Source organism: Alligator mississippiensis, chromosome 4 (assembly GCF_030867095.1).
Source record: "Alligator mississippiensis isolate rAllMis1 chromosome 4, rAllMis1, whole genome shotgun sequence".
NCBI classification, from domain to species: Eukaryota; Metazoa; Chordata; order Crocodylia; family Alligatoridae; genus Alligator; species Alligator mississippiensis.
The window spans coordinates 74,488,319-74,632,497 of NC_081827.1; the positions used below are offsets into that span (position 1 = coordinate 74,488,319).

The following is a 144,179-nucleotide window of genomic DNA, read 5'->3' on the forward strand; positions in this document are numbered from 1 at the left end:
CAGAGAAAGTCAATTTGTTCTTTCTGCGTGCTTTCTAGGACAAGGATCCAAATGGCCAAGATTTTTTAAGATATTTTTAGATACTGAACTAAAAGTTGAATTAATCAGTCTCTCTCTCTCTCACACACACACCTTTTCACCATAGTCACAAGCACTCACTCTTTATAGCTGTAAAAAGAGATAACTGGCCCTTTCTTCTCTTTACAATATATATGTAGCTATTTGACACCATTAAGGCTTAATATTTCTCAGCTTTATATATACCTAAAACCCAAGTATTTATTTCTGTTTACAATATTCACCTTAGTGTTTAATTTTAAGAATGTATTTGTAATATCATAATCCTTTCCCACCCTCCTATAGAAGCAAAGTCTGAGTTCCAGAGAACCACTTAAGCCACCACTAACTTAAACATCACAGCACCTAAAAAAAGCCTACTCCTCTCTGATACTTATGTACCTGAGTCAGGCCTCCAAATTAGGCCCCTCCAGTCATTCAGGACCCAGCACTGAGTGTTTATCTGAGGGTGAGCACCTGGTGCTATTCACCTTTTGCATGTTAGGCCAGTGCACCTACCCAGGAGTAATTTTTATACATTGATTGTCTAAACCAGCGTTTCCCAAACTGTGGTACATGTACCACCAGTGATATGCAGATAACCTGCGTGTTGTACATAGAAGGCCGGGGAGAGGGGCCACACACACACAGAGCCCAGCCACAGCCGACTGCACACAGCCAGGAATGAAGCACTGCATGTCAAGCAGCACCCAGAAGGTAAGTATGTTGGGGGGGAAGGGGAAGAGGGAGATCAAGGCCCCTACGGTGAGGGAGAGAGTGAGTCAGAGGCAGGGGTTGGGGTGAATGAGGCCCTGGGGCAGGTGGTGGGATGATCAAAGCCCAGGCAGCTAGTCCAGAGGTATGCTGGGGAGGGGGCTCCCTGCCATTGTGTACACTTCAGGGGAGGAACGGGGGGCACATGCCCCCCAGATCTCTGTGTGGGGCAGAGGCAGGCTGCCCAGTACACAGGGCTCTGCACCCTGCTGCCGTTGCAACTGCTTTGGGAGCCTTGCATGACACCATGTCCTTCCATGCGCTGCCTGCCCAGAGGTAGAAGGCACATGGTGTCCTGCGTGGGTCTGGAGGCAGTGGCAGCAAGACGCAGAGCCCAGCATGCAGCCCGCCTCCACCCCATGCACAAATCTGGGGGCATGTGCCCCTGGGGGTGCATGCAATGGCAGGGAGCCATGCCCCTCCCCCCCCCAGCGCCACTGGACGAGCCTCCCATGGCTCTGTCCCACAACCCGCCCTGGCCCTGGGGCCCCATTCACCAGCCCTGCCCCTGTCCCACTCCCTCCCTCACCATGGGGACCTTGATATGCCCCTCTCCCTCCCATCCCTCCTCCTGCAAAGCCTCATCTCCTGGGCACTGTGTCTGTTTGTCTGTGTTATCATGTGCATGTCTGCAACTCCCAAGCTGCAGCCCCCTCAGCCCTGCTGCTGCCCCTCACTCCTGAGGCACAGTACCCTGCATCCTGGCAGGGAATGTGGGGACCCACCTCCCCAGGCTCCAACCCCCGCCCCCCCCCATACACACACACCTTCACAAATTTCTCCCCCAATACAAACCCGCCCCCACCCCACCCCCCAACCATACAAAGTACCTACATACTTTTAAGTTTTTCTGAGCATAATTTTGAGTTTTTAGCTGTGCAATTAAAATCGCAATTAATTTTTTTAATCATGCAACTAATCTCAATCTAATTTTTTAATTTTAACTGATTTATATTGTAACTGATAAAATAATGTTTTATGATTACTAAAGGTTTGATGTTGTTTTAATACATAACCTGTTACCTAAGACTGTATTGTTTTAAATTGGTGGTACACAATCTGTCAGTGTTTGGGAACCACTGGTCTAAACCACTGGTCTAAACCCTAACCACTCCTGAGAGCAGTGGCTAGAAACCCAGTACTCCCCTTCCTACACTAAATGTCCCGATTACGAGGCTACAGATTCAGGCTCCCATTCTGTCCCCATCATTCTTGCATTCTCTGCTCAGACAGTTTCAACCAGACGTGACCCCTCTCCTGGTTAGGGCTTTCTCCTAGGAGGTGGGAGATGTGGGTTTGAAATTCTTCTAGCCAAGGATTACCTAGAACCCAGGACTGAGGGCTCTCACTAGAAGAGTGCTCAAACCACTAAGATATTACTGAAAATGCTGGCACTACTGCTGCCTCTGTTTTTGACTGAAAGTGACTATCATTTCTATGCTTTGTACCAAACCCAGTGCTCTCAGTATGCATTAGGAGGGCATCAAAGTATAGCTAAGCCACTGCTCCACCTTCAATCTGGATCACAATGGAACTTGACCAGGTATCGGCACCTACCTACCCAGACTGGGGATCCCATGCATAGTTGGCAAAGCATAGGAGCTTTTTATTCAAAATGTGGATGCTGAATGAAGTTTGGCAATTATAGGGTTAGGCAATCACTTAAAAGACAGGTTTTCTCCTTTGGTTTTTGGACATAGGCACCTAGAGTCTGTCTTGGTGCCATTTTGGGACTGTAATATGCTTCTCTGGAGCTCACCCAATAAATAGAAACCACCAAAGCTAAACCTGCCATCCCTACCATCACGCAGGAAATGTCCACAGGCAGTATGACATCCATTAATATGCACATCAATTTGTCTTAGCCACTGCACATGTGGTTAATGTCCATCTCGTTGTGAAAGTGAATTAAAAAAAATATTGTGAATTTGCCATAGAAAAGGATTAACCATTTAAAAATAAGGGAAAGCAAAAGGTGTAAATTAGTGGTGATGCCCAATTTTTGTGTGTAATTATTGGCAATAGCCCCTAACTTCATCTCTTTGGACTCCACGTCCTTTTATTATGCCAAAAGGCTCTTTGACATACTTGACTTCAGTGAGTCTCTGCTTTCTAAACCAGCAGGAAAAATTTTCATTGACCAATTTTGTAGGAACATATGCCTCCATCAAAATTAAAATCCCTCACGAAATTAGGCTGGTTTTGTCTAAATATTATTTCAGAAGCAAACAAGAGGAAAGTTCCAATAAAATTGGAATGGCCTGTTTTGATATTTGGGGGGTGAAAGTTATTATATTTTTTCCATTGCAAAATGGCTTTTCATTTAAAGATCTGAGAAAACTGAGAAATCAAAATTGTAATAAAATACTTATATCAACCTGAAATGTTTTTAAATTGGGATTTTTTTTCTTCAGATAATTTCACATATTTAAATTTTGTTCCAATAGAAAACAAAGCCAAAATGGGATACCTCAAAGTCTTTTGCAAATTAGATTTTCATCCTTTGCACAGCTCTAGCTGGAGCTCCTCTTCTATCTCATCATGCACATGAGCACACTATCCCCTCCAAAATGAACAATTCAAAAGACAGATAAAGCTCTGCACCCTGTGCATTCACCAGACAAATTAATACTTGCAGATCCACTAACCAGTGGTAGAGATTTCAAGCCCAGAAAAAGAGGGGAAATTAAAAAAACTAGAGGTGCACCAATACATCAGTCCGATATCAGATTGGCACCAGTATAAAGAAAATTGACCTGATGCAGCCGATAACGTGGCCAATAAATGCCCCCTGCATGCACACAGCTGCAGCACAACACATAGGCAGCGAGGAGCACAGCCCGGCAGCTTGGAGAGCTGAATGCAGCTGGTAAATCTGTTGTGGAGGTGGGGAGGGAGGACAGCAGAAGCATGGGGGAGCAGATCAAGGCCCCCGCAATGAGGGAGGAAGTGGGGCTGGGGCAGGTGCTGCCCAGCCGGGGTGGGGCAGGGCGTGGGGCAGAGCTGTGGCTTGTCTGAGGGGTATGGTGGGGTGGCTCTCACCGCTGTGCACACCCCAGGATGGCATGGGGGAATGCCACCAGGGCTGGGGCCAGGGCTGTGCCACGCTTTTCCCACTGGGGGTTGCCCTGGACTGGGCTGCACTTGGGGTGGGCAGCAGTGGCACTGGGAGAGAGAACTGGGGGGGCTACGGTGAATATTGTAGCGGCTGCAGCTCCCCCCCGCCCCCATAGCCCTCTTCCCAGCGCTGCTGCCACCTGCCCCAAGCGCAGCCAGGCCCAGCCCCCATGAGGAAGAGCCCAGCAAAGCTCCAGCCCCAGCCCCAGCCACAATAGCAGTCCGCACAGATCCAGGAACACCCCCCCCCCCGCCACTCCCCATGCCCTCCTGGGGTGTGCACAGCAGCAGGAGCCACCCCATCATCCCTGCCCCCCCCCACCTTTCCCCCAGACAAGCTGTGGATCCATTCTGCACCCTGCCCTGCCCCAGCTGGGCAACGCCTTCCCCAGCCCCTGCCCCCACCCCACTCCCTCTCTCAAAGCAGGGGCCTTGCTCTGCCCACCCCCCGCCCATGCCCCTTCCCTCCCCACTCCCCTTCCACAGCAGACTTACCAGCTGCACCTGGCTCTCCATGCTGTATCAGAAATTGGATCAGTATCGGCCGATATGCCTCTTTAAAAATTGGCTATCAGTATCGACCCCAAAAATCTCTATTGGTGCACCCCTAAAAAAACCTGAAAGAATCTCAATATGTTTGCTTTGGTGGATTGTTAAAAATGGCCTGAGAATGACTGTCAGCCTACATACACAGAAAAATGTGTTCATCCTACGTTTCAAATAAAAAGAAAAACACAGAAGATTGTGTTCAAAGATGAAGATGCCACCCAAAATTCAGAGAAAAGTATGGCAAAGTTGCTCACATAAAAAGAAACATGAGAGAACCTGCTAAGTATGGCTACGTGTGTTTCTGATTTACAGGTGCTCAACACACTATTTAAATAGTGTTAAGATTGAACACTCAGCAGTCCTACAGTGCATTTGCAAGTTCAATAACTCATCTACGATCCTTTTGAATGGGTGATTAATTTAAAAAGGAGAATTGGCAGCCTGGCTTCCAAATGACACTCAGCAGCCATCTCAGAAAGACTGCAGTCTTTGCATTTAAACATCACGAACTGACATACAAAGGCAAAACAGGAGAAAAATACCAAGTCAAATATTAGATAAGAAGATTTAGCCAATACCTTTCATATTAAACCTTTTGTAGTGACTGACATTTAATGAGTTTTCTAAGATACTGCAGGTACTTAAAGAAATATTATATGCCCAAATCCAATGGGAGTTTTGTTTTCATTAAGACTCTGTGATCAAGCTCTAAAGCTCCATGGGTAAACTATACCTTTGTGCATCTGTGACAATTACAGTTGTGATTTGGAGGTATTCCTTGCTAATCATGGTATTAAAACCATTCTGTATGAGAGTTTATTTCATTAAGATAATCACTGCCTATCTATAGTAAGTAGAGATGGCTGTGGATTACTTTCAGTGAGAATGATCTGGCCTTCAAATACATGGTATTTCATACTGCTGGGTATTTTAAATATAAGGAAGTGCCAATCACCATAAACAGGGCAGTGTTGAATTTCATTCTTCCACTGGAACTGCTTACGTCATCTCCAGCTCCTGCAGTAAGTCACCAATGTTCATTTTGTTTTATATTTTCCATTTTTAAACAAAGTGCTGCTTCTGCCATATCTGGAGTCCCCCTTAATTCATCCCTCCCTATCACAACCCTAGGTTTCAAGGGCATTTCAATCCCTATGGGACAAATATCTGTGTCAATAACTGAGGCAATAATCCCTCTCATGGCTAAGGGACTGAATATGGCCAAAGATTGATTGGACCTGAGAGGATGAAGCATGCTCTCACTTCTAGAAGCCAAAGTTGAAGAACATTAGCTTATATTGTTATTACCTGAATTACATCCATTCTGTGGATTAAGGTTTGTTAATTTCCATTTTACCGTGATTAAAACATTCACTGCAAATACATAAAGCCAAGCTGGAATGTAACTTTGTTAGGGTGTATGATGTACTCTAGACACACAAAAATGGAGCTTAGACTTGACGTGCCTCATCATAGCTACAGCATTATTGACTTCTCCACGTGCCTGCCTTTTCCTCTCACTGAAACCTAATGTACCATATGTCATTCCCTTGCACCTCATGTTCTTTCTAATTAGATTTTCCCTGTTATGCTTACCATTACCGCTGTAGGCCAGTGGCCTCGTGGTGCTGGTGTGAAAGGTCAAGCAGAAAGCCGAGCGTGGCTTTGGAACAATTTTTAGATTTATGTCCTGCCAGGAAAACAGCTGGGAATATTATTTGGAAAAGACTCACCCAGGAGCTTACTGTGCTGTAGTTAGTCAACACACTTGCCTTCTGCTTTTAGTTCCTTGCATTTATAGCTATTAAGGGCAGAGCTGCAGAGAACGATGACAACATTACTAGGAGTTTCAGCATGCTGGCAAAAGGGGTAGGGGTGAGAATTCAAGTGTTTTCCTTAAGGATGCTTTGCAGCAAATAGGGACGTGAAATCTGACATCACATGACACTGATTGAACCAGTCCAATATCGTGCAACTGAATTTTGCTGGATAACACAATGTGTCTGGGGAAAGTGTTTAGTTATGTTCCCTTTTGTCATCTCCACCTGTCCCACCACTCTCAGCAATGCGTGTGTCATGCCAAATGGGAAGTCAAAGAATCCTCATATGACTAAGTTAATCAAAATGGAGACTATGAATAAAACCCAGCTTTCATGCACAAAGGAAAGCAAAGGGAAAGGCAAGGACCAGCAGCAATAAACGGTTCTATTTCTATATTGCAGCTTTAAGGATGTTAGATCCTGCAGTTGAGCTAATCTTCTGAACAGAAAACACAAGGAATAAGCCATATCCCTCTAGCTTACTGATACTGATACTGGAATTCAAGCTAAATCTCCTGGTTTAGTGTAGTTATCTTTCAAAGAGTAAATAACCAGTGGTTCAGAATATGAACAATAACAAAGGTATTTCTCTCACCCCACTGTCAGTCATGTCTGTATAGAGTACCAGCCCTTTCGGGCTGCGACTAAGGCAGAGGTGGGCAATTATTCAGGCCAGAGGGTTACTTAGGGAGTTTTGGTGAGCTTTTCACAGGCTGGGTCAGCACCCCACCCCACTCCCTCACAACAGCTCACCAAAACTCCCTAAGTGGCTCTGACCCACATGCAGCCAGACGAATGGGATGGGGCCATGGGCAGGGAGAAAGCAGCATCCGGAAACAGGACAAGTGGGCAGGGCCAGGGCAAGTGACAGTGTGGAGCTGTGATCCGCTCCCTGCATGCCCCTGCAACAGGTGCCAGTTTCATGGGAAAGGGCATGCAGGGACTGGATTGTGGGTCTGCCCCAGGTCCTGGCCCCACTCTGTCACCACCCACAAAGCCTGGGGTCTCCACGGAGACCAGCCAATACCCACACAGGCAGGGCATGCAGCCAGGCAGATGGGATGGGGCCACAGGCAGGTGGGAAAAAGTGTCAGGAAGCAGGATGGGTGGGCAAGGCCAGGGCTGAGTTCAAGATTGCAGGGCCATGACAGAGCAGAGCTGGGGCAGGGCACGGCAGAGTTGCAATCTGCTTCTGGTATGCCCCTGCCAGAACCGGCACCCATCACAGGGCAGCGTGGGCACCAGATCGTGGTTGTGCTGTGGGCCCCAGCCCCATATTGTCACTGCTCCACGATCCAATTCCAGCCCTGGCCTTGGTCCTGCCTGTCCATCCCACTCCTAGGTGCCACTTCCCACCTACCCACAACCTCATCCCATTTGCCCAGCTGAGCACACCCTGCCCATGCGGGTCTTGGGCCCTGCCCATGTGGGTCCATGGAGACCCCACCCACCTGCTCCATCTGATGTTCTCCACAGTGAGGGTGGGGTGCACGAGCCAGGCTGCCTGGGCAGCAAGGCCATGTTTGGCAGCAGTGGCAGAGATTGGCAATGGCAGATGGAAGGAGCCACTGCTGTAGGGGGAAGTATGTCCAACTGCCATGCCAATCCAGCCCTGCTGCATGCCTGGGGGTGGTGGGACTGGCAGCATGTGCCACAGCTCAGGCTGCCCACTCCCCTCCCCCATGCCTGGGCTAGGTGGGGCTGAAGGACCAACCATGGGCCAGACAAAATCCCTTGGTGGGCTGTATTATAATTATCTATATTTACCTATTCAGCCACCAGAAGTCTAGGTACATAGTTGCTCCAGTCCAGGGCCCAGACCACATACACGGTTCTTGTGCTTCTGGGGGCTCTGTGCAACTCCATTGGGCAGCTGTGTAACCAGAGTATTAAGTACACCCTGGGAAGGAACCAGGTTGCTGAAGGAACTTGGAAGCTAGCAGAAAGTATAGGATTATCTCCACACACCTTCTGCTGGCTGATGGGTAGCAAGAGAAACATTGTTCTACCCAGGAGAGCTGGAATAGCGCTGTCCACAGAACAAGGAGCTCAGCCAACACAGAGGAACCCAAGTGCCATTCTACAGGCAAAGTTGTGTAGTGTAGATCAGGCCTCGTTCGTTGTGCTGTGCCCGACGTGATGGCATCTTAATCTCAGCTGGGCCTTAGGCCCCACCATAAAATAACAATAAAAAGGATAATAAACACCTTGTTCATTTATATAGCAGTTGCCTTCCAAAGACCTCCAGAGCACTTTACATATACAGTTGAGTATTACGTTCCCCATTTGGTAGGTATAGCAACCACAGTGCAGACAGATTTAATGACTAGCTCATGCAGCAAGTCAGTAGGAAAGCCAGAAATGGAACTCCAAGCTCTTGACTTCCATTTCACTTCTCCAGCCCATAGACTCCCAGTAAAAACCACACACAGTAATGGGTTTCACCTCCTCAGTATTTGTAGCATGTGTCTGTGTTTTAGTAGCAGTTTCAAAAGCAGGATGGGTGCCTTAAGTGGGACAAGAGGAAGTGGCACTTCCCCTTTCATCCCAGAGCTACATCATTGTTCAGCCTAAACTAATATCCGTACTGGAATAACAGATAGGTTTAAGTAGTGTTGCTGATCTAATCTCACATGCTAGTGTAGAAACATGCTACAGAATATATTAGCTATAGGAATCTAAGCATCACACTGCTTTTTATTACCATCTCCCTCACCTGTGTCATTCATGCATCTTTCACCTTTAGTAAGGAAATGGCACTTTTTGATATGATACTAAGAGACCATGAAGTTTCAAGTACTTCTAACTCCCAGCTACGAGCCATAATGGGTTAGCAGAATAAGTACTCACATGAGTGAAATTCAAAGACACTTTCAAAAGCAGATTTCTTCAACATATTGCCTTTTCTGGTCTATAAAATACATTTTTCCCAGAAAAAGGATGTCTAAAATTATCTTAAATGCTGTGCCTATGTAGTAATACATTTAAATCATTTTAATAAATTTTGTTCAACTTTTATTACCAGTTATGTTTTAGAGTGGGGGGGGGAAGTTCCGTATACACCAGAAAATACTGTGTCTGTTATATTCTCCAGTGCTGAAGGGGTAAATCAAAGAAAGCTCTCGTGACCAGGAAAGTTAAATGCTCTTGGTACTTCGGCTGTGCTGTCCAAGGGTCAGGTGTGGCCTCAAGGTCTGTTTGGAGAGTGTGACTGCACTATCCTGCTTCTTGATGACTCACTCTACAAGTCATCTTCACTGCTTAAATGGAGAGGAAATAAGTCATAACTAGTGACTTTTACCCCTGCCACAAGAGATATATGTACGAGCACTAATATAACTTGAGCCATGGGAATCACACCTGCGGCTTTGTTGTACATTAAATCCATATATGTTAAATCTGTAGAATATTATGCAGTATTAAGGTTAGAACATGCTCTATGCAGTCACACGTTAAGGGTCAATATGATCTCTGACCTGCACAGCTCTCACTTGCAGCTAGAGGGCTGGTGAGCAGGGCCATGGCTAGGAGCCAGGATTCTATCCCTGCTTGGGGAGGGGAGTAGGGGTTAGAGCAGGGGTGGGCAATTATTTTGGGTGGAGGGCCACTTACTGAGTTTTGGCAAGCCACCGAGGGCTGCATGACAGGCAGCCAGGGGCAGATAAATATTAAATTTTCTAAAAATTTTAGGAGCCCCGCAGGCTGGATAGAATGGCCTGGCGGGCCGCATTTTGCCCACCCCTGGGTTAGAGCAGGCTGTGTGACCGTGGAAGTATGTGCTCTATGCTCCCACTCAGCCATGTTGCGGTCTGCCTCCTTGGGTTCTGCTGTGCTGGAATTGCCCATAGCATGGGCAGAAGCCCAGCTAAAGGGGGAAGCACATGCTGAGATTGCACCACCATGAGCCAGTAGGCAAGGCAGAACTCCAGACTGGCAGGGCTGGAAGGATGCAAGTACAAGGGTCATCACCTCTGGGCAAGTGTGTTCCAGCTGTGGGAGTCCCACAGGGCACCCACTGCTGCAGGGGCACAGGAGGGGAAAGCCCCTTACACAAGCACATGTACTCAAGCACCGCACCAGCCCATTGCCACAGCAGGTGGCACACCCGGAAGGGAATCCCGCAGTCCTGGCACCTCTAGGCTTGTCCATCAGGGTTGAAAAAGTTAGCTCCCAGCCTAGAAGGAAATGAGAGTTAGTGGACAATTGAGACCAGATTGTCAACCGCTGCCTACAACCAGTCCAAAATAAAACAAGAGCCCTTGATGTAGGATACAGTTAGCTACTGGAACTCACAGCCAAAGCAGACTAATCATCATGGGAACAATGCTTTATTTTAATTATGTTAATGAATATTTTTCATGTTGCCTGCGATGCTTAGCCATGAACAATTATATACCTGTGCTAAGCACTGTCAGATGGTCCAACCTAAAAGTTTTTATAATCTGCCCTTCAGTTGGTAGTGATGAATGTAGCAGAAAAGAGGTCAAAGCTGTAGTGACAGAAGACTTCCTCATTCTCTTTCCTTCCATGTTCTTTTCAAGACCAGATTCAGAAAAATCACTCTGGCACGTGTTTAAATTTAAGCACATGGACGACTTTGGTACTTAAAGCCACAAATGTATTTAAACATTGTGCTGCATTGGGCCTTAAATTCTGATACCTTCTTCTATTTAGATAGGATAGAGACAAGGCCAGAAATCTCTTCCACAGCCCAACTGACTACAAGTATTAATGATTTAACTTCTGTCCTTACCCAAAATCTGAACGTAAGCTATAATGAGCTGGCCAGTTTTGAACCATCAGCATGTGATGTGTTTTATAATATTAAATAAAATATAATAATCCAAGGTGCCTAACAGATAATCTGAGCAAAACAGATTGTTTTAAAGGATGCACAAAGCTTTCACAAACAATGGTCATATCAGTAGCTGACCATATGGGAAAATGAGGAATAGTTGGTGTAACAGGGAACCCCTCCCCCTGTTACTAGGAGGACCACCTCCCCCAACAACCAACAGAGCAACACCAACGTCATAGGAGGTGAGAGACTGGGGGTACGGGTGGACTGGATAAGGACCAACAAGTGGGGTGGACCATAACAGGGATCAGATCCCAGGGTGGCTACCCCTACTTTGGGTCCTACAGTTGGAAAGACGATGGAAGAGATCATCAAGGAATCTATTTGCAAGCACCTAGAGGATAACAAGGTAATCACGAAAAGCTGACATGGATTTGTCAAGAGCAAGTCATATTTGACCAACCCGAGTGAATGTGATATATTTCAGTTTTATTAAAGTTTTCAACACTGGCTCCCATGATGTTCTCATTAGTAAGCTAACAAAACAGTCTAGAGGAAACTATGGTAAGGGGAATACCTAACTGTTTGCATCATCATGCTTAGGAAGGATGGCGATAAACTATTCTGTGGCCATGGGAGACGAGACAAGAAATCACTGTATTAAATAGCAACAAGGGATGCTTAGCTTGGATATTAGAAAGAATTTTCTCACTCTGTGGGTGACTAAGCACTGGTGCAGACTACCTAGACAGGCTGTGGAGTCTCTATCTTTGGAAGTTTTTTTTAAGAGCAGGTTAGACACACACTTGCCTATAGTTGTCTACATTGGGATGCTCCTGCCTTAAGCAGGCATTTGGACTAGATGACCTCCTGAAGTCCTTCCAGCCCTCTTTTTCTATGTTTCTATGACAGTAGTCAGCAATGTTTTCGAACAAAGTACCACTTTAATGGAGCTTAGTTCTGAGTTCAGGCCTTTTCCAAACTGGCCTGCATCGTGCAGGCACCACTCCATCCTGCAGTGCCGCCACTACCCCTTATCCCCACCACCCAGCTGCCACATAGGAAAAGTCCCCCAACATCAGAGCCCCCCACTACTGAAAAGCTTCAGAAGCCCCCTGGGTTCATGGGCCAAAAAAATACAAAGGGTTGCCAAGCCCTTTGTATTAATATTATGATATTTAAAAGATAATGCCATACAATATTGTTTTGTGTAGTCTTCTATATAAATGACTATATCCCTTAATGCTTTGCAGAGTTACATGCTACAGATACAACAAAGAAAGACTGACAGAGCTAGAGAGAAAATAAAAGAAATAAGAAGTGGAAGAAATAGAATTTCAGTTGGGTCTCAGAAGGAGAGAGAGAGACTCAGCAAGGTACAGAGATAGATGTAAATTGTTCCAGATGGCAGCAGCAGCTAAACAGCAGGCTCTTGGACCAAGAGTAGTGACACTTGATGGAAGGGCAGAGTGGAGCTTTTTCACTGAGGCAGTAAGTTACTGAAGATCCAGATGTATTTGTACATGCAAGATCAGAACCAGAGTAGGAACTAAACTTAAGTTAATAATTAAGCCACACTCCACTGTATTGTGACTCAAGCATTAGATCAAGAAGGCTAGAGTCCAGCAACTAGCAAAGAATAGGTTAAACTGCATTTCTGATAGGATCTCTCATTAAAGGTTTACTGTATAAAGTCCCATGAATTGATTTGGGTCTGAGAATTCAGGAAAAATAAAAACCTCAAAAGTTACCAGAATCATAGCTATACTCAGCTCTCTGCCCTTCCCCCCTCTAATATTGAATTTGACCCCTGCCACATCAGAGATAAATTTCCAGGATGTTCAGGCCTGCAGCATGCCCAATAAAACCATCATCTGAAACACCTCATTAGACAGACAGGAATATCACAAGCAAGCTCTGCTATTCAATTTTAAGTTCATATAATGTGCTGCTGCAGTGAGTGATTGCAAAGGCAAGCCACTCTAATTCCTTTATTAAGGGAATAAAGTGCATATAGTGACCTGCTAGAGTCTACCACCTGCCCAGATATATGTAATTTTTTCACATAAGTAAAATACGATGTCTGATCCTCAATTGATAATAGCAGACAAAAAAAATCCCAAACTAATTATATTTTTTGTTTTAATTAAAAGATATAAGAGGTATAAAGTGTATCCCATACAAAGGATAGAAAGAGGGACAGCAGAGAGATTTTTTTAGACTAGGTCAAGCTTTCAGGATTTCCTAACAGGATTAAAAGTTGCCCTGAGCCACAGAGATAGATTTTAGATACCCTGCACTCAGAACTTTTCATAACTAAAATTTTTATTTAGACCTTTATAGAGGTCCTGGAAAAGTACAAAACTTGGATTTGGGTTCTTATATTGGGCCTGCCCATCCATGGCTCAGAAGCAGTTAGAACTGGGACAGTGGTTCAAGTTCCTCTCTGAATAAACCAAAACTCATAAAGGCTGCCATTCTGTGAAGTTGACAGTTCTAAGCCAAAGTCAGAGGCAATGTGTAAGGAGACTGTAAGTTTGACTCATGCCTACTTATCAACCTGTACTTAACAATAACTGAGTCTGGCCCTCCGTTAGACAGATAGAATTCTCATCAGTTGGGTTCTACCACACGGTGTCAGGGCGGCCAGCAAGCACCTGGGCGTGCCGTGTGTGCACCACCCACACGTAGAGGCCCTTGTGGGGCAGGATGCCAAAAGGGCAGCCCGTATTGCTGCTGGGGGGCACCGGGAGCCTGAGCAGCGTGTTGGGCCGCTCAGCCAGCTCACTGGGTACCGCTGGGATGACGGGTAGTGGTGGGAAGGCGTCTTGTGCAGCGTCCGCAGCGGGGAGGGTCCGGCAAGTCTGGAGATGGACTTCCAGGGCGGTCGCTGCTTCCGTCAGGAGGGCAGCCCTAACGGCCCGCAGAAGCCGGCCTGCGGTGCGCACGGAGTGCATCGCCAGCCGGGCAGCCAGGGCTTTGGGTGACAGCCAGTCGGACCGAGCAGGGTCCAGGAGGTGCTCCAGGTGGGTGGTGTGCACCTTGATGAGAGCTGCCACAAGGCTGGCGGAGGCCAGGCTCGGCACAACACGCTGCAGGGCCGGGTTGTAGACCAGGGGTTCCCGAAGCAGTTGCGGGAACCGCAAGTGCCTGGCCTGGGGACAGAGATGGAAGGCCGCCCACCAGGCCCGCACCATGCTGCGGTAGAATGGGGGAAGGACTGCCCCATTCAGGAAGGTGAGGTCCAGCTGAAACAGCTCCCGGTCAAAGCCGAGGCCCCCGACTCGCCACAGGAAAATCGGCACGCCAGCCGTCGCCACGGGAGGTGGCCTTCGGTGTACAGGAGCCGCTGGAGGGCCTGCAGCCGGTAGGCAGCCACCCTGCTGGCCAGGTCAATCAGACCCTGGCCCCCCTCGCCGATAGGCAGGTAGAGGGCAGCTCCTGGGAGCCAGTGGAGTCCGTCCCACAGGAAATCCACCAGGAGTCACTGCATTCTCTCCAGTAGCTCCGGCGGAGGGTCCAGCACCACGCAGTGGTGCCACAGGGTCGTCGCCGCCAAGTTGTTGATGACGAGGACCCGGCCGCGGTAAGAGAGGGCGGGCAGGCGCCAGTGCCAGCGCTGAAGGCGGGCCTCCACTCCGTCTGCCAGGTCCTCCCAGCTGCAGGCCGCAAATGCCGGTGGCCCCAGGAACACTCCCAGGGCTTTGAGACCTTCCCAGCGCCAGGCGAGGCCTCCTGGCAGGTTTGGAGGTGGTGTGCCGGCCCATGTCCCGAGCAGGAAGGTGTCGCTCTTGCCCCAGTTGATGCGGGCCGAGGCGGCGAGCTCGTAGGTGCGTTGGCAGTCCACCAGGGCCTGCACATCCTTCTGGCTGCCCAGGAAGATGGTCACATCGTCCGCATATGCCGTCAGCTGGATCGGAGGGCCGGTGGTGGGGCCTGGTGCTGGTGGCAGGGCTAGGCCGGTCAGGCGACGTCGCAGAGAGTGCAGCAGTGGTTCGATGGCCAGGGCATACAGCATGCCCAACAGGGGGCAGCCCTGGTGTATGCCACGACACACAGGAAACAGGGAGCACAGCACGCCATTCACCTTGAGCAGGCCGGAGGCATCGTGGTACAGGACCCAGAGTGCCACGGTGAAGAGCGGCCCGAAGCCAAAGGCCTCGAGGGTGCCAAGCAGGTACCAGTGGTCAACACAATTGAAGGCCTTCTCCTGGTCCAGAGAGACCACGCCGACGTCTAGGCCAAAAATCTCCACGGCCATGAGCAGGTTGCGCAGCAGAAACAGGTCGTCCTGGATGGTCCTGCCCGGCACACAGTAGCAGGCCTTGAGAAGAAATCGAGATCTTGAAGTAGGTACTGAAACCTTGCAGGGAAGAAGCATAAAGGGAGAGTTGGCAGAGGCTGACCAAGGACCAAGTGAATCCAAACTAATAACTTATCTTATTTGTGTCTCGGCCGGGTAGAGCCGACCGAGGGAAATGCTGGTTAATTAAACGAATGTCAGGCAGGCTGGTGGATGGAGAGGCGAGACAGCGTATTGGTTGGAAAATAGCTTTTACTTACGCCGCTGGTGGCCGCGACACAGGCTGTAAAGGCTGCTTGCGTAGTTGCAATGAGTTGCTCCAACTGGCAAAAACCTGAGCCAGTGAGTCCACAAATGAACCGGGCATGCAGGGAAAGGGTATGTCGGGGATAACCGTTCAGTGACGGGGAGAAAAATCGATAGTTGATCAGGCTATTGATTCGCTCTGCCACGAGTCAGGAATTCTTTTAAGTCACTCTGCAGTGTGCTCAAAGTTCTCCGACTTGGGCGGAAGTCGCGCGGATTTTTATACAGCTAGCGAGCCAATTACTAGCCGTCAAGTAGGAATAATTTAGAATCAGCCAATAATGGGGTGCGAATTTACATACAAATGGTGGGAAACTTTTTGTACCGGAGTTTACTCTCTGCATCAGAAAATTCCACCATGCAAAGAATCTCTAGTGTGGCGGGAAAATTCCACTGTGCCGAGGCACTAAAATCATTGGGTTATGACAATTTGCACATAATTCCATCGCAACTCAGGACTTTATACCAGTGTAAATCAAAATCACTGGTGGGTGAACTTCAGACGGAAAAAGCAAGTAAAAATAACTAACAAGCAGCAGTGAAAAAGAACTTGTGAGGTGCCTATTGGCAAACAAAATGAATCTAAGGCAAGAGGAATCCAGGCTCCTGAATAAACTGGGTGTGATCCAGCTGAAAGTAATACTCTCCAATCGAAAATTCAGCCCCCTTTCTTCTATTTTATTCAGCACAGCACTGGTCAAAGTGTCTGAGTGCATTTGCAATCATCATTCCACCCCACTGCAGGGTTAAATTGCTCATACAGTGTAATTCCACCCTCCTACACTGAACTGTCTGGCTTTCTCTTCTTCAGTGCACTGATATATCTCAAGCATGTTAAGGTACAAAGTGGAAAGGGACACAGTCTGCTGAGCTGAAAAATCATTCCAAGCTGCATAGCTGGCAGCTGAAGAATTTTGTGTGTGGCTCCAACCCCCAAGGTTAATCTTATTTCTGCACAATATTTAGGGTGCTTAATAAACACTTCTCCAAAATGCATGATGCTCAGGCCAGGTCCTTGTTCTGCCTCAGCACACATATTGTGACCAATGTGTGTTCCATTTATACAACATGAAATCAAATATGGTTGAATGAGCAGGACTAAACATGTGTAGCACAGAGATTTGGGGAGCTGATTTCCATTACAAGAGGTAAATCTCTAGCAGGTGGTATTAGTGGTGCTTCATGATGTGCGTGGATTTAACCTTAATAGGAGCAGCATGGTTTAGTCCTTGAATAATTTGCATTTTACTGAAAATGCCCTCTTTATTGCAAAGCTTTCCTCAAGTGCTGGATGTTGTATTTACTATATTTATTAACAGTGTGAAGAGTCATGCAGGAATCCATTGACACATACTTTCAAAAAGAGGCTACAGGCTGTTAGTTTTGCAGGCTTGAAATAATGGAGAAATGGCAGGTTTCCATAATTAACGAGCAGTTTGCTTTAGAAAAAGACATCACCAGCCAACTTTAAATTTGTGCAGAAGATCAGGAACATGCAGTTCACTGAGCACCTGTACTGATGCTGCCCAAATGTCCATGCAAGGCCAATTTTCAAAGGAGCCCAGAGCCACCACCCACAACTTGGAACCGGTTTTTAAATCAGCTCTCAGTTATAGCACCAAGACCCAGATATCAAACCTGGTCAGCACCCCACAGTGATGGCCCAGGTTTTAAGGAGAATTCATCACATTAGCATCTGGGCTCTTGAAAAACTGCCCGTTTGTTCTGGTACCTAGCATTCACACAGATCTTGCTCACAGCATCTAAAATTTCTAACAGGAAAATGGATGTATTCCAGTTTAACTCAATTAAGTGATGCTCATTCCACAATCAACAAATGACTGTGTGGCCTCTGGGCAGTTTGATTTGAACATACTAGTGACAATACGTGTAACAACAGGCAAAAAGAAAAGTGTCTAGTGAAATAAGTTCTAATCAGTTTTCAGATAAAAAGCTGAATCTACATAGCAATGCACAGACTTTAAAGGACACTTTCCAGCACACAAAGTGAAACATAGGTTTTGACAGAGAAAACACAGTTCTCTGCTTGTAGCTAGACAATGAAGGGGGACTTTTTTTAATAACATTAAAATACCTTTTATCTTTGCAGAAATGGTTGCAATTATACAGCCCAGGAAAATCCTCCATTTAAATTTTTAAATTTTCTCTTTTGCATCTTTCCATAGAATTAGATTTAAATGGCATAAATCTTAAGTGGCAACATATTCTTTATACAAGCTGGGGAACTATACAGTACTTCAGGATGAAATTGCTTTTTAAGATTAAAAAAAAAAAAAAAAAAATCACTGTCAATGAAGTTTTGCCATGGACTTCCCTGGGGCCACAATTCTACCCTTAGCACTTAATTAACCTTTATTTCCTTGAATCCCCACTTGGCTTGCTTTGGCTGACTCCTCTCAATATTTGGAAAGATTTAGTCATTTAATCTTCTTCTCCCCAAAGCAGAGCAAATATCTTCACTTCAGATAAAAGAATTCTCAAACAGGAGATCAAGCCCAGAAAAAGTCTGTGGACTAAATCCTCTCAGGATTGTACTGTGGCTTCTGTTAGAGCTGGTTCTTCAATAAGTCCCACATTGTGGGCTTGTTGCTATTATACAGCTGATGCAATTTTGTAGTAAAAAGCTGTTTCTGCTTGTTTGGAGAGGATCTCTACAGAGAGCTAATTACCATACTGCGCACACACAGACACATATATATAATGTCCCAGTGGTACCAGTAGTGCCAGCAACCATGGATTAATTCAAAATAAAATAAACCTAATTGACTTTATGGAGTTGCTCCATAGAAGTCAGTGGCTGTAAGCCAATGATGGGAGGCCTGAGTGAAAAATCAGGGTCTATGGTTTCTGAAGTGTCAGTTTGCTTGTTTTGATGCCATTTGGACAGGCTTCCTCTTATACTATTGCAGAATCTAGTTAGAAGGATAGTGAATGGGAGGGAGAGGCACAGAAGTCCTGCAGCCTCTGGACTTTGCAGTGAATAGACACACCACTTGGAATCACAATATTTCTTAAATCACTTGACAAATGCACTGCTTCCACCACACACAACTGAAATTCTCCATATACTGCCAGATTATAGGAAAGATATTAATTCCCTTCCCCATCAACATCTACATCAAATTAATGTTCAGCATCTTTCTTTTAGCCTGTGAGATTATACTACTAGGGATATATCTCTGCTTAACTGTGAAGTAAGTCTAAAATATTCAGTCTTTCTATTTTTGACTTCTCATTCCCAAACCCAAAAAAGCTCCCAGGATTTTTCATAATCTTAAAAAAAAAAAAAAAAAAACCATACAAGAAACTTGGAGGATGGCAGAACATAGTAAAGGAACTAAAATGTTTTAATCAGCTGTGTAACTGAGGGCAGATGACTAGGGTAGCAGCACTTGGTGCCTCCATTGTAGCGGGGTACAAAAGTAACCACCACTGCAATTGATATGGTGACTGCTGGTGCTGCCCCCCCGCTCCACCTCCAACTTTAATCCCTCCTCCAGAGAAATTAGCCAGTGGTGGCCTCTTTCCCTCCCTTGGCCAGTCTGGTGCCTTATGGAGCATCCTCATTCACCACCAGTGGTCTTTGCTCCTTTACACCACAACTCCCCATGACAGGAAGATGCATATGAAATGTGACAGTAACAGCAGGACACGCTGCATTCCAGAAATAGAGTGAAAAATGTTTAAGTTATCTCGTGTCACACGGCAAACTGTGCATAGAGGCAATACCAAACATTTTTGCTTGGAGAAGTGAATACTCCTTTGTTAAACAAACACAGGGCTGGAAATGCACTTACTCTATGAAAACTAACAAGTAGAGAAAAGTCTGAACTGCCAGCAGGGCAAGAACTCAATAAAGTGTCAACAGAATGGGTATTTGTAGGCTTCGTGCTGGCATAATGCCCTATTTCTGGCTTACCTTAAAGACAATCCTTTTTAAATTGCAGTAGATTACCAAGCACATTTCATATTGATGATCCTGGGTTCCAAAAAAGCCACTCTCAGCAAAAGCTTCCAGCGTTACTTAAATTGGCAGTTGTTTCTAGTTTGTGTTAACTGTGCATGCTTATAGGCATATAGTTGTGTATACTCACACAAAAATGCAATTGGAAACACACATACATATACATGCAGGCAAACATACAGCCATCTGTCTCAAGACAAATATCAAACTACTTTGAACCTCACATCTTTATAGCCTTCAAATCTGAACGAGTTCAGATAAGAAATCCCCTTCCTTCCCCATCCCTGCCCCCCCAGAGTCACAACCTTTCTAGGGGTTGAATATTTCTGGAAAACTCTTCTAGATTGGTTGCTGTCCTCAGGTCTTTCATTAGGTCAGTGGGTTTGCCTTGAAACACAAATATTTGGGTGCCTCTAACTTTTAGGTGTGCCCTCACATGAAAGTACTGAATAGGAGAGACAGCCAGATCATGGATCTGAACATACCCCACCAGACCCCAGCTGTTTGTGACAATGTCAAATAACCAGGATGGAGGGCTACAAAATGAGAACCTGAAGGAAGGATCAAAGAAAAGAAGACAATGAACTGGAAAGCTGAGACTGGAGAAAAGACTGTACAAGCTAAAGTAAGCATCCCAAATCTTAGGATCTTGTCAGAGCTCTTTGAGCTTTGACCATCTCATATTGCATAAAGCAGTGGCGTATGGCCTGTCAATAGTTATAATTAATCATTAGAGTACTAACAATTTGAAGTTGCACTGGGAACCAACCACCCTCCTGCTCCAAACAAAATTTCAACTCTAGTTCATGCTAACATAAATAAAGAGTTTAAAAATATATAGACTACATGAAATCCTTGAAAAAAAGTACTCTAGAGTATTTCTTCCTTGCAGCCCATCTACTGCTTGTTCAACTGAATGATTTCATACAAGTAAAATACAGGGCAATAGTTTTGAGACTGCAGACCAACCAGACTAGCTGATTAAAGTGTGCTGTACCTTTCATCTCCATTGAAGTCAGAACAGCCTATATAGTTAAATCATCAGGCAAAGCAACAATGCTAGTACCTAATGGCCAAGGAGGTACCCTTCTATTATGTAGTCAGCTCCTAGGTCCTGAAGCAGCTTTGATCCTTAAGCCTCAGCATTCATAAATTGTGAATTTTCCCCTGCATAGCTCTGGTTTCAGCACAATACAAGCAAAGGCCTAATCCTGCTGTCTGTAAAAGAGCTATTTGAATGCTTAAAATTAAGCACCTGCTTAAGTACCTTGATGAATCAGAGGTGTAGGTTGTAGCCTTGTTGGTCTAAGGACATAGGCAGACAAGGTTCCTTGGGTGAACAGGAACTTCAAGCCTGCACTCTATCATGGGAGGGTGCTTAAATGCAATTAGGTGAATAGTACTTACAAGCACATTCACTCTCCAAAATGCTGCCTCCCAAACTTAAGACCTCATTCCCTCTAACTTGAATGGGCTTTAGATCAGCATGTCACTGTTACTGCACAGAGCAAAAGTCAAAGTTGATAAGAACATAAAGGTAGAAGAGCTGTGGAGAGGGCCAGATAAACAGACAGTACTTGGGAAAATCGTCTCAGCTTTCAATTTGCTTGAATTTTCTAGTGCCTGTGGCCATCACTACTATACGAAAGAAAATGGCAGCTGCAAACTGGATTACACCTTAATGAATAGCATTTAGCAAGCAATGTTGACATCTTAGTGAGAGGAACAGCAAACCAGCCTCCTTAACATTTGTATACAATTTTACATAACCATCACATGAAGCTGTGGAAAACAGGACAGGTGGCTAGCACATAATTGATGTGGAAGGGTTTTTGCCTCTACCAAGTGCAACTTGGTGCAGGTCTTAATACTTTTTTCTAAAAAGACAATACATTTATGAGGGTTCACAAACACCTCCCCTCAGAATAGGAGATGTCAAGAGACTATTATAAGCCCACTGCAACACTTCCCAACCAGGAGCAAGGTGACATTTCCACTCCATACACCCAGGCTAAAACGTGGGAGGCTTGTGACAAATAAATTGAGACCAGCACCCATCTGTGCTGAAGTTTCATTTTTCAAGGGCAAGCCTAACATGTACCATACCTAAGGCCAATCAAAATATATGATTACTTTATGAGACACTAACCTCGCCAATACAGCATGCAAAGAGAGAGCTTGGGAGCAGCTGTTAGCTTTATGTATTACATACAGATCTGTATTTTGTGTGTTCAGCTTGGGGCGGAGGATGTGAGGCAGGCAGAAAACTAGTATTATCCATATCTAGAAGACCAGATTATTTATCTCCAATGAAATCATGTATCTTGATTTAAGGTTCCCACCTAATTTTTGTAAACATGTTGACCAGTAAGAATCCTTACAGAAAAGGTAATTAGCTAGAACTACCTGCACCCCCAGAAAATCAGATTTAGAAGAAAATAAAACATTTGAAAGTATGGAAATTCACAGCCAATTACAACACAAACTCTCTAACAATGTATCAGCCTCTCTGTTGCTTCATTCCTTTTATACCTGCTCTGTGCTGTTTTATGTTGACATGCATACATAAAGGTTATACACAATCAGTGACAAAAAAAGTATTTTTTTAAATCTAACTTTAAAGTGACCAAATTACTTCTGAAACTTCATTTTAATTAAATAGCTTCTGGTATTGGAACCTGCATACTCCAGGTTATTATTAACAAAAGCCTCTCATGTTATCCACTACTTTAAAGGACTCTTTATGATCCTGCATTACTGACCCAATGTCTGTGAAACGGCTGCCACAAACCTCTGCTCTTAGCCAACCTAGTCTTCTGATCTCACTCCTGTTTTCTAAAATAAAGGCAAGTAGAGGAGAGCTTGAGTGCTACACTTGCTTTCCTGTGCATGGACAGGGTTTTATTTATTCACAGAGTTGATAGCTTGTCCATCATTAAAACTAAAATGTGTTTTTACCTTATAAAACTAGATCATGCTAGGGAAATTCTCATAATGTCTGAGTGGCTTTGCCCAGAAACTTCTCCATGGTGAGATCTCCTATTCAGGACAATTATAAGATGGGGAAGGGCAGACCTAGGAAGTCTTTCACTACCAAAGCAGAAATGTTGGAATGATCTCTTGGCATGACTTTTTAAAGGTGCAAAAGGACCAATGAGACTTACTCTGGGTTTCCTTTAAATGACACTGTATCTGTCCCTTTTCCTTTTGAAAACACCTTCAAAATTAAAATAGGTTTCCCTGTGGCTTGCCACAATGGTGTTTAAAATAAAATGCAGCCTCATCTGGACCCCTGGTAATTTATCAGGTATCCTGCCTCCCTAGGTGGCTTCCCTGAGTCCTCTGTCCCCAACTCCATAGCTTCCAGCTTTGTGACTGTTGAACCTTTGAGCTTCTTTGCGGTTTAGAGTCCACGTGTCCAAGGAAGGTGGGAGGATGGCAGTGATCACTGTATGAGTACAATTTCACAATTTAAGAGGTCTGTGGTCAAAGTCACAGAAAAATGCAGCAGATAGATTTCTAAATTGTTTAGAAATGATTGTATCCTCTTGCCCAGTGTAGAAGTTACACACTGGTTAGCAATTTTGCAGTTACTCCTGCTTCACCTGCCTCAGCACTATTAAACACGAGAGCAGGGTAGGACATTAATTGCAAAAATACAACACTTCTGCTGACTCTCAGGTTTGGAAAGCATGAACTGGGTGGAGGGAAAGAGCAGAATAAAAGTGCAACAGAGGCTCATTAAGATGTCTCCATCTTAGCAGCACTGCACATATTCAGAGCTAAACTGATCAGTGTGAGTTTTTTTAGTGTTTCTGACAAGTTAGTACCATTTGCTGATTCATTAAGACAGAAGCATGTATTTTTACCCCGCTAGCCATGTAGTACGTCCACCTCAGAGGTGCTACCTACTGAGCCTGTGTTCTGAGAATTACAAATGTTCACTTTTCCTCTGCAGTGTTTATTAATAGACACTCTGAGTTTATGATTCAGTCTCCAGCTTTGAAATCGGTTGGCAGACCTCTTTCTCTATCTGCTTTTGCTGCAAGTGGACAGTTTTATTTAGAGAACCCCATAGAAATACCAGTTTTCCCAGGCTCTCTCAGTGCCCTAGTGAAGAATGCTGACAATCTGCTGTCAAAGACTGAGGCTGTCAGCATTACTTCCCTATTGCTGATCTTTCAGTCATCACTCGCATAAAGGACAAGTATGCGACCCACTGCTGTGTGACAAGAGCTGTGACTTTGTTTAGGAGCCAAGTGCTAGGAATGAATATTAGAGAAACATGGCTTGGCATAACAGGAAATCTTAACGATATTAATGTGATAAAAAGAGAAAAGACTTGCATGTGAATTTGTATTTCAAGGCATCGCTTCACGCTTTGCTAACATTCATAAACCAGCACTGAAAAAGCAAACAAGTTTGACTTTTCCCTTGAGGCATTCCTTTAAAAAGAACAAAATTATTTTTCTTACGTTCCTTTTACTTGATATGCAAAAAACTCCTAGCAAGGTCATCTGCATATTGCAGGAACTGCCGGCACAGGAGAGCCTGGAATATTTTTCAACTCTGCAAACAATTTAAGGAGCTGCTTGCAAATGCATACAAGCTAGCCCTTCAGAATACCATTCATATTCTGAAGTGGGTTAAGATAAATACATTTGTCTGTGAGCTACTACAACCTTTCGCTTCTATCAGATATTTCTGAAAGGGAAAAAATTGTTTGGAATTTGCGTTTCTATCCAAAATTATTTATTGCAATGTTTTAAATCTGTATCTCGGAGTATATCAGGCAATATAACCAGCTGTATACTAACAGAAAAAAATCATGAACGAGAAAAATATTCCTCGTAACACTAAGTGTTTGTTTTCGTTCAATCAGTGCTATGCCAGGTTAGAACAGGAACCATACCTAACTAATCCTTTTAAATTATTATGATGCTGATAACCTCTGCTCCTCCTTGTAATGCCAGGTAAAGTGAGGGACTTAATGGGTCAGGAAATTGGCTGTAAGCTGCAGTACTTTTCACTTACAGTTCATTGTTTGCAGTGACTAACACCGCTAATAACCAGCAGTTCTTTTAAGCAAAAGGCATCTGATGACAGCTGCAGCCTAGCTAAAATGTCATTCTTGTACCATCTCACTCCAGTTTCAAATGAACAAATATCTGCATCACAGTCTTTCACAGCTGGGACTCAACTGGCAGGCAGGCCAGGAACTCAGGTCCCTAACCCAACCCAAATCCTTTGGTGTTAGCAGGAATCTTTCAGCTGATTTCAGTCTGGAGGTTGGAACAGGCCTGTAACAAGCATAAAGAATGAACTACTCTACCCTGTGAGAATGCTCCCTTGCTCCAGGTCAAGGCAGACTGGCAAGGAATCTTGCATAGCTGTATGTGCTATACTTGTTCTGTGGTTAAAGACAGGACTTTATTCTCAACGAACAGGAAAGAATAATGTCCTGGTATTAAAGGTACAGTAAAGACGGCCAGAAGATGCAAATACTATTTCTGCCTCTGCTGCAGACTGCTGCTGCATCACCCTTGGACAAGTGATTCAAACAGTCAGTACCTGAGTTTTCTCAGCTGTAAAATAGAGATGCTATGCAGAAGTAGATTGACAGCCTTGTACAGAAAGCACTATTGTTAAATGCAAAGAATCATCACACACACACGCAGAGCAAAGATTCTGTCAGATGAGGATCCTCTCTTACCCATATTCTGACCTAATCCTTGAAAGTTAAGTGGTGATCAAAAACATATGTTTGGCTGGAAATACTGCAGACATTTACAAAACAGTGCCACAATTTTTTAAACAAAAATAACAATTTCTTCATTTTGCTGGAAACTGGGAATGGCCAAACTGTATTGTAACGTTGGATCTTTTAAATACTATGCTAATTGCAAAGCACTGTATGTTTTATTGTAGTGATTAGTCATCCCATATATATTTACTGGTAAGCAACCAGCCATAACAGATTAAATTAACTATTGCAAGATAAAAATTACAAAGTAGGGTCAATTAACAGTTGTATTATTTATGTAGCAATTCAGTGTTGCCATGATACATTATATACAAAGGTAAATCATCAGAGTATTATCCAAACAACCATTTCCTATCAATCTTTGGCTATCAGAAAGGGATGCTGGAGAAGATGGTATCAAAATAATTTAGGACTATACAATTACACTTTTTTAAAAAATGTCTGTGATTTATGTTGGGATTAATTTTTTGATTGGGTCTGTCCTAAAAAAGAAAAGACAATAGAGTGTTGTTTTAAAGCAAGTCTTCTAATGACAGCTTAGAAGTGTGATAACCTGGCCAGGATGTAAAATTGCATTGCAGGTACTTTAGGAGTTACATCTGGAAAGTGATTTCATTGGATTCAGGCTTATTTATTGAAATAATGCCGCTTTGCTACACAATGAAGGTCTTTTCTTTGTACATTCCAAACACAGAACTAGGGCAAGATTCTGCAAGTTGTTAAGTATCCTTATAGGCACTGAAAGACCGACTGCAGAATCAAGGCTTTAGTCTTCATTTAGCAACTCTCTTAACATCCACAAGAACAAAGCAGTTCTGTGAGCATAATAAACGTGGGTGTTTGTTATTTGGTAATGTGTTTCCGGTGCTTATCTCTCACAATTAAAAAATCTCTAAATAAAATGATGAATGGAGACATTAAGAAATCGAAGCCCACTCCCTGCATTATATTTTACAATTTTCAAATAAAATTACTTAAAGGATACTATAGTAGCAATTCTTATTACTATTGCTATCGAGAAATGTGTAGCACAAAAGCTAAGCCATTTCTGAATGTCATTTCTGCTTCAAAAAGAACATGAGGCATTCCACATTCCAATTACCTTGTTTTCTCACGTACAATATACCACCATATAGAGTACACAACCTGTTTCTGAAGGGAAATCCAAAGAAAAAAAAATTTCCTGTGTTGGCTGACTAGCAACAACTAGAGAGCAGAGCTCACTCTCAAGCCTGCTGCCAGCCCTATGAGCCAGGCTGGGCCTGCAGACCAGCCCTGCAAGCTGACCTGACCTAGCACATACAGACATGTAATCTGGTCAGGGTTTCCCCATGGGTCCAGAAATTTGGCAGTGGAGGAGCTGCAGCAGCAGCATTTGCTGTGGATCCCAGAGCCATGGCAATTAATTGCTGCTATCACTCCCCTGCTACTAAATTTCCAGATCCATGGGGATCCTTATTTCTCACACATAATATGCACCTGGTTCTGGGGGGCAAAGTAGGGGTTATATGCAAGCAAAGATAGTAGCTTTGCCTTCAGTTTACTATAAAGAAAGGAAAAGGAAAAAGCCGTAATGAGTCAAGTTATTCTCCTCACAACATTTCAAAAGAATTTAGTGAAAAAGTACCTTCATTTTTTTTTAAAGCAATCACCATTTTTGTGATGGCATGAAAGTAACACTGAAAGTATTTGCAAATCGGTGTCATTATTATAAATTCAATCATGTAAATAAAAACTAAATAAATATACTTTATGCATAATACCAAAACATTTACAGGGCCTAGGCCAGAGAAAGATAAATAGAAAGATTCCCATTGATTTTAAGTAGGTTTTGGATTGGGCCTATAAACATCTTTTCCTCTTACAACAATTCCTGATGTTTTCAGTAGCACTCTTGCCATCCTGCTTTGTAATGTAACCTATGTTTGGAAGACACTTTTGAAAAGATAGCCCCTTTTGAGGGAAGCAGTCAATTTACCTAGCATGCACTTCACTTCAATGCAGAACACCCAAACCAGGTCTGTGCACCACATAATCCAAGTTAAAGCAGCAAACTAGGATTTTCCTGGAACTCAAAAGCTAGGGACAGACATTACACATAAACTGGTTTAAGTGATCAGAAACTGGTTTAAACCTATAACAGAAGTCCAGTGCACATAAACCAGTCTGAAAATGGCTGAAACTGGTTTGAGATAAACCTGGTTGAATGTAATAAAAGTCAATCAGACTTAACTGATTTGGCTCAAACTGGTTTATCCAAGGTCTGTCCCAGACCCCTCCCTGGTTTAAATTACGTCAGACACCCCCAGCATCCCAGCATGCTCTCTGGGCTGGGCAGGGCTCTTTGCTCTACAGCAAGGCTGGCCCCTGCCCTCTGCTCCCTGGCTGCAGCTTGGCAGAGACTGCAGGCTGCTCCCCACCCCCTCCACCTCACCACTCCCTGCTAAGCAGGAATTCCCCCCTCCCCTCTGCCTTGCAGAGAGGACTCGGTGTATTAGCTAGCAGACCTCATGCTGGTGACAGTCCCTACTAAATCAACGGGTAGAATCAGCAAGCAGAATCAACAGGTAGCTAGTAATGTCCTTTATTCTTCATGTCCCTCTGTTGTTTTCTTAATGGGGTGATAAACATTGAGTTAGGGGTGATAAGCACTGTTATCAGTTCCCTGCTGAACTAATGGAAGGGCCCCGGCCACACCCCCCCACCACTCAGTAGTGTGCAAGGGAAGGGAGGGTTGCTTTAGCGCCCCACCCCGGCTTCTAGCCTGAGCCACTGCAGGCATGTGCTGACATTTCTGGGATGACTGTCCAGTTACAAAGTGATTTAGCTTAGCCAGGTTAGACTAACCTGCAAAGATTGAATCAATTCAGGCTGAGGGTTTTTGAATGTCTGTTCCTAGCCAGGGAGTTCCCAAACCTTCTATACATCCTTATGCCACAGGAAATGTCATTGTTATTAGAGGTAGTGAAACAGGAACAAATAATTCCAAAAACTATTTTGGAAAAAAGAGTTATTTGGTATTCTTATACTTTTTTCATACATTTTCTCACTTAAACATTTAGCTCAGATATTTTGAGCCAATAATGGGCACTGTCCAGTCAAAGCTGTAAGCAACATTTTCAGCCTTAGATACTCAAGACTTAGGAACTAAATCTTTAGACACCCATTTAACAGTTGGTGAACGTTTCTGAAAATACACCATCTGTTTATGGATTAACGTACACTGATAGCTGAAAAAAATTGACCTACGCTTACCTTAGGTATTATTGCTGACTCACAAATAAGAGAGAATGGCAAAGGCATGTCATTGTATGCAATTATGATAGAGCCAGAGGTGAGACTGAATTTTGCTTCTAAACTTTATCTGTTTAGGTGGTAAAAAAACCTCCCATCTTTCTGTAGCACAAATTATTTTTACTGTCACTCCATACACTTGAATGCTTATCATTCCACAGAGGTCAGTTGCACGTTTTTATTTTCAGACACATTTTCTCTTAACATGAAGTAGTAAAGAAACAGTGCTGTTAGAGGAGAAGGCTCCTAATGTTTGAAGGGTCTTTTCTGGACCACTTAAAGCTTACTTGAAATTTCCTCAGAGCCTTTAAGATGCTAACAGAAGAGTGACAAACCAAGTCTAAAGCTGCACTAAAACTCTTATCAAGCCTCCTTACCTCACACATGGAGATTGTCACACAATTGCTGATAAGATTACAGGCAAAGGTCTCCCTTCTACAACTTTTTACATGTAGGTGGGCTTCTGTGCCAAGCAGAACAACATTGAAATCAGAGGAACTCTGTGTGGGCACAAAAATCAGCCCTGACTGAGGGACCTTGTCCCATACAACAGCACTGGGTATAAAAGAAGAGTGACTAATCACTACTGTTAATGCAGTCATCTTTCCCCTTAGAAAAGATCTGGACAGATTCCTGTTTGAAACTACTGGTATATTTTTCCTTAGGGGAAAGGGAGGGAAGCTCCTCCCTTCCCGCCACAAAAATCATCATAATCTGATAGGCCTGCTGAAGTCAATGGAAAGGCTTTTTAAGATCAGACCTTTAAACATTTCTAATCTGGGACCCCCCCAAAGGATAATTCCTTTCAACAGTTTATTTCAATAGATACCTCTTTATTGGAAATGGAATGCATTTTGAAAAATATGAAAAATAAATCATATCTCTCAGAAATTATTTATGAGTCATATTTACACACAAATTTGTTTGACAAACCACTGATATTTCTGCTCACAACAGGATATGCTAAAAAACATTTGGTACATCACTGCAGCTGATTTTTCAGAAGCTGGCATTTGCATATCATGAACTTTAAAGAAAAGCAGTTACTTCAGGATGTAACAGAATAATGTCGTCTTTGATCTTTCTGCTGAATGCTGAGATACAGAATGGCTCAGCAGAGCTTGGATTTCCTTGCTGAATCCAGCTTGCTCCTTATTCAGTTTTCACTGTCTTTACCAAGACACACATTGACCTCCTTCATTAAGCAGGTTTCCATGTCACTACTAGCTAAATCGAGCACTTTGAGTTTTTATTGGCATCATAGTTTATTTCCTGTTAAATTGGAGTCCTTTGTTCTCTCAATCCCGCTCCAACACACACACACACACACGCACATAAAAGGAGAGGCCAACACAGTTATTTTCCTTATGAACCTCACAGAAGATTATGCATGTTGCTCTACCACTGATGATGCAGAACGCACTGGACCTATTTTAGTGGCGGTTGCTTACCAAGAACATGCCAATGATAGACAATATTTCACAAAATAGATTCAGAGAAGATATTCCAGGAAGGAGAAAAAACACAAAACAAAACAAAACATCATTATCAAAGTCAAAAACGGAAAATTTTGGTATAAAATTGCTACTGTTCTCAATGCTCCCCCCACCTGAAAAACTCCAAAAAACCCATAGTGAATTTAGAACTTGAGAACATTGCCAGATTGAACACCATAGGAAAGTAAGTCTTATTTACACTGGTCAGGTAGGAGCTGCCTTCACCATGCCCCCACCTAAACTTGCTTCAATCCTGTTTTGAAGAGACAGCCATTAGAAGAGAGAAGGATGTACACATTAACCCCTTCCATTTATGCCGTCAAGGCTGCCACTGACTCAAAGGGGACTTTAAAATGCAATCATCCATCATGGCAGACATTTGGCTGATCTCAGCATTTTCAGGACTCTCAGCAAGTAAAAGGGAACATGTTTGGCAACAACATATAGCAAAACATTTGTTCATAATGCAAATTATTATATTGAAAGTAAGTGATCAGAGTATGTTTCATACCAATATAAGCCAAAAAATGCAACAAGAAAATGGGCACTGACTGATCTTGAACTGGGTGTAAGTGTGAGTAAGTGTGAGCTAAATATAAATAACTTTAATTTTAAGTTCTTGCCCTTTATCAGTTACACATTGTTGAAAACTTTCCAAAATTTTCTTGATGTTTTCCCAGAAGTGTGTGCTTTGAAAACAAACAGCATTCCTGATTTAGGCCCAATCCAAAAATCAATGGAAGTCAGTGGAAAGACTTCCATTTGCTTCAGTAGGCTTTAGACCAGGCTTGTTTGAAGTAGGAAGACTCGACTCTCTTGGAGAATTTCTCTCTCAGATCCCATGAAGACATACATTTAACAATTACATGAATTCTCTCCTAGAGTGAGTACATATTCTGGTCAATGAACTGTTAAGATTTTATACGTAGCATTTCTGAAAAAGTAGGTTATTAGCTGACCAATAAACCTTATTTAATGAGTCTTAAAAAGTTTTGACCACAAAACAAAAGGCATTTTTTAAAAGTTGGATGTCTGGCATAATAAAGGACAGTGGTTTTAAAGGAACAAATTAACAGTATCTTTTGTGAGTTTGAGTACCTAATCAGCAAACTTCCAGCTCCATCATCTCAGAGTGAGAACGGAGACAGGAAATGTGCCAAACTGTGAAAACCAGTGATTGCAGGATTTTTTTCTTTTCCATTTTCTTTCTCCCTTTGCTCAAAGTTGAGGGTCCAGTCTTACTAGGAGCCGAGACCCTCAGTTTAGTTTAACCTCAAAGTAATAGCATTTTTAGGACAATTGCATATCTGCCTCACAAAAAAAGCCTGATCCCAAAGCTGGGTAGGGCCATCTGTTCACATAACATTTTCCAGGATGTCACTTTTTCATTGGAACTACTCACATGAATATTAATGGAACTACTTACATGCTTAAAAATGTTCACAGGATCAAGCCTAATTTATATATCATTTTGTTCATCCTTCAAGATGCTCTGTACCCTCATGTAATCAGAATGCAGGCAGGCTCTTGAGGGCTGGGACCCTATTTAGGGTGGGGAGTAAACTGAAAGATCCCCCTCACTGTTTTTAAACTTTCACTAGGCATGTCACATTCATCTTTTCTTTGATGTGCTTTTTACATACTACACCACTAGTATGAATTAATTATGCAACATTTTAAAACTGCACCCATTTCCTATTTATAAAATCCCATTAGAACTTTTCATTTATAAGATTTTATTTACATTTGTGTAGCTTGCAATTAGCCAGAGCAATTTCCCTAATATGTTGACAGAAAGAAGTATTTCCCTTGACTCAAAGATAACAGGCCATGCTTCATGATCTGTTTCAAAAGAGAACTCCACTATGTATTTAAAAAAAAACAAAGGACTTCAGTTACAGCAGCGTGAACTGGGTGGCAAACCACCACATAAAACTTACAGGAGCAACATTGTCCATTTCAGTGGTGAGGACTGATCCAGAAAAGCAAGTTAAGCACATGGGTTTGTGTAGTTTACTTTTCTGGGTGAGCCCTTAATGATAGCAGGAACATGCACCAATTGGATGCTCAGTCCTTTTGTTTTCTACCATTTCAGTTTCATTAACATATTATGAACACGACTGCAAACACTTCCAATCAGCTGGTAGCAATATGCACCGAAATAATTCAGTTTCTCTAAGCAATAGAGCAACTTGCAGTTTATGAAAATGATGGCTAAAATGATCTGTTTGAACACTTCTAGACATATACAAGATGGGCTTTAAACTAAGAGCAATTCCAATGCAAGGCATTTAAAATCTGTCACAAAAGTGTATTTACAGGCACAAACGTGACCCTTTCAGAAATGCTGGGTATGGAAAAAACCTGAACTCAGATGCAGAGAAATTGTAATAAATATTTCAACTCCTACACCATTTTCATATCATAATATGAACAGGTGCAGAAACGGATAGTATTAATTGGACAAAATATTAATCAGAACAATAAACAAGTTAGTCAGATTTTCCTTTTTAACTTTTACAAGTAACAAAATATCACTGTTTAACTTCTCTAGCAACAATCAATATTCATTTTTTCCCCGTGTAGTCAAACAGAGTATCAAATTTAATACTCCTCTTCCAGGGGCATGCTTAAAAATATGCATCTATAAGCACACACACCACCTTCAAATTGGGTTCCAAAACATTGCTTTCCTTGGAGAGAATAGTTGTCTTGTGCATGAAGATTGTTATCCAGATCCTAAACTGCATGTTATATTTTCCTTGGTAACCTTAAAAAACATTTCTAAAATAATCTTGTAGGTACAAATAAAAAAATCTTGTAGAACTGCATGTGAAAAAAACCCATGGTCATATAAATCATGGCTTTTCCAACAACCTTCTCCCTTTTCTCTCTCCGCCCTCCCTTCCAAAGGTTTCAATAAGTTAGGAAGCTACGCATGTTCTCTGAATTTTGATTTTTGTTGTTTGGACAATGGCCTACATTCAGAAATGTCTTTCAAAACAAGCCTCAAAAGAAGAATCCCTAATAAATAATCATGAAATAAAATACATTAAAATAAAGTTACAGTACGTCATATGTTCTAGGAGTCTTCTAGGAGTCTTGTCAAGCCAGATGAGCCTTTCCAAGGTTCTTAAATAATAGTTGGAGTCTATATGACTTTAAATGCTTCCCTGCAACAAGGATGGGATTGTGCAGAAAAGTAGTTGGCATTTTCAGGTGGCCGAACAGAAGCTCTCCAGTCTATGAGCTCTCTTTTGTTTGCCAGGTTTTTTGATCAAGCGACTGATATGCTCACAAGGGGGACTGCGTTCAATCCTCTTGCCTGGAGGGCTTCTTTAGTTCAACCTGGAATAAAATAATAAGAGCATAAGGGGGGGAGCTGAAGAGCCTGACAAACACTGTGTGTGCAGATCTTAGACTTTAAGTGCTGGAGCCTGCAAGTGGGAGAGAAACTAAGGAAAACACCCTGGTCAGACCCAGTTCACTCTCTCCATCAGCATGCACTCTCTGCTGGTGCATGACAACCTCCGAGGATCTCTGGTGTGACCCCGCAAAAGGCAGTTCTTATGTTCTACGATTCTTCCAGTTGTCTTTGCTAACAATGGTCTAAAGAGGCATTTGGGGGGGGGGTCTCCCTTATTTTGTTCGCATCCCAAATCGTGTGTGTGTGTGTGTGTGTGTGTGTGTGTGTCAGGGTGTCTGTCTGTCAGGTGTGCATGCGTGTGTGTCAGGGTGTCCCTGTGTGTCCATGTTTTTATATGTACCAGGGTGTCCGCAGCTCTGCCAGGACAGTGCATGAGTGTATCAAGGTGTCCCTGTGCATGTCAGGGAGTCTGTCAGGGGGTCTATGTGTGTGCATGTCAGGTGGTGTCCATGCCCCTATATATACCATGGTGTCTCTGTCTGAGCCAGGTCAGTGTGTGTATATCTGTGTGTCAAGGTGTCCCTGTGACTGTCAGGGGGGAAATGTGTGTGCATGTCAAAGGGGTTTCCATGCCCCTATATGTACCAGGGTGCCCCTGTCTGAGGCAGGACTGTGTGTGTGTGTGTGTGTGTGTGTGTGTGTGAGAAGGTGTCCCTGTGTGTGTCAGGGTGTCTCCGTGCCCCTATATGTGCCAGGGTGCCCCTGCCTGTGCCAGGACAGTGTGTATGTGTCAGGGTGTCCCCGTGCGTGTCAGGGGAGGAGGGGTCTGTGTGTGCACGCACATGTCAGGGGGTGTCCCTCCAGATGTAACAGGGTGCCCCTGCCTGTGCCAGGGTGTGCGAAGGTGTCCCTAGGCGCGTCAGGAGAGCGGTGGGTGCGCGGGGGCCGTGGGGCGCGGGCGGGCGGTACCTGGGCGGGCTAGGCGGAGTTGGAGGCGCTGCGCAGGCGGGGCCCGTGCTGCTGCACCAGGTGCTGCTGCTTCTGGCGGGTGGAGCGCACGGCCAGGATGGCCTGCCGGTTCTTGTACTGCACCAGCTGCAGCGTGATCTCCGCGTTCCAGCCCTGCTCCTGCGGGCACCTGAAGTCGATCTCCTTGCCCTCGGCCATCACCACGGTGAAGTAGACGTACTTGCCCTTGCGCTCCACGCAGTCCACCGTCTTCATGCGCGAGAAGTGCAGCTCCTTCACCTTGGCCGCGCCCGGCTCGGCGGCGCCCGGCTGCGCGGGCTCGGGCGGCGGCGGCGGCGGCTTGGGCGGCACGAGCAGCAGCCCCTCCTCGGTGAGGATGCAGCGCTTCTTCTTCCAGAGCTGCAGCAGCCCGTCGCTGCGCTTCTCCAGCACGCCCTCCTTCAGCGCCTTGCAGCCGCCCTCCAGCATCCTGCGGGCGCGGGGCTCCGCTCCTGTGGCGGGGCCGGCGCTGTGCGCTCGCTGCAGCCCGGCAGCGCGGGGAGGCGGTGCCGAGTCCCTCCTGTCCCACCCCCGCCCCTCCCGCCTTTTGAGCGCGCTGCGCCCACCCCAGAGTGACACCCAGCGGAAAAGGCGGCTCCCGCCCGGCCCTTTCCCCTCAGCCCGCTCCCCAGCGCCGGCTCGGTCAGGCAGCCCCAGAGCCACCGCTGCACACATGCCCCAAGCGAGGTGCCGGCATCTGGGGCTGTGTTTGCCAGGCACCGCCAGAGGCTGGTGAGGCGGTGGCGGCTTCCCTGGTGCCTGGCCGGGGAAGTTTTGGGCAGGGGAAGCCAATACCCAGCTGGGCAGGCAGAAGGCGTTGCTGTGGGGGGATGTAGTAAGTTGGGGATGGTCCTGCTCAGGTGAGCCCGGCCTGGGACCAGGCTAGATGCTCTCCTGCACGCCCTCCCAGCCCTCGGGGTCTGTCATCCAAAGAGCGCTGCAGCAGCTGCTGGCATCAGGCACTGACTGCACCAGGCTTGCAAAGAAGTCAAGGGCAGGCTAGCAGATCAAATCCAGTTGATTTCTATTGTCTTTTTCGGTTTCCCTTTTCCAGTTCCTCTCAGAAAGTAGCTTTGGTTTGAGTTCCTGCATTCTCTCTTCAATACCAAAGAGATGGTTAGACATGTTAATCTGAAATCAGGCAGAGGGTAGGGCATGATAGCACCTTAGGCTGTGTCCAGCCCAGTGTGGAGGTGCACTGTATGTGGTGCTGCAGACCCTTCTGCGGCCCCACAGGCTGCACACACAGATGTGCCCCACGCTGCTACCTTGCAGAGCTGGGGGGGGGTGTTGATCCCAGAGTCAAAAAACCCAAGTAAAAAAAAAAGCCGGGCAGTGCACATGGTGGCAGCAAGCGCCTCCCAAAACCAGAGCCTGGCTAGCCTGAACCACACTCTGGCTGCTGGTAAGGCTCCCAGCTACAGGAGTGTTGCGGCCACAGTTCCCTGAGGCCCTCAAGTAAGGCTGCTGGGGCCAGCATGATTGCTGACCCCAGCCTCCCCTATCCCACCTGGGGTAACCTGCCACACACGTGGCACAAGCATTTTCTATGGACAAGAAGCGGCATAAGGTGTGCCACTGCTTCTTGTTCCCTGTGAAACAAATAGCTATACTCATCTGGACATGGCCGTAGAGACTAGCTGATTTAGAGGCATAAGTTTCTGTAGGCAACAACCTGTTAGTTTCTGAAGTGCCATCTTGCCCTGCCTTTAATAGTATTACATTCATTGACCTATCCTGTCTGAGAATCCCCTTAGATTTATAACTATCATTTAATAAAATTAAGACAGATTTAAAATTGATGTTACTATTCAGTGAGGATCTTAACTCAACTTCAGTTGCTTTCCTAGTTGAATAGTGCCATACCACCTCAATGATAATACCCTGTACCTCTCTGATATGACCAAAAGGCTGGAGAGTAACCACATCTTTAATATTAAGGTTAATTTTATGAATGCTAATTGAAGGATTATTTACACCATGTAGTGAATTGACCTAATGTGCTAATTGAAGTGCCTTGTAAGAAACTTGAAGTATCAAAGAGTGTAAAGCAAATTCTCTGCTGCAAAATCTGACTGTACTGGCAGTACAAAGTGACTTAAAGCTGAGAATAAGGTGTAATACATATAACTATATCTGAATGGTATAATGAGGCAGTAAGGCTTTATTGTCATTCCTATAGGAGCAGGCACTTAAACCTTTGTAATTCTGAGCTCTAGGGAAATTTTAATCCCATGCCATGTTTGAATGCACTCCTAAATCTGTGGAAATATCTGATGTACAGGTGCCTCCTAGTGCTAAACTTCAATATTACAACGTGGAAGCAAGCCTTATTCCATAACTCTAGTAATTTTTCCTACTACTTGCGTATCTAGGGAGGTTGTAATGGGAAAGTTCATCTGAACAGTCATGGTATCTGTGTACACAGATGCAATGAGCCCCCAACTTCAGGTGCCACTATGCCTGAAATATATAGCTGTGATCTTATAATAGAATGGATTCATTATTATTATATTTTGACAAGTATGAGGCCAATCAGGCAATAGTTTAGGAACTACACCAAAAGAGAAAGAAAGCGGGTGACAATAATACATTAATAATAGGGTCTGTCAAGTTAAGAGGACCACACATTCTTCAAATGTTTATAAAACCTACAAGTCAGAGATGTGGCCTGTCAGACTTAGCTTGTGCAGAATTTAGGTTTCCATTAAAGGATAAAGATTCTAGCCTTTGTGGCTATAGAGATAATCCTTCAATCATAAACAGATCCACTGTTGATCAATTAAAGGATTGTAATGGGGGAAAAAAGAGTAAAGCCTGCAAAGGTATAAACTGGGAGCCGCTGCATGGAAAGAAAGAGGAGGGGGAGAAAAACAGAGAAGTCATTCAAAAAGAAGAAAAGAAACCATCCCAAATGTAGAAAGTTTGGAAAGACAAAACAGAAGCAGCAGTGTCAAGCAGGGAACAGATTTTCTCACCAAGCACAGTAAGGTATATTAAATACAGAAGTGTGGTTTCTTCATGAAGAATAATTATGTCACGCAAAGGATGGTGTCTTCTTCTCTTGACCTTTGCGCTAAACTCCCACAGAATGCAATTGAGGACCCGTTGTGGACTAAGTAGTACAATATTCTGAATTTAAATAATTATTTTAGTCCTTTTCAAATGAATTCTGTCTATAGGCACTCTTCCCCTAAGACATACATACACACACACAATTTGAGACATCCCAGAAAATGTAGCTGTAAGCTCAGCCTACCCAGCGAGATAAGACATTATCACATAATGAACTCTGTTGCATGCTGTGTGGAAACTGAATTCACAAGTCTGGACTTGCTCAGGACAGCTCCTTCTATTGCATTGCAGACAGCCCCACAAAGATATTGAAAAACCAGCACTAAGAGCAATCTAGAGCTATAAAGTGTGAATGACTCAACTATTAGTCAAGTCCCATGGAACAATAGGCTTATAACCTAGAGGCTCAAGAGTGGATAGCATGTATATCTGAAACCTCAGTTTCGGCAAATGGCACAAAGCTTGTCAACATGAGGAAGACCATGAGCAATAAACCAGTGTTAATACACAGCCCACCAGCTAATCCTTCAAAATAGAGTAATCTCTGCGCACCAAATCCTACTACATACGTTATTAGGATACTGTAAATTTATACCCTGGCTTGCTGCACGCTGATGTCCCTGTGCAGGCAGCACCTACAGAGATGGAGGCTTAATTTAAGAGACAAGCACTGCTGTGTTCAGAGGAACAATCATTCCTTCTTCCAAGATAGGGGACAGGAGAAACTCCTCATTCCAAAACACAAACCTCAGATTCTGGGGTGATATCAGACTAGAGAAAAACATGTCTCAGGATTACTTGTCTTCAACTATCTGGCTCAACTATTAATAGTGTAAGAAATTCCTTTGCTAAACCCAAGTTCCTTTTCTTCCTGCGTTGTTATCCCTGAAGCTTTAAATTAAAATCATAGAGCATAATCCTAGATAACAGACACTGGTTGGGGGGGGGGGTGTCCTAGAGAAAATGGATGAATCCATATACCAAGGAAAAGCCTAAGATGGGTCTGAGCCTGGAAACATGTCCTACAGCCCCACATGTATCAGTAAGCGCAGTGTCTGAGCTCTGCCCAGAGCCAGTTGGCTTGGAGTACGTGGGATTCAAAACTTGGGTCCAACTGTAAACATCTTCCTCAAATGCCTCTGGAATGCAGACTGGTATTGGGCAGGATCCAAAAGAATAAAACAGTTCCAAAGTTGACATTCCTTCAGACAGAATATATGTCCCATGTTTATAATTCAGGAAGCTCCAGTTTCAGTACCTCCCTTGACCTTGGTGGTGTTATGGGATAGGGAGTTCCTACATCTCCCATGTAATCAGGCCTCCAGTCATTTTGGATTTATCAACAGTATGCTGTTTTACCTGGGAGCTCATGTAGTGTTCTAGATTTACAGTTGACCTCTTGATTTCCAATGGAAAACTCATTAGAAGCCAGCGTATGCCTACATCACTGATTCTCTATCAGGGTGCCATGATATCCTGGGGTGCTGTGAGATCCTTTTAAGGGTGTCGTGGGGTGCTGCTCAGTGTCAGCATCATTAGGTGTACAAATACCCACACACAATTTGCAAGATAAACCCAGAGGCTGTGTCCAGATGAGTGAGCACGTGCCTGTTGTAGCATCTCAAAGCAGTGCGAGACACTGAAGGAGGTATGCTAGGAACAAAACATTTTCCCTGCGCTGCATACTTGCAGCGCAGACTCTAAGTTTCATACCAGGAAATCCCAGTATATATAAAAAGAAAATACATGCCAGAGAAAAGCAGTGCAGGGCGCACTCCTGGAGCATGCCCTGAAGCAACTGAAGCCTGGGTCCTTGAAAGAGATGCTCTAGCACTTGGCCAGAGCAGCTCTATGCCAAACTCAGCATGCTAGAGTAAAAAAAAATGGGACAAGGCTGGCAGCAGTGGCCTGAACCCAGGCTCTGTGCCCAGTAAGCAAGCACATAGAGGTGGGGGGGACTGTGTGGGGGTGGGGGAAAGGGTTTGGGAGGGGTGGGTCCCCGTCCTGCCCACCGTAGCACACAGCCCTGCCGCAGCAGCAGTAGCCAGCAGCAGGCCATCAAGCTGCTCATGGCCTGCACATGGAGGCAGGAACTGGCCTGGCCTGATGGCGCGCTTGTGCATATGGTGCCAGGAGCCCTAGGTGGCAGCAAGAGCCAGCCCGGTCTCACCTGAAGGTATGCACCACACTGGCCAGCTCTGGGTCTCAGATGGTGCTGTGCACTGCCGGGGGTCTCTGCCAGCAGCACACCATGGGCGCCCCGATGGTCCACTGCTCATTACTGGTGTGTGGGGGGGGGAGCACTGTGCAGGGGGATGGGCAGGGGACCCACCCCTCCCACACAGTCCCCCCATACCCACAATCCCCCTCCCACAATCCACCCACAAAACCTACACCCTCACCCACAAACTACCCCTAGCAACATACCCACCTACAACCCCCCCCAGAATCCACTCATAAACCCCACCCCCATCCCCCACACAAGCCTCACTCCCTCACAAACCTCACTCACAAACCCCCCCTCCCCTCCCGGCCAAATTTCGCACCTTGTGTACCCAGCCAGCAGATGGAATGGGACCTGCTGGCAGAAGCTGGGGCTACAGGATCAACTGCCACACTGCAGCCCTTTCCCATGCCCATACTGGTCCTGTTGGGGGCGGGGGACTCCTAGTCCCAGGAACCACATGGGGGTGCTGAACCACAGGTGCTGGAGTCACCCTCTACCTCCCCCTGGCTGAAGATCTGGGAGGAGCTGGCCAGGGTCAGTTTGCCTCAAGTGGCACAATGTGCCCCACACCAAAGGGCATGGTCAGGCACATGTGCTGAGGCACAAATCTTTGGGACAAATTTGTGCCACTGCTATTTGAGCTTTTGTGAGCACTTGTGCCTGCATGCGTGGACACACCCAGAGACTGCTAATAGTAATCCATAGTGTCAAGAACATTTTGACTCGTGGCTTCTGAGTTTTGTAACAGATTTGCTCTGGTTTATTTATTTTTTGGCTACAGAAAAACAAGTGAAAGCAAAGAACTGGCATTTTTTGAAGGGTGCCTCAACCACTGTTCTAGTTGAATGGAACACCTACTCAGTAAAGAGGTCAGGAAGGCCGATCTACATGGAACAAACCTGTGGTAGAGGGACTAGATTTGTGCATCACAAGTTTTGCCCAACAGCAAAGCACTTTCTGGGCTCTCATGGCCACCTCTGGACCTAATGCAACAAAGTTCTGGAAGACAGTTTTAAGTTCTATCATTTTATTAGGGGATTTAAGGGATCTTTCCTATGGCACTCTTGTCTACCTTTTCACTATATGTACCCAAGGATGGAGCATCAGTGTATCTTGTTTACACCTGGCCTTACTTGGGTTAGTAAGCTTTCTCTACCAGTATTAGTCTATTCTCAGCTGAGGTGCTGCAGGGAGCAAGGAGGTTAGCATGTGTCTGTCCATGTAGCCCTGAGGAGGTAAACACAAGCTGCTCTTCCTCCCTTAGTCACCAATGATTCAGCCCTGTTGCAAAGAGTAAAGTGCACACACAATCCCTGCCAGACTGCTTCTTCCCCAACTGGCTCCATGCACAAGGAAGGAATAATTAGCTTTTGAAATGGGGTGCTGCTCAAAATCACAAAACTTACAGAAGGATGCATGGAGTCTTAACATGTAGAGAACAACAGGTCTAAAACAGGGGTGGCTCAGCCCCTGGTTTGCAGGCCACATCTGGCCTGTGGAGCCATGTCATCCAGCCTGTGGGGCTCCCTATGGGTCCAAGAACTTGGTGGTGGGGGAATGGTGGCAACTAATTGTTGCTCCCTCGCTGCCAAATTTCAGGATGCCAGGGGAAGGGCAGGCAGAGAAATGCTCCATGAGCCAAATAGTATGCACCTACATGCTAGATTGGGTGCATGGGACTGATGTGCAGAGGGGAGATTCCAGTTCATGGGGGCCCAAAAGGTTGAACATCACAGATCTAAAGCATTTAAACTGAAGTGCATTTGCCCATATATCATTACTGCAAACTACTCCTGCTTTAACTGTAGATAGCAAGAAAAGGACATCTCTGCCAAGATTAACCACACTGAGAGCACCTCACGTAAAATTTATAAGATTTGTAATACAGGAAGAATTACAATAAAGGATGAAGCACCGTTATTTTGAAAGCAACCATCTTCTTTAGCACCTGGCAAAATGTATTAGATGGGAAAGAATGGCAGGGAACACCCATTTCTCTGATGACCTATACAAAATCAAATCCATGTCCTGCAAAGGTTCATTTCAATTATACAAATAATAATTAAAAAAAATCAAAGATATTAAGTTCAGATGTCTGTGATTATAAAGCCTGATCTCATGCATAACATGGACTGTAGCATTTCACCCAGTAATTCTTGGAGGGGAAATAATATTGCATCTTAAATAAATGAACACCATCTACTCCAATATTTTGTGACTTAACTAGAACATCTATTTGAGAAAGTTGTCAAATTCAGTTCAAAAGTTTCAAGTGATGAATCAGACACTTCCCTTGGAAATGGATAAATTAGTCTGAACAAGTTTACTTCCTTTTTGAAAATTCCTACGTTCAAGCTTCTAGCCATTAGATCTGGTCTATTTAATAAAACCTTTACAATCTATTCTTTTCCACATGTGACTAACTACAGACTTAAATTTTAGTCACCTTAGCCTTTTCCTTGAAGAAATAGAAATTGATTGAGATCCTTTGATAACTATGAGCCCTCTTCACCTCCTTCCCTTTACACCCAGGACTTCACAGATCATGGGTGTGCCTCTTTTTTAAGCCACTGCCTATTTTCTATTTCCTTCAAAGCAGGCGCTAGAACTGGACATAGCACTAACTGAACTGCCAGACACAGTAGATAACATTATCCCTATTCTTACTGGATATTTCCCAGTTTATAAAGATCTCAGCCGTTTCACAGGCAGAAGTACATGAGAACTCCCTGTTAACTGCCTATCTACAATGATAATCGCATTTTTCAGGACTACAGTTCTCAAGGGGTTATCTAATCCAATGCCCTGCCAGTGCAAGATCATATTTGTTTAATCCATTCCCAGACAAATGTTTGTCCACCCTGAATTTAAGAATATCCTATGGTGGAGATTCATTCCATAGTTTCTCTAGGTAATTTGCTCTAAAGCTTAACCATTCTCTTCCCAATCTGTTTTTTTAAAACCCTTGCCTTTTGTCCTGCTGTCCGTGGGCTCCTAAAAATTGAAAGACAGCCCTCATCAACCACTCTTTTTTGAATGTGGACTTACCAAATCCTCCTACTCTTCCAACCTTTCCTCATACATTGTCTTCTACAACAGGGGTAGGCAACGTTTTTTGGCCGGAGTGCCGAAAAACACAATGCCTACCTTGGAAGGTGCTGGAGCGCTGGCATGCCAGGAAAACAAAATGAGGGCAGAGGGTACATGGCAGGATGCCCTGCTTGTGCCCCTTGCCCCCCACCCAAAGCCCTGCTTCCCCTTGCCCCCCACCCAAGGCCAGTGCCCCCCGTCCCGGGCCCTGTGGCTGTCAGCAGCTACCCCGGCTCTGGGTAGCTGCTGGAGCCCGGGCTGCTCCCAGCACGGCTTGCAGCATCCCAGCTGCCTGCTGGCAGCAGCTACCCAGAGCCGGGAGGCTGCAAACAGCTGTGCCAGGCTCCAGAACCCAGGCATCAGCTCTGTACCAGTGCGTGTAGGCATGCCTCAGAGTGGACAGTGGTGACAGAGCTGGTGAATGGCGGCAAGCGTGTGTGTGCATGGAGCCGATACCGGAGCTGTGTTGCCACTGCCCAGAGCCCAGGCTGGCTACAAACAGCTGTGCCGGTCTCCGGAGCCCAGTCACCAGCTCCATGCCAGGAGCAGGGCAGAGACCAGGGTTGCGCTGCCTCAGGGGCCTCCCCCACTGCCCGCTCCAAGGCGCATGTACACATGCCGGTACAGAGCTGATGCCTGGGCTCCAGAGCCCAGCACAGCTGCTTGCAGCCTTCCGGCTGCCAGCTGGGAGCCCGGGCTGCTCTCAGCAGGCAGCTGGGACACTGCAAGCCCTGCTGGGAGCAGCCCGGGCTCCGTCACTGGCAGCAGCTACCCAGAGCCAGGGCTGGCTGTGGCGTGCTGAGCAAAATGACCTTGCATGCCATGCTCGGCCTGCATCCTGGGGGTTGCCGACCTATTCTACAATGATACTTGTAATGTAAACCTTTGGATTCTTTCCAATTGATAATAACATTCCTAAAGTCTGGTGCCCAAACTGGATCCCATAGTGCAAACAAGGCCCCACCAGTCCTAACCAGAGTGAAAAATTATTTCCTGACTTGCATGCAACACTTAAAAACATCCTAGTATGGCACTTTATTTTTTTTGCAACAAATATTACTTTTGATTCATCTGCTAAAAGCCACTAGTACTTTTCTGGAATACTACAGCTAGCCAGCTTCACAACTTAATAAGGGAAGCTGCCCACCTAATGCTTCCTTCAATTATGGACATGACCCACAGCTGGGGAAAAAATGGAGGGAAAGTGAAAAGAACGAGTCAACTTCTCCACTCTATGCCAAAAGTTTAATGTTTGTTACATACTGCCTTCCATAACAGCTAAACAAGAATACTTTGAATCACATAAAAATCAATATAAACACCAGAACTGTCATTTTTTTGAAAATATTTTAAGCCCATAGTATTGGTATTTTTCAAATTTGCATTCCTAGATGTAATATTTTGCTGTATTTGGGTCAGGTGGCGTAAGAATAAGTGAGGTTGTGATTCAATCCAGGAAACTCCTTATTCCTGAGTTCCTAGTCCCTGCTCCCCGACTGTCCTATGTATTTAATATTAGACAATAACTAGACAAAAGCCAAAGATAGCCCTGAAAGCAGGAATCAGAAGCAAGTACCACCCCACCTCCTCAGCCAACCACTCTCCAACTAAAGATATATTTCTCGCATTCTTCATGGCCCCATGTATCTTGTATCCTTCGCTGCACGGTGGTACAACTTCAGGACGGGGAGGGAAGAACGTCCCATCCAACCAGGTGTTTAGAGCACTGGGTCATCTGGGAGGTAGGAACCCCCTCAGGCTAAGGAGAGTCTGAACCGATTTTTTTTACTTTCTGGGCATATGTCCTACACTATAAGCAGTTATGTAATGAATGAGGGACAAAGCCTCTTCCTTCTGCAGCTGTGCTTTCAAAACAAGCCAGCGAATCCTGATCACCTACAGATGCCTACCCTCAGGAGAGTGCCCCCATGTCTGAAATGAAAGTGCTTGCCTACAGCTCTGACTGAGATACCTAAACATCAGAGAGGCCCAGCAATTGAGACACCTTTGTCCTAGGAATTTCTGTACTGACTACCTCTAGTCAGCTACCCATTCAGCATATTAGTTACTTTTGTTCCTACTCAGACATTTAATCCTTCCCACGCACTGGATGGGGCACCTAGACTCAGGTTCTGGATTCCAAATGATGGCTGAGATGCCTGAAGAATAGGGAATGTAGTGGCCAACTTGCAATACTTCCCTTTACTGGATCTAGCCTCATATCTGAAGCTGACATTTGTTTTCTTAAATGGCACACAGCGCTGACTGTAAGCCAGTGAGATAACTGAAATTCATGTCCACTTATTATCCCTATTGCACTGACAACAAAATCATTGTGAATAGTCATGCTTAAGTGTTTTAACAGTTTGCTTATAAGAAGTTATTTAAAAGTGAATTTGCTGCTACTAAGAAGAATGAACTACAGCATGAAAGACATGTACAAACATACACAGAGCATAATAAAAGAAGACTAGCTTCTGAAAATACTAGGTTTTATTCACACCCCAGTGGTAAACAATAACCTTAATATGATGACTAGTTTTTTTCTTTATTTTTTTTTTTGTAGATCACTATGTCACATAAAATACAAAAACCCATAGCATAAACAAGCTGACAGTTATGAACAGTTAATGTGGTCTTGTTGGGAAATAAAATGAATTATACTAGTCTTCTCAAGTAGTCAAATTCAGAATACATCATCTCCTAGTTAGTATAAGTCACCGCCATTTCTATAACAAAGTAATGAAGGCACAGCTAGTGCAAGCAGACTTAAACCCGTTCAAACTACTGGGCTGCAAATACTTTGGTTGGTTCTTCAGGAGAGGATTTTTTCCTAAACAAATATTGGTCTCAGTTAACAGTTCCAATAATCTTCACAGCTGCTGTCTAATAGCTACATGACAAGACTTCACAAGAACCAAACTATGTAGCAATGAATTAACATTCATGCTTTAGGGGGCTTACTGCATTCTACATATTGGCAGAAAATTATACTATTAAAATACTAGGTAGAATGAACCTACATTTTAAACTGGTTCTTATGTTTTTGATTTAATTTTTAACAAATTGTTTACTTAATTCTACCAAGAAGATACAAAACATAAGGCTGTAAGTAACTAATAGTTGTGTTTAGGCTATTACAGTGCAGGTAATCCTCAAGGCCACATACACACTACTTCACTGCTGCTTGCATTCTGCTGGGTTTTGATCTTTCTGTTGAAGAGAGAAAAAAAAAGAGTCAGTGTACGCAGAGTCATTTTTCTAAAGCATCAATCAAAATCAGCAAGTATGTATTCGCTTGCAATACGAAAACTCTAAGGAGCCTATCTATACATAACGGGAATAAACAGAGATGCATTCTATATACAATAATATTACTCAGAAAAAAAATAAATGCAGTATAAGCAAGTTAATCATAGAAATTAGGACTGAAAGGGACATCAAGAGCACATAAAAAGTGGAAACAGGGTGAGATCACTAAAGATGAATATACCTCCTCTGCTCGTGCTTGTAGGGAGGCAGTTAGGCGGGCCAAAGCTACCATGGAGCTGAGGATGGCAACCCAAGTAAAGGACAACAAGAAATTGTTTTTTAGATATATAGGGAGTAAAAGGAAGGCCCAGGGAGGAATAGGACCCCTGCTAAATGGGCAGAAGCAATTGGTGACAGATAGGGGGGACAAGGCTGAACTCCTCAACGAGTTCTTTGCCTCAGTGTTCCTAAGCGAGGGGCACAACAAATCTCACAGTGGGGTTGTAGAGAGGCAGCAGCAAGGCGCCAGACTTCCATGCGTAGATCCTGAGGTGGTGCAGAGTCACTTGGAAGAACTGGATGCCTTTAAGTCGGCAGGCCCGGATGGGCTCCATCCGAGGGTGCTGAAGGCACTGGCCGACGTCATTGCAGAGCCACTGGTGGGAATATTCGAATGCTCATGGCGCACAGGCCAAGTCCCGGAGGACTGGAAAAGGGCTAACGTGGTCCCCATTTTCAAAAAGGGGAGGAAGGAGGACCCGGGCAACTATAGGCCGGTCAGTCTCACCTCCATCCTTGGTAAAGTCTTTGAAAAAATTATCAAGGCTCACATTTGTGAGAGCCCAGCAGGGCAGATTATGCTGAGGGGAAACCAGCATGGGTTTGTGGCGGGCAGATCGTGCCTGACCAACCTAGTCTCTTTCTATGACCAGGTTACGAAACGCCTGGACACAGGAGGAGGGGTGGATGTCGTATACTTGGACTTCAGGAAGGCCTTCGATACGGTATCCCACCCCATACTGGTGAACAAATTAAGAGGCTGTGATGTGGATGACTGCACAGTCCGGTGGGTGGCAAATTGGCTAGAGGGTCGCACCCAAAGAGTCGTGGTAGATGGGTCGGTCTCGACCTGGAAGGGTGTGGGCAGTGGGGTCCCGCAGGGTTCGGTCCTTGGACCGATACTCTTTAATGTCTTCATCAGCGACTTGGACGTGGGAGTGAAATGTACTCTGTCCAAGTTTGCAGATGACACAAAGCTATGGGGAGAAGTGGACACGCCGGAGGGCAGGGAACAGCTGCAGGCAGACCTGGACAGGTTGCACAAGTGGGCAGAAAACAACAGAATGCAGTTCAACAAGGAGAAATGCAAAGTGCTGCACCTAGGGAGGAAAAATGTCCAGCACACCTACAGCCTAGGGAATGACCTGCTGGGTGGCACAGAGGTGGAAAGGGATCTTGGAGTCCTAGTGGACTCCAAGATGAACATGAGCCGGCAGTGTGACGAAGCCATCAGAAAAGCCAATGGCACTTTATCGTGCATCAGCAGATGCATGACAAATAGGTCCAGGGAGGTGATACTTCCCCTCTATAGGGCGTTGGTCAGACCGCGTGCAATTCTGGGCGCCACACTTCAAGAAGGATGCGGATAACCTGGAGAGGGTACAGCGAAGGGCAACTCGTATGGTCAAGGGCCTGCAGACCAAGCCCTACGAGGAGAGACTAGAGAAACTGGACCTTTTCAGCCTCCGCAAGAGAAGGTTGAGAGGCGACCTTGTGGCTGCCTATAAGTTCATCACGGGGGCACAGAAGGGAATTGGTGAGGATTTATTCACCAAGGCGCCCCCGGGGGTTACAAGAAATAATGGCCACAAGCTAGCAGAGAGCAGATTTAGACTGGACATTAGGAAGAACTTCTTCACAGTTAGAGTGGCCAAGGTCTGGAACGGGCTCCCAAGGGAGGTGGTGCTCTCCCCTACCCTGGGGGTCTTCAAGAGGAGGTTAGACGAGTATCTGGCTGGGGTCATCTAGACCCAGCGCTCTTTCCTGCTTATGCAGGGGGTCGGACTTGATGATCTATTGAGGTCCCTTCCGACCCTAACATCTATGAATCTATAAGAGATCATCCAGTCTATCCCCTTTCCCCAAGGCAGAATAAACTTTCCAGAAGTTAACCTGTTCTTAAAAGTCTCCAGTGATAGAAATTTCACAGCCTCCTTAGGTAATCTATTCCAGTGCTTAAACTATCCTTATAGTTAGGATTTTGTAATATCTAATCTAAATCCTACTTGCTGCAATTTAAGCTCATTATTTCTTGTCCTATCCCTAGTGAACACGAACATAACCAATCCTGAGAATCAGACCATGAGCTGGCATATGGCCTTTCCTGTACAGGTGTCTGCATAAAAAAAGGAAAAGGATTAGCAGTATAGTTCTGGTATGCAGATGAATGCAGCAAGGCATTACTACGAGAATGTGAACCTGCTACAGTAGGCGCTGAAATGAGATATCAGGTTCTAGTGATAAAGAGATAGGTTCACACCCTTGTAGATAGCATGGCACCATGCAAGGAAGACAGAAATGTTATTTTAAGACCCTTTAATTGCTTCTCTAACTGAAGCTCTTAATCACAATGGAAAAACTTGGTCTGGTACAGTTGTTTACCCATGTGCACTAAGCACAGAATGTGGGGGTTGTTGGGACATTTGGACTGCTTCCCTGTTTATTCTATCAACTGCCTGACAGCATTCAGAAAAGATGCTATACTGGAGGGGGACCAAAAAAGGTGTCTGTCAATACTTTCTGGAAGTAATTGGAACACACCTCTTATAAGATTATATTGCTTAGCCAGCCAAGCAGGAGTAGAAATGAACCTAAGCAATCATCAAGCAAATCCAAGGAGATGAGTAATCCTTTACAGTCAACCCAGCAATTGGCACTAACAATGATGTTTAGTGTTACAACACAAAGAATTGATGAATGAAACATACAGGATTGCAAAATTGCTCAGTATAAGTGAAAAGGCTTCAAGGTAAACTGTAGGTGTTTTGGAAGGTTAAAGCAGAGGCATGAAGCCTTAGCAATAATCCAAATTGCTTTAACTGGCCACAGCAAAAAGCCAGGAAACTATTTCTCACAATTGTGCATAATGAGATGGACTGAAGGTATGTTTTATCATGGGAAGCAAGTACAGCTACTGGCTTGAAACCTACTTCATTGCCAGGCAGTGTCACTTTCTGTTTTGCTTGTTACAATACATCACCTGATATCACAACTTTTAAATCATCTACTGTCTGCTGCTCTGCACCTATTTTCAAGCTTGTTCAGGATAACAGAAGTATTTATCCTATACTTTAAGAATATTATCTCCTTAAAGACAAGGGCATTGTTTATCTGCCCCGCTCACTGTTGGCACCACAATTCTCAAATTTAATGCCCAGCTCTAGCCCTAATTCTGATCATTTTCACATACATATAGAGATAGAGCTTGGTTTGGACAGGGCTGAGAGAAAGGGACTTTCATATCTATTTGAACACGCTAATTCTTCTCTTTGGTTCCTAGTTAGCTGGACTGAGCAACAGCTAACCTTCAATTTCCTCTGAAAGAGCTTTGGGGCTGTAGATGCCCTGGTAACAGCTAATATCCAGTCAGCATATAGGGATGAGCAAACAACTAGCTTAACTGCAACAAGCAATTAAGCCCTATCTTGTCTCAACTGTTAAGTCAACTTGATTATTTCTGTCATGGCAGATACAAGTAGTTCAACAGGACAGCCAGTATCTACTGTTGTGCTCCAGTATCAACTGCTTTCACTGCATGGGAAGGAAAGGGATAGGAAAGAATGGTTTGGATACAAGAGATCAGTGCAAATGGAAAACTATTTAATTTTAGCTTCAAGAGCAAGCTTGAGCTTCCATGTTTTTAGTATGGAGCCCATTAAGAGCATCTGTACCTGCAACCCAGATATCCAACTGCAGCTTGGATAGACATACCTGAACTAGCTTTAACCTACTAGTGTAGGTACCAATAGGAGTGCAGCTACAGAAGTGCACTTCAGCCACAAAGTACTTCGCAGGGCCCCAGGCAACTCAACAAGCCTAGGCTGCCATGCTACACTATCAGTACTCATCCTGGAAGCAGAAAGTTAGCTTGGATGCATCTATACAAACTGCAATTAGATCTCTGGATTACAGTGCAGACATACCCCTAATGTTTACTACTGTTTTACAAATATTAACAAGCCTCTCCTTGTTGGTTGAAACAGCCAGTGAGAACTCTTTCTTCTTGGATATAACTCTTCTTACCCTTGCAACAGCAGTCCTGGCTACTGTGTAGAAACAGAAGCAATTTCTAAATGAAAGCCACTTTTAGCAATCATTTCTTTAACTTCTTTCTAAGTATGCTGTAATCCTAAGTGCATCCTTCCATCTAGTCTAGCACTGCTGGAACAAGTCATTACCATATGTACCTTCTTTATATATGACAACATACATAACAGTATGACAACTTAAAAATATCTGATCTTATCCTAGCTGTCACTGGTGAGAAGCATGATGCATCTGTACAACCCACTGATTTTTGCTATGTGGAGATCCTTTCATTTGTGCCCACTGAAGCACAGCACTACTTAAAAGTTTTCCACAGTGAAGGCTGGCAAAATCCTTCAGGTCAGTTTGCGAAGCAAGTGGCTGATACATTGCACATTGTTTAAAGGAGGTTTCTAGTACGTAGGGGAAACTTACAGGCCTCTGCCACAAAAGCGTGTCTAGTGCCTGCCTGCTTCACAGACAACATTATCTTCCACCCCCATTTCATAGCCATTTTCCAGATAAAAGCAGAACTTTCACAACTGTGGGGGGACTCACATTGGGTAAAACAGTAATCTGGGTTACAATACAGCCTTGCATTTTAATATGTTGGGAAAGTAGAAAACATTTTTCTGTAATATTTCTCCTGAAACTAGTCTGAGAAGTTGACCCAGTTTCATATGAACAACAGAAATGCCACTGGTCATAGGGTAACTTACTGTACAACTGCCTATATCTGTGATAGGGATATATCTGAGGGAAGCCACCAGAGCATACCTCAACACCAGAGTTCAAGTGTTGTATTCACTGCTGTTAGTGAAGTTACAACCAGAGATCTACTTCAATGGCCTGAATGAAAACTGCCTCACTGATCTTCTCCCACCAAGTCAGATAATCTAAGAGATTCTCCAAAGGGTCCATTTTGATAAGACAGAAATAAGTCTCCTACTACATTTCCATCTGTGGTACTGAGACTCAGTAAGAAGTACTGATCAGCTTGACAATGGTTAGTCAACCCAAATCCTTAATGAAGTTTAGAGACATGCTTGTACTACTAAAGCAGGAGTCCTTCTCCTAATTGATTTTTATGATACCTGCATAAGAAGGTTTGTAATTCCTACCACGCATATCTAGGCAAACCAGAGAAGGTAGATACACCTGCCTGACCATGGGTCCCTTAAGGCCTGCAGGCCACCCTGGAGCAGGTGCTTCTTCTTCATTGTCCTGCGGCACAAGGGCAATGCCTTTTAGTGTTGCCCTTCAGCAGGGCTGGGGGGGGAGGGTCATGTTTTGCCCTGTGTAATTCTTTTAAATTCTACAATACATCGCTGAGGAAGACAAGGAGATTGAGTGAGTAGGGACCTACCGAAATCGCAATTTTGCAAAACTGGGAATTGCCAGCAAAATCCATGGGGGGAAAAAAGAAAGAAAAAACTCACAGAAAATAAAATGTTGGCTGTCCCAGATAGAGCCAGAAGTCTTCATGGTGCTGTGGCAACCCACTGGGGCAGGGAATGGGGAGCTGCCTGATCAAGGGGCTGCCAGCAAGATGGTTGTCACCTCTGCTCCTTGTTGCTGACTGGCTGTGAGTGCAGTCTGTCATGTGGCCCCATCTCTCCAAGCAGCAGTGAGGGGCAGGGCTGTATGTCAGGCAGTGCTCATAGCTAATAAGTAGTGAGGGGCAGGGCCACCATGGTAAGACCCACCACGCTCAACCCACAAAATGGCTGCAAGGCCCCGAGATCTGCCCGCAAAAATTGGTGGGCACCACCGCAAATTCAGTAGGTCCCTAAGAATGGGGTTTGGGACCAGCTGTGGCCCCCTGCTGTGAATAGGAGAGCTAGGCTTGTGGTGGACGTTGTTAATCACTCCATAACAGTAACCCTGTTGCATGGTCCAGCAATTAATACCAAGACAAAAAAAACAGCCGAGTGACTTAAGAGCTTCTCAGCCATTCCTTCCAAAGAAAACAGTTTAAGCCACAAAATAAAGCAAACAAAACCAAATCCTTATGCCGTCCCAGGAAAAACCCTTTGGCTCTAGCCCCCAGCACAGCATCCTGGTCCTATGCAATAGCTAGTTGTTTTGCTTGCAGCTGGCTTCCTTCCCTGTAACCTATTTTTTCATAGTTCACCCCTTTCTGCTTTCCCCTCTGGGTTTTAAGCTGCCAGAAGGACACTCCCTTACTAGCAAAATGCCCCACAGCTGCAGAACCTTAACCAGATTCCCTTCTCAATACAGATATAATTATCACTTAAAAATTATTTGTTTAGCCTCTAGTTATACTGATTAAACAATTAACTGATAACACAGAAGCTCAGACAGCTGCTGCTGTGAGTGGGTTCTGGGGCCCTCTGATGGGAGGGGTGTAGCTGGGCTTGCCATCACCTCCTCAACACAGCCCACATAAAGCCCAGAGCTGGGAAGGAGGGAGCACCTGTGAAGGAATAGCCATTTGCTTAATAGATAAGCAGGGATCCTGGTTTTCTCTGATAAAAAAAGTCCAAAATGTTCTGATTTTATACCCCCCCCAAATCGATATTTTTCCATGATTAAAATGGAATGCCACTATAGCTATATCTCTCTATATAGAGAGATAGATACAGATATAGTGGCATTTTGTTATAATCATGGAAAAAATGTCGATTTGGGTTGTTGGGTTTTTTTTAAATCCAAAATTTTCTTATTGACAGACAAAACCAGGATCCCTGTTGATGAGTCATTAGACTGCCTGATGTTTTCCTCTTTAACCTATTTATAGGCTATGGGTACTAGCCCCTCTTCACTCCTCCCTCCTGCTTTCTGATTCCTGCGCATCTTCCCTTCCCCTGCCAAACTGAAACCTGCCTCACTAACCGGTAAGCCAGTGATAACAGGTTGGCTTATCAGCCAAACTATTAATCACTTAACCTTTCACATCCCTATTTCTCAAGGAGACACCAGCCAGTTACACAGCAACAAAAAAATGTTACCCCATGCCAGCTACCCACCACCTTCCCAACATGCCTGCTGCGTAATCAGGATCTGACAAATTTTATCCTAGTTCTCAAAAAGGTCACCTGTTCTTCCGTTCATATGTGGCATGGCAGAACGTGCCATTTTTGAGACCTGGGATAAAATTAAACATTTCCCAATCCTGCAATTATATTAACAACTGCCAGGGGCCCTAGAACGTCAAAGAACATGGACCCTATTCCTCACAGGGAACACTCAATCCTAGTCTGAACTATAAGTGGCATGCTGCCTAGTCAAATAAAGAACAACACAAAACAAAAACCAACATTTTAACAAAATTATTTCATGAATGCTGCTCACCTTCGGGTCATAATCTGGGTCATTTTCTTCATCTGCTTCTTCCTCCCCTTCCTGAAGAAGAGAAAGTTTCACATAAAAAATATTCTTGTTCAGATTAGTTAAGTGGACTTCACAGGTTAATATTAATCCAACATTCAGAAGTTTGTCAGTACAGTAAATATCTGTTTCCATACAGCAAATTACAAATCTTTTACCTACTATTGATGGTATCTTTGTCTGCCCAAACTGCTGTAGAAATTTACTCTACTGTAATTGCAAATAAGGTCTACTGCTGTTGCCAGTGAAGTTCCAGCAAAGGTTAGGGTTTTTTTTCCACGTAGCCCATCTAATAACTTACCTCATCATCTGCCTCCTCACCCTCTTCATCATACTAGGAAAGAGGGGAAAATAAGCATTTTTAGTAGTGTTGTAAGCCATTTACAATATAACCAATTCTTCATCTATAACACACGGACAATAGATAATTTAATTTCAGAGCTAAATTTTGTAAGTAAGCTTGTGAAATATCCAGATACAATAGCAATTAGTGCCATGAAAATTCAGTACTTCCATCTCCGCTCCCAGTTTTGATTAGTGTTTAATAAATAAGGCACGAGACCCAAACAACAAAGAGCGTCAAATGAAACACTGAGCAGCTACTCATTAATTAAGAGCTACTCATTCTGTGGATCGAATAAGGTAGGCTCTTATGGAATAACAGTATAACCGTATAGTTCAAATGCATTATTAATGCATACGCATGTATATGAAGATCTACCTTAAGAGCACAGACAACCATAATTCTATTTTCTCCTAATATTTTAATACTATAATTCGCATCTTTAATAATATGTTCTTATTTGAACAGAAGATTAGGTATCTATAGAAGGAAAGTTCATTATAATGATCCTTCAGGGAGTGACAGTTTATTTTGTTTTAATAAGTTTTCTCTGCTTTCTCATTTGTGAGCATGGAGTAGTGTTCCAAGAAGGACTGCTTAGCAGAGATGGGGTCCACCTGATAAAAGTAAGATAAGAGTTTTTACATATACACTCAATAAGTTAGCAATAAAAGTTTTAAATTTGGTTTAATGGGGAGCAGAGATAAAAGCCCACAGGTTACATAGAGAGTACAGGGTAGAAAAGGAACCAAGCAAAATTATATAGGGAGCCTTTATGTTCTCAGCAGGAGATAAGTAGGATAGTTAGCGAGCCATCTAAGATGTTTATCTATTAATGCAAGAAACATGGGCAATAAGCAGGAAGAACTGGAAGTTCTAGTACAAAGAAGTATGATGTAACTGGTATAAAAGATTTGGTGGGATAGTTCACATGACTGGAATACTACCATAGAAGGGCAAAACTCAGCCAAGAAAGACTGGCAGGGGAAAAATTTGGTGGTGCTACAATCTAAAGTGCATGTATATATATAAGAAGTATAAAGTATATCAAATGTATGTAAAATACACATGGGTACATGCATGTGTGAGCAAACATACACACAAAAATAACACCACCCCTTTTTCCACCTGCCTGTCTGCTGTGTGTGACATACATTTGTTTTGAGGTGTATTTTGAAGCAGGAGGTAAGCTTATTCAAAGTCTAAGATAAAAAGGAAAAACAGCAAGGATCACGAGGCATGTCTGCTAGTGACCAGCAAGCCAGTAGGAAATGGTGGGCAAGGTTTCCTTTCAAACAATGAACTGAAGTATCCAAATTGCAGGGCCCAAAAGGGGGATTTAATTACTGGTAGAAGAGTAGCAGGAGTGAGCTGACAGTCCAGCAAGATCTTGAAGATCATTAAATATTTTTTTGGTGCAGATAATAGAAGAACAGGCTTGATTTGCTGCTAGCAGGGGAGTGGAGAGAGGGATTTGCTGCTCAAGAATAGGGAGAAATTGGTTGAGAATGGAAGGTGGATGGCAACCTGAGTAACAGTGACCATGGACAGAGTTCAAGATCTTAAGGAAAGAAAGGAAGGAGAACAGCAAAATATGACACTGGACTTCAGAAAAGCAGATTTTATCAAAACAGGAAACTAGTGGGGAGGATCCCCTGGGAGGCAGGTCTGAGGGTAAAAGTGCTCCAGGAGAGCTGATTGTGCCTGAAAGAGAACATATTAAAACACTTAAGAGATGGTTATCTCGGTGAAAGGAAAGAACAGAAATGCAGCACAGACTGGCCTGGCTACAGGGCTCTCTCTAACAAGTGGAAACTCAAAAAAGAAATCTTACAAAACAGAAGCTGTAAGATTCACTTTACAGTACTCAAGGAGTTGGCTGAGGTAACTGCAGAACCACTGGCTAGTCTCTTTGAGAACTTGTGGAGGTCAGGTGTAAACTCAGACAACTGGAAAATGGCAAATAATGTCCATCTTTAAGAAAGGGAAGGAGGAAGATCCAGGGAGTTACCAAGCAGTCCAGTCTGACCTCAATATTTGGAAAGATCACGGAGCAGGTCAACCAAAACTCTATTTCTAGGCACGTATGAGAGTGACAAGGTGATAAGCAGGGATCTCGGTTTTCCATTTCCTGCAGAAAAACCTGGATTTTCCCGTTTGCAGCAGGAAACCATGAGTTTCCCCTTGCAGAGTGGCAGAATTCCAACCTGCAATGAACTGCTTGGGTCTAGCAGTAGCTAGGGGAGAGTGACTGGAGGCAGGGCCAGGCTCTCCTCCTCCTCTGGGCTGGGACTTTGGCAGCACCTCCCGAGTCCCTTTCTCTTTCAGGCATGGTGCCTGGAGTGATAGCAGTGCAGGTGCCTGATAGTGTGGGGACCAGCAGGCCTGGGGTGCAGTGGGCTGTGCTCCCCATGGGAGCTGTTGCTGCTGGCACCGTACACGTGCACACACACACAGCGGTAGGCAATACAGGTAGGTTGGTGGGAGCATCCCTGGCAGCTGCATGCAGGCAAGTCTATAGAACAGGGTGTGACGGGTGAGGGGATGGAGGGGGCAGAGGGTGGCACATGACTGGGCACAGAGCAGCAGCAGTGCAGGGTAGTAGCTGGTGGCCGCATCCACCGCGTGCAAGCTTCCCTTACCCCTTGCATCCGACTGGCCAGGCACTGCCTGTACTGGCCCTGTCCACTCCATCCCCGCCTGCCCGTTCATACCCCCTAGGGCATTGCCAAGTACCCCGAGGAGTACACATACGCCCAGCTGACAACCCCTCCACTACACCACTGTTTCGTTTTTTTGCAGCAATAGCACACTGTTGATTCATGTTCAACTGGTAGTCTCCTAAAACCACCAGGTCCTTTTCTGCAGTACTAAAACCTAGCAAATCATTCTCCTATCTATATTCGCGCCTTTGAGTTTTCCATGTGCAAGACTTCATACTTAATCAATTTCATTCTGTGAATATTGGACCATTTTTCCAGTTTATCATGGGAAAGGTGCTATGCCAAGCAATAATTTTTACACCGTTTCACTCCCTGAGCTCCTCCATTGCATCTTCTTCCTGCCCTCCTCTATTCTCATGTGAAAGATGCATTACAGCTACTGGTGGTGAAGAAAGGAAAAAGGAAAGATAATTGGTACTTTTTTTTTGCGTAATAAAAAAAATCTGGCCCTGAAGACAGTTTATTTACCAAGAATCTAGCACCACTGCTACAGAGGGGCAAGGATTGCTTCCCACCCCCCTGCAGCTCAGGGCTGCCTGGCCCGGCAGCAGCTCGTTCCTGGCTGCCAGGCAGCTTCACTGAAAGCAGGATTGGGTGCCTTGCTGCTTCTGCCTTCAGCAGGTGCCTGCAGGATGCTTAGCGCTGCCCAGGAAGGGGCTGGCTTGCCCCAGGGGTAGCGCAAGGTGTCAGGCAGCAGCAAGGCAGAGGCTGGCAGCTGGGGGGAGGGGGGGGGAGGGGAAAGGTGGGTAGTGGTGGTCCTGCCTGATACCCGTAGCCTCCCCCTCTCATGCCTGACACCATAGCCTCCCTCCCTGCCCTTGCCCAACATCCTGCGCCGCCCCTGGGGCAAGCCAACACCTTCCTGGTCAGCGCCAGGTGTCCTACCAGCTCCAGGTGCCTGATGAAGGAAGAAGCAGCAAAGTGCCTGATTCCTGCTACTGGCAGAGCCTCCCTGTCACTGGGTCAGACATCCTGTGAGCTGCAAGGGGTCCAGTCCTTCCCTCCATGGTGGTGGTGTCCCCTGGGGCTGGCTGGTCAGGCTGCCAGTAGGCCAGGTGCTGCCCACAGGGGCCCAATCCAACTTCCTGGGAGGTCACCAGCATGCCACCACTCCCATAAGCCCACGCAAGCTTCCAGCACCTCACATGCTGAGGTAGAGTCCACATATACAAATCTTTTTTTTTTTTTTTTTTTTTTTTTTTTTTTTTTTTTTTTTTTTTTTTTTTTTACACACAGAAATATGGGGTCGACTTATACAATATGTTGATCTATACACCATAACATATGGTAACTGTATTTATTTCTCCTTAAAGATTTTATCATTAGAAAATTATTTATCAAGTTTTCACACACAACTTTATTTAAAATATGGAGAGCAAAGAATTATGAGAGTTTTTGTATATATCAAATGAGTTGCCATCTGGATTTAGACTGGAAGACTAATTCACTGATAAGAAAGATTTAAGTGCAACAAAACTACTTTCTATCGTCAAGAACTGGTAAAAGGCATTTGCTGTTACTATGAAAAATTCTTTACAAGTTTTGTTCTAATGAGTTTCTTCTGTACTGTTTACTATATTCCAGTAGCCATGGCTTTGAAGTATTTTGTTGCATTGATATTTCCTTAAAAATAGACTTTATTATGACCTGATAACACCTTTAAGTGCTAACTTTTTAAGTAGGTAATTAAAACAGATCTATTAGCATGACTGATTCCATACATTGTTCTACCAGCATTTTCTGCAAGATTGTTCTGGCAAAACAGGTAACATCTATCTCCCTCCCCATACTCTTAAATGGCTAGGTGAAGCCCTAGACTGTTCTAAGCCCTTAGACTGTGCAGCTTGGGGAAAACCTGCACAGAGCTGAAGATATCACTGTAGATAATATTTAAACATTGACGAGTTACACACAAGAGGTGCCTTAAAAACGGTAACATACTAATCAATCAATTTTAACAAAACACCATTGTTCAAGAATGTTTGGACGGCTGGAAGTATTACTCACATCATCATCATCATCTTCAATAGCTTCTCCTGTGAAGTACAATACTGATCGTGGGACTATGCGCTCACGTAAAAAGTGACCGATTTCAAAATCTGCAGCAAGGATTGCCTCAGCATCGTCATCCTGTATAAAAGACAACAGTACTTCAGAAACAGTAAATTCAATAATTTTAGAAGTCTAAATACAAGTCGAGACAGTACTCTCATGTTTGATACCAGTCAACCAGTCGTAGGCTGGGACTACCAGTTCTTTATTCAGAACCATCAAGTTATTCAAAGTTTAGAAGAATAAACTGCAATTGCCTTGTAAAACTAAGAAACACTGAACAGGCTAAAACTTACAAAGGAGAGTTCTCCTCTTGCTGGCTATGGGTATCACTTCCTAACAGGAAAGTCAGAAAAACATGCTATATCAGGAGTCAGCCACCTACAGCCCACAGGCAAGATCTACCCTGCCAAATGACTTAATCCAGTCTGCAAAATCAGGACATTGGCAGCAATTCAGCAGCTGGGTCACAAGTAACAAGCCTGCTGCTGGATCAAATTCCTTTAATTCTGTCCACTTCTCTTAAAAGTTTGTCCATCCTGTGTTAAGTAATATTACAGATATGGAAAAACCTGATACAGCAGTTTAATACCTTTCCAAACCATCACTTATAGTACACACATTCCATTTTCAAGATTTACTGTATGCTGAAGGGCCCCCCCCCCTCCCCGCATCCTCACCCCCAACTTACCAGGTCTCCACTTTCAGGAACTGTAAAGGAAGAGGAAAAGAAGTGATTAAAAAAACCCAAACCAAAAGCAGATGCTACATTTAAAATTAATGGCAAGCAAATCCAGATACAATTTACCTTCAGGGGGGCTAAAGAAATTGAAGAAAGAGTCATTTGACACAGTTTTTGTCACTGTTCTAACTGTTCCACGTCCCTTGTGTTTCTGCTTCTTTTTAATGGTTTTTAAAGTAACATTCTTTCCTTTTTTCCAGTCTATTTGGCATCTGCAGAAAATAAGGGAGGAAAAAACATCTGAGCTTCAAGTAATACATTTACAATGTTATTCATTCTGCTTACTAAGACAACCACTATTTTAAACATATAGTTAATATAAACAAGTATAGCAAATTAAATGGATTTTGAAAGTTATTTTGATTATCACCAGAAATTTGGAGCCAGAAAATTGCAGACTAATGTGACCAATGTCACTCAATCTACTCCGAAAATTATCCCCACCTACAAAAAGTTTACAAGACAAGCAGAAAAAAAAGTTACAAAGAAAAAAAAAAAAAAGAGGGTAGAATAAGGAAACCTAAAATTTTGCCAACACAAACAGTTTTTTGAGGTTCTTTCATATACTGTTTGATTTTTGAGCTTTAGGTTGTATAAATCAATATCAATTTTAGTTTAAACCAAGGATTACACATTCAGCACTATTCTTCTGCTCTGCATTCTACAAGACTTCAGATAATTCTCACGCCACAGACAGCTCTCTTCAAACAGTACACTAAACCAGGTGACATTTTCCTTTCATGAATCATTCAGATGCTGCATGAACAACATACTTTTTTTCCCCCCAAGGATCTGAAGAGACAGACAATTTAGCTAGTATATGCATAAGAGTTTTTCAACCATACAGACCATGGGGGATGGGAGAGGGTGGAGGGAGAATATTTGAGACATAACCTAAAAGTTACGGTTTGAGGAGTCTCAATTTAACAAATTGTAGGATTTCTTCTTTACCAGAGTATTTAATCTAGAAGATTAATTTGGAAAAAAATGCCACAAAGATAGGACTCAAATCAAATATTGTAAACATGACCTCAAAATTAATCAAAAACAATGGATCAAGTTTCCAAAATCAATCCTGATTTCAGAGGGAAGTTGCCTAAATCTTTTGAGTGCTTTAAAAAGTTCAACCTACATGTCTTGTAAATAGGGGTGTGCAGATAGAGATTTTTGGGGCCAGTACTGATAGCTGATATTTAAGGAGGCATACTAGCCAATACCAGTCCAATTTCTGATACACCTGCCTCCAACTGGTAAGTCCAGTATGGTGGAAGGTGAGGGGGGAGGTAAGGGCATGGGGAGGAGGGGCAGATGAACGCCCCCACGTGGTTAGGGAGGGGGCAGAGGCAGGGGCTGCCCAAGCAGGGCAGGGGTGGTGCAGAAACGCAGCTCGTGGGAGGGGAGGCAGCTTCCGCTGCTGCTTGCACCCCGGGAGGGCACAGGTACTGGGTTGTGAGGGGGCCGCTGTTCTACCTCCACTCATGCCAGGAAGAGCCAGGGCTGTTCGAGGCAGCTGGCAGCAGCTGCGCTGGGAGCGAAGCGGCAGTGAAATTTTGGGTAGATGCAGCATCCTCCCAGTGCTGCCGGCGCCTGCTCCAAGCCCAGCCCCCGCCGAGGAGAGCACCATGCAGCCCTGGCTGCAGCCTGCCCCACTCCGCACAGATCAGGGGGCACTCCCCTCCCCGCTCCCAAGCCCTCCCAGGGTGCAAGCAGTGGAAGGGGATGCCTCTCCCGCCCCAAAGCCATGGCAACAGCCCCTCTGCCCCATTTGGGCAGTGCCTGCCTCTGCCTCCTCCCTCACCAGAGAGGAATTGGATTCCCCCCCACCTCCCCACCAAGCCCCTTCCCTCCCCCTTCCACCACACTGGACTTACCAACTGAAGGCAGCTCTCCATGCTGCCGGCTGTGCTCCTCGCTGCCTAAGTGCAGCGTGGGCATTTATCAGCCAAATTATGGGCCCCATTGGGCCGATATCCAATACAGCCATTTTTCTGTATATCAGTACCAATCCAATATTGGACCAATGTATCAGTGCACCACTACTTGTAAAGACAGGAAAAATAGCAGAAAGCCTATAATTTCATAATGCTCATATTTAGACACTCAAAGCATTGTAGGAAATAGAACTATTAATTACAGTTCTATATTAATACTTACCCTGTACAACCCATAATTTCTGGTCCATCAAAGGAGAAGGGATCAGAATCATCTGGCTCTGATCGCATTCTATACGTTTTTGTCAACACTTCATTTGTGAAGTAGTCGTTTGGTTCAAAGTGAAATTCTAATGTAAAACTCTAGGAGAATTGCAGAAAAATACTGCCATTAGCAATAAAACAATATTTACATCTTTTAACTTCGGTCATAATGAAAGAAAACCTAATATCCAAGGAGCTGATGTTATATTACAGAATATGTCTTTTTAGCTTTTCACCTAAGTGCTAGAACAATTTACATCTGAAACTACAGCAAGTTTACTTTTTCTTAATCTGATATTGCCATTTAGAATTATCAGGAAGAAGATCAAAGTTATACTTTCAACTACCAATATTCTGCTTGTGATGGCATCTGAAGTTAAATCAACTGGCGAGCAGTAGTCTTTGTGCTAAGTCTATGGACTACTGTAGAAATAATCAAGCTCATTTTACTCAGCATACCATGTCATTTCTTGCAAATCAATTATATTCAAATGATTTTGAGCAATTTGGTCTTAGAAATCAGTACAAATTTAGAAATTCAGTCTTAGAAATCAGTACAGCTGGCTAAAGCTAGTTTCATATCTGTTCGATTACAGAATCACAGAGAAGTAGGGCTGGAAGGGACCACTTGGTCAAGGCATGATCATTCCTATCAAAACTAAACTATATAAGCATTAGTCTAATCTAATCTTAAAACTACACAAAGAACCCTGTCACAAAACTGACAAGCACAAGGTCCCAAAACACCAGAAACAGTAATCTGCCACAAGTAAATCAGGGGGGTGAGGGCACTGTCAATGATGAAAGGACAGGAATGGTTGTTAGACTGAAATACTATACAGGTTGTTATTCCTTTATATTGTACTGTGGTAACAGAGTACTAGTACTATTTTGTTAAAAGGCTGATTTCAGAGGAGTTCAATCAAATATTTTATACCTAAATTAAGAACCTTATTTTGGTGTCCGAATGTATTTTTTTTCAATTACCATGTAGCATTAGAAGCGTCAAACATGTTATACTTACCATAGGCTGACCAGCTTCTGAGAACTTCACTTTGATATCTTTTAAATGTTTTAGGATAGGCTCATCATGTTCCTTTGAACACAAAAATGTTAATCAATATAAAACAAAGATTTCTCAGAGTTGACTAAGGTCAGTTACAGAAATTATAAAAGTACAAAGGCATATTTACATGGTCTTACATCAGACAAGAACAAACTTTTGATAAGCATCTTACATAAATGAATGACCAGCAGAGGGCAACAGCAGCAACAGTACAGAATTTCAAAAGTAATTTCAATTGTAATGCAAACCTTAGTCTTATTTAAGTATAAAAACTATATAGAATTACATCTGATATGCAAGTAATCACTGAATGATTACACCTATGTGTGTACAATGTAACTGGCAACTTAAAGAGTAGGATGTGTCAGATGTAATAAGAAAGAACATAGCAAAAAATACTGGTTTAAAGAAATGTCAACTGAAGTACCAAAAATTGGACTGAAAGTTACTTTATCTACCAGCAATAGTACCAAATCTTCTCACTTTCAATAAATTTTTAGGGGAACACAGTTACCTTTAGCCTCACGTTTAAAATCTGTAGTCCTAAATATCTCCATTTACCTGAACCATATCACTGAGCAAGTCAACATTCTTAAATACAGTCAACCAAAATTCAGGAATTCCTTTAGGGTCTTCTTTTTCTTCATCCTTTTTCTCTTCTTCAAGCTTTGCCTTTTCTTTCATTTCATCCTTCAAAATAAAAAAAAGTTAAGCTTTCAAAGATTTAAAAATAAATATGCCCCAGTGATTAGATATTCAGCTAACACAGACACAACTAAACACAAGCGCTAAGTCAGCATGTACCCTAAGTTCACAGCTATTCTTTAGAGATTCAGAGAACTGAATATGATAATTTTATTGTTGGCATTTTGGTTTTACTACCCTACCAGCTCCTACTTAGTGGTAATTCCTGAAAAAAACAAGCAATTTCTTAGATACTCACTGAAATTTCTTCTTCAACATCTGCTTTCCATTCACACTCTTCCTCTGTAGGTTCGTAAATTGCATTGATGATTTCACTTCGCTAGAAAGTTAAACCAGAAAACCTTTCAGGTTTACTTAAACTATGCAGTCTGTAATATCCACATTAAAAAACACTCCTCATGCTAAAAGTTCTTTGTAAGGGTACAGCACCTCATCTGCTTACATCTTTATCTTTCACTTGCGGGTGGTTTTACTAGCTTCATTTATTCCTTTCTATAGCATCCAATACCAAGGGGCTTTCTACCTCTTCTGACATCTGTCTACAGCATACTGGATGGGACCCAAGACAGTGGAATTGTTTAGACCACAGTCTGGTAGACAGGCAACTCCTTAATCACTCTGACTCCAATGCAGGCATCTATGTGAACAGGTGTTAGCCAATCTAGACTAGTATGGGTTTAAAGTACTTTTGAGCACTGACATTCAACACTGATATACCATATTTTCTCATGTACCAAATGCCCCTAAATAAGACATGCACCTTGTTTTTGGGAAGGCAGAATGAAGAAAAAGATTTTGCTGGAGTTATGACTACATAGAGCAGGGACCTATCATAACCTTCATATAACTCACTCTCCCTTTTCTGTTTGGCTGCTGCTGAAGACTGGTCTCCATGAGAGACTCAACTATTTTGAAAAGAATTAAAGAGTCTCCAGGGCTGTGAAATAGGGGAAGAGACACCGAGAACAGCTAGCAGACAGCAAATTTAATGGATTATCAAGTCCAGTGAAAAGGGGAGTTGATCTTTAACACCTGTGGAGTGAGGAAAAATCAAGTCAACTGATTCCCTCAGCTTCCTGAATAGTAACACCACTGCTGCTGCTGCTGCATGGTGGGGCAGGAATCAAAGCAGGGTACTTCTATTCTGGGCAGAAAATCAGCTTCCCTCCTTAAGACACACATCCCGATTTTGGGAAGCTGATATTTGTGGAAAAGGTATGTGTGATATGTGAATATCCATAGTATATTCCCTTGGAATCTTTTCTTTGATATTTCAGTTAAATCCAAATGGCATGAAGTTATTACCTTATCAAATAAGGGTTGATAGAGAGCTGCGTATTTTCTTTCCAGTTCATGAACTTCTTCATAAAACTTTGCTTCAATCTGTGCACACTTAACTTGAAGATTCTTGAGAGCATTCACCCGTCTCTTAACTACTTTGGGCAAGCTGAAAGTTTCAGTTATGCAAAATTATTATTACCATTTTGTCACTGAATTTCGTAAGAAAACCACCAAAACAAAAGCACATACTGACTCATCAATTGCATCCTCACTAGCCAACTTCTGTCAAATAGTTATGTTGCATTTACTACTTTTCATACTTCAAGCTATGAAAGCAGAACATACCCGCTCTATCCCATGCTAAATCAAATTGTTAGTGCAGGCTCTTATGAGGTTTCATTAAGGTTACGGAGAAAGTAATAAAAAAAAAAGAGGGGGAAGCAGTTTTATTGCACAAGTTCTTGACTTAAGTCAGAATCAATAATGCAAGACTGCTTTCTTAACAGGACACATTAACTGAACTCAAATTAGATTAACACTCCTTTGACTCACTTGACTATCAGAGTACTGACTTTCTTGTGCAAAGTTGGGTCACACTATCAAGATGACAAACTAAATTCTTATGCTTCCCTAGGAAAAGCCAAGCAACTTTAGGATTTATGTCTGGTTTTTAGCCAGCTAAAAGCCTAGAAGCTATTACATAGGATTTCCATAAGTGACAAGGATTGGTTTGTCAAGGAAAACAAATTATTTTATAAACACACTGAAAAGTGTTTAAGTAACCTTTACTATAGAATAGTCTAGTGTTTTTCAACCTTTTAAGGCTCAAGCCACCCCGCAAACTTGAGGCAACCCTTGGAAAATGCCAACTCTTAATTTTCACTTGTTTTTTGACTACAGAAAATACAGTATAGTATTTCTGCTGTAAAGAACACACACAGACCACAACAGGCCAGAATGTTTCAAAAACTACAGATTCCTATTTGAAATCTCTGGATTGATCTTGTTAATCATGTCTGAGTACCTAACAGGGTGCCACAGCACCCTGGTTGAGAATCACTGAAATAAGACTAATCAGTTGCAACCCCCTGAGCTGTTATTCTTATTTGTCACTACAACTTAGATATAACAAGTAAGGCAAGTACTAGTATGTTACAAAGACTAAGACCCAGATCCTCAGATACACAGTGCAGTCTGCAGGTGCAGCGGGCTGTATATATGGTTTATGTTCCAAATCCTGGACCACGAGTGAGCTGGTCTAGTTCTGCAGAATAAGACTGCAGCTACCTGATTAATGTTACACTGGATTACCTATATTAGTTATTATGAGCCTATTCAGCAGACTAAACAAAAACCCTAGCCTACCCTGATAGATGACAACTTCTAAGTATCACAGGATTGTTTAGACCAATTGTTTTCAACCTTTTTCATTTGCAGATGTCTAAAAAGAATTTGAAAGGAGGTGCTGAACCCTCTGAATGGTAAACGTAGGTATTCACATACTTTTCAACTGATCACAGTCATCTTTTGCAGACCCCTTAGACCAGGGGCGGGCAATTATTTCGGGCAGAGGGCCACTTACCAAGTTTTGGCAAGCTGTGGAGGGCCATATGGGTAGTCCCACTCCTTAACAGGTGCCCTGCCCCCTGGTCGCCATCTTGGAACGGAAGTCCCACCCCTACACTCTGACCCTTGCCACCAGAAGTCCCTCCCCTTGCCCCAAGGAGTACTCCTTCGGGGAAGAGAGTTTGCCATCTTAGAACCGGGGAAAAAAAAATATATATTTGTTTTTAGTACATAATTTAATTCAATTAAAGAAAAGGTTTGTCCTGATATGTGTGTTTGTGCTTTATATGTAGCAGCAACTGCATAATAGCTCAAAATGCACCCTTATTTTTGTATAGTGTGCGCGTGTGTGGATGCATGCACACATGGGAGGTGTTTGTGGGATGTGCAACTGTGTGTGGAGGAGGTGTGTGGCTGTGAGGTTTGAGAAGGGTTTGAGGGTATGTGGGGTGTACATGGAAGTGTCCTGCACACTCCCCACAGAGCCCGTCAGCACCCCCCCCTGCAATAGCCCAGAGCCTGAGCGTGCTGGTGCAGCTGCTCAGATCCAACTTTGGGGGAGCCTCCCCAGGCTTCTAGTGCCCCATGCCAGGTCCCCACTGGCTTGTGCTGCCCCCAGCAGCCTTGGCCACACCCCTGCACTGTCCCCAGTGCTGGCCAGGCCCTTCCCAGACGGCCCCGGGTTCCTGGCAGCTGCAGTAACCTCTGGAATGCAGAAGTGTCCGTGGGCCTAATCCTGCTCCTGGCAGAGCCTCCCTCCCCATCCTAGGGCAGGGGGCAAGCTACTGTCAGGCCCCTGGTCTGCAGTCCCACCTGGGGGCCTAGGCCTTCCCCCGCCAATGTGACACCACACCCCGGGACTGGCTGTGGGCAGAGCCAGCCAAGCCCTTGCTGCCGCAAGCCTCGTGGCAGCATTACATCCTGCACCTGAGGCTTGGGACAGCAACAGCCTGGCTGCCACCTCCCCACAAATAGCCCTGGTGAGAGCTGGTGCGGGGGGGGGGGGGGGAAGGAAATCAGGCCCCCCTGTCCCGCAGAGGCCTGCTGGCAGCTTGCCCCCCCGCCCTGGGACAGGCAGAGAGGCTGTACCAGGAACAGGAGTGCGGCTGCTTTTCTGCTCCAGAAGCTCCTGCTGTCACGAGGAGCACGGGGGCCCCGAGAAAGCTCCTGGCTGTCTCAGGGGACAGCGTGGGGGGGCTGCCCAAAGCCGCTGGGGGTGGCACGACCTGGCAGGGACCAGCCCCAGAGAGGCAGCACAGAATTTTTGACAGGAGCCCCCTGCCTTACACAGTCTGCAGACTCCAGGGTCCGTGGACCACAGGTTGAAAACTAATGGCTTGGACTAATGATGCTCCTAGGGCCAGTTTGGTGACTTTTATGTTTATGTTCCAATGGCAGTGGAGCACAAAAGCAGCTTGTTATAGTCTCAAATCTGAGATCAAGTATTCTGCATAAACCTAATATAAAAATGCAAAATATACTTCATAAGGTCTCAGGATAGAGTAATATGCACAACTTGAAATTAACAGTAGAGCCAATATTTACACCCTAAAAGTCCAAATTAAATATAACTCTCTCATCTATGACTATCGATACTGTGCTAAAAAACCTTTCGCATTTCATTCTTGGGCAAGTATGAATGGCTAAAAAAGGATAAAAAGTAAAGTCAGTCCTTTCACTGCCTCTCTGTAAGTAAAAAAATATATATATATATATTTTTAAATATCTGATGCATTTTCACAAAGGAATTATTTAAATGCTACCATAATACACCAAATAATTTCAAGGTGTAAGTAAGTATAGAATTAGGAACTAGATTTTCATCTAGTTCCTAATCTTAACATTTAAGATTGTTAGGACTCGTCTACTTAACTAAGCAAGGTGCTAGACTGGCCACAATAAACTGAGGATGAGTGCTTTTGTTACTCTACCCACCTCAACGTTGATGGCAGAAGTGCAGAACTGTCACCCTTCCTTAACAATTTTAACACACAAGCACTTACTCACTAGTAAGATATCAATTTCTAGTTACCAATAATTCAGCATCTACCTTGCCCTTTTCTGATTTTGGAAGAACATGTCCATAGAATGTACTACCAAAGAAATTCATTAATGAAAATTTAGAAAAGTTTTATATTGTACTCATCTATAACGCTCATGTTATTTTACATTCTCCAGAAGACATGTTCCATAAATTATAGTCAAATCTCTTACTAAATGTTTTGCTGCAAACTTAACTTTCAGGAATGGCAAAAATAAGAGAAACTTCAGTGACTGGCAAAAGGTTAATGGTGAAAAGGGGTTAAGAAGGAATGTTAGTAAGACTGAAGTAGACCATACAATTATCACTCATTTGAATGCCACATGCAAGTATTGTTTTAATGTTCAAGGACATTGGACAGGTTCTAGTAACTGTATATAAAATATCAAGAAAGAGATGCTCAAAAATCTATATTTCCATGCAGAAGCTTTTATATAAATCAAGAGTAAGCCACAGTAATTTAATGCAGGTGAACCTTTCACAATAAATATCCTAGATTCCTTAGCATAAATTATATTTGATAGAAAAGTAAAATACAAAAACTGCCAATGCCAATCTCTTCCAAGGTTCAACTGAAACTTATGTACAAGTTTTACACATTTTTTATTTTTATGACAAAACTGATAAGCAGTTATGAAGAAAGTCTCTACCAGGTTACAGGCCTAAAAGAACTACAGCTGAAGGAAGAACATATGCAAGACAACCAATCATGATTTGATCTGCTTTTCAAAAGCCAACTGAATGAATACAAAAGCAGAACAAGGTCTCCAACCTCTGACCTACAGAAAGCCTTTAACATCACGTATGAAGCAAGGCTTCAGTGATATTAGTGTAATAACACTGAGGAGGGTTGCAAAGCAATTACTTCGGTGTAAAAGTCAAAATCTAGACATGGTTAGAAATTCTCTAACAGAAACCTGCCTGATTTTCTGATACCCTGCGTGTCCTGTTCCTCAGGGGCTACCTGACAGACTGCTAGAGAACCTCTCCTCCTTCCTCAACAACCCAGACTTCCAGAAAGTTTTTACTTCAGTCCCCCAAAGTCATGGGGCAATCCCCAGAACCAGGACTTCTGGAGTATAAATTCAAAGTTGCCAAGGCTTTAAGATAGAGGTGCAATAATGTATCATTCCATATCAGATAGGCACCGACAAAAGGAAAATTACCATTATCAGCAATCAGCCTGTTTTGGTGTAGCCAGTAACGTCACTGATAAACGTTACACACATGCATATGGACGCAGCATGCACACAATCAGGAATGCAGCTGAGAGAGCAGTGTCTGCCAGGAAATCTGTGGGGAGGAAGGGTGGAAAGAAGGGGGAGGGGGCAGATAGAGACTCCCAGTGAGGGAAAAACTGGGGCTGGGGCAGGTGCTGCCTAGCCAAAGCAGGGAATGTGCCCCTGCCAGGAGTGGGGTGGAGCTGCAGGCAGCTTGTCTCAGGACATGGTGGGGGGCAGCTCCCTGCTGCCACATGCACCCCTGAAGGAGACGGGGGGGGGCACATGCCCCCCCCCGCCGATTTCTGCATGGGGTAAAGGTGGGCTGCCCGCTGTGGGCTTGGGGCCAGGGACTGTGCCTGCTTCTTTCTGGCAGGTAGGCTGAGCTGAAGCTGTACTCAGGGTGGGTAGTGGTGGTGTTGAGAGAGGAGGGCTCTGGAGTGGCTACAGCCACCCCAGTATTCCCTGTAGCCTCACTCCCAGCACTGCCGCTGCCTGCCCTGAGCATGGCTCCGGTCCAGCTTCCCGCTGGGAGTGAGCACAGCAGCGGGGAGCTGTCCCCGCTCCACTCACTCCCTGGGCGAGCTGCCCTTGGCTTCACCCTGCTCCCAGCAGCAGTGCATTCACTGCCCTGGCTGGGCTAAGCCCACCCTGGCCCCAGTCCCACTCACTGGGGGGGCCTTGATCTGTGCTCCCCACACCTCCGCCCTCCCACAGACTTACTAACTGGATTCTGCTCTCCAAGCTGCCGGGCTGCATATTGGCTATGAGATAGGCATCAGCCGATATGGCTTGTTAATAATTGGCCATCAGTATTGGCCAAAAAAATCTTGATTGGTGCACCCCTACTTTAAGCAGTTCCAAAACCCTTCAAAAACACCTTTCAGAAGGATCAAAATAAAAAGCTGATGTGTTCCAAATGGATTTCTGAAGCTCCCATTCCATGAGAACTATTAAAGTTGTTTGTTACATTCTGGAATGGAAAGGCCAGTTTCTGATAAATTCTAGTAAAGTCTTAAGAGGAATTTGTGGGCTGCTTATATTGGGGTGGCCCAGTTATTAAATAGAGTTCTGCTGCAAAACAGTCATCTGCTGTAGTAGTCTCATTTTGCAGCAAGAGATTTCTAGTTGATTAAAATCCATTTATAAGCTTCAGAAAATAAGAAAGCATAGCAGATGAGTTAATATACCCTCATGGGGCAAAGAAAAGAAAGACTCAATACTGGCTGAGAACAAACTTCCTGGGTGCTCAGACTAGAGAACAGAGGCATGCATATTACACAGCCGTAGAATCGTTATGAAATTTGCTCCTTGCCATGCAGCCAACTCTAACCAATGTCCAGGGAAGCGCACACGTATACTTAAAATACTAATTGGAAAACAAGAGCATGAGGGACATTTTGAAAGCTACATGCATACATATATTTGAAAAAAGCAGGCTCAACAAGTTACTCTTGTTACTTTCTCCAGCATCTTTTCACTGAACAGTTAGATAAGTTTTCAGTACAATAAAACCAAGTTAAAATGCTTTTATAGTAGAGGATGTGCTACTGTACTTGAATAGATGAAGAAATGGTACAGTATCTTAGTGGAAGCAGTTGACTAGAGGAATGGCATGAAAAAAAAAAAATCAATATTATGACTTATGCTGTTCACTTCTTAGATGAAGGACCTGGAAGATTAGTAAAGGTTAATTAATACCTCAAGAAAAACAGAAAAGAGAATACATAAAATTCCAATATTATACAGTATTTAGAACAGAAGTATAGCATTCTGGTACACAGATTTTGAATTAAATGTTTAATCCTAATGATGATGCACTTTTAAGCTTCTCCACTATCCACTGAGAAAATTCCATTCTGAAGTTTCTTGTCAGGAACAGGAAGTGCCTGCTGCTCTGACCGCAACTTTGCTTTTCTGCCTCATTGTCTCCTACTACACCTAAAGCCTGAAGAGCTTGAAATTATGTTTCCTCCTGTACTTTTACCCTTAAATGGCGTAGCAGTAGTCATCTACAGGTTTAAGGCATTTCCCCCTTCTGCTTCATGCCCACTTGGCTACTTTCCTGGATGTTATTATTTTTAGACAATTGGCCTTCCCTTATACCAGGGGCGGGCAACTATTTCAGGTGGAGGGATGCTTACTGAGTTTTGGCAAGCCATCGAGGGCCTCATGACAGGCAGCCAGGGCAGGTAAATATTATTTTTCTAAATTTTGGGGGGGCCCCGTGGGCCAGATAGAATGGCCTAACAGGTCAGAGGGCAAGGGGTTGGGGCTGTGTACTGCCCCTCCCCACCTGTACTGCAGGGCGGGAGGGGGGCCGCGGCACTGGGAGTGAGCGGACACAGAAGCACAGGGCCCGCACCAGTATCCTGGGGCCAGCGCCAGCAGGGCGGAGAGTAGGGTGGCAGGGGTACAGGGTCCTGGCCGGCAGGAACTCTATGGAGCCGGACCAGCTCCCCCCTTTCTCTGCTGGTGCATCCCAGCCCAGGTCTATAGACTGCTGCCAGCCTGTACCCCACTCTGGGCCCCACCAGCGCTCGCCATGGGACACTGATCCCAAGATGTTGGGACATTGGTCCCAAGATGGCAACCAGAGGGCGGGGCACCTCTCAAGGAGCGGGGCTACCCATGCAGCCCTTGACAGCTTGCCAAAACTGGGTAAGCAGCCCTCTGCCCAAAATAATTGCCCATCCCTGCTCTATATGCAAGCAATTTGCATCAGCCACTGACAATCCAACATTGACAACTCTGAAAGTCTTTGTGGCTTTGATGCAAAAAGAATACCCCAAAACAAGAGGACCAAATCAGACAATTTTTAAACACCAGTTCCAAGACCATTCAAGATACTGATACTTTTTAAGAAGCCAGTGCAGGGCTGTAAAAACAATCTTAAGGCAATTAGAGGCATCTTGTAAAGACATAAAACATATGCCACAACAAGCTCATTATCTCCTCTCCCTTCTCAAAGTTGTCATGAAGAGATTCAGTGCCTGGTGTTTTCCATCCTGAAGTTTATTATATGCTTTTAGACTAAAAGTTAGCTGTTTCTCCACTTATTATGGCATGAGCAGTAATTTAAAATTACTAGCATTAAATATTGTTTAGAAGTAAAGAAATTCCCCGAATAATGTTGAGTACTTCTATATACCTCAAGATTACTTCCTAACAACAAAAAAGTAAAATAATATAAACAAACATATTGCAACAAACAGCAAATGAGAACAAGTCATACCTTTCTATATATCCTGTAGATGTTCCTACCAGACCATCAAGTCTTTCCTGAAGGGCTGCAAGAATCTGAGGATTTTGCATCATCTGCACAGTCAGCTGTCGAGCTAAAATAAAAATATAATACTATTCTTTTCATACTTGAGCTATAAACATTTTAACAGTATCTTTATCATGCTCAAATAGTTACTTTAATCTAGCATTTCAACAGATCTAGCAATTCTATAATAGATTTTCAGCTTTAGATAAAACAAAAATCATTTGTTGCTATTCACATAAATCTTTATCTATTTACTTTTCAAATTCTTTATTAGACTCCAAGGAGCAATTGTATTACACAGAAAACTGTCAAGCAAAGCGTTCTAGGATGAGAAGTTCTTCGGTTTTGCTTTTACTTGTTTTTACTCATTCCCCATTTATTGTAACAATTGCTTTGAACCTGAATAGTTTATGAAATTAAGCTAAATTAATGGTAAGGTTCATTTGTGAACACTGAAAGACATGGAAACTGGCAAAAGCTTTGTCATGCATTGATAAACAGAAAATCTGCTGAACTGCTGCTTGCTATGGCTAATAAAAATAATGACAATAGACCAGGGATTGACAAGTTTTTTTGGCAGGAGCGCCAAAAATGTCCCAACCTTGACCCATGCCTCCACTTGACAAGCCAGGGGTAGGCAGCAAGGGGGAGCTGCAAGGGGCCTGATCCTCACTGCTGGTGGTGGGAGCATGCGCACCTCTGGGCAGACACTGTGGGAAGGGCCGAGATTGCATTGCCCTGGCCTCTTCCCCACCATCCGCCCAGAGACATGTGCAGCCACCACCACCACAAAGCCCAGTCAGGGCGCCAGACTATGGTGCAGCAGTCTGCAGCCTCCCAGTTGCCTGCCACAGTTGGCCTGGGCTCTGGGCAGCTGCGGCAGGCAGGCTGCAAACAGCTGCAGCAGTGTCTGGAGCCCCAGTACCAGCTCTGTAGCAGCAGTGGGTGCATGCACACCTCCTGGCTGCCTGCCACAGAGACCCTGTGAGCTGCCTGCAGCAGGGCTCGCAGCTTCCTGCTGCAAGCAGCCCAGGCTCTAGGGTTAGCAACAGTTGCCCAGAGCGTGGGCCACCTGTGACGTGCCAAGGAAAATGGCCTTGTGTGTCATGCTCTGGCATGTGCGCCAGGGGTTGCCAACCCCTGCTATAGACACTTCTGAAGTAGTAAATAATCATTGCAAATCATGTAAAACAGCGGTTCCTAACCTCGGGTTATGACCCAAATGAGGGTCACAGGGGCCTTGCAGCACTGCACACAAAATACAAGCCGTACTGCATGCTGGGAGCTCCCCTGCCCCTGGGCTGCCAGCGCTGCAGCTGCACTCTGCTCGCAGCAGTGGGTCGCGGCGAAAAAAGGCTGGGAACCACTGATGTAGAAGAATAATATTCTGTGGTTAAGGAATTTATGACTAATATTAGGATTCGTATTAGCTACTTTAGGTGCCTTTAATATTTCTTTGGATGCCAGTATGCAATAGTTCAAAGTGTCTTAATATATGTATTACCTTTGCTGTTGGCATCCTCACCGGTTTCTTCTTCTTCCACTTCTTCAACATCTTCCATATCCTGCTGGTCAAGTTCAGCCTGTTCTTTGCTATTAGAAATATTAAATTTGAGGGTCAAGAGGTTATTGTTACCTATTCCCACCCCTATTTTTTTTTTTTTAAACAAGACACAATTTAGAGTTTGGTCTACAAAGCTAGTTACAAATACTATATTAAGTCCCAGTATAAACAACAGAATGATGCATTCTATTTTGGTCTGAATTTCCTTCCCCAAGTAAAATCTGACCAGAAATAAATCTATTGATTTTACCAGTCTGATAATCAAATAGTGGTTTAGCAGTTCACAGAAAGAAACAGAATTCTGAAAATGATTCCTATCTAATCCCATTTTGGAGATTCCCTTCCAACTGTCTGGTTGACCTCAAGCAAATCAACCAATTTCCTCGCTCACAGCATTTCTCCATCTATAAAATGGGTATATACTCCATAGAAGGTTACTATTTATTGATTTGAAAACCACTTACTACAGGGACAGAGAAGTTATGTCCAGCCTGATAGCAGTAATGATAATGCTGCTAGCTTTAGTCCTTTATTACACTACTTAAATTACATCTGGTAGTTAAATAAATTACATACAAGTCAAATTTTGCTTAATATCTATTGCTATGAAGATCCTGGCAGAACACTTTGTGAAATACAACATGAAATAGATTTTATGGCAATGTAATATTTTTACATTAAGAGAACTATTCAGTTGTAACAGCAGTTGGAAGAACAGAACAGCAGATAAAGTAAAACAGAAGACAGAGCAGCACCTTGAAGATTAACTCATTCAGAAAGTGATGAGTTTTCATAAGCTACAGCCTACTTTGTTAGAGGCTATGACAGTTACAGTCAAACTTAGTGGCCAAAAGACTTTACTTACTTGTCAACGTCTGCCATGTTCTTAAATCTCAAGAACCTAAAAAAATAACAGCATTAGATTTTTGCATACAGCATCTATGTACCTCAAACAGCACTTATATTAAATATAAAGTTTGGAAACTGCATATGCTCTGAAAATTTGAAGCATTTGAATTGCCAATAGATAACCCAATACTACCAATACAGACTATTTGAATGCAAGTATGAAGCTGCATCTAACAGCACACACCACTTCCAATCAGAGAATTGAAAATGTAGACATAACTAACGTACTAGGGTTTGTTGTTGTTTTTAAATAACCTGTATTGTCCTGACAATATGAAATTCAGCATACCCGAAAATAATGTTTTATGACTGTTCAATGGCCACAGAAACACATTCTATACATTTTACACATTTTCTCCAGAAGTAGTTTTGTAGACAGGTAAGTATTTTTCATCACACCAAAAAAAGCAGATTTTTTTGACAGGTTTGCAAAAAACTGACAATTTTAAAAGACTGCTATAAACAAAGATTCCATCATTTGAATGCCTAAAGAAGTGGAGATGGCCAACTCAAAACTTCTATTATTCTGATTTAAATCTGCCCTATAAAGAGACTTAAACCTTTACCAAATTTTACAAAATTATTATCAACCCTCTGTAGACTTTGACAAGTGGAACAGTGTTCTGATTTCATAGGCGTTAGGGCTGGAAGGGACCTCCTCGCAATATCATCAGGTCCAGGCCTTGCCCAAAGTGCAGGGAGTCCATTAATGCTGACTTTGTGAAGGAACATCTTGAGAAGCTGGATACCTTCAAGTCAGCCGGCCCTGACAATCTTCACCCCAGGGTACTCAAGGAGCTGGCGAGCATCATAGCCCAGCCTCTAGCGCAGATCTTTGAAAACCCTTGGCGCTCTGGTGTAGTGCCCGAAGACTGGAAGAAGGCCAACATGGTGCCTATCTTCAAGAAAGGGAGGAAAGTGGATCCGGCTAACTATAGGCCCATCAGCCTGACTTCTATCCCGGGGAAGATCTTAGAAAAGTTTATTAAGGAGGCCCTCCTTAATGGACTGGTCGACGCCAACATCTTAAGGGATAGCCAGCACGGGTTTGTTGCGGGTAGGTCTTGCTCGACCAATCTCATTTCCTTCTACGACCAGGTGACCTATCACCTGGACAAGGGAGATGAGATTGATGTCATATATCTTGACTTCAAAAAAGCCTTCGATCTGGTGTCCCATGATCGTCTCTTGGAGAAACTGGCCAATTGTCGCCTTGGGTCCCCCACGATCCACTGGCTGGAAAATTGGCTCTGGGGTCGGACCCAGAGGGTAGTAATTGATGGAAGTCACTCATCATGGTGTCCTGTGACCAGTGGGGTCCCCCAGGGCTCTGTCCTTGGACCCATACTGTTCAACATCTTCATTAACGATGTGGACACTGGAGTCAGAAGCGGACTGGCCAAGTTCGCCGATGACACCAAACTTTGGGGCAAAGCATCCACGCCAGAAGACAGGCGGGTGATCCAGGCTGACCTGGACAGGCTCAGCAAGTGGGCGGATGAGAATCTGATGGTGTTCAACGCCGATAAATGCAAGGTTCTCCACCTTGGGAAAAAAAACCCGCAGCATCCTTATAGGCTCGGCAGTGCTATGTTGGTTAGCACTATGGAAGAAAGAGACTTGGGGGTCATCATTGACCACAAGATGAACATGAGCCTGCAATGCGATGCTGCGGCTAGTAAAGCGACCAAAACGCTGGCTTGCATCCATAGATGCTTCTCAAGCAAATTCCGGGACGTCATTCTCCCCCTGTACTCGGCCTTAGTGAGGCCGCAGCTGGAGTACTGCGTCCAGTTTTGGGCTCCACAATTCAAAAAGGATGTGGAGAAGCTTGAGAGAGTCCAGAGAAGAGCCACGCGCATGATCAGAGGTCAGGGAAGCAGACCCTACGATGACAGGCTGAGAGCCCTGGGGCTCTTTAGCCTGGAAAAGCGCAGGCTCAGGGGTGATCTGATGGCCACCTACAAGTTTATCAGGGGTGATCACCAGTATCCAGGGGAACGTTTGTTCACCAGAGCGCCCCAAGGGATGACGAGGACGAATGGTCACAAACTACTACAAGATCATTTCAGGCTGGACATAAGGAAGAATTTCTTTACTGTCCGAGCCCCCAAGGTCTGGAACAGCCTGCCGCCGGAGGTTATTCAAGCGCCTTCATTGAACACCTTCAAGATGAAACTGGATGCTTATCTTGCTGGGATCCTATGACCCCAGCTGACGTCCTGCCCTTTGGGCAGGGGGCTGGACTCGATGATCTTCCGAGGTCCCTTCCAGCCCTAATGTCTATGAAATCTATGAAAGTCACCTGACAGATGACCTCAGCATGGTAAATATTCAGGCATTTCTTGAACAGCCCTGATAGAAAGGGTAACTATTAACGGACTGTTTTGAAAGTCAGCAGGCACTAATAAATTCACCTACGAAGATATTAGCATTCTTGCTTGTGATCGATGTTAGATCGGGCATATTCATTTATTTTTTAAACAGATACAAGAGAAATTCAGAATGTAAAGACTGAAATCCTAAACATTACCACACTGTGTATGGACAGGGATTCATAAAAACAACTGGACCAACTTGACAGCTGCCCTATTCTTTTACACTAAATATATGTACCAGACTGGCAGATATTACAAAGGAGAAGCAAAACAGTCTTTACTCCAAGTTTTACTTCATAATCTTTTAAACTTTGTTACCTATCCATGGTTCTAGCATTAAGGAATTATGGGAGCTTTCAAGGGGAGATCCAGAGGGGGTGCAGTCGTGCAACCACACCACCTTTCTGGCCATGCCACAGGAGCAGCAGCCAGGGAGCTTTATAGGTCCCCAAAGAATGCAAGAACTCTACCTCCCAACTTCCCCTCCATGCTCTCCAGGGGCAAGGGGAGTTCCTGTCCTGCTTATGCAAGGGGCTTAGCTCATCCTAGGACAGTGGCAGCAACGGTGAATGGGCAGGTTTCTCTTCCCTGCCTGGTTCCCCCAGAGTGTTCCCTACAAGCCTGGGAGTAGGAACCTGTCTGCCCACTGCTATCTCAGGTTGAAACTGGCCCCTGCACAGCCCAGCTGGAGGGGGTCTGGAGCTCCCTTCGTCCCAGGACACCAAGAATAGTAGCAGGTGGGGGACAGGTGGAACATGCCTCTGAGAAGGGAGGGAATTTTTGCCTTCTTTGAGGACTTAAAAGTCCCTAGTCTTCTACCAAGGTGGGGGGGGGGGGGGGGGGGAGGAAGGAAAAGGAGAAAGAGTGGTGGGTGCAGTCATTCCTGCTGCTCCCATACGCAACTGAAAAATCCTAAAGCCATTCCTGGGAATCTTCCTTTGGAGATATTCTGAAAACGTTCCATCTCCAACTGATAATGGTAGCCTAGTGGGAAAGTATCTGGCTTCATTTTTTTTTTTTTTTTTAAAAGGTAAAGACTTCAAAACATATGACCTGCTAAAGTTGTGTAAAATTATATTATCGATGTTCTAAAAGCATCTCTGTTCAAATAAAATGTTCAAAGATTAACCATTTTAATCAAAACCCTTAGTCTGCATAAATCAAACTGATGACATGCACCTTTCCTCTTCAATGTGGCTTTTCCAAAATAAAGCTCCCAAAGCCAGGCCGTTTAAATTTACAATCTGTCTCCAGACAAGCTCCTAATAGGTTAACTAAACTTATTTTCAAGTAATAGTTCGAGTTAATTTTTAAAAAATGACTGTATGAGCTCTCGATACAAAATCTTTGTATCATTTTAGCTAACAAACTAGGAGTAACTTTAGCTCACATGTAAATTAGTCACTCAAAGCAAGTGGCTTAAGTTTTGCACCAGATAAATCTGCTTTTAGTTGCACTGATAACTCCTACGTTGACACAAACCCTTGCAATAGCACTACAACTAACCGCAACATGCTGTCAACTTTTGACACACCTGAAAAATCTACTCCTCTTATACAGTCTTTTCCACTTTTAGCTTTGTTTGTTTATGGAGTGTGCATCTTTGCACTGACAGTCTCATTACCCATTACCTTCCCCTTTTCCTCTCTCCCAGGATCATTCACCACTTTCCTCAGAGAAACATTATTACTCGCCCTATATCTTCGTTCTACTCCCATGCAAAGCTTCAAAAGTAAACAAACTATAGCAGAGGGACCGTTTGGGGCCAAAGGGCCAACTGAGAAGCCACTGGAAATTCATGGAACTGCACAAATAAAGGTCCACACTATGGACTTAACACTGAGAGCTGGAAATTAGATACAAGGAGCAAATGAAACACACCTTTAGACACAGGTATCAAATGAACTTCTACAATTTTACTCTTCTGCTGATTAAAGCTAAAATATAAGTCTATTCACTCTAGCCTCCCTTAAACTACTCATAATTCTCTCCCCATTCCTCTTTCTCTTATTCTATATTTCCTCTCTCCTGCTCTTTTTGTATAATATGCCTAATATACTATAAATGTAGAGTAATTGCCACCCAAGCATTTCACAGGAACAAAAATTTAGGAACAAAACAGTGTCTGAAAACTCTCTCCCCCTACCCAGCTCTTCAGACATTGTCTTCAGGATTCACCATGGTTTTTGTCCCAAGAGAACAAGCCTGGTAGTCATTTAATTTCAGCTATAAAACCCAGAAATCTGGATGCAACCACACCAGTACAAAACTATTCATATATTAATTTACATTGTTGTCAGTCTTTATATATACCTTCATACTGACTTACCAGCATGCATAGCTGCCAAGCTTTAGCTAAACTGGTATAAGCCACCACTGTGTTTTAACACTGCATTGCACTAAGGTGCCCTTGGACCTTGGTCATAGTGTTCAGCAACGTAAATAGGATAGTATAAAATATCATGACCACCTCCAGCTGCCTATACTTTGGGTCCTCCTTCCTAGATAATACTTGTACTGCTGGTTATGATTTTCCTCTGAAAAACCACACACCAAAAATGTGGTAGGGACCACATTTCTCATCAGCTTCCCCAGCAACTCTTACAACTGTGAACAGTAACTACATCTTGAGAAAGTCATGATGAAGGGTAGCCACTGGTAGCCAGGATTCCTGCTTTCCCACCCCTAAGCCACGTATAACTCTGTTTGGTCTCCCTGTTTTAGAGGAAGCAGCACAGGATCTCTTGGTTCCAGCAGGGAAGCGCTCTGGGAGAAGAGAGGCAGAGCTGACAGGAGAGCACCCACTGACATGAGCTCCATCTCTCTCCTCTCCTTCCCCCATGGTGAAGGGCAAAGCAGAGCCACAGCATCTGAGAAACAGGGATAAATGGCACCAACAAGCCACTCCACTCTACTCCACTCACTGCCTATTCTGGAAGGGAAAAAGGAAGCAAGAGAAGAAGGTGGTAAAGCCACAGGTAACCACAGCCTCCTGGCCAGAGAGCAGACTCCTGCAGGCACCCACACCAGTTTTGAAGTGTGATAGCTAGGAAGTATGACCTGGGAGGGGGGTGGGTGGGGCAGTTGTATGCCTGTCCACAGCTGAAATGGTCCATTTTTAAATGCTTCAAAATGCAGACAGGTATCCAGGTTGTAGCCGTATTGGTGTAGAGAAAAAGGCAATCAGGACTCGCAGTAGAAATGATAGTTTTTATTAGACCAACAAGATATTTACAAAAAAATGTCTCTAATTGCAAACTTTCATGCACAAACACCCTTCATCAGGCATTGGAGAAAAGACTGTAAAAGTTCCTCTGGGTAGAAATGAAAGTTCATATTTCACAGGATTTTTACAAAGGAGTCAATAGATGGAAAACTCCTCTGGGGAGTCGGTTCATAGCTGGTATGGAGCTTCTCACCTCCTGTGAGTATCTGTGATGATGCAGATTACCTTGAAACAAAGGCAGGAGCAGGATCTCAGGTGGTCACAATCTTTTTACACTCTTTTCTCCAATGCCCGATGAAAGGTGTTTGTGTCTGAAAGCTTGCAATTAAAGAATTTTTGCAAAAATCTTGTTGGTCTAATAAAAGATATCTCTACTATGAGTCCTGATTGCAAATGTCACATCTGTCTGCACCATGTTTCTACTATTGTGATTTTAATACAGGGTTAGTGATACTGCCATTTTATTAGAGCCTAAGCTTCTGGAGAAAATGATCACTTCAGCCTGAACTTTCATCTGATAGCTTCTAATATTTAGAAATAGAAATGCGACAAAAGTACCTACACTCGTATCTTTAAAAAAAAAAAAAAAAAAGAAACTCTTTTATAAAGTCTTATGATTTGACTGGGATTGGCAACACTACAGTATGTATTGCTACAAGGAGGATTTGATTTAAATCAAGTTTATTTAAATCACATTTTAAATCACTGGTCAGGAAGGCTCAATTTAATCAATGTTTTCTACAAAAAGTGCATACTTGTTGTTTGATATAACCTTCATTAAAATATTCCCAAACAGGGTCTCTTTTACAACCCGGGAAGCCTGCTGCCACGATAGGTTTTTCCTTCTACTATAACTGTACCATTCCCTCACTAGATCTCAAATTAATGGATAGGCTATACTCAGAAACTTATCCCTCAAGACTTCTGGAATATTTTGCTCAAAATGTTTCCTTTTTGTTTCTATTGCCTCTCCCTCCTTGCATTTATCTCCATATACCTCCTCCTTGCCCAGATCTACTCCACCTCCAACAATCCTCTATTAACTTCTTAGAACCTTGTACCTTTAGAGAGAAGTAAGGGCTTAACTGACTACACAAACTTGCAGAGACAATAGGGTAAATCAGGTCTGTCATCTCTCATCTCCATATACTGCTGTTAACAAAGATGTTGTCTCTGGAGACACAAAATTCACACTTTGAAAACTGAAACTAAGCATCACAGAGATACTTGATGGGAACTTCTAGACTGAGCACTGAGTCCCATTGGGAAGGGTGGTTTTCTTTAATCTTTACTAATCTATAGAGGAGCCTCTGAGAACCCCATAAGATTGGGCCCCTAATATAGTCCACAGCCTGTTGTGACCTATTTATAAAACTTTTCTAAAAAGTTTACATGAATATATTGTTTCAAATAGTATATAAATTAGAAGTTATAATCCCTATTCCATGACGGCATCTCTGAGCACTAACATATCTTAACTTAAAACTATCTTTATATAGGTTTTTTTTTAAAAGTATCTTCACAAAAAAATAAAAAATATGATTAAATCAAAAGAATCTAATTCATATTTTAAAAATCATTAAAAAAATTTTTTTAATCGTTTTTCACCCACCCTGGTACTGCTGCAGTACTGTCCAGAGGTTGCACAAGTGCTGTACAAAGGTAGAGAAACAAAGCCTGCACCTTGGAGAAATTATAATAAATTTAAGATGAGACTCAAGTAGATGCTAGAGGCAGGAAGATGCGTAGTAAAATCAGATGGTGCAAAGATTTTGATGGTTTCAAGTTGTGACTTTTTCTATACACATAGGAAAACAAGACTACCAGTACTAAGGGGAGATTCTTTGTAGGTGTCCACCAGTTGCATTACAGATAACACTGAGAGGCCTTCTCATTTTAAAAGGCTGGCTTAGAAAAAAAAAGAAAAATCCTGATATGTACTTTCACTGTTCTCAAATTTGCTAAAACACAGGGGGGTCAAAGAGCAAGGTTAAAGATCCAAATCCATAATCCCTTGCTTGGTCAGATGACTACCAAGAGACAGCTTTTTTTTCACCCCCAAACCAGTTAAATTATTACTATTTCTAAATACATGCTTAGATTGTGCATTTTGGAAGTATATTGCAGACTTAGGAGAAAGTATAGGAAAACAAACACTGTAAGTCTAGACTAGATGAGAAGCGTCTTGAAGTACACTAGCTACAAGGGCAATTAATAAAGGGTATTAAATTTTTGACCAGATGTGATACCTTAGCCTCATTCCTCTCTAACAAGCTAGGCATCCATTCCTCAGCTACTTAATCACAAAGCACACCTTTGCCTTTAGAGGATTCTGCTCTATTCAATGTAGTTTCAGTAAAATTCAATTAAACGTGACTGGCATTACATAATACAGTTTAAACAAAAAACTGGCACAGATGTACAGATCAACTGTGATAGGATGTCTCCTGGCACGGCTCATCTGCTTCACTGGGCAAACCCCCCCCCCCAAAACCATATATTACCCACTGCAGGATGAGGCCCCTGCTGCTACCAGGGCTTCAGGGGCCCAATCCTGCAAAATAACACTCAAGGCATGCCTCTGCAATCAGAAAAATCCAGGGCTCCCCCATTTGCTGAAGAACACCTGTGCAAGCAGGGTGCATCTGGCAGGGGAACACGCGTGGATTCCGACTCAGGATGCACCTCTGCAAATGAGAAAACCAGGTCGGGTACTTCTGGGGCTTCTTGGGCCCAATCCTGTGTATCCTGGAAAAATCCCCTGCAAGGAATTCCCAGGGTGTGCAGGATCAGGCCCCAAAAACCCCAGAAGTACTTGACTGGGTTGGCTGGAGAGCACAGGCAGCTCTAGGCTGCCTCCACTCTCACCTTAAAACAAAGAGCTTGCTTCAAAACAGAGACATAGGTGTATACTACCTTTTATCAGTGCCAGAAAATTTGGGCATTTTTAGCATGATAAAGGACACAGAAGTCTCTCTTCTTTTACTTTGTGACACCATAAAAAAAAACATTATGGTGGCATGAAGCTGATGTCTGTTTGCAGCTACAGTCTATTACCATAAAGACCACTAAGACATACTGACTCCTTCACAGCAGTTAAGGGATAGAGCAACTATTTATGGGCAGAATACATTTCTACTGCAGAGAGACCTTGAAGTTGAGCAGAGGAGAGTTAGTAGCCCTAAGTCACAGGGAGATCAGATAATTTACTGGACAAATAAGCCAAATCATATTGAAACAGAGCACAAAGTGCTTCTCTTTACCTCAGGGACAGTGATCAAACTACCATCATGGGAATTTACTATCATGGAAAGAAAATGCAATGTCACCTTGCATGCTACCTTCTTTTGTATGCTAGGGACTGACAACCTTTGAGTAACAGCTGGCTGAATTAACAAAACTCAGTCTAAGGTGGAACAGCACCTGCAACTGAGCCTCCACTGCTGCATCCTGCCCTGGGCTGGGGATTTCCCCACCACCAAATGCTACCGATGAACTTCTGATGCACCTGCTCACTGCTGAATGTCTCCACTGCCAAATCACCACCACTGTCCCTGCTCTGTGGGCTGGTTACAATCCCTTTGCAAGCTGTAGGTTGTCATCCCTGGAACAATCCAATTCATGGTCTTAAACTCAAACAGTGGCATGTGCTAAGAGATAACAAATAACTTGGCGTAAGTAAAGATAAGTTTCTGCTTCCACTTGTTCTACCTCTTCTAGAAAGAGTAGAGCACAGTGAGACTGGAATTTCCCAATGGTATCAAATCAGGTAAAAAAAAATAATATCCTTTATTTAGTTGAAAAAGTGAAGAAGTAGTTATGTTTCCCTCATGGCTGCATATACCTAGCTAGAAAAACAAGGACTTTTTTTTAACCTTTCCTATTGATTTATACAAATTGAGAGATGACAGAATGGTTAACTTGTACGCAACTGGAATTCAACTTCTCAATTATACTGACAGATTCTTAACTCTTAAGAATACCCAGACAAACTTCAGACTTAAAGTAGATAGTTTAATGAAAGCTGTCCATTTACCATGCATACATAACTATAATTAAAAAGTAAATAAATAAAAAGCAAGAATGATATATTTTGGGAATTTAAGGTGAGAAGTTTAGGGGAGTCATTAACTCATGCAACGCAGTCAAATCTACAGAACCCATTCATTCATGAAATTAAGACATTATGCAAACGAACAGTTTTACAGCATCCTGCAACCAACAGAAACACTCATGCTTTTCATGTTAGAGTGGTTAATCTACAATGATCAATAAGCTATACAGAACCCCTTATGTAGCGAGCTTTTCTGCGTGTTCTTCCTTCTGCAGCAACACATTACCACTAGAGGCAGTACAACTAGAACACGGAGTGGTTCTCAACCTTTTTTGTACCAGGACCTGTTTGTAAACATCAATGGCCAGTCCCAACCCAGTGCCCCTCACTCCCGACCCGCTGCCCCCCGCCCCCAGTATGTGGGGCAAGATGGAAGAGCTTGGGGCAGGAGGGCCCCAAGCTGGAACTCTGCCACCCTGTAAGGGAAAAGTCACGGTTTCCAACATTTTTCTCCTTTAAAGGAGAATCCATTTTATGGACCTTTCATATATTCTTGCAACTCACTTTTGAGTCATGACCCATGGACTGAGAAATGCTATAAACTGGCCAACAGTCCAACAAAAACAGTATCAAGGGAATGAAACTTGGCCCTGTATTTTCCTACGTGTTACTCATTTTGAAAATAAAGCGCACAAGTTAAAGGTGCCATGCGTGTCCCAGATGTCACTGAAGTACATGGGAGCTGCAGATGTCCTGCAACTCAAAATGAATCCAATGTTCCTAATGAAGCCAATGGCTCACTGCTTCAGGATAAGAGGTCCAAGGCTCCTAAAACATTCATTCATCCATCAAATTTACACCTTTTCTAGCACCACCAGCTCCTCCCTCTATGAGAAGACAGCAGTACCTTCCCATAGCCTGTAGTTTTTAAAATCTCATAATAGCAAGCTACCAGTTACGAACTGATGGAATAACAATTCAGTTTTCAGTATCTTACAAAAAAAAAGCCTAGTAAAAGGGAAAAAATTATGGAATAATTCTACGGCTGGTCCTAGCAAAACGATTCATTTTTAATCTGTATGGGGGGGAGGGGGGAAAGTATGCAACATTTCCACACTGAAGTCCCAGTCATGAAGCAAAGGTTCAGTTAAATAGCACTCAACTCCTCCACTGCTTTGTGATGCCTGGTGCTCACGTTATTTACTTTTGCAGCAAAGAAAGGATTCCCAGACTCTGTTCAACACAAGCTAAAAAAAAAGAAAAAAGAAAATGAACTACAACATTACAGTTTAAAGCCCTGACTGACAATTAAGGCTATGTGCTTATTCTGTTACTGATCTGGGCTCCCAACATGTTCTAAAAATAGCAGTTAACAGACAAAATGTGACCAGAGTTCTGGATGCCATCTTGTTCTAGCAAAACACTTAACAGTTGCTCTAAAAAACCAAGCTCCCGTTATCAGAAGTATAACTAGTGAAAAAGGTTAGAATACATATCTGTTTTTAAAACACCTCCTGTTTCCAGCCAATGAACCATTATTTATTGAACGAGAGGGCCACCAACAGCAATCTTGTGTATACCAGGGATTGGCAACCTTTTTCTAAGTCAGGGGTGAGCTGGAGGGCTGCTTAATGAGTTTTGGTGAGCTGCTTAGGGCCGCAAGAGTAGCCTCCCCCTTGACAGGTGCCCCACCCCCGGTCACCATCTTGGGACTGCCCCTAACTCCTGACCTTTGCCACCGAAAGTCCCTCCCTTTGTCCCCCAGAAAACACTCCTTTTGGGAGGGGAGGGCTGCCTTCTTGGAACCAGAAAAAAACCAAAAACAAATCATATACTAAAAGTCAAATACCTACTATAACATATTTAAATGTTATTACAAAAAATATTTTTGTCATGATTTGTTTGTGTAGTGTATACAGAGGGGAATGTATGCTGGGAGGGTGTATGTGAGGGGTTGTGGGAGCAGGGTGTGGGTGTGTGGCACTTGTTGGGTATGAGGGAGAGTGGGGACCCCTCACAGCCTCCCCACAATGGCACATAGTCCCCATCACCAGCCCCAGCAACAGCAGGAGGTAGGGTTCCTCAGGGTGCTTGTGACCTATACAGGCGCTGCTGCCCAATGGCACAGCTCCAGCCACAGCTGCACATGGTAACAAGGAGCGCAGCCAGGCCAGCCCATTTTGCTGCAGGGAGCCCCACACAACAGCACATCCTGGCACTTGTGCACCACTGGAGGAAGCCTGGCACAATGGAGCTGGCTGCCACCATGGAACCAGAGGGCAGGGCTCCCCACCACTTCTGGTGGAGTCCTGCCAGCTGCATGGGGCAGGGAAGGCAGCCAGCTCCACCACATGGGGCTTCCCATGGTGGCACGTGAGTGCTGGGAGCTGCGCATATGCTGTGCGGAGAGCTGCACAATAGAGGCGGGTTGGCTTGCCACCCCCTGGGCGCAGGCTCCATGCTGCTGCCAGCCCCAGCCCCAAGCTCCCGCCCAGCTGCAGCTCTCCCACCTTGGTGCGAGTTGGGCACCAAGCAGGTCCCTAGGGGCTGCAGCCCCACCTGGAAGCTATGTGTTGGCTGGGCTGGGCCGTTCCACCCACAAGGGTGGGAGTGAGGCACGTGGGATGGGCAGGGTACAATTAGTTAGTTGGTGGGTGCCTGTGGGCTGGATGAAATTGCCTGGCAGGCCACATCTGGCCTTCAGGCTATATTTTGTCTGCCCCTGCTCTAAGTCAATTTTTTCTAAGTTTCAGTGGTTTCTAATTGTGAGCTGCCACTTAGGCAATGAGGCAGAAAAGCAGCAATCGCATTAGCTGTAAGGATGTCTGGTGATGAGGGCAAAGTTAGGATAGGAGGGAAGGCTGTTATGGCTTCAGAAAAGAGAAACGATTCCTTTTTCCTTAAAGTCTGAAAAGGAACTCAGAGGTGATTATGTAACATCCTCTCCCTATGAAAAATTGTTCTAACATAAGGAACTGCATGTGCAGTATTGAAGTTTGCCTAAATTTGCATGGTTTCTTCCTCAGATTGACAAAAAGCACATCTTTGACACAATAAAAGCCTCCTGTCAAATTCTGAGTTGCACTATAGAGCATGGAGGTGGCCAGAGCTTCTCAAAACTATTTTTCTTAAAAGAAAAATAATCTAAGTTTAATATGGCTGATGGTATGGATATACCATGTTAGCTGAAACTTTCCAAATAACACCAGTAATTGAAAACTAGGGATGTGGAAGGTTAAACCATTAATTGCTTAACCGATAAGTACAGTGATAATCAGTTAGCTTACAGGTTATCCTTTAGCTCTGGTTGGCACAGTCTCGCAGGGAAGGGGGAAAGGGAAGCAAGCCATGCAGTGCCCCAGCAGGAATCAGAAGACAGCAGGGCAGACAGGCAGGCAGGCAGGAGGGTCACTAGTACCCACAGCCTAAAAAGGAAACGGGGAGCAGCCTAATGCCTCATCAGTTAAGCAATTAGCTGCTTGTTCACAGGTGCTCCTTCCTTCCTAGGGCAGGGCTGCAGGTGGGCAGTGTTGTCTGGCTGGGCTTGCCTCTTCCCCATCCCATCCCTCCCTCCAGTCAAAGGGCTCCAGGAGCTGGAAGTGGCTCCCAGAAGTAGCTGTGTCATCTGTTAATCGTTTAACCGATATAATCGGAGGAGGTTAAATGAATATTTTAAAACAATATTTACATCCCTATTGAAAATATGAACTCAAACAATTTGATAAAGCTATGAGCAAACTAAAAACAGGACCTTATGGAAATATCAGGTAGGCAACACTGACACATGCTTTCATACCCAGGATACAAACTAGTAATGAAGTATGATGTCTTCTTTCATAAGATCTATTTTATAATAAAATACCTACAGATCTCCAAAGAAAACTTCCTTTCTGGAAGAGACTCCCTAGCTATACAATGGCAGAAAACAAAAATAGCTCACTGACTGGTCATTGATAAAAGGCTTTTGAAACTCTGCATTTGTACCGCACAAAGATGGGCAATACATTAGGAAACTGATAGCCTTCCATATCTCAGCCTTATTTTTGTAAAAGTTCCTAGTCATACTATCACCACCAAATAGAGCACATGACAGAGATACACAATATGTGCATATATTTCAAGAGGCCATTGCAGGCTTCCTGTCTAAGGACTTAGACTAGGGGCAGGCAACTATTTTGGGCAGAGGGCCGCTTGCCAAGTTTTGGCAAGCCACTGAAGGCCAAATGGGTAGCCCCACCCTTTGACAGGTGCCCTGCCCCCTGGTCACTATCTTGGGACTGGAAGTCCCACCCCCCAATCCCTGACCTTTGCCACCAGAAGTCCCTCCCGTTGCCCCCCAAAAGTACTCCTTTGAGCAAAGGGATTTGTTATCTCGGAACCAGAGAAATACCAAATTATATTATAAAAATCAAACTTACTACAACATTCACTAATTTGATTTCAGAAAATATTTTTGTCCTGGTTTACTTGTGTTTGTGTAGTATACATAGAGATGATGGTATAATAGCTTAAAATGAAGTCTTACTTTTGTATATTGTGGGTGGGTATAGGTTTGTGGGTGCGTGTATGTGGGGGGTGTGGGTGTATGCAAGGTGAGGGAGCATGTGAGTGTATGTGTGGGTGGGTATGCGGTTTGTGGAAGGCTGCGTGTGGGGGAGGGTGGCTGGGGAGGATTGTGGCATGACACAGGGCATGCCTGGGGCAGACACAGGCCCACTTTCCCCCCTTGTTTGCCACCACTGCCCTTCTCTTGCCGCTTCCCCGTCACCTGCCACGCTTGCCACCGTGGCACCACATCCCAGATGCTCCTGCAGTCCCACTGATGCAGCTGGGAACCATGTGGTACTAGAATGGCCGGCCAATGGGTGGGGGAAATGGCTGTGCATGGCAGGGGAAAAGAGACAGCAAGTGGGTGTACAGAGAGCAACAACAGCTGGGCAGGAGGGGCCAGTGCTGATGCACCAGACCAGCACTGGCAGGGTGGCAGAAGCCCTGGGCATAGGCTGCCAGGCCAGAAGCCCCTGGTAGGCAGAAGTTTCCGGCTGCGGGTGGAGCAGGCAGGGCCGGCCTTGCTGCTCATGCTGCTTAATCCCGCTATCTGCTCCCCCTGGGTCCTACTGCCCATGGCTCCTGTCATCTTTGACAGGCAGCCAGGGGCAGATAAGTATTAATTTTCTAATATTTTTAGGGGCCCCACGGGCCAGATAGAATGGGCTGGTGGGTCGGATGCGGCCCGCAGAACAATTTTGCCCACCCCTGGATTAGACAGATAAGCACACTAACAAAGATGCAATATGCCTGTAAACAGGCTTAAACAAAAAGCAAATAGATGACCTATACACCAGTACAGAGTTTCTTATTCGAATCCATTGTAGATTTAACCCAGAAAAAAAACCAAGAATTAAACTACACTGTTGTCAGCTTGAAATTCCAGCATGGAAGCAATGCAATTAAATGAAACTAAACACTGAAGAAAATGATATACCCTTGCTTGGAATACTGTGTTCAGTCTTGGTTATCCCATCACAAAAAGGATGCAGGAGAATTAGATTGCATCACAGCCTGGCAACAAGAACAGCTAGGGGACAGAAAACACTTAAGAGTAGAAAATTAGTGCTGTCAAACTTACTCAACAGGGCAAGAAGGAACATAAAAAGAGTACACAAAAGTGTCATGCAGAAAGTAGCTCAGAAACATCTGACAGCAGAGGACAATCCAACTGAAAGATAGTAAATTCAAGGGAAGAAAAAAGCAAAGTAAAACTATTTTCACAAGTTGCAAAATTGGCCTATTGTACTTATTACTGAGGTACTAAGCCAAGTGTCTGGAGGTCAGCATAAAAATAAAATTAGTTTTTTCAAGATTAAACGTTCATACTTCAGCAGTTAAATGAGTCTCCCAATGGTAAGAGCTGGAGGGAAGCTCTCTCTCAGGTATGTCATCCTGTAACTGCCAGTTGCAGGGTTGCATGGTATCAACCATTACACGAAACTATGGTAAATACTGGACTAGACTGAATACTCTTCCTCTGAACATCCAGGAATCAGGCCAGTGGTCAGTTTAGTGAACAGTAGCCCAAAAAAGTGTTGCCATGCAGATGAAATACCAGCTAGACCGCAACTGTGCATACTCCTGCTTGAAGCTATTAAACTTCATGCTGAACAACACAATTTTGCTCCAGAGTATATTACAACTGTCCATTCACTCTAGAAGGGCATGTAATGATTCCTAATACATATTTTTGTAGATCAGCTTAAGTTCATGAACTGCTTTGGAATTCTCTGGCTTCAAGTGATATAACTCACTTAATTCATTATTATAAGTTATTAATACTGCTTAGCTAGACACTAGCCTGCAGATGCACACAGTTAGCAAATTAATAATCATTGCCACCTAACCCCAAAATATCTTTTAGAAGTAAACTTTTGTATAAACACTAGAGGTACACCGATATATCAGTCACAAATTGGATGGGCACCGGTAACAGAAAAATTAACATCATTGGCAATTGGCTTTTTTTGGCCAATAGTCACTGATAAATGCTGTGTGCATGCAAGCAGCTGCATGCTGCAGCCTGGCAGAGTGGAGAGCAGCCTCTGGCCAGTAAGTCTATTGGGGGGGGGGGCAGGGGGGAAGGAGCAAAGGGGGCAGACTGAGGCCCCAACAGGGAGGGAGTAGGGCAGGGGCAGCTGCTGCCCAGGTGGGTCGGGGTGTGGGATGGAGCCGCCGGAGGCTCATCGGGCGGACATGGGGGGTGGAGAAGGGAGGGCCGCTCAGTGGAGGCATGGGGGCCATGTGTGCCCACCCCCCCCACTTGTGCGTGGGGTGAAGGCAGGCTGCCCGCTGCAGGCATGGTGCCAGGGGCTGTGCCAGCCTCTTTTTGGCAGGGGGGCTAGGCCAGGGCTGTAGTCAGGGCAGGGGCAAGGCAGGTTCAGCTGTATGGGGCAGGCAGCAGTGGCGCTGGGAGAGGTGGCTACGGGGGCACTATGGAAAACTTTGGGGTGGTCATAGCCCCCCAAATGCCCCCTAGTGCTGTCCCTGCTCAAGGCACTGCACTCTGCAACAGCTGAGCCTACCTGAGCCCTACCCACAGCTCTGGCCTAGCCTACCTCCCCTCCCACCTTCCGGGAAGAGGCTGGTGCAGCCCCAAGCCCGCCCTTCCCCAACACACAATTCTGGGAGGGGAGGCACTTGCCCCTCATGCCTTCAGTCGAGGACCAAGCAGTGACATGGAGCCACCCCCCCCACCCCACCCCGGACAAGCTACCTGCAGCTCCGTCCCGCACCCCGCCCTGGGGTAACATTTACAGCCCCAGCTGGGCAACACCTGCTCCTGCCCCACTCCCTCCCTCAAGTGGGGGCCTTGATCTGCACCTTCCTCCTGCCCCCCCCACCCCCCCGGACTTACCAGCCAGACGCCGCATTCCTATAAATCAGCTACCAGCTTTGTATTGGCCAATATGGCTGGCTAATAATCAGCCATCAGTATCGGCCAAGAAAATCTTTATCGGTGCACCCTAAATACACACTTATTTTATTTTACAGAACTCTGGAGGAAAAACTGGGGGACAAGAAATTTATGGTGGAATATGTAATTGAACTCTAGTCTTCCAAGACCTGGGTTAATACAGAAGTGCTGGTTCAGTGTCAACTCTGAAAATACTGTTTTCTGGATCAGTTCCACATGTATATACAAAACAATGAATAGGCAATTTAAACTAGACAAACGTCATCACTTTTTGCATCACCTTTTTTTTCTTTGAGACATCAGATAATTACTAACTAGATCTGTACCAGTTTAAACATAAGATACAACAGATTTACATCCCTAAATCATATAATTCACATCAGAGGTTCCCAAACTTTTTCTTATTGTACATCCCCTTCCAGATTTACCAGCTGCCAGTATAGAAATTATATTTTAACCCCTTATATGCCATCTATTATTATAATGAAAATTAAATCCACCATTACATAATTTCTCCCACGTACTTCCAGAAATATCTTGCGTGCCCCGTGGGGTACATGTACCACAGTTTGAGAACTCCTGATTCAGATGATACATTCAACTTGTGTTCAAACACCATTCAATGGCGAGTCTTTAGCCTTATATTTGAAACATATACTAGAGCATAACCAGTATTCACCAAGAGATTGATGTCTTGATTCCCTTGAGACACTAATCAAAATGTAAACTTCCAATCTTTTTACTACTTTGACAGCTTGTTTGTACTCAACTACAAGACACCGTATTTTTCCCCAAATTAACACAGGGGGCGGGGGAGGCGGGAAGCCCCCCGAGTCACAAACTGTTCCCCCTGCCCAGCTCCTTTGGCTCAGGCCTTGGCTCCAGCCTGGAGCACATGGTTGGGCGGGCCTCAGCCTGGCCACATGGCAGTGATGGTGGCAACTCCAGCCCAGGCCCCAGACCTGTCAGCACAGTGTGAAGCTGGAGTAACTACTGCCATGTGGTCAAACTGGGACCAGAGAGTAAATAGTGGTGGGTGGGGGTGGGAGCACAGCCGGAGATGGTGGGGGCAGGCAGCAGGGGAGGAAGCATGAATCTATGCATCTATAAGCAGCCAAGCAGTGTTGGGGGGCAAATGGCAGGAGTCAGCCCACCCTCCCACCCGTGCTCACCCTGCTGCAGAGCAGGGAGGGCTGGGGGCAGAGCAGGAATTTAAGGCAACTCTCCAATAACTGGATTCTGCAAGTGGAAAACCACAACGAAAACAAACAGGTAAGTTTGCCATGTCTAGAAGCTGATGGGGGGGGAGGAGCATCTTAAATTCAGCACCGTCTTGGGCCCCAGCACAGGGGGCCGTCTCGCTGTCTCTCTCAGGGAAGGTTTCCTTAGGGCCAGTGCGCACTTTCACCATTCACAACCAGCAGCTCGAGTCAAGGTGACCGGGGCCCAGCGGCAGGGGAGGATGAACAGGTGCCCTCCTCACCCTGCTCCCTGCAGGCCGCTTCCTATGCAAAACCTCTGCCGGCCCTTCCCTTCCCCCGCCGCAGCGAGCCGCCCCCCTCTCGGGAGCGCCGTGCGGCCGCCAGACCCGCCCCCTCCCCCGTTCCCGGGGCCGCCCGCGGCCTCCCCTGCTCTGCCCCTGTCAGTCCGCCACCCCTCACGCCCCCTCCCCCCAGCTCACGTGGCGGTGGGGCCCGGTTGGCCCAACGTGCTGCCGGGCCCGGGCAGGCCGGGCGCGGCCTACGGGCGCGGGGGGGGGGGGGGCGCCCCCAGCCCCGGGTCGGGGGGCGCCACCCTCAGGCGCGGCCCCCCAGCCCCACTCTACTCCCCCGGCGCACGGCGGTACCTGCGCGCGGGGCCGGAGCCGGACCGGGCCGGGGCGGCGGTGACTCAGGAGCGAGGAGGAGGCGGCGCCGCGCGGCTGGCGGTAAAAGGGCCCGGGCTCCCGCCGCTCGCGCTCATATAGAATTCACGTCACCACGCAGCGCGCCCGCCCCCTCCCTCCTCCCCCTCCCCCTTCCCCTTCCCCGCGCGCCCCTGTCGCCAAGACAACGCGAGCGCGCGCACTCCACCCCCCCCAACGCCTCCCGAAGGCCGGCGGGAACTCTCCCCTCCCAGCCTGCACAGCCTGGCCAGGCAGGGCGCCTGCGCAATAGCAAGGCCTGCGCGCGCAGCCGGCACCCTCCTCTCCCGCCCTCAACTTGGCCATAGCAGAGCTCATGCGCGTTATCTGCACGGGAGCTGCTGGGCTTGCGAGTGACGCCCCTCCCCCAGCCCGCACGCGCTTCCTGCCTGGGCGGGGCTGGCCTGAGCCCGCGCTCATCCCGCCAGGCCGGTGGCGTTGGCTGCGGAGGCACGGGACAGGCCGCCGGCGCCTCAGGCCACGTGCCAAAAATCTAGGAGACCAGGTTCTTTGGGTAGATGCGATCTCTTATAGCAGTACTCAGTCTGCTTGATAAAAGAGACTGCATCTACCCAGAGAACTCGCCTTCCCCTGTCCTGAGACCAGCAGGGCTACAACCCATCAGTATAGCAGAGCATTCCTCTGCCTGACGAAGGCTGTTTCCGTGCCAGACTGTGCAAAGAACCTTTTTTTCCCGACTATTTAGTTGGTTTAATAAAAGATCACATCTACGCAAACACAGGGGACTGGTGCCTCCTGAGTCTGGGCGGGCACCTGCCCACACCATCAGTGGCATGGGCATAGCTGGTGAGCACTGTGCTGCCCAGGCTGCACTGTGCTGCTATATCAAGGTAACCCAAAGAACCTCGCCTGCATAAATATAGCACTGTGCTGCTCAGGCTACCCAGTATTTCCCTCATAGTGTTGTAAAGGCCCTCACAGAGAGCATCCCTGCCCTGCAGAACCAGGCTGGGGGAGAGCTGACAGGTTATCTACTGACAGAAGAAGAAGGAAACGCACAAAGTGGCCAGACCACAGAAATGCCCCCCAAGCCATTACTTAATCTGGAGAGAAATGTGGTAGGGGAACAGGGCAAATCAACAGAGAAAGGACCTTGTTCTGTAGTTTTAGTCCCCTATAACATCATGAGATTCAGGCTGGGACAGCAAACCTGAGAGAGACAGGCCTAAAGGAGAAATGTAAAGACAGAAAATGGAGGGTGAGGGTAAGGGTTGTTCCCCCACAACAGTTATTCCTAGTGCTGCAGACCCTGTTGTGTTTTGGGCTCCATGACATGCCATCATTTTCTGGTGTTTTATTGTACTGATAGGGCAGGTGTGGGCTCATTTGAAATCCCAGTTAAAAAGTGTTGTGCCAACTCTATGCTACTATCACTGTATGGATTATGTTAAGCTGGCTGTGTATATCTCTATGGTTTTGGATGTTTTAGCCAGAGAACAAAGTAGGAAGACAAAATGTCAAACAAAGGTGCTGGAGCACGGAGGACTGACACACTCAGGACCCGCCATCAAGAAGAGGAGGTTGTGATGGCTTGACCAAGTCAGGAGAATGGGAAGACACCATATCCCCAAGAATATTTGATACAGTGAGAGATTCGAGGCAGTTCTAGAAAGAAGGGTCGCGCTCTGTGGCAGTACCACAACACATGCAGAAATGATAAGTTGTTTGACATCAGCATAGAAAGCTGGGAGGAGCACGCAGAATCCCGTCCAATCTGGAGGGAACATCTGGAACTGGGTGCAGCTCACCATGAAGCAGCTTTGATCCAGAGGATGGAAGCAAAGTGAGAAAGAAGGACATAGTGTGCTGTAAACTTGGACTCCAACTCAGACAATACATGGCTGTGTGAAACTTGTAACAAGTTGTGTCACTTTCAAACTGGGCTTGTCAGTCACAAGCAGATTCACCAAGCACCTGACTAGACTTCTTAGGCGTACACCATGATCCAGAGGATCGGTGGTCGCCTAAAGAGCCAGAGAACTCAGAGAGTGGGCAGAACTCCTAATTAACTCTTGCTGTTGCTTCTAGGGCCAGAAAAATTGCTACTCACAATAGCAAAAGAAAGGGGCTGCTGGTGGGATGGGCACCCTTGGACATTGTTCACTATGATATGGGTAATGAACTGTATAGTAGTGAAGGCTATAAGGAGTAATGGCCCATCAAGCCAGCAGGACTCCAGGTGCTCCAAGAACACCAGAAGTTTCTGGGGGATTCTGGTTACTCATCATCGTTATAATGCTGCTAATTATGGGGAGGGTTTGGGGGGCTTACAGGCATGACCTTAGATGAGCTAGAATATTCATCTTTGAATCTCAGGCTTCGGGAGTTTGCTGGCCCCAGTTACAAGGTGTAACTGCCAGAGTCAGCAGAAAGGCCTCTGGAAAAGACTCTCATGGATGGCTAGGGGGAGCCAGATGAGAGGGTAAGAATCTACACTTGTTCTATGTTTCTGTCTCCAAACCTATGGTCTGTATTATTTGTATGGCTCTTTCATACTATGTAATGAATCCTTTCTCTGTTTGGCTTCTTACTAGTGGCCAATGGAAAGAGTGATTTTTAGGTGAGAGATATTCCAGGCTGATTCTCTTCCCAGAAAAGGTGACCTATAATTCTTCCAAAACACAAAAGTGGGAGCCACTTGGGGCTGGCAAAAATCCCTCATTACAGCTGCAGAAACTGGTGTAAGAGGAACTAAGGTGCAGGAATAGTGAAGCCACACACACACTTGGAGAAGGTGATTAGGGACAGTCAACATGGATTCATCACGAGCAAGTCATGCCTGACCAACTTGGTTGCCTTCTATGACAAGACAAATGGCTCTGTGGATCCAGGGATAGCAGTGGACGTGATCTACTGAGACTTTAGCAAGGCTTTTGATACAGTCTCCCACAACATTCTCACAACCGAGCTAAGGAAGTCCGGGTTGGATGAACGGACTGTAAGGTGGATAGAAAACTGGCTGGATTGTTAGGCCCAAAGGGCAGTAATCAATGACTTGATGTCTAGTTGGCAGCTGGCATCAAGTGTACCCCAGGGATCAGTCCTGGGGCCAGTTTTGTTCAGTATCTTCATCAACAACCTGGAAGATGGCATAGGGTGCACCTATGCAAGTTTGTAGATGACACCAAGCTGGGGGGAATACTAGATATGCTGGAGGGTAGGACTAGGATTCAGAGAGACCTCAATGGATTGGAGGATTGGACAAAAGAAATCTCATAAGATTCAATAAGGACAAGTGCAAAGTCCTGCACTTATGATGGAACAATCCCATGCACCCATACAGGCTGGGATCCAACTGGCTAAGCAGCAGCTCTGCAAAAAAAGACCTGAGGGTTACAGTCGACAATAAGCTGAATGTGAGCCAAGAGTGTGCCCTTGTTATGAAGAAGGATAACACCATACTGGTCTGCATTAGGAGGGATGTTCCTAGCAGATTAATGTAAGTGTAAGTGATTATTCCCCTCTATTCTGTACTGGCAGGCCACATCTCCAGTACTGTGTCCAGTTTTGGGCCTCCCACTCCAAAAAGGATGTGTACAAATTGGAGAGAGTCCAGCAGAGGACCACAAAAATGGTTAGAAGGCTAGGGAACAGGGCTTATGAGTTTTGCAGAAACTGCAAATTTGGTAGGTCTATGAAAAAGCAGGAAAACGGGGACGGGGGAATGAAGGGAGCTGCAAACGGAGGCAGGAAGCCCTGATGTGCTGAAGCCCAGGAAGGGAGAGGGAAGTGGGAGGGAGCAGGAGGAGATTTTTGTGGTGGAGCTGGCAGCCCCTCCCCATGCCTCTGATTGGCTGAGGGGTCTCACAAGTCCCACCCCTTCCCAGAGATTGACAAATAGCCATCTATCAACCTCCAGGGAGGAGCTGGAGAGGCCCCTCCCTTCCTCTGATTCTGAGGGGCCCCAGCAGCCCTTCCCCTCCCCAGAGATTGATAGGTGACCATCTGTCAATCCCCACGGAGGGCCAGAAGAGCCCCCCCATGCCTCTGATTGGCCAAGGGGCACCAAAAGTCCTATCCCTCCCTGGAGATTGACAGGTGGCCACCTATCAATCTTTGGAGAAGGGTGGGACTTCTGGGGCCCCTCAGCCAATCAGAGGCATGGGTGCAGTGGCGCTCCACTATGAAAATGACACCCAACACCATGCCAGGACTGTGACTTTGGAGGCAACCTCTATGAATTACGTAGGTCCCTATTTAGGAGGGAGGCTGAGGGATTTGGGCTTATTCAATCTGGAGAAGAGAAGACTGAAGGGTGGATTTAATAGCAGCCTTCAGCTACCTGATGGGTGGGTGGTTCCAAAGAGGATGGAGCTAGACTGCTCTCAGTGGTGGCAGCTGACAGAACAAGGAGCAATGGTCTCAAGTTGCAGCAAGGGAAGTTTAGGTTGGATATTAGGGAAAATCTCTCTCATTAGGAGGGTGTTAAAGGACTGGAACAGGTTATCTAGGAAGGTGGTGGAATCTCCATCCTTGGAGGTTTTTAATACCTGGGTAGACAAAGCCTTGGCTGGGAAAATATATTTGGGGCTGGTTCTGCTTTGAGCAGGGAGGTAGACTAGGTGACCTCCTGAGCTCCCTCCCCACCCTGATTTCCTATGATTCTATGACAGGGAGCTGTCCTGGGACAACCTCAGGTTGTTTCTCAGGGCAAATGGTAGTGCAATGAAGAGAAACTTGGGGCTCTGCAGGTCCCCTGCAGGTGGGTTTATGACACCTGGTATAAAGACTATAGATTAAAAGGCATGAGGTTCCAAGTGGAAAAACAAGAGGGTGGCCAGAATGGCAGCTCTCAGCAGTGCCTGCAATGCTACCACGTGCAGCAGGCATTTAGGGAGCTCAAGCTGTTGCAGCTGCTGTGTCCCCTGTGAAAGGAAGTAAGCACTTGGCACCCTTCCACACACCCTATGTGCCCCTCCACAGTGCACAGGGCACCAAAACTCTTAGTTATGCCTCTGGTTGTTAGCTTTCTGTCTTGCTACAGTTTGTGAGGCAGTCTGAAAAATGACAGATGTAGAATACACTGTATTTAATAACATATAATCAGTATTTATGGTGCAGCATCACTTACAGTGTAATCACGTTAATTCTATTCAGGCAGTTGAAGTGGCAAATCAGATAAAAGGAGGATATAAACAAAAGACTTAATTCACAAGGGAGATTGAGGGGTTGTAATGCTAACTTTGAAGCACTCTGATGCTGATAGAAATCAACAATGCTGAGTTGGAGGCCCAGGCTCTCTTATACAATGCACTGTAGAGTTAGGCACCTAGAGGAAGGTATTCGCATAAGCCATCCATCCAAATGGAGAGCTGCCATTAGGAAGCTGAAAAGAGGGAACTCTAAGCCAGGGATAGGCAAAATACAGCTTGTAGGTCAGATCCAGCCCAGAGGCAGGCAGCAGCACTGCGCAGCGGACCCTGGGCAAGCTGCGCTCAGGCCCTTGCCTCTTCTGGCAGGCAGTGCGGGCAGCAGATCTGGCCTCCGCTGGTGCTGTGAAGGACACTGGGCAGCAGCAGCCCCACCTGCCTGGTGCCACAGGGGATGCTAGGCAGAAGCAGCCCTGCCCGCCTGCTGGGCAGTGCATGGCACCAGCAGAGGCCAGAGCTGACACCCGAGCTCCCCTTCAGCAGAGGCGGGGTCCCAAGCGTGGCTCACCCAGGGACTGCCATGTGGTGCTGGGCAGGTGGGTGGGTGGGGCTGCTTCCATCCTGCATCCCCTACAGCACCTGGGAGATGTAGTCTGGCCATGCAAGTATTGGGCAAACTGCGCTTGGTCCCCAGCCTCTGTTGGGAGGTGCCACCTAGGGCCTATGGAGCCAGACTGCATCTCCCAAGCATCATGGGGAACATTAGATGGAAGCAGCCCTGCCTGCCTGGCAGGCCCTGGGCAAGCTGTGCTTGGGCCCTGGCACCTCTGGTTCTGGCTGCCACACAGTGCCAGGTGGGCAAGTGGGGCCACTTCTGCCCAGCAGCTACTGAGGCCCACTCATGGCTTGTCCAGTCCCTGCCCACGAGAGATAGAGCCTGGCTGTGGGTCTCCGTGCAGTCCCACCCCACCCTGCCATCAGGGCTACAAGGAACCGTGGGGTGGGGGCATGCACACCAGGAGCCCCTATGGCAGGGTGGGACAGCGTGGAGGCCTGCAGCCAGGTTTCATCCCCCGTCTTTCAGCTGTAGACATGGCCAGTAGGTGCCAGCTCCAGGCAGCAGGGGAGGCAGTCGTGTGTGTGTGTGTGTGTGTGTGTGCGCGCACGTGCGCACACACATGTACATGCATGTGCATGTGTGTGTGTGTGGCCTTCAACTCACCCAAACTCATTGCATGGCCCTCCAGCCCAAATAATTGCCCACCCCTGCTCCTCAAAAGGTAGCAAAATACCTAAATCTGGGTTGGACGAAGGTGTATCAATCCCCTCTGTGTTCACAACCATTGATCCTGTTTTGGAGTTCGGTGCCTAAAGGATGTGAGCCCACAAAAATCCAAGGAAAAGCCCTAATACTTAGCAGCTTCAAAATTAGAGCACTTTAATATTTGTGTCCTGAATACCAAGATATAGAGTCAGTCAATAGGGCTTACTGCGAGAGATACAACCCAGAATATCCAATAGCCCAGAGTTTGGGGTCGTTATGAGAAGTGGGTAATGGGTTCAAAATGTTTTTCCAATCAAACAGATGAAAAGGGATTTAAATCAGTGTCCCATATTCTAGACGAGTCTCCTAATTATTAGCTTGTTAGGTATAAGGAGCCCAGTAGGATCATTTCCTCTTCATGTTCTGTGAGAGAAAGGCCTCATCTGGCTTATGACTATGGATCCCATGAGGCAACCGGGTGCTAGATGTTACAATGCTAAGCTTAATTCACCGTGGTAGATGTAACTTTTAGTGACTTTAAGTGCCTACAGTATTTACTTGAGAAACCAATTAGGCTTACTCTGCACATAGTTTTAGTACCAATCTGATTATTTCAAGTTGGAGTATGGCTTTTTACCAAAGTAAGTTTACCACATCTAATAATATTTAAAAAGTGCTTTCTAATTATTTAGTTTATTAACCATTTCTTTTGGGAATAAGCTATAACAGTATAAGCACCTTTTATACCCATATAACTGCATCCAGTCTAGGGACTTATACTTCATTATCTGCATCAGTAGCACAACATTTGTTTGTAGACAAGGGCCCACCACACTAGCCCATCAGGCTGATAGGATTAAGGCACACTGAACACATGGCAGTATTGTGGCCACCTTTGAGTCCCTGAGCCCAAGTGACCAGGTTTCCGTATACAACTAGGTTAACTAGAGGTATCTTTAGCAAAAGCCCAGAGTGACGCTGAAATCTACACCTCTGAATCCATAGAAAAACACCTGGAAAACACTGAATCCATAGAAAAACTATTCTAGCATCACATCCTCTGTGGGCAGATAGCCACTGGTAAATCAGCACACCTTATTAAATCAGCCTTAAATTAAAGTGCTTTATATTGATTTAGCCTAAGGTAATACTTTAAAATCTAAACTAATTTGGTAAAAATTCTGCAACTTCTGTATATGAGCAAAGCCTAAGTTATGATCACGCATTATGAGGCAATGACTTTTATTCTGAATTGACTATGAAAAAAACCCCAAACCTCATGGTTTACCAGATGCTAGAAACAGATGTACTCTCCTCAGTTCTCTTTCAAACTGCTATGAATGGTAATGCTGCAGCACTAGGTTTGATTCTATTCAATGAAAACAATAAATTCAGCATTAAAAATTAATCACATTTTTACATAAAAAAACTTTTAATAAATTGCATTGTTATCATAAGCTGTCTGATGAAGAAGGCGATACAATGCAAGCGGTTGTTATTTTTTCCATGTTGCATTTAGTTTTAGATGGGCTACATTTTAGAGGATGGAAATACAGAAAGAACACTGATTCAAGAAATAAATCTTCATTTATAAATACTTGCTCAGATAGCAAAACAGAACTTCTGTTTTGCCATCACATGGCAAAGGTAGCAAATCATGCAAATCTGTGTGTAGATAGCTCCTCCCAGTTTTCGGGGGGGGGGTGGTTCTACTTGCTTCTGCTTTTGTAAAATGAGAGCAAATTTCTCCACAGGGAACAGAGTTTCAGACATCAATAACAGCAAAGAAAAGAACTGTACTCTATAGAGCCTTCAAAATACTGTAATAAAAGACAAAAGAAAATGACACGGTAGAGAAAAATGAAATGCTGAAATGTGGTTATATACTTTTTGACATTACAGATTTTCAACATCTTTCATTTTTCACTATTTTTAAATCTTCAGGGATGAATCATGACTTACCTTACATACAAGGGTTGTTCAGGAGAAAGCAGAAGCTGTAAAGTAATAAAAGAAAGATCGGGAACAGACATGTACCTGAGTCAATTTGAGGAGATAAAGAAAACAGGCGTATAATATGAAGTAGGTAAACTTAGGAGAGAGAAACCAGAACAAATAAGTTGAGAAATGAGAAAAACATTTTCTGAGACTATGTTCATTACTATAGTGATAATTTTCATAAACTAAATATAATGAACGTTATAGAAAGTGCACCAAAACTTTTCAAAATTGTAACCTACAGATAAATTGAAACTTAATTTGTAAGCCATTGTGTCTGCTGTGGTAGAGCCTTACCAAGAGAATGGAAAGCAAGCTCAGGTCCTAATTGAAATATCATTCTTGGATAGAAACTTTTAAATAAGTAGCTTATTTTTAATGCCATATAATAATTAAGTTACTCTAATAGCATAAATCCTATATATAATGTAATTGAAATGTGTTGCATGAAATAAGGAAAAATAAAATGGAAATATATATGCCTCTTTGAATATCTACCCCAAATGTATCCTGTAGTTTCATGAAAAAGACTACAATTTAGAAGGTTTCTGTCATTAGATCTCTGGGTTCTCCTCAATGGTGGTTAATATATCACCTTAAGGATACAGATAACCTAGCTTTCTCATATTTACTTAGTAAGTCAAAAGAACAATCCCACCACTAGACTACATCATTTACACTCTCATTCTCTTTCACCTAATTATTCTTGAATTATTTCAGCACAGTGGTTCAACTTCAGCAAAAGGGATGAAGAATGACCCCACAGCTAAGCTTAGGCTATAGCCTTCATAGCTAAGGTTCTCTTGAGAGTGAAAGTTGCAGGTTCAAATCTTCTCACACTGAGGAGGAAATTAAACCTATTCCTCACATTTCTTGAGCAAATGCTCTAGTGACTAGAATACTGTACAACAGGTGGCCATGAAGAGACTTCCTGTCCTCTTCAGTTCCTTGAAACAAGTTGCGGGCATCTCTGCTTAGGAAAGGATTTTGAACTGTGGATGGAGGCACCTGTCTGCAATTAAGTACCTAGATTAGGTACTTAAACTCCAGCACTTAAACTGCCCTCATCATTTCCTTATTGGCTAGCTCTAGGCAGAGCCCTGTTTAACTCTTAACCAGCCAAACACAAGGACCAGATGCTTAAAAGTCTAGCCCATGGGCTTACTCTTTTGTTGAGCCTATCAGATTGGTTTTTCTTAGAAGGACTGAAGCTTAAAAACAGAGAAGAACAAAAGGATGATAAAAGTTTAAATTAAAACTCTCAGTGGAGTTATTTGGGGAAACCATTCTGAAACACATGCACCTGCTAGGCTGTCTGAAGAAGTTAGTCCTCTTAGGTTACCAGCAGAGCACACAGCAAATCTTTAAGACTGAAGCGGGAGTAGACTGTTGTCATCCTCCTGCCCCTATTTACAAATGCCAAGCCCAGAAATATGATGACAAAACCTCAGTAACGTACATGGGTCTCTGGTGCCTGGGGGCCAATGCTTGCATTTGCGTACCCCCCACCCCTCGTACCAATACTTAAAGTCACACCACGTAATAAGAACTTTGAAGGGCCTGGCTGGCAGCACCCCCCTGCCCCATGTCAGTCCGCCAGTGCAAAGCCCCTGTGGGAGACCCCATTCAGCTACTCGGAAGCACACTGGAGACAGAGATCTCAAGAGTTGCCATTAGGGACAACCCCAGAGGTTTTAGGGTTTCTGGGTTAGACATGTGCCATCAGGAGGACAGGGAGTGCTCAAGAGTGGCCCTATCTGGGAACTTTAGAACCACAGTGTAGGTACTCATACCTTCCTCTGTCATACCTGCTGAATCAGAATAAGAAATCAGACCCGCCACACAGATAAATATGGTTGATACAAAGTTTTCTCCATCCCCCGGGTTCTCAACTAAGTGTGGAGAACTTTGGACTTTTCAGAATTGCTGAAGGCATAAGGCCTAACACTTGAGAGTGTGAAGCTCAAGCAAGCAGGAAGAGAACCAGGATGCAGGTCCTAGCAGTTGACACCTCTTTTTTTCATTATTTTGTGTGCTTTGGATTTTGTAATATCTATATTCTGTAACATCTGTGTTATCACCTTAGCAGCATGTAATAGTATTTTAGATTGGTGCTTTTTCAAATCAACTGTAAATTGAAATAAATAAATATATCCTATGTCCTTCCTTCCATCCTGCTGATGCTCTTACCTTACAGTCAGCAGAGCAATTACATTTGACACTAAAATTTCTAAGGACCAGAGGACTTATTGGCAATCAAGCTAATGAAGCCTGGTAACCAATCCATCAAATTGTATATCAGCTTTTAAAATTCAAGTTCAAGCCTCCTATATTATTTTTCAGGGAAAAAAACATGTATCTGGTGAGAAAAGAGCTCTACCAAAATCACTTATGTACCTTTCTTAACATTTCAAAATTCCAGTTGATCAATAATAGCATTTTATCTGTGTCATGACCCAAAGGTCTGATTTTTTGTGTGTGCTTCGGCACTAAGAATGATCCCCGTGGGTTTACAGCTTCATTGCACGGAGGAGTTCTGCTGCACAGAGAACCCGCGTGCAAAGGAGAGTGTTCCCGCCACTTTGCAGCTGTCTTTGCAGGGTGCGTTTTCTTTGCAACACAGAAATGCACAGTGCAAAGAGTTCCCGCTCGTCGTATGCAAATTCGTGCCCCGCAATTGGCTAGTGCTAAATTATTCACACGTGGCGGCTAGCGATTGGCCTGCTAGCCGTATAAGAGGCTTGAGCAGTTTCCGCCCAAGCCGAAGAGGACTCTGCATCCATCTCGTGGGGACTCTGGGTGTGCGCGGCAGGGTAATAGAAACCCTGTGTGTCGCTCGGAGGAGTTTGGCGGCCTGATCCACCGCCCACCTCTTCCCATCTTCGAACGGAACCTTCTATAAGACGTATTGACGAGTTTTATGCGCGCTTGTCCTGGACATCCGGAGTTCTGTCTGCGTGGAGCCTAGCAAACTCCACGTGATTGTTCGTGTTTTCTGTTTGTAACCGCAACTCAAGCAAGTTCTCGGCCTGCACCACGACCATCTCGGTGTAAGTAAACAATCTTAAATCAACTGTTACGTGTCTGTGCCTAATTCTAGCTTGGCGCCCGCCCTCTCTGACCCGGCCTGCCCAGGCTGCCGGCCACAGCCTGCGTGCAGAGTGATAAAAGGGCCTGGGGTCTGACCCGGCCCGCACAATCTGGACAGTGTTCACAGATTGATCAACCACTATGTGTTTAAAGAGGGTGCAAAAGCTGAGGCATAAAGCTGCCAAGAAAAGAAAAAGAACTAACTTTAAACAACTTAATTGTAGAAAGCCTTCCTCCTGTTTACTTCTTTTTTCTTCTCCTTCTTTTCTAGATTTCATATTATCAGAGTTGTTTTTCACAAAGAATTTCTGAGTTTAGGTTAAGTGATCTTGTTTTGTCATATTACTCTTGCTTATAGCTGTAATTTATTTTTACACTCTGAAGGAACAATCCAGCAGGGATTGATATTCATTTTATCAGGATTCTCTACTTTCCATTACTTTTTATTTACCTCTTTTAATTTACTTCTTGTTTAGCCTTCTCTATCTTTGTTTAATCTCCTTGAGTATCCTTTTTCTTCTGTTTTCTTTTCTTTCACTTCCTCCTTGCTCAGTTATTTAAATTTTTATTTTAGTCCTGTCTGTAGCAGAAGGCTGCAGGCCAGACAACAGTTTTTCTGGAGGTCTGCTCTGGTAAGCCTCTCTGATTCTGTACTCCTGGTTCACCAACTCCTGACCCTGCTCAGCTTTGTTCCTGGACTCTAGCTTTTTGAATATTCCCCTTGGATCTGGTAACTTGGTCTTTGACTCTTGGCTCACAAGATTCTGGTTTTGACTCCTGGTATACTCTGACTCCAGCTGAACTTCGGCGTATCCTGACTTCAGTACTGGCTTCTGAGTCCTGAACCTCAATTCAACCTGTGTTTTGAACTCTGCCCTTGGATTTCCCTTTGGATTACCTGCCCCTCACCTTGGCCTGTGGTTTGTCTCCTCCCTTCCCCAGTGGCATAACCACTAGGATAGACTGTTCAGAATACTTACAGGTGGCCACACAGCCCGATGGTTTTTGATTAACAGACGGGTATAGCAATGGTGTAATAATAATGGGAAAGGCCCGGGAGAACGAAAGATTTCCTGGAGCAAATTCCCTTTGATGGGGTACAACTCTTAGCCTCAGCCAGATAGCACTGATTAGTGGAATAGAACAGATGCAGACCTAGGATGAACGTCTGGAGGAGCAGAATTTCAGAAAGACAAAATCCACCTTTCTAGAAATCTGTGTAGGCGTTGGAATCATTGGGACTGTGGTAGCAGAACATTAGCAAGAGAGATCCCTGTGCATGGAAAAGCATATAGACATTGCCATCTGGAAGTCTGCCATACCCTGTTGCAACCAGTCAGTAGCTAACAAGTTTGGCACTAACAGATCAGCTGTCAGGGCTGTTCTTATACATACACAGGCTATTTTTGGTAGAATGTTGCCTGACTTGTCAAAACATGGCAATCTGCAGGATTTTAACATACCTGGTTGGGGATCCTGAATAGTACCAAGTACCTCAACCAGGCCTCCAAGTTCTTTTGTTAGAAATAATGAGAGAACAAGGCTTGGCTGATGCCTACAGAGAGAGGGCTTGTTTCATAAGCCCAAATCCCAGTGTTCTCTGTAGGCTCTGTTCTGCTTCCTGCCCTGTGCTACCTGCACAGTCTGCTGCTCCATTTTCTTCTCCCTGCCCTATCTGCTGCTATACTGCCCTCACATCCCCTATCTGCCATGTGCCACTTGTGGCACTCATGCTGCAGGTTGACCACCCCTGACAGACAGTGACTTCATGGTCAGTTTAATCTACCTCATGGGTGTCAAACTCATCTGGCCCAGCAGACTGGATGAGTGGTGTAGGACAGGTCCACAGGCTGGATTAGGTCAACAAACCAGCTCCATGTGCAGGATCCAGTGTGCAGGGCTAGTGTGGTGTGGGCATTGCAAAGTGCCCAGCCCAGCCCCGTGTGCTGTATGCCACATGCATGCTGGAACTGACCCTATGCACATGCCAGATGCCACCTGCAGTGTAGGCTGGAACCAGCCCCATGCACTGCATGCAGCACACAGGGCTGGTCCAGCACATGCACCAGGGCCATGTCTTTGACACCCCATCCCCATCCAGCTGATACTTGCTAATCTCTGCACTTCACAGATGATAACAACCTTCCTGAACAATCCTGTTCTTCTATTGTTAGGTTTTTACTGCATCTTTTTTGTCTATTGGCTTCCTGACAATTTCTCTTGTACCCTGTTATTATTATACATACAGAGTTTTACACAAACTTTTGTTCCATCTGCTACTTAGCTCTGCTGTGTCTGCTTCTCTACCAGAGACCTGAGGAAGGGTGTGACAGGGTGCACGAAGCACCCTGTCACAAGCAGAACCAGGGAGAACTAGGAGAATGAAACTTACCTCAGGAAACCGGAGAAGCCGTGGCAAGCCCCAACGTGATGCGGATGAATGAAGGCACTGGCTGGGGCCGCGGCAGATCAAAGGCTGCCACGGTAGACCCAGCTGCCAGAAATCAAACAGGGAGAAAAGAGACCAGTGCAGGAAAAAAACAAAGAGGAAGAAAGAAAAACCAGGCTGGCAAGCAAAGGAGGAACAGCTGGGTCAAGAAGGCAGCCAATAGGGAACTACCATGCGGGACCCAGCTGAGAGGAGGGAGACTTAAAGGATGCCAAGGGAACACCCAGGGAGAGATGGAAGAAGCAAGGGAGCAGAAGGAAGAAGGAGAGAAGAAGAGAGAGCAAGCAAATGAAGGACAACTAGCAGAAGACCCCAGATCTTGCTACTTACCTGACGAGGTCCAGTTGGGAGCAAGAATTGGTGAAGAAGTTCGAGAGACCAGTGAATCTGAATCCGGGGGGTGAAGGGAACCACTCCTAGGACCCAGAAGAAGAGGAAAGCAAACCGGACTTTTACTCTCCCAGAGGAGAAAAGAGAAGAGAGAGAGGACCCCAGCCACAAGAGGGTGATGTGGAGGGAACCAGAGGAAAAGGTAATTGTCTTGGGACCCGTGCAAGGCAGAACGGGGCAAGCAGCCACTAAGACCCGGGCTGTAGATACGAGCCTTTGGGTCAAGCTAATAATGAACCTTAGCAGCAGTCAACATCACCTGGAACATCAGGTGTGGTGAGGGCAGGGGATGGGGATGGTGGAGCCCTGTGAAGAGCTGCAGAAGTTCTGAGTCTCTAACCATTCTCTGTTGTCTCCCAGTAGTGGCTAAGCATTATCTCCCATAACATTGAAGGTGTGGCAGATGATTTATTATAACAAGCCACTACTGTTACAGCTGGGAGGTGACGCGACTGTAGGCGGTGCTGAAGGCCCTTTACAAAGGGTAATCTGATAAGCCAAAAGCTTGCCTATCAATTTTAATGTGGTGTGATCTGATTTGCTGTAATAAAAAGGGGAACCTCTTTTTCTCAAGGTCACTATGAATATTAATAGTGTTGCCATTCTTCTTATTATTCAGGTCTGCCCAGCATAATCTTTGCATCTCTGACTTTTGAGCCCTTTCTCTGGCCACGTGGGTAGGAGAAATGAACTGTTTAAATATATTTTGAGTAGGTATGGAATGACTGTGGACTGTCTGTTTGTAAGACTAAATGGAAGGTGGCGGTGCCTCATGACAAAGCTGGAGGCTTGATGCAATATAAACTTGATGTGTCTTGCATATCTGTGAGAGCAAGTCCTTTCTGGTACCTGGGAGGCAGAGATGGAGAAACAATTTGAATACTATGACAAGGAGCTCCAGGATACATTATGCTCCTATCATGACACTAGGGATTCCCTTGTTTTGCACTATGAAATGAATGCCTTGGGATCCCCAGCAGGGGAACACTCACCTGCAAGCATAGAGCATGGAATGCATGTGGCTCCCTGGGTTGCTCCTGGCTCAGGGCCAGGCACCCAGGGTAGTTGTCCCACAGGATTGGGCCCCTGAAGCCCCAGGAGCACCTGCCCAGGGTGGCTGGAGAGCATAGTTAGCTCCAGCCTGCCTGCATTCTTGTGCTATAAACAAACAGACATCCACCACAAAAAGGTGTAACAAGTCATTACTAGGAATCATTGTACCACCATTTTTGGGCACTTGGGGCATGACAAGGGGAAGGGTCATCTGCTTGCTAGGGTTTTGTGCCACCATAAACATTTCTATGGTGGCACAAGGGCAATGTCTGTTTGCAGCCATTATGTCCTGAGTGCTCACATATACCTTCCAATGGCTTACAAACAGATCTACTGTATTTCAAGGTGTACAAGTTGACATGGTGTAAAAGTCAACCCCATTTTTCTGATCCAAAAAGTTAGGTTGACTTATACACTGGATCAACGGAAATCCTAACTTTTTGGATCAGAAATATGGGTCCACTTATACCGGGCCCTGCGTGCCCTCACTGGAGGCTGGGCACCCAGGGGCAGACATGTGCTGCAGTGCCGCCTACATGGGACAGAGCCAGGCTCGGGGCTCAGCTGGCATGGCTGCACCCAAGCAGAGTCAGCTGAGCGCTGTTCTCCCAAGTCTCCAACCAAGTGGTGTCTCCACTGTAATAGTAAGGCCCGCAGACCATGCTTGGGCCAGGCCTGGGCCCCATGGGCTCCATGGCCTCCAGTGACAGGAACACTGAGCCAGGACAATATTGGTGGGGCACAGGTGGGAGGCAGCCCACCTGTGCCCCTGCCCAGCCATGAGATAAGCAACGGCAGCACAGAGTGGAGCTGCTGGCTGTGTGGGCCCAGCCTGAGCTCCATCTCGTCAGGGTAACTGGAGTCTGCAGATGTGGTACCAGAAATAGGTTGCGTCAGGGCTGGGCTGGGGTTCAGCTGGAGCTAGGGCTGGAGCCAGGCTGGGACAGCGCTGGGGTAGGGTCAAAAATATTGATATGGTAAATTGATATGGTAAATTTTGAGGTAGAAATTTAAGGGTAAATATTTTGGCTGCAAACCTCGGCTTATACACATTCAAATATGGTAGGTGGGAAATCAAAAGTGTTTCCCTTGTCTTGGAAAGTGGAGTTGCATGGAAAGGGCCTTACATGTGAAGGACTGAAGGAGGACTTCCAGTATCCTATGTTCCCTACAGAGGACAGGATCTGGCTAGATTGGGGTGCTGGCCATAAGTATAACAACAAGGGATTTTCCAAAAGAGTTGTTTCCCTTTGCATCATTTTTGGGAGCTTTAGCTCCATGTCCTTTTGCAGTCAGGGACCCTCCAGAGTCTTTTCAGACTCTGAAAGCCTTTGGTCTTTCTTATTTTGGGCTGTCTGCTGAGATGCTGTCACAATGTCAGTGAACATTTTATTCATTCTCTTTTGCTTCCTTCCGGGAATGTTGAGATCCTCAGCAGCTGATGAGGCTTGCAGAATTTTTTACTAGGAACAGAGAAACAGCACAAGTAGTGATTGTCCCAGCACTGGTGTCTGCACGGAAGTGTTGAATTTTACTGAGTTTTGGACCTCATTGCTTCCTCTTTCCACCTGGTGGATTGTTTCGAGATAAGGTGTAGGACTCTCTATGTGAAGGGTTTGGGGTGGAGCTAGCTGACAAGAGAGTTGGTTCGCACAGGCACTAGCACTGGAGAACATTGCACTGATGTGTGGCCCTAGGAAGCAGAGACAGATGTGCCTCAAAAAAGCAACTGGCAAACCAGGAAGATAAGAATGTACCATGATGTGACAAGATGGGCCCTGGGGCAGACGTGGCACCCACTAGGGGCCAACTAATCCTGCCTGCACTCGCAGTCCTCTATATAACCTCCCCTGTTTATCTCGCCTGCCATGCCTTAATGTTCTTTTGATATCAATTGGGAGGCTGCCTCCAAACCCTGGAATGCTCTCACCAGTGCCTTGCCCAACCTGAATGATCTCTTGTGGTTGCTGGGGCCTCTGCCCACTAGCCAAAATGACAGTTCTCCACACGTGTCTCTTGCATCCCAGTGGACCTACAGATGCCTGGCTAGCACTATGAGCCAATGGTCACCACCTGTGGCTCAACTGGCCCTTATTTAAGCCTTAGGGCTCTTAATCATGGCCTCCAACCTCCCCCATAGCCATGCCTATACCTTATGGGCGTCACTCTCACCATTTTCCTTCCTATATAAGCTTCAGCTGTCTTAGCCTTAGCCTACAAGTTACTCTGGCTGTGAACTGGTTGCCTAAGTCCACTGGCTCAGTCCTGGCCTTTCAGTTGCAGCCTCTCATCAGCCTCCAGCTGCCTGTGTTACCCCAGCTGGGTTCTGGCTCCAGCCCTCTTGGCCTCAGGCTGCCTTTGTCATCCTACTCTCAGAGTCAGACCCTGAGTTTCGTGGCCTCAGCCTGCCTGTGCCTCACACTCAGGGTCAGGCCCTGGCCCTCTCAGCCTTAGCCTGCTTCTGTCTCACACCCCTGCCCCTGGCAGGGCTCAAAATCTGGCATGCCCCTCAGGCATCCTTTATACCCCTACAGTCACACACAGTCCAATGGTATAACACTGAAACAAAAATGCAAGCAACCACTTTAAAGTAAAACACTCAAAACCCACTTCTGGATCATTATTTTACCAACAAGTCACCTCCCCACTCTCTGACTCTCTTAGCCCTGGGAGCACCTGCCATGGCCTGCAGCTCCCACCCTCTACCAGTCTGAGTTGACAGGAGCTCCTCTCTGCAGAGTTCAGGGCTGTACTGCCTGCTCTGCCGCAGGTTCCCAGGCTTATATCCCCTGGGCTCCTCCCCTTTTGGTAGGTGCTCTCCTGACTGGCTGCAAGTGTATCCCCTCAGCTTCCAGAGCCGCTTACTGTATTCCTCTGGCCAAACTTGCTGCTCAACCAGAGCTCTGTCCTATTGTCCTATTGCTAGGCAGCTATCACTGCAATAGACACTTGGAGTCTGTGGGTCCCTGGCAGTTAACACCCCTGCAGCTAGCCCATAATCCATCCCCAACCTGGGGACATCCCTGCTGCAGCTTCTCCCTTAAAGTAATAGGAGCCCCTGGCTCCCTGTTACACTAACATGCAGTAAATATGTTGCTATTTACTAGGATGGTACCCCCCTTGCTGGAGCAGAAGTGGAAGAGAAAAACCACCTCTCTAGATGGCATCGCGAGAAAGCTGCCTTATGTGTCAAAGAGGGTACAACCAGTATTTATGCCTAAAATTCTCTTTTATACAAGCACCTGCAGGTCAGCATGAAGTACAATGCAAAATAGCCTCTTTTTTTTCTTTTACACCAAGGGTTAACTGCACTGAAAGTTTAATTAAAAATAGCTTGGAATGCCTTATACTCTCTTATACTCTTTTCATTCTATCCAGGAAGAGCACGCACCAACTGCTGAAACTTCCTTAGCCTGACGAAGGGTTTTTGAACCCGAAAGCTTGCTTAATAACTATTCTCCAACTATTTGGGTTGGTCTAATAAAAGATATCAAATTCACCCAAGGAACCTTGTCTGCCTTATACTCTCTATGCATTTAGAAATGTCTCTGCAGCCTAATTTTGGCAATTTATCTCTAAAATGTAAAGAAACCAAAAGCTCATAGTACTGATCATAATGAACCAAAATGATTTTTCTACTCACCTTTTTGCTTTCTGCATATGCCATTAGAGGAAACATATCTACCATGTAATGCACTTCATTTTTAAACCTTGTAGTGCCATCTTGACTGGGGTCAGAATGGGGGGCAGCTGATGACAAGAAGGAAGGAAAACCACACAGCGTAGGAAAGGGGAGGGACACAAGCACATGAATAGTAGGGTTTGTTGCATAAATATGGTATTGAAGAGCATCCTAGAAATACCTGTATGAGTTAAAAAGCCAGATTCTCAGGGATATAAGCCTGTGTATCATCATGAACTACAGCAAATGACTAAATCTTGTCAGATCCATTATGAACATCTGGCTTGCTCTGAAACTCCATAAGCCACCAAAAGCAACAAAAAGGACTCTCAACACCAAATCTCTCCAAGACCAGAAGGTCTGTAAAGATCTCAAACACTGTCTCCATGAAAAGCCCTCTGCTCTGTCTGTAAATGAAGGCTCTGGAAAGGGTTTAAAACCACTGTCCATATGATCTGTGCTGAATTCATTGGCTATACCACCCATTATCACTGAGATTGGCTTGATGAGAGCAATGCTGAGATCCATGTCCTCCTTGACCAGAAAAGAAGGGCTCATTCTGCTTGGCAACATGACATCTCATCTTAGCCGAAGGAGACATATCAGCTCCTCAAAGCTGAAGCTCAAAGAAGGATCTGGGAAATCAAAAAGCAGTGGTGGCAAGATAGCTACCTTTCTCAGAGAGTGAACATTGATGAGGAGATTCAGCACAGGATCTGGTGCATAGGTGCCTCCTTTGGGAAATTGCTTTGACATGTCTTTATTCATCACACTCTCCAGAAAGACACTAAGATCCTGGTCTACAATGCAGTCATCATCCCCAACCTCCTTTATGGATATAAAACATGGGTAACCTACCATCATCATCTTAAGAGCCAAAACAGTGCTCTATTTCCAGCTTAGTAACCAGGTGAAATGCTACAAGGACACATTGAAGGCACATTTCAAGAAAATGGATGCTGACATCAAGAGTTGGGAGAAGCTGGCTGCCAACCAACTGCAGTGGCACTGCAACCTCAATCAAGTCACAGCCCATTTTGTGGTAAAGTGTCCTGCCCTCAAAGCAGAGAAGAGCGAGTAGAGAAAGGAAAAGAAAAGAAATCCCAGCCTGCAACCTACTCTCCCCTGTAAAAAGACCTGCAGCTTCTGCAGATAGATCTGTCCAAGGATTGGACTTTTAAGCCATCTCAAGACCCATCAGTGAGCTGTGAAAGAGATCACCCTCAAATCGGGGGACTGCCGCTGATGAGTCACTGGTCCTGGGCTTTGAGACATGAAGTAAATAAATCTTTTAGAGCTTAAAGTATCTAGTAAAGATGCCACTTTGAGAATCCTTAGTGGGGGAAGGGGAGCTAAGAAGGCAGATGTATGCTCACACCTATCCCAAATGGCAGTGCCTATCAGCACTTGGAACAAAGTTGTTTAAGCTCTCCTATATGGCCATATTGTAATACATCATACAATATTTATTATACAACCCAGCTCCTCACAGCCTCAGTTTGGCTCTCTGCCTTGGTTTCAGAGGCAACCCTGCTGTTTGACTTTTTGGCTTGCAGTTATTCTTGACTGGGTAAATTAGTTCCTAGTTAGGGGTAAATGGCTTAACAAGGCTTACCTCCTCAAACTAGCACCCCCGGCCAGGGTTTGAGGCCGGTCTTCCTGACAAAAATCCAGTCTATCACTTTGTAACATGGGGAGGTAGTTGAAGAATTATTGGAGGTCCTGTTCTCTTCCCTTGTGTTCCAGAGTTCCTTTGCTTTGAAGCAGGATGGGTCCTTGACCTAGAAGTATCCTTTGTCCTGAATTGGTCCTGCTAGCAGTTTGTAGATCGTGGCATTCTGGCAACTCCTGTTCAAAGTGCCTGAATGCCAAGGAGGTCTAGGACCTCCTCAGAAGAAACACAGAAATGTATAGACTGCTATACTAGCATGTGGCTCAGAGAGCAAATGCTATGTGCCAGTATTTAAATATAGAGATAACATCCATTAAAGATGAGCACATACAAACTGTGCTCTCAGAGCAGCAAATGGCATGCAGACAAAAAAGAAAAGCTGATCTATAAGTGGAAATACGCAGTTTAGAATAGGACAACTGCCAAAAGGAAAACAGCTAACTCAAATATAGTTGTCAACACAAACCGTACCCTGAAAAACATATTCTGCAATACTTATTCCACTTTCAAAGCAGGCTAATTAATATGGGTACAATGACAGTTTCACAGCTCGGGGTCCCCACGGACAGCCGTGATGCCCATAGGGCTCCATGACCGTGCCAGCTTCTCCCTGTGGGTGCCTTCTAGTCTTTTCTACCACATCTTGCTGATTAAGATAGTAGATGGAGAGGCTACCCTCAAGTTGCTACGCAGTCACGGTCCTGATGGACCCCACTAAACCTTGTGGGTTTTTAGACCCCTTGCTGGGTCCCACTCTAAGTTGGTGCCTCGCGAGACATCCTAAGCCTTATGGGCTAGATGCCTGCTCCAAAACCTCCCTTTTACCATGCCCCATGCCTTGTAGGTGGTATTTAAATGTTGCCCCTTTTTGATGAGGTCTTGGCCTAACTCAGCCTTCTGTTATCACTGGGCCCCTGGCCCCTGTCACAACGCCCACTAGCGCTGAGGCTCTCTGCAGCCCTATCTCTGGTGTGCCCTCTACATGGTAGTGTGCCCCATGAGGCCTCCTTCTCCCCAGTTAGCCTCATTCCAGTCCACCAGTACAAATAATAATGTAAGTACGAGCCCCTGGCCTACAACCTAACAATAACAATATCAATAACACTGGAGGTCACACTCTGCCCTTTTAAGGAGGCAAGCTTCTCCCTCAGTAATGTGTGCCTCCTAGCCGCAGGTACTTTAAGAGCTCCTAAAGCCCTTCAGTCTTACCAGCAGCAGAACAGGCAAGCAAGCATCTCCAAGTAGCTTTGCTGCAAGAGCTCCTGCCCCCTGGCTGCTGCCAGAAAACTAACCCCAGCCAGCCCCAACCCTGGGGTTTGTATGTGCCCAAGGCCCTGTCTCCTTCCAGTCAGCTGACTGGGTGCTGGTGCTAGCTAATTCCCTCATCAGTCTGCTGCCAAGGCTACCTGCAGCTGTGGAGCACTGCCCAGCTCCCAGGGCTCTCTAGCTAAGCTGCTTCTTCTCATAAAGGAGCAGGCACACCTTTTATATTTTTGTATGAAAACTCAACGTCATTTATCCTGTAATAAGCTATAGTTTTTCCAAATTAACTTTCCCTTGCAGACAAGGCCTAGATACTGATTTTCTGATCATTTTTTGTTAACTGTTCAAGAGTCCACTTCATTGCTACTATACACCTAAAAATGATGTGGTCTCAGAATAAATAATTTATGAGCACTAATAACCATTGACAGTTCAGATGTAGTTAAAAAAATTCTCAACCTGTTTAAGAAAGGAATGGTATTGTGAAAGCAGTTCTGTGAAAATGAGGTTGGATGATTTGTGCTATCTTTTCTTTGTAATTTAAATATTATACAAATGAGTTTTATAATAAGCTCTGGTATCTTCTGATTTCTAGACTGAAGTCCTAAAATGCCCAAATTGGGGGGTATCCTGAAAACTGCCTGCAGATTACAGAACAAGGCAGCAGAACAATTCAAGGTCTTTCAGTGAGAAAAGTGAACTAGCTTCATTGGCTATCTGTAATTTAATATGTTAATTAGAATCTAAATACCAATTTGCAAGCAAGCACTTCTTCCAGTATTTACTATCATACCCCCTTGGCTCTCTGAAATTATTAGTTGAAGCCCTCCACTCAAAAATTTCATTATTTCAAATAACTAAACAAAGATGAAGGCAATATCGCTAAACAATTTGTTTTCATGACATTCAGACACTGCAAGAATCAAACCTTATTAAACAGACTCAAGAGAACCATACTGTGAAAATAAGTCAATCCCAACAAAAGACAAAACATTTATTCTCTCACAGGATTAATACCTCTATGATGTCTAGGTTCAGACCAACTCCTTAGTGCCGACCATAAATTGATATTATATTATGCTGATTACGTAACCATAATATAGGCACAATGAAATCTGTCTACAGGGATTTTGAGATGAGGTATGTGATATTTTACATGTAGAATTTTAAAACGAACTTTTGTTGAACATACTTGTCTACACTTTGGAGAGGGGGCATGTTGGTGTCATAGAAAAAATATAGAAGGTTTCTATTTTAATGGGACCTCATAGCCAGTTAACTTCACCTTGAAGTTCACAGTGGTATTAGTGTAGGGTAAATGGAGATGAAGGCTCCATGGTGCTGTAATTGCAGAAGAAAACTACACTCATTTTGAAGTCACCAGGTAACTTTTTGTTCAGATTCCCGAAATCTCCCTCATGTACCACATAGTTTCATAGTTGGTAGTCGGAAGGAACCTGAGCAGATCATCAAGTCTGACCCTCTACCATGGCAGGAAAAAATCCTGGGGTCAAACGACCCCAGCAAGGTGTTCATCTAACCTCCTCTTAAAGACCCCCAGGGTAGGAGCCAGCACCACTTCCCTTGGAAGTTGGTTCCAGATCCTAGCCACTCTGACAGTGAAGTGGCACCTCCTGATGTCTAGTCTGAATCTACTCTCAGTCAACTTGTGACCGTTATTTCTAGTCACTCCTGGTAGTGCTCAGAGGAACAGGGACTCCCCCAATACCTGCTGGTCCCCCCTGACTAGTTTGTAAACAGCCACATTTTCAAGTTTCTCAAAAATACATCAAAACTCTTTGCTATCTCAACAGTATCAGCCAAGCTGACTTCTCAAATGTTTTGTTGTTGTTATTGTTGCCATCTTTTTTGTTGCCCACATACTGCACTAGCTCTGATACCTTACCATCTATGTAAGGTATCAGAAAACTACTTCAATTTTTTCATGATCAGCTTCTTGCATATTATCAAAGACAGAAATAACCTCAATGTTTTAACATGCTTCAGGAAGCAGTGGATTTCCAAAAGTGCAAGTCTACATATCTTGACACAAGCATACAAATAATGCGGTTAGTTGAATAAATATGGTGTTGCAGGCCTAGAAATACCTGTATGAGATAAAAAGTCAGATTCTCAGGAGATGTAAACCTACCTATCAACATGGACTGCAGCAAATGACATAATACTGACATGGCACCTGTGTATCAAATTTAAGTTCCATAGCTTGCTCCTCAGCATGTCTCTCTTTTTCTTTCAATCTCTAGATTTTCTGGAAGAAGTTAGGAAGCACAAAAATGACAATGATGAATTTAGGTCTGATGAGCCCATTCTTAATTTATACAAGAAAAATAATGTAGCTTGTGCCATGCACACAGCAGAAATTGTTAACTAAGACCAAACATGTTGCATTGTTAGCCAAGACCAAACATGTTGCAAGGCTGAGTGTTGTCTAGCATGGGCACAGTACAGTGAAAGCTGTATGCTCACTGAAGAATGACTGTAGGTGCTTGACAAACCTGCCTAGAAACCGGATGAAAGTTTCCAATGTGGAATACTCCTGTCCTAACATACACAAAGCACACACATGGTAGGACAGAATCATGTCCCTTGAGGGATATGAAGGGTTACCTACTCCAGCTTCCTGCACAGGATTTGCTCTTCCGAAACCATCCCAGACAGATGTCCATCTAGCCTCTTCTTTAAGACCCCAGTGCCTAAGCAGGGGTAGTTAAAAACTGGAACAGGTAGCTTTAAAGTAATGTTAGAAGCTCAGTGCCAGCAGTGCATATACAAGTGAAGAGATGGATGCATACATCTCCCCTACTCCTTGAAAATGCTTTCATATGTTTACTGGATTGACTGAATAGCTAAACATCTCTTAACAACAGCTTGCGACCCCTCCATTCTCATATGTGTGATTTCATTTTTTATTCTATTATTTGCCTATTCTTGATCACCTGTATATCTGCATGCAACCGACAGCAAAGGGATCATTGCCAAGAAACAGTATAAATTAATCAGAGTCCTTCTTTGAAATGTTCGTATTTTACTACACTCACTTGTAGTAGGAATGTGTAACCTCTTCAATGGGTTAGCTGCTAGCAGAGGTGCACTCTGATCCATAGCAAAATGATGTGCAATCATCCAGCAAACTAACAGTCCCTTCCAATCCTTAAATCACGTGTGCAGAATTTAGGTGTTTGCCTTCACAGCTTGAAGACCGCAGCTGCCATTCTGCTCCAATGCCTCTTTCTATTACTCTATTATAAAGTGTCCTGCCACACTGGTTTCTTTTTGGAGGGGATGGAGAGTTTAGCTGGCTGGGATAGATGCTCACCAGTGACAATAGATAGATGCACAATTTTAGTGATCTGGCATAGTGGCTTGCAGGATGTACACATCTCCTTTTGTGTAATCCTTTCAGTTACCTTTTGTGTAATCCTTTCAGTTATTACATGCTTTTCTCTGCATTTGGAAGGGATTTGGATCTTGAATTTATATATTGCCTTTATACAGAAGCATCTCATTGGGTTTTACAGGCCAGGGAAAGGAGTCACTTACCCATTATTGGAATATTGCCACTTGTAGGATGAAGCATGGCAACTGTACAGCACACAGCAATACAGCACATGCATTTGGGACAAGAAAAGAAATATACCGTTTCTAGTGAAACCACAGGGGGATTTTAGCTATAGAGAATGTAATTTATGGGGGGGCAGGGGGGTGCACAGGAAAATAGGGCAGCTAGGAATAAAAATTAGGTAAAAACTCCTTACATTAAGCCACAGCAGACTTTCTATGACAGGAGAAGCCCGCTCCTTTGTATTGACAAGTCCAACACCAGATGCTTTTCCAGTAACTTCAATGAGGACAGTATCAGACCCAGAACTGATGGAAGATGACTGCAATGCAAAACACCAGCTGAGCTACAGCTAAAAAGCCCTGAGAGCAGGGGAGTTTTTGCCTGCTCAAGGTGAACTCTACTGGTGGCCATGGGAGAGTTTGTGGTGGGCCTAACACATTGGGAGGACTCAATGGGAACAAGGAAGGAACTTGACATACAAGGGGAGTGAGTGAACTTCTCTTCAGTACCTCAGCACAGTGTTGGAAGGAGAAACCCATTTTTCCTCAGTGTCAAAAGATAGCCATCTGCTAAGAACTTGAAGGGATAAGCACAGGTGGAAGGAGAGAGAAGTTTGGAGGATTCGGGAAAATCTATGTGTGCATGGCTAGAATTCTTGCTACAGTTGCAACATTACTGAAAATATTTTCATATAATATAATAAAAATAATATAAAGTCAGGTAAGTATTACAAACACAGCATCATCATACGGTATTACCCAGCACATGGCCCATGAAAAAGTAAGAACCAACAGGACATTCAAATATTAAAGATAAGACATTTCTGACTTCACCAACATTCTCTACAGCACCTTTAAATTATTAATATTCAGACTGCTGCCGTTATAACTCATCCATATTAAGCCTCTGTGGAAACAAGATGACACGATGAGGTCACAATGACCTTGTCTTTCCTTGCACGAGAGCTGGTCAGGATTTTTCCTATGACACAGCCTTTCACTGAAAAATGTCAATTCACCTAAACTGTAATTTTTTTATGGAAATACATCAGTTTTGATAAAACTTACGTTGGGGAGATTCTCAACACCAGGATGGACTTTCTTGCCAAAATGAAAGTCAGACATCTCAAGAGGCAAAAGACCAGGGCATGGGCTAGGTCCTAGGATGCAGAAAAGTCAGCTTCAAATCCCTGTCCCATCTGATTTAAACCAGGAACTGAAATTCTGTTCTACTACATCTCCGTCTGGGTTAGAGTCTGCTGCTGTCTAGTTCAGTGAATATTTATTTATATAAGAATTGTGAAGCTCTGACAAGAGAGTCTGAGACACACTGCAGAATACCTAAAAGCCTCGTGATCAAGGGATTCACTTGAGACGTGTAAGGCCCAAGTTCAAGTTTCTGCTCCAAATCAGGGTATTCCATCTTCTAGATGAGTGCTCTAGTCAATTAACTATTGGACCGTTCTGATCGTGGACGCTCTCTGTTTTTTCCATGAACAACCTTGACAGGGCCTCAAATTTGTTTAATATAAAATGGGAAAATTGTTGAAACCCCCAAAAATTCATGGATGGGAAAAGTGTTTTCTGCTGAGCTCTAACTTGGTATTGAGTGAAAAAGAAAACAAGCTGCAAATGACAACCACCAAGAGTCCTAATAAAGCCCTTGGAAAAAAATAGTACCAGATGGGCTGTATGCCTTCTGCTGTGGTTGTTTATTTGCATCGAACATATTTTGAATGTCATGCAGAAGAGTAGGATTTAAGCCTTAAGATTTTGTCCATGCTATTAAATAAGAAAGGAAATTTACTTCATTCTGAATGCAATGGATGATTCCTTTCAGGATACACTAAAATGTTACCCAGGCAACATTAATTTGGTTCAACATTCCTCTATTCCCATTAATACTGGGAGTATGGCAGAGCTAGAAATAGTACACAGTTACACTGGGTCCTAGTCAAAAAGCCTAACTCTAAGAAATAAGCTTCCATTTTGTAGCCCTCTACCTAATTCAGTGTTCATCCTCTGCCCAGAATGAGGAAAAGATCCTGTACAACAAAGTCTGCAATCCTGCAACTAAAGATTATATCACAATGCATGTGTGTGTCAAAGCAGCCTCTAAACCACAATATGGGCTGTAAGGTGAATGGAAAACTGGTTGAAATGTCAGGCTCAAAGGGTACTAATCAATGGCTCAATGTCTACTTGGCAGCTGATATCAAGTGGACTGTCCCAAGGATTGGTTCTTAGGTCAGTTTTGTTCAATGTCTTCATCAACAACATGTAAGATGGGATGGAGTGCACCCTCAGCAAGTTTGCAGATGACACCAAGCTGGAGGGAGTAGTAGATATGCTGGAGGTTAGGGCTAGGATTCAGAGACCTAGAAAAAATTGGAGGATTGGGCCAAAAGAAATGTCATGAAGTTCAGTAAGGACAAGTGCAAACTCCTGCATTTAGAGCAGAATAATCTCATGCATCAGTACAGGATGGAGACTGAATGGTCAAGCAGCAGCTCTGCAACAAAGAACCTGGGGGTTATAGTGGACAATAAGCTGAATGTGAGCCAACAACATGCCCTTGCTGCCAAGAAGACAACAGCATACTAATCTGCATTTGTAGGGGTGTTCACAGCAGACTGAGGTAAATGATTGTTTCCCTCTATTTGGCACTGGTGAGGCCACATCTGCAGTACTGTGTCCAGTTTTCACCCCCACCACTACAGCAAGGATATGGACAAATTGGATAGGGTCCAGTGGAGGGCAACGAAAATGGTTAGATGGCTGGGTGACATGATTTATGAGGAGAGGCTGAGGGAACTGGGCTTATTTAGCCTGGAAAAGAGAAGAGTGAGAAGGGATTTAATAACAGCCTTCAATTACCTGAAGGGTAATTACAAAGAGAATGGATCTAGTCTGTTCTCAGTTTTGGTAGATAAGAGAACAAGGAGCAATGGTCTCAAGTTGCAGCAAGGGAAGTTTAGGTTAGCTACAAGGAAAAACTCTTACTAGAAGGGTAGTGAAGCACTGGGACAGGCTCCCCAGTGAGGTTGTGGAAACTCCATCCTAAAGGGGGTGACAAGGGGGTGAAAAGCACCCTGTTCAAATTCGCTGGCGACGCCAAGACCTGGGGCAAGGTGGGCACACTAGAAGAGAGGGACAGGATACAGCTGGACCTGGACAGGTTACAGGGGTGGGCGAATGAGAATAGGATGGGATTCAATACTGACAAGTACAGGGTACCGCACTTGGGCAGTAAGAACCAGCAGCATACCTATAGGCTGGGGAACTCCCTTCTCAAAAGTACAGTGGCAGAAAGAGATCTTGGAGTCATTATCGATTCCAGAATGAACATGGGCTGCCAATGTGAGGACGCAGTCAGTAAGGCCAACTGCACCTTGTCATGCATCCACAGATGCATCACAAGCAGGGCCAAGGAGGTGATCCTCCCCCTCTATGCAACACTGGTCAGGCCACAGTTGGAGTATCGTGTTCAGTTCTGGGTACCACACTTTAGAAGAGATGCGGCCTGCATCGCAAGGGTCCAGCGGAGGGCCACTTGCATGATCTGGGGACAGCAAGGCAGACCCTATGAGGAGAGGCTACAGGGCCTGAACCTGTTCAGCCTCCACAAGAGAAGGCTGAGAGGGGACCTGGTGGCCATCTACAAACTTACCAAGGGGGACCAGTGGGGAATGGGAGAGACCCTGTTCACCCGTGCACCTCCTGGAGTAACAAGGAATAATGGCCATAAGTTGTTTGAAAGTAGGTTCAGGCTGGACATTAGAAGACACTACTTCACAGTTAGGGCAGCTAGGATCTGGAACCAACTTCCAAGGGAAATGGTGCTGGCTCCTACCTTGGGGGTCTTTAAGAGGAGGCTTAACAATTACCTAGCGGGGGTCATATGAGCCCAGTATTCTCTCCTGCCCAGGGCAGGGGGTCGGACTTGATGATCTACTTAGGTCCTTTCCGATTCTTCATCTATGAATCTATGAAAGGTTTTGAAGACCTGGCTGGACAAAGCCTTGGCTGGGATGATCTAGTTGGGGATGGTCCTGCTTTGAGCAGGGGGTTGGACTAGATGGCTTCCTGAGTTCCCTTCCAACCCTAATTTTTCTATGATTCTATGAAGATGACCACTGAATCTGCTCATGCCATTATCTAGTTTTCTCTTCTCATCCTCTGCACAAGAAGTGAGTACCAAACTGTGGCAGAGCACAAAGAAACAAAAAGGAACCTGTTTCTGGTGAGAAGAGAAGTGAAGACAAAGGACTGAAAGCTAGTGTGTGGGATAGAGAGTGAAGGAAAGAGGCTTGTGAGAGAGAAGCAGGGAAGAGAGATGGGACAGTAGACTGAGGAATGGAAAGAAAGGGGAAGAGTGAAAGGCAGAGTGAATTCTAAGGGAAGGAGACACAGGAGACAAAAGTATTAAAAGTATAATAAGAAAAAACCCAAGGAGAGAAAAGGACCAAAGTAGAAAAGCAAGATATGTGGAGGGTGAGGAACTCTGAACAGGAAAGATTTCTAAAAAAAAATTGCTGAGCTTTCAGGTACTGGGGAGAAATACAGTAAAGAGTGGGTCTGGGATGATATAGTAAAGGAGGGACAAAAGCTATTTTCTTTTCATCATGTTACATGAAACCTGTCAAACTCTATATTCCGATAAAAATGGGGCCTGTGCATCTGCAAGGATAACTTGGAGAACCAGGTTTAATGAAACAGGGCAGAAGAAGTATTTTTCACCAAAGAAGTTGTCCACTTTTTGTCAAACAAAATCAAATCTAAAAAAATTTCAACTGGGTCTAGACATGAATAAAACTGGGCACCCATTCCCCCCACCATCCGTTTGCATGCACAACTTCCTTAAGTCCTCTGAAATGGTTTGTTGTTTTATTGCTTTAAAAATCCAGTCAGCCTGTATTACAGCCTACCTGAGCAGTGTAGTCAGTGGAAGTTAGAGGAGCATGCTCCTTTTCAGACTAAAAATGAAGCTCTTTAGGAACCCAACTTTTTACTGATGAAAAACACAAAAAGATTAATCACTACTCATGGTAATGTTATACAAACATGGTACAAGTTAGGTGTCATGACACATTAGACTCTTATAGCATCTAATGATTTGATGATGGTAAAGCAGGTTCTCAGAAGGGAGGTAGCTCAAGGCTTTATTCCCTCCACAGCAGCAGGGATCCTAAGGGAAAGAAGTTTATATCTTAATTTTCTCCACCCCCCATAGCAACAGCAGAGATCCTAGGGTAGGAAGTGTACATCCTGAAATTGCCCCCCTCCTCTCTGGTGCAGTAGGGATCCTTGGGGAAGGTTGTTTATAGCCTGAAAACTCCTCTGTCCAAAGCAGCAGTGAAGTTCAAAGATGCATTCTGGTTAAATTTTTCACAGGCATTTCAGTGAGGAAGTGAACGAATGTAGCTCAGGGTAAAAATTGGACTTGTTTCTTGGTTTGGGGGAAAAAGGGAGGATGAGCTGCCCTCATTTTGAATTTCATTACACAAGAAATCCATTCCAAACATAAGTTTTATATGATTAAAGCAGAGTTCAAACCCCTTAAATAATTCAGATCCAAACTTGACACCTGGCAGCCTCTCCAGATTAAAGTGACTGGTTCTGTGGTATGCCCATCAGATAAAATTGATGGGGGTGGGGAGTGTGGTAGTAAACTCTACTCATTGTAGCTACTTTTCAGGGAAAGAACAAAGGTATCATAATCTCAAAGAACATAAATGAGATCATGGCAGCACAGGAGGTATACAAAGTCAAAAGAAAGGGCTTGAAATAGTATTCAGTGGGCAAAATCCTGCTTTGCCATTAATTTCAACTGAGTCAAGGTTTCACCCCATGAGGTTTAATGCATTTAATCATAATGATCCAATTATTATTGTTTCCTCCATTGGGGAAGTTGCTTCTTTACACGCGTGGGTATCTATGTATTGATCTCTAAGGCCTGAATGTTATCCTATTTTTATTCAGTTACTTAGAGTCATAGGTCATGGGAATGCAGGGCTAGAAGGGACCTCACCAGGTCATCTAGTCTAGCCCTCTACTCAAGGCAGGATCATCTCTGACTAAAGCATCCCAGTCAAGTGCCTGTCTAACCAATTTTGAAGGATAGAGATTCTACAATTTCTCTAGCTCCTAGTCCTGTTCTCTACAAAAACAAAGAAAAGCCCATCTCAATCCTCTCTTTAATCACTCTTTGGGTACTTGGAGACTGTTATCAAATCCCCTCCGTTTTTTTTTTCTTTAGACTAAATAACCCTAATTATTTCAGACTTTTCTCATAAATCTTGCCTCCCAAGCCCCTAATCGTTTTTGTTGCTCTGTGCTGGACTCTTTCCAAGCAGTACACATCCTTCCTGAATTGTAGAACCCAAAACTGGGACACATTATTCCAGGTGAGGCCTTACCAGTGCTGAATAGAGCAGAAAAATTACTTCCCTTGATTTGCAAGTGACACTCTTGTTAATACAACCCAGGATGCTATTAGCTATTTTCACAACAAAAGCAGACTTGGCTCATATTCATCTTACAATCTACTGCAACTCCCAGGTCCTTCTATACAGTATTGCATCCTCACCACTCATTCCCCAGTCTGTATTTATACATTTTTTTGCAGTTATTCCAACCCAAGTGCAGGGCTTCACACTTCCCCTTGCTGAATCTCTTCTGATTGATTTAAGACTATTTCTCCAGACTGTTCAGGTCATTCCGGATCCTTCCCCTCCTCTCTGTAGTATTTACAACTCCACTCAACTCGGCCTCATCTGCAAATTTGCTAAGCATGCACTTAATCCCACCATTCAAATCATTAATGAAGATATTAAGCAATACTGAACCCAAATCCCTATGGAACCCCACTTGATACCTCCTCCCAACTAGACACTGAGCCATTGAGGACTAGTTGTTGAGTACAGTGATCGAACCAGTTATGTATCCACCTTTCAGTACTTTTATCTAGTCTGTATTTCCTTGTTAATGAAAATGTCATGAGAGAAGGTGTCAAAAACCTTAAGTCAAGGTATATCACATCCACTGCTCTCCCCCATCTTCTGAGCTTGTTACTTTATCATAAAAGTAAATCAGGTTGGTCAGGTATAACTTACTCTTGGTCAATCCATGCTGATTGTTCCTGATCAGTGATCACCTTGTTCTCTTCTAGGGGCTTCACAATGGACCCCTTGAAAACCTGCTCCATGATCTTTCCAGAGTCTGACTGGTCTGATCCTCCTTCTTCCCTTCCTTAAAGATGGGAACTATATTTGAGTTTTTCCAATCATCTGGGACCTCACCTGACCTCCACACATTCTCAGAGAGGATACCCAATGGCTACAAAATTAACGTACCCAATTTCTTCAAGACCTGCTAACATGAAGCATCTAGCTTCTCTAAGCAATCCCTAACATGTTCTGCCATTGCTCTGGGTCAGTGATTCTCAACCAGGGTGCTGGGACATGTTTGGATGCCACCAGATACTTTGAAGAGTGCCATGAGGTGGGAGGAGGTAAGTGAGGATGTACAGAGATAAGCAAATAAGATAAGCAGATAAATCAAGGTCAGGCTCGTCCCTGCCTGAATAATCCCCCACCCCTACTGCCCAGCCCCTGTGTAAGGAGATAAGCACTGTAATATATGAAAAAAAGTTTTTGAAATTGGGTGCTATTCAAATCATAAAAGTTAGGGAGGTGTGCCCCAAGCCAATGAGGGGTGCCTGAAGTCTAGTCAGGGGTGCCTTGAGTCCAAAAAGCTTGAGAACTACCTCTAGGCTGTTTGCCTCTTTTCCTATCTTTGCTGCCAACTGTACTCAACATCTGGTAACTGGCCGTAGTTGTGAAAACTGAAGTAAAAAAAGGCATTAAGTATTCCCGCCTTCTCTGAATTATCTGTAACTAGATTGCCTTTCCATATGCTGACTTAATGAAATTGGACAAAATTTTATTTTCCATTTGCCACAATCCTGCATTTTTATATACTTAAGTACATCCAGATTTATACTGCTATTTCAATGTTGTTTGTATTACTTTTTCTTATAGCTTGACAACAAATTTTACAATGCTAAGGGTCCAGTCCTGCATCAACTGTTTGCATGAATGACCCTCTCTTACATGAGCAAACTTCAAAAAGACTACTGGTGTAAGTGGTGTAAGTAAAGATTATTTGCATAAATTAGGATTGTGGTATCCAGCCCTCTACAGCATAGAATTTTGTTACCTTGGTAGTGTCTGTAGTTATATTAGGAAAGCTTCCTTCCAACCTTTTTAATAAATTAGACCTTTATGTGTTCTGCATGGAAAATTGCACGTGACTATCTTCTGTTAAAAAGGGAGTATGTGTTTCTTCAAGTGTACTTTTCCAACAAATATGCACCAGAGCTTTATACCTTCAGTTAAATGCCAGTAAGCAAACCAGAAACATGATGAGTTTTCAATGGAATGGGAACTCACATGGAAAGGTATTTTGGAGGTCAAGACATTTACTTCTTTAGGCTTTTTTTTCTTTCCGATTAAATTTAGCCTTAAGATTTCTGCACACTACCAAAACATAGAAATACTGAGGAAAAAGAAAGTAGAGGTCATATGATTCAACAAATTATACACAATACCTATGTGTATAAGAAATTATTTTAGAAAGAACTTCTCAAAACATTTGAGAGAGAATCCAGACAACTTTTGATATAACCTCTTTCAAATAAGGAATTCCCCAGAAGGAGGTAATCTCTTGGTAAACATGTACTTGGGAAGTAGCTCTCTCATATTATTTATATGTGTACATGTCTCTATTTTAGTCTATAATTCTATTCCCTGACCCCTTTCTTTTTCTCCCCGCCTCCTATTCACTTGACAAACAGCAAAGTCGAATATTACAATATATATAGAAAATTTTAGGTAACAGCTACTTAAAGTTATAAAGCAATGTACAGTATCTTTCTTCTCAGGAAGAAAGGTTATTCTTGTGTTTAGGCACTTGGTGGGACTTAAAAAATCTCAGTTCTGAATTTTGCTACAAACTTCCTGTGTGACTATTGTATGTTGTCTTTGTGCTTCTTCCCCCCTATCTGTCCAACAGGAATGATTACATTCCCCCTACCCCCACTCCCTTTTTTTTTTATGTTTGTTAGCATCTAAATAGCTGAGAGAGACAAACATTTGGAACAAGTACTTCTCTAACTCTGGGTATATGAAATAAGGATGGGGGGGTTGACCTCAGGTGGGACTTTTTTTTAATTTTATGATTGGCAAAGGAAGAAAGGAGGACAGGATTACTTGATCTCACCCAAGGGCTTTTTCTATGAAAATAGGAATCAGGCTCCATTGTCCTTATTAAGGCAATGCATTCTTTCAGTTCAATAGGAAATCTCCTGAGCAATGACTACCAAATAATATTCTACACCTTATGTTTGTAAATAGATACCTAATGCCTCTTTTTCTTGCTTCAATACAAGAGATAAACATGTTGCATGCTGCTGACATATTGTATTAACTGTTATTATATGCATGCAAACCATATCTTCAACGAAACATTAGGAAGAACTTCTTCACAGTTCGAGTGGCCAGGGTCTGGAACGGGCTCCCAAGGGAGGTGGTGCTCTCCCCTACCCTGGGGGTGTTCAAGAGGAGGTTGGATGAGCATCTAGCTGGGGTCATCTAGACCCAGCACTCTTTCCTGCTTATGCAGGGGATCGGACTCAATGATCTATTGAGGTCCCTTCCGACCCTAACATCTATGAATCTATGAAACTATGAATAATTTTGTTGGCTTCATGACACTATCAACAGTGAAGTTCAGGTGGCACTTTAAAACCCAGTAATCCCAATCATATAGCATCACAGCCCTTGCTACTACTGTAGAGATCATTCTGCTACTGTTCCTAATTAGATTAACTTTATTATATGTGCTTTTGAACTGTAGAAAATATATTTGCATTGCCTGGATCTATTTATTTATAATTTACACAATCTTCAGATGAAAATATCCCAATCAAACACACAAGAAAAACAAAATTTACATGGAAGGTTCTATTTATTTTATAAATTATATTCTGCAAGAATATTTTTTTGCCATTTTTTTCATGATAAAATACTGACAAATGATTCAGTCTGGAAAACTGTAGCTGTCTTTTTCATTTAAAGTCATTTTTAAGTGGAGGCTCCTACCAAAAGGAGATTTAATTTCAGCTGGCTGGGAGGAAGCAAAGCTATTGCCTGCATTCAACATTTTTTTGTTCCTTAGCACAACTTCACATGACTTTAGAGCTAATAAAAGGTGCCAGATGTTGAAGCCTCCTAAGATTTTGAGCCTTTTGAAGTGAATTGCCCTGCTAGTGTCTCTGTCAACTTTTCTGCGAAATCCTTGGTGCATCTGGGTTTATAGATGAGCAGGCTGCTCAGGGTTGCTTGTCCCTTAATTAATAGATTAACTGGTCATACTCAAAGGATGCCATTTTGAGTCTTTCAGGAACAGCAGGATGGTTTTTTCTTACACTTTACTCTGAAGTATCTAGTACTGACCACTCTTGGTGACTCTAAGGAGGTGCTCAGCCTGCAAGGTGCTCAGCCTGACATGTGTTTGTACAGATATGTGACCATAGGTGCTGGAAGGCCAGGGCTAATTGGGGTTATCCCCACCAAATGCAGGCAGCCTGGACACAGGCTCTGGGTGGCTGCAGCAGTTGGGGGAGGAGCACGCACAGAGACAAGCAGCCGGAGCCTGCAGACAGCTGGGAACTCAGCCCGGCCTGTCCATGCGTGGAACAGCGCCCAGCAAGTAAATGTGTGGCGGGAAAGGAGCATGGGGGAGGGAAGGGGCATGGTGAAACACACTGAGGCCCCCACAGGGGGGACAGTGAATGGCGTCCTGGGGCGGATCGTGGGATGCTCCCTGGGGCTCCCACTATTGCCTGCACCCCTGGGGCAGGCACAGGGGGTACATGCCCCCTGATCTGTGCTGTGCGCAGGGTAAAAGGCAAGGTGCCATTGTGGGCTATGCTCCACACCCCACTGCCAGTGCCTCAGCAGTTGTGCAATGCCACATGCCTCCCACTGCTGGGCAGGTGGCACAGCCAGCATGCAGGAGGCACATGGTGTCACACTGCTCCCAGGGCATTGGCAGTGAGGTGCAGACCCCAGCCCGCAGCGGCAGCCTGCCTCCACCCCACACACAGATTGTAGGGACACATGCCTCCTGTGTTTGCCCCAGGGATGTGCACAGTGGCGGGAGCCCCCAGGTGTCCCTGGATGTGTCGCCTGGGCTCCAAATGTCCCAAAACCTGCCCCAGCTGCGGGGCCCCATTCACCCCAGCCCTGCCCCTGTCTCTGCCTTGCTCCTCCCTCACCATGGGGGACTTGATCTGCCCCCCCCTTCCCCACAACAGACATACTTGCTGGGGGGGGTGCACACACGCTTGCACACACATGCACGCAGCCCCCCCCAAAATCATATTTTCTTCCTTCGCCTATGTATAAGACAAACTGATAAACAGATCAGAGCACCTGCAGATTGAGAAAGTATCGGGCTTGTGTAGTAACTACCACCATGAAATTTGTAGAAAGGAGCACAAGTTACAGGAGGGAAGAATTTAAGAGAGACACCAGAAGTAAGTCTGTGTGTATGTGGCTCAAATACTAGTTGCAGCTGCAAATAGATTTTAAAATAAAAGCTCAAATTAATTTTAGAAATGGTGGGTCTCTCCTGTTATTACTCAGTTTGCAATACATGAAATCTGTACTGCCATATATTGTAATCCCTACTTCATTAAGGTTATCTTATCCTATTGTCCATTTAAAATTTATGGTATGACACATGCTATTATAGCTGGCAGGATGTTACCCACCACAACCTAGATAAGTAATGTGCTAGAAATGTCAGAGAAAGCATTTCTTTCTGAAACTCTAGATATCAGATGCTTGTTTTAATAGCTAATTCCACAAAGAAATATATAGGTAGAAGCAAAATGCTTTGAGAGTTTGGTTTATCTTAAGCCAGCAAGGGAACTGGGAAAGACATTGCATAAACCGGTTTGAGTCAAATCAATTAAGTCTGATACTACATTCAACCAGGTTTATCTCAAACCAGTTTCAGCCATTTTCAAAGTGGTTTATGTGCACTGAACATCTGTTCTTTACAAGTTTAAACCAGTTTCTGATCACTTAAACCAGTTTACGTGTAGTGTCGGTCCCTAGCCTTAAGTTGCATGTCTTTTACAGCAAGATGCCCAAACTCCAGGCATGTTGCTTGTCCTTTTCTTCCAGATCATGCTGTCTCTTCCATTTGTCCTGCCCTGGCAGTGGCTACCTTCATGGGACATACTTTTCATATCCTTCTGCGCAAGGTATTGCGGGACAATGTTGCCACCAGAGAAGATTTGTTGATTAACATACTTGCCACAGGGGAACATAACAAAATAGCAGGCTTCTTGTCAATACACTCTGCCAGTAGGTGTTAAAAGCCTACATGGAGCTGCTGAGATGTGGCTGACTCATTGTTACAGGTGCTTCTTATTATCTCTTAATACCAGGGAGTTGGGACTGGGAACGAAGAACCAGTGACAGAGAGGGAAGCCTTGGAACACATGTGCTCAAGGAAGACATTTGATATAATGGTAATAACACTTTGCTCATATAGTTGTTTTTCTTCAACAGAATTCAACCCCCCATGCATAGCAGGTCAGTATTATTATTCCCATTATACATGTAGGAAAATGAGACAGAAAAAGGGAGTGACTATCTCAGTGTTACCCAGCAGCGAGTAGACAGAGCCAGACAAAGAACGCAGACCTCCTGAGTCCCAGTCCAGTGTCTCTGCTCTGTTTCGTAAGTGAAGTGTGAGGAGATAAGCAGAGAAGGGCAGGCTTAAGTTTGTCCCTGCCTGGGCAATCCACCGCCCCCCTCCCTCTCCCCCCCTCCCCCCGCACTAGAACCCTGTGCAAGGAAGTAAACACTGTAATATGTATATAAGCTTTTGAAATTGCCACTCAATTCACAAAAGTTACAGAGGGGTGCCTTGATTCCAGTGAGAGTGCCTCAAGTGCAATGAGGGGTGCCTTGAGTCCAAAAAGGATATGAACCACTGTTCTAAAGGAATCAAGAGAACAAACACAAGCAACACAGGAGAGCATGATACCATATAGAGGGTGTGGATGTAGTGGCAAACATCTCTAACAAATCTCTAATTAGAGAACCAGATCATAGTGCTGTTTAAATTACAACATGTTTCTGAAGGGCCAAACACTTGTGTTAATTACTGAATAAATGTAAAGATTGTGGCCAGCTGGTGTTTCAACACAGCACAAATTAGTACAAGAATTTGCTTTCTCAGCAACCAAAATGTATTCTAGCTACAGCTCTGCCCACAATGGACACAGAAGCATGCTCACTTAAACTAAATTTAAACAAAGTGAGGCATATTCTCAGCTGCCATAATATGAACATCAGTGGAGCCATGGCAGTTTACAAGAGTGCAGGATCTAGCTTACCCATAGTTATGATGTCGCCTGACATTTATCTTAGAATTGTGCTTTAAACTATGTTTTAAAGCTACAAACTATCAGACTGCACCTACATTAGAAAACTTGGTGCTCATTTCACAGAAAAACCAAGAATGCATTTATATTAAGTGTGCAAGCAGCAGCGTAGAAAATGCTTGGTTGCTTGCAGCACACTATGGAAGTCTGCACAATGCACTGAACTTTTAGTTACAGGAGTGTCTACTGGGACAAAACATTTATTTTAAAAGAAAGAAACAAGAAAAGTGGATTTTATAGATTTCACATGCTGTATTTTCCCAGCTGCAAAGTATCCTGACATGTCAGATTCTTAAAAAATAATTATATATTTTGTTGTAGTCAATACCTTGGGACTGAAAAGAGTCATGGGGTGCATCCCCACACTCAGGGTGCGCGTTTGCCATGGCCCAAATAGCAGAAGCACAAATCTGTGCCACTGCTTTTTGCCATTGTGCACCCCCTCCACGTGGAGTTTGCTTCGGGGAAACAGCCATTTCCTCGCTCCTCCCGGCTTCCAACATGCTGGAGGAGCTGGAGGACACCTCAAGCAGTGAAACACTCTGGCCAGCAGCCAGAGTATCTCCCTAGAGATCACAGCCTCCAATTGCTCCAGGACTTGCTCCTGGAGCATGTGCTATGCTGTTTTGGGGTTTTTTTGCAATTTTATTTATTTATTTATTTTTGGATACTGGGAGTTCCCGGTATCAAATTTTGGCACCAAGCTGCAAATTTGCATGCAGTTTGTGGCACCTCAAACAGTTTCAAGGCACCACAAACTGCAGGTGTGTGCTTGTATGGATGCACCCATATCAACTTGTCCACTCATCTTGTCACACTTTGTAATATTCTTTAGTTCTGTGTATTTACTTTCCTTCAGTAAAGAATCGGTTATAGTCTCTAATGCACCTATACAAAGTCCATTCTTCACCTTATGCACAATCTTCATAAAGATATTTCTCCTAAATTTGCTTCATGCTTTGTCCCTTGCAAGTTTCTGTTTAAACACTTGCTTTTCAGTCACTTTTTCAGCATCCTATAGAGCTCTAGAATTATTACATATGCTTCATATCACCTATATTTTGCATAGATGCAAAGAAATGTAAGATCATCACTTTAATTTCTGTCTTTTTAAAGAACAGGGACTTCATTTTCGTAATGTCTCCTGATATCTGTGGCCCTAGATGCTTATTAGCATTTTACTTTTTTTTCATCTTTTTTCAGTTCCTCTGGGTCTTCTTGAGCAAGGTGACCAAATATTCTTGACTAATAACAATGAGTATGATCAGTCACACCAAGAACAAAATAGCACAAGGTATTTTTTAAGGAAAAAAAGCAAGTTTAGCTACTCAGTTGATGTAAATTGGCACAGTTCCACTGCTGTTGATGTAGTTACACCAGCTGATGATCTGGCCCAATGTCAAAAGTACTTCAAAAACCATACCATTCTTTAAAGTTTAAACATGTGTTTTAAATACTACTTTGAAGTGGGTTTTCCCTAGCAGGGTACCCTTAAAAGAATCCAGTGCTATATCCTTGGTCAAAGACTTGCAGGAGTATTGACTGAACTCTAGTATTACTATTCAGACTATTCTTTTTAAACTATGTATTTTCATAATACAAATTAATGAACATGACAAAATTAATACAGGTAGAGTAAAGCTAGTAAACAAGGGGATTATACCAGTGATCTCATACTTGGATTAGCTTCCTAAAGAGTGCAGAAGGAAGAGGTCTGTACTGGTAGCTGTATTGCAATACGAGTTTTGCCAATGATTTTCTAAGATTTCATGCTTAGCTTCTGTGGTTTTCAAGAAGCAGTGGTGGCATCAGTCCAGCTACCATTCCAGCTGTGCTAAGCCAAACTGTAAAGAAGCCTGGTGTGATAATAAAAGCTAGCACTAGGAGTCATAAAATCTAAGTTCTGTTGCCAGTTTTGCTCTGGAATTGTTTGCATGATCTTGGGCAAATTGCAAGAGGCAGCAGATGGCTTTCTAACTGCTGGAAATGGGAGAACTGCTTGGCTGAAGATGGGATAAAGAACAGAGGGAAAAAGGGAGGGGGCTCCTGAGACAGAGAATATAATGAATGGCTTATTGGAAAGGGAGGGTAACTGGGAAGGAGTTAGGAGAGCAACATAGCAAGAAAGTTGGCTGTGGAAAGAGGGAAAGTCTACTTCACACCCCAAAAAAGCATTGCCCACACCTATCTGTATATTCCCAGCCCTCCATGGCTGGTATGGCATAAAAATATGTCTATGTTAGACATCAAAGGTAGGCTCCTGAGCTCTCAGGCTGATACAGGATCATTTTGGTTCTTGAATAGTGTAATTATTTTTCCAAAAGGAGAAAAACTATGCAGCAAAAGCTATTCCTCAGTCACTGTTAATGTTCCAGATAGTAAAACTAAGGGTGCTGAAACTTCCTCATACAGTAGAGCGGACTCAGTAACATTGTATTCCTCACCAAATAACAAGAACAGGAAACTCTGTGATCTCATATAAGGTGAACTTCCTATGGCCAGGAAATGATATATTGAAATTATTTTTTCTGTGGAGTCTATAGTCTCAGGGTGGAGGAAAAATCTGAAGAAAGGATTTTTAAAAAGGCTGGATGGAAGCTTAGCTATTTTTATTTTGCTAACCAAGATTAATTTTGAGAAGATATTTCATTTTAGTAGCAAGAACTAAATTACAGTCAGGATGACAGATGGGTTCTGGGCTGAATACAAGGCTTCATATCATTTAAATGGCTCTGCTAACATAAGGCTGTAATGACAGGACTAGTTTAGAAATTTAGAAACAGTTCTATTCAAATTCTACTTATGGATAAGTTTTCATTAAAATATATTTTGATAAAATGCCCTTTCTCTGGGGATGATCCATGTGTAATATCTTTCTCAATGCTACTCATTTTGGCAAATAAAATATCCTAATTATTATTTTATTATTGTCAAGAGAGAGTTCACTTAGGGGCTAGAAGTCTTCAAACCCACAACCCTAACATTGAATCTGGCTTTCCCGACTACACCTCATTTCCTGGACCTCTGCCTCATCCCAGCCTTACATGTATGATCCAAAGCCTTGTCTTCAGCACTGGACTTTTCTTTAACAAGATCTTGTGGGCTTTATTTTTCCACTAGACCCATCAGTTGTGATGGGGGTTGAGGGAGCTACAGTGAATTTTGGGGTGGCTACAGCCCCACCCATAGCTCACCCCCAGTGCTGCTGCTGCCCACCCCGAGTGCCACCCAGCCCAGCCCAGTCTCCCCACCAGGAAGAACCTGGCACCATCCCAGCCCCAACCTGCAGCAGCAGCCCGCCATCACCCTGCACAGATCTGGGGGCATATGCCCCCCCCACGTGCTCCTGGGGTGTGTGCAGCAGCAGGAGCCACTCCCCACCCCCGTAATCCCCTGATGGGCCACTCGTGGCTCAGTCTTGCGCTCTGCCCTGGCTGTGCAGCGCCTGCCCTTGCCTCACTCCCTCCCTCACTGTGGGGGCCTTGACCTTTCTCCCACGCCCCTTCTCTCTCCCCTTACCTCTTGCCCCTTCCCCCACAACAGACTTACCAGCCCAAACTGTTGTGGCATAACTATGATATATATATTTAATTCATATATTAATAATGCATTTGTAGCCTGCCTTATATCACATAGTTAGTAACATAAAAACATGAAAAAAATATAAAGGGGTACATGAGCTGAAACTTTGAGACAGAAAGGGTACACTTGTTAAAAAATGTTGAAAACCCCTGTTCTAACTGATGAACCCTCACAACGCCCTGGTAAGAGAAGGAAGTACTATTATCCTCATTTCACAAATAGAGAACTGGAGTAGAGAGACCAAGGGACGTGCCAAGATGATGGAACAGGGAACTGAATCCCAGGCTGATGCCCTAGCCACTAGCCCACCCTTCCTCTTGAGCTAGGTACAGACATTCAAAAAGCCTAAGGCAGAATTGATCTAAGTTACACGGTTTTCTGTAAGCAGCATGTTTTAGATCAGTAGCAAACATAACACATATTTACCCTTTATTGGGAGGGAGGCAAATCTTAAATCAGGTTCTGCCATTTTTAAACTAGTCTATGTGTGCTGAACTTCTGTTCTGTTCTGGGCATAGCTTGGTTTCCAATCACTTATACCAGTAAAAGTATAATGTCTGTACCTAGCCTTGAAAGCAACATCTCCTGCTCTACAAAAGATGTATTATAACCACTGGGGAGTAATAAGGGTGATATATTTCCTCCCTACTCCAAGACTCATGTGAGGACATCTCTCTGAGCACCCCGCTCCAAGCCAAAGTGCCTACCATTCTCTTAAAATGTTGGTGAGAAATAACCCTACTGGGCTATCTCAAAAGCATGATAGAGAACTGGCTTGAAAACCACAGGTAGGGAAAGCCTGTAGCTACTGCAGAGGTCCTTTGTGAATGGCATCCTCAAGTAAATGTGAATAGTCATATTACAATAGTTTAAAATTTACCTGTGGGCACCAGATCTCTAGTTTTTCTAAAGATCGGTCCCTGGAAATTTTTTCCTAAATTTTGGCAATCCTGGAGATGTTCACGAAGACAGATTACTAGGCTGAGCTAGCATGACAGTGCATGCTTTGAAAATTCAGTGGAAGAAATGTAGCCTGCTGATGAAGGTACTATTTTAAGAAATTGATTCATGACCATTCTAGCTAAAAAAGGGCCTGCTAGGTCATCTTGTCTATTCTCCAGCCAGTACAGGATTACTGTGCCTCTCTGTATATAAATTAATATACTTTTTGTCAGATACCCTTTATGTAGCAGCACAAAAGTGTTGCCTAAACATTGTGCATTCATTTTGAGTTTATGATATGCACAACTGCAAATCAGTATTTAGAAAGGCCCAAGGCACAAAAAGCCACCAATTTGTAACGTTTGCAAACAACTGAGTGAATCTAAAGGCAAAATATCACTGTTCCTAATTAGGCAAATATATTTATGGGATGGGAATGATAAAGGGAAGAATATAATTGTTGACATCATCAGACTTCACCATTTAAAACTCATTATACCTCAGACGTGGTAATGAAAAAGGTTATGTGCCCATCATTTTGTGACTCGACACTGCAGCTTAATTTTGGCAATTGCTGGACATGTCTATATGTGATATTTATGTGCTGTAAGGTTACTGAACAGTAATCTTTCCCTGGGAGACTGTGTATACATGTATCTGATAGGAGCAGTTCAGTGTAGGGCTACTCCAGTCCCGCTCTGCCTCCCTAAAGCGGTCAGGTGGCATTGGGATCAGGCCTGGGCTCCAGGGGGCATGGAAATCTCTCCCCTCTCTGGGGCAGCTGCCTTCCAGCCCTACACCCCGATCCACAAATCAGGGAGTGGGACTGGGAAATGGTTCCCTCCCCCAGCAGCTGTTTCCTAGCCCAATGCCCTGATTGATAGATTGGGGCACAGGGTTGGGAAACTGGCCCCTCTCCCAGCAGCTGTTTCCTAGTCCCATGCCCCAATAGGTAGTAGCTAACCACACAGTAGGCTAATTTACTGTGCAGTAAATGATGCACAAGTGTTTAATTTACTGTGATTAATCTACTGCGCAGTAGAGTTTTTATCTTGTGTAGATGTATCCACTATCTCTAATTTTTAACTCTCTTAACTCCAAATTTTAGTGAGGAAGCTGTTGGGAGTGGGTGATATAAGGCTATGGTCTCCACCTGCCTGAAGCTTTACTGGTGTGAGCCATGGAGAAATTGGATGGTCCTGTCACTACCAGCCTCTGATGTCCTCTCTTCTGCCACGTCTTGATGTCTATTATATTTTTTGTCTATGATATTTTTAATTATCAGGAGTTGGATATAGGCTGGGTGAAAATCTTACCCACTCATCTAGTTGGCTTTCTGCATGGGGCTCCTCCTTTCCTTACACCGCACCCTAGCCATGTTCAAGATGGCACACATTAGTGCCCAGATCAGATGAGGATGCTGCTGGTCATTACCTGTTGTTCACTGTATCAAATTTACGAAATAGATTCTCACTTTTGGGATTGCTGTGTTCATCCTGGAATCAACTCATTAAGGACTCTCAAGTTCATCCATGAATCAGCCCATTTAGGGTCCATGAGGCTTTGGCCTTACATCAATTCATCCCCAGTTCCCAGGTTAATCAGTTCAATCAAGGTTGCTTAGGCCATCCACCATTTACAGTTCATCCTGAGTTCTAGGGTTAGCCAAATCAAAACCACTCCCCTCCACAGAGTTTATCAATTAATCCAACAGGGAAAAAAACAACAAAATCAAATTCTTTTTGGATCCTGGGTTAATCAAAGAACCTGGGCCCTTCAAGAGTTCATGGGGCAATCCAACTAAATTAATTTCCCTGCTGAGGGGTCTGTCAATTTTACTGTGAGTCCTGCCCTGTTTTAATTTCCTTGGGCCCGGATCACCACCTTTGCAGGGGGAAAGGCTCTGCCTTCCGCTGCCTTCCTAGCACATTGAGAGGGAATACAATCCTCCCTAGACCAAACCCCCTCCCCCCCTCCCCGACCAACAACCTCCCATGTGCTGGCTGCTCTCTCACTCTCTCTTGCTCCCACCAGCTTCCAAGTCCTATCTCTTCCACTCTAAACCTCACTCTGCTGCTCTAACCTGTCCTGAAGTGGCTTCTTCATGCAATGTGTCCCTGATTCCTTCAGTGGTCCTCTGATCACCTTGGCCAGTGTACTGGTTTGCTTCTCCTGCGGGTCTTCACAGGAAGCTGTCAGCAGCGAAGACCTCTGGCATCTCACTCCTTCACTGGCCACAGTCCTCCCTCGGCTGCCCCTCTCCGGGGTATGGAAATGCCTACTCACGTAATTCCTCCACCAATCCAGAGGGAGCACATTCTCTAAAAACATGGCTGCATGCTTTCTGCTCTGGATCAGCTTCTCTCAATACCTGAGGTAAGCACTTCTTGTTATATTCCTCAGGGCTTTCCTCCTGGCCCCATCTCTTCCCCTCACAGGAGCCTTTATCAGTCTCTTAAAGGGGTGTAGGTTGTAGCCGTGTTGATCTAAGGACATAGGCAGACAAGGTTCTTTGGGTAAATCTGATATATTTTATTAGACCAACTTAAATAGTTAGAAAAACAATTATTAAGTAAGCTTTCGGATTCAAAAACCCCTCGTCAGGCTAAGGAAATTTCAGCAGTTGATGTGTGTTCTTCCTGGATGGAATGAAAAGTAAAGAAGTCAGAGGCTGGGCTGGTATGCATACAAGACAGGTAGTCAGTGAAAAAGTAGATTGAGGAATCAATAGGTGAGAGACAGGCTGGGGAGGGGGGGAAGAGAGAGAAGGGGGATGAATAGTGGAGAGATACCTTGGGAGTCAGATGTTAGGCAGGTTATAATGTGTCATAAATCCAATGTCTATATTTAGTCCATGATTTTTAGTATCCAGGAGGTTAATGAAGTGGAGCTCATAGGCTTATCTCTGGGAAGTGTTTTGTAAGTTTCTTTTGAGGATCAGGACTGAGAGATTGGATAGAGAGTGGTTTTCTTGTGAGAAATGTGCCCCCACAGGTAATTGGGTATTCCTGTCTTTGATAGATTTCTGGTGTGTGTTCATGGTGTGCAGTTGTTGTTTGGTCTCTCCTACGTATTTTCCATCCTGGCATTTGGTGTATTGGATGAGAGATATTACATTTCTGGATGCATTCAATCTCTTAAATGCATAAGCACCACCACATTTTGGGGATATGTGGTATCTGTAGTTCCATAAGAACTTTGCACATGGAGATAAGATTGTAGAACTGGACCCTCATAAATAAAAGATCAGAAACCAGAACTACAATAAAGTTACACCAGTAAATATCAGAAGTGATCCCTTTTACATCAATAGAGTTAATACCATGAAAAATTGATGTAAATGAAAAGAGAATGGGATCCCAATTGGATCAGTTTCTCCTGGCTTTTAGTGCTTAGTTCCATTTGAACTATGCCAACTTTTTTCCCATTAGTAGCCAATTTCTTCCTCTGGGTACCTTTACATACCTTTGGATGCAAGAGGCTAGCCATTCACAAGGGCTAAGTACAGATAGTCAAAAAACCCAAGGCTAAATTGATTCAGTCTTTTCAGGTCAATCTAAGATACAGAGATTAAACTGAGAAACAACTGGACACCCATTTACTTTTGATTCAGAAAATGCAGCCACATGTCTGCAGTGGCTTAAGCCAGAAGCCGGGGGGAGGTAGAGCATGCCTCTGGCATGTAGCCAGCATGGGCTGTGTGTTTGCTTCCTCTTCCTGCTGCCCCTGAGGGTTCTGGGATGTGCAGTCCAGAATCACAGCAGCAGGACTCTCTAGGGTTACTCATCACTTCCTCTTCCCGCTTCCCGGTGCCTCTGGAATTTGTAGTCCACAGTTGCAGCCAGCAGTAAGTTTCAGTAAATTTAGCAGCAGGGCAGATCTGCGCTCAGACGAAGGTCGGTTTAACCCCCCTCCCTGGCCCCAAATCTCTGCTGCAGCAGTCAACCCAACCCTAGGCCAGGGCTAGAAAGCATGATGGGGGACTGTGATTTAACTTGAACCAGGAAGGGGTCTGGGACAGAAATTTCATAAACAGGTTTGACCCAAATCAGTTAAGTCTGATACTACATTCAACCAGGTTTATCTTAAACCAGTTTCAGCCATTTTGAAACTGGTTTATGTGCTCTGAGCTTCTGTTCTGTTACAGGTTTAAACCAGTTTCTGATGATTTAAATCAGTTTATGTGTAACTTCTGTCCCTAGCCAAGAGGTCAGAAGGAAACTCATGAAAGGTACAGCCACACATATTAAATGCATTTAAATAAACAGTCAATTATTTTATATAAAAATTGTTGGTTTGTAAATTTCATAAAATTTATGAAAATGTTTTCCAGAGCACTGTTTGTGTGTACAGAGAGGCTAAACAGAGCAGGAGACATACCTTATGCAACTGAGACTGACAATAAATTTGGACAAAACAACAACTGCTATGAAAATACAGGGACTGATGCACTTTACATGCTCACCAGCAATCTCAAATGGCCTACAATAATTGCAAGCAGTTAATATTTAAGCATTTAAAACATTATCATATTGTAAAATGTAGTTTTACCCTGACTCTTAGATTTAATTAGGAAGCTAAACAAACCGAATACAGATGGAGACCATGTTTCTTTCCCACAGATGTGCACAGCTGGAATGTGCAAAGCTTTAATCTCTATAAGAACGTTAGGAAATTCAGGCTTTACTGTAGAGCCTGAATTAGTAATAATGATGATATCATATTCACTTATTATAATCATGGTATAATATTAGTAGAATTGAAAAGCAGAAGGGAAAGTAACAGGCTGGAGAGTGGTTACAAGTGGAGTTCCTCAAGTTTCAGCATGTAAGTATGGTCTGTGGGATTGAAGTGGTGCATTTAAGCAAACATTTCCTTAGCTATATTACTTACTAACCTTTAGATGACTAAAATTGTTTTAAAATCATATTTATTTATCAATAGGGAGTTTGTTATTGTTTGTTTCTTTGCTTAATGCCAATTGCCTTTTTTAAAGTCTGAAGCAAGCTTTCAGTACTGTAATACCTGAATTTTTTAAACTATAAATATCCCATGGGACTACTTTTTTTTGTATTTCCATTAGGAAAGGTTAAGAAAGGGTTTTCCTTAAAAAAACAAAACAACCAACAACACGTCTGTCTGTCATGTGGTTTACAAAACTATGTTTTTTAAATAAAATTTAGGGTAGGATTTTCAAAATTATTTCATCCTCACCTAAAATATACTCTCGCTGAGCTTTTGTGAAAGTCCCAAATTTACTATAAATTTTGGGCTAAGTTGTAATTGGCAGTGCCTTGAATGTATTATGCTAACATTTGACAAATAAAAAAAGACAATGGCTGCGGTAAATATTGCTGCTGCATCACTCCATCTCTCCATACTGTTCTTTATAACAAGTGTAACTCCCATAGCAGTAGTAACAGGTATGTAAGTTGTTTTTACTATGTTAAACACCAGGAAAATTATACATGTGCCAGAGGGAACAAGCAAAACCTTAAAGATCTAAACCTCCTACAAGGCCTGAGAATGGAGAGTGGAGATGTTCCAGCTTCACAAAGGAAAAGCCATAGTTTAGCTTTAAAAGGAGGAAAAGGAAAGGGAATGTGACTGTCTCATCTACTGTCTCCATCTTCACCAAAACTAAAAAGCAACCCTGCCCCCTGCTAGTGAAAACCAGTGGTCAGTGCTCATCTCATCTTCAACTATCTCATTCTCCAGCTATTTTTCACAATATGTTTTTGCTCTAATTTTATAGTTACTTTACATTGGGTGTAGTGCCTGATGTTCCACATAATACTCGTTTCTTTGAGAATATTTTTCCAAAGCATATGAATTCTCAGTTTTTTAATGGATTCCTTTGCCTCTTTCTGTTACAAACTTGTCAGAAGCTGCCATTCTGCATTCCTTTATTCACACAAGTAATCTCTG

At 44.3% G+C, this 144,179-nt stretch overlaps 2 protein-coding genes across 2 annotated transcripts; both read right to left on the bottom strand.

Annotated features, from left to right (window-relative positions):
• Positions 1 to 29,579: 29,579 nt before the first annotated feature.
• PHLDA1 (pleckstrin homology like domain family A member 1) lies at positions 29,580 to 35,146 on the bottom strand. The gene is made up of 2 exons (XM_006261685.4): positions 34,600 to 35,146; positions 29,580 to 33,611 (listed from the first exon to the last, which is right to left on the bottom strand). The coding sequence occupies exon 1, from the start codon at positions 35,065 to 35,067 to the stop codon at positions 34,609 to 34,611; it is 459 nt and encodes a 152-aa protein (XP_006261747.3). The 5' UTR covers positions 35,068 to 35,146; the 3' UTR covers positions 29,580 to 33,611; positions 34,600 to 34,608.
• Positions 35,147 to 44,261: 9,115 nt separating this feature from the next.
• Positions 44,262 to 94,696, bottom strand: NAP1L1 (nucleosome assembly protein 1 like 1). The gene is made up of 15 exons (XM_006261684.4): positions 94,589 to 94,696; positions 75,573 to 75,608; positions 74,648 to 74,736; positions 73,108 to 73,210; positions 65,070 to 65,211; positions 64,003 to 64,083; positions 63,621 to 63,749; positions 63,018 to 63,089; positions 61,953 to 62,092; positions 59,865 to 60,010; positions 59,748 to 59,767; positions 59,012 to 59,134; positions 54,240 to 54,272; positions 53,903 to 53,953; positions 44,262 to 46,243 (listed from the first exon to the last, which is right to left on the bottom strand). Exons 2-15 carry the CDS (start codon positions 75,587 to 75,589, stop codon positions 46,208 to 46,210), a joined length of 1,182 nt encoding a protein of 393 aa, XP_006261746.1. The 5' UTR covers positions 75,590 to 75,608; positions 94,589 to 94,696; the 3' UTR covers positions 44,262 to 46,207.
• Positions 94,697 to 144,179: the final 49,483 nt, after the last annotated feature.

Coding starts and splice junctions, on each gene's coding strand:
- PHLDA1 (XM_006261685.4), bottom strand. CDS start 35,067: ATGCTGGAGGGCGGCTGCAAGGCGCTGAAGGAGGGCGTGCTGGAGAAG.
- NAP1L1 (XM_006261684.4), bottom strand. Junction 60,011..61,952: donor GAAATTATGGGTTGTACAGG/GTAAGTATTAAT, acceptor TATTTTCTGCAG/ATGCCAAATAGACTGGAAAA. Junction 53,954..54,239: donor GTGAGGAGGCAGATGATGAG/GTAAGTTATTAG, acceptor TCTCTTCTTCAG/GAAGGGGAGGAAGAAGCAGA.